The following is a 114,208-nucleotide window of genomic DNA, read 5'->3' on the forward strand; positions in this document are numbered from 1 at the left end:
ATCTAGAAGCAAGGCTACCCTGCCACTTCCTTACCTTCTGTCCCCATCGCCCTCACCCTAACAAAGCCTTTCTCAGTGGAAAAGGGCCTGGACACACAATCCTTGGCCAACACAAGCAACCATTGTAGCCTTGGGGAAAGGAGGTGGGGGCAGAGAAATAGGATGAGGTTTTAATTTCTCTTTGCCAAGGCTGACTCCAGGGAAGGCCCCAGCACACGGCTCATGACTCACACTCCGGGGCCGCAGTTGTAGTTTGTGCTCCGCTGGGGGGGGCAGGAAGAGGAGGTGGAGTGGGGTCAGGGTGCCTGGGCTTTCTAGAGGGGTCTTCTGGGATGGCTTGTGAGCTATCCTTATGTCACTTTGTCACATCTGTTCCCACTTTACAGCTTGGAAGACTGAGACCCTGGGAAGGTCAGCCATTATCTTAGAATCATGTAGTAGATACGCAGAGTTCTGGAGCTGAACCTTTGTAGCCCACTTCCTGCCTCCATCAACTTCCCACATAGCCCCCTGCCTTGTCTTGACCTCACTGGTCTTAACCAGAAATAAACACTGCACATTCGATTCGGTTGGGGCCATTTATAACTGAGTGCTTCGATGTCACTTGGAATAGAATGGGTATCAGCTCTCTGAGCTGACGTCAGAAATGAGCTGGCCTCCCCAAACCTCAGCGTCATTTCACAGCCGTAGCCACAGTTAAACACAACAAGAGAACAATGAAAATAGCAAAGCCAATCCCATCCTCCTTTCTCCAAGTCTCCACCTGTGAGCAGTTTGAATTATAGTCTAATTTCAAATTATTAAGAACATACTTGTAAAGTGAAGCAAGAACATGGGGTTTTCTGATGGGCTGTGGGCCCTGACTATGGAACTTGTCTCAACAAATCGCCAAGCCAGCATCTGCTGTGCCTGTGAGATGCTCTGTTCTTTGCACTGCAGGCTACAGCGTGCGGTCCTGTGCCAGAGGTGGACATGCTGGGCATTCATCGTTTATTGTGTGTCTTTTGTGTGCTGTGGCTAACAGCTATGCCACAGAGGAGGAAACAGGCTTTGCGCTGGGATTTCCATTTGGGCATTTGGGTTGCATGGCCCTGCAGGACTCCTCTCTTCACCATCCTGTGCCCTGATTTTGATTAGGACACAGGACAGCGGAAGTACCCTAGGGTCCATGGCGCTGTCATCTACAAAGTGGGAAGGCCCAACGGGTCAAGAGTTAGTAATGCATCCCGGGAGGTGGGGGGACTCCCCATCCTCTCCTTCAAAATGTTGCCGGATACCCTAAGAGCCATGGCTCTGGAGTAGTCATAGAGTCGGCAAAGGGGGGGGCGGAGCGGCCATGGGAAGCTCTTCAGGCCCGTCGCTCTGGAAAGCTCTGGCGTCTGAAGGGACGATCGCCCCGTGCTCCAAGAGCCCCCGCGCGAGCTCCGCGTGGCACTTCCGATCCCGGCCGCACGCTGTGGCTCGCCAGGCCCGCCCCCACTCCCAGCGCCCGCGCCCCCCGCCCGTGCCGCGCGGCCCGCCCTGTCCGTGTACCCGCCCCGCGCCCCTAGCCGGTCTCGCCGAGTCCGGGCGGCTCGGTACAGCGCGGGCGGGCAGACAGAGTGGCTGCAGCTGGAGCCAGCAGTGCGGGAGCCTTGCCGTGGGGGCCAGGAGCGGGCCGGCAGGAGGCGGAGGCTGCCTGCTGGTCTGCGATCCGGCAGTCCGGGGATTCGGGCGCCTGCCTGCCAGTCCCCGTCCCCGCGCGGCCACATGGCTCGGCTCTGCGCGCTGCTGCCCTGCCTGCTGCCCTGGTACTGCATGCTCTGCGCCGCTGCGGGCAGTCAGACCCCAGGTGCGTGCGGGCCGGTTGCGCGGGGACGTGGGGTCTCTGGGGTGCTAGCGGTCAGAGTGGCCCCAGGATGCAGGAGCCAGCCTGGCAAGGGTCGAGGGAGGTGGAAGACTGTGTGCCTGGTAAAGGCTGAGTTGCTTCATTTTGGCTGCTTTTTAGCGATTTCTGTCCCTTTCTGTCACTGGAGAAGTGACCTGCAGGAGGGAATTGGGAACAGGAGTCTCTTCCTGTGAGAAAAAGTCAGTGAGCCCATCCTCCCACTTTCTTCCCCCACTACTCTTGATCTTTTAATGCCTTGTCTCCAACTTGGGTGGCACTTGTGGAATTGTGTGCATGTGCATGTCTGAGTGTGCATGTCTGGTTGTCTCACACGGAATCAGGTTAGTAGGTGATAGCTTCCCATAGCAGAAAACCATGGGCACTGTTGCTTCTGACCAGAAAAGAGGTCCATTCCCTATTTCCCTCCAAGCTCCCCACATACTCTCCTCAGACACTGTAGGTCATCTTCCAGGCATAGACCAGAGACATAACTATAACTACATGTATCTTACAGCACCGGTACCCTTTGGGTGCTTTTGGGTATAATAAAAGGTTCTGTTGTTTCTAGGCAGGGTTCATGTGCCCAAGTGGACCCCATTTTGCACAGTCTTGGGTTCCTTTGCTGTCACAGCTAAAAGATAAAAGAATGCCACCACCCATTTGCAATTGGCCCTGGGGACCTTAAGGGCGCATCTTTCTGTGTGTGTGTGTGTGTGTGTGTGTGTGTGTGTGTGTGTGTTTAATCAGTGCTGTGAGCTGGGGAGTCGAAGATAGGACTATGGAGAAGTGGAAATTCCTTCCAACTTGTATCCATGAATCACCAGGCCTGGGAGCCAGTGAGCTGTCATCCCTGCCTGGCTGTGCACAGGGAGAGAGAGCTGTGTAAGGATGGGGCCCACCGCCTGGCAAGTGGCCCACAGCATGGGGCCATGACCTCACACTTCAGTCAGCCCAAGTGGGCAGGTCACCCCACTGTGTCTCTTTTTATTTTTGAAGCTCTATATTTATCCTGCTTGGGGCTGGGCAGCGCAGAAGTCTCAGTCACTGCGTTGCTTTAAAAAGTTTCCTGGCTAACTTCGGAAAAGTATATAACGGTGCATTCCCTTTCTCTCTCCTCTGGCCCCTCCTTTCTGTGTCAAGGGCACGGGTGTCCTGGGTTTCTAGGTGCGTTTGTTTTGGCAGCTGCATTCTTGTGAGCTTGTCGAGGCCCCTACCCCCAGGCTGGTGACCTCAGTACACTGGGGGAGTTAAGGCAGATATGGAATTTCAGCCCTTTCTGAGCAGTGCTCAAGCTTGGAAGGCTTGTTGCTATGGTGATGGGACTCTGTTTGACATCATTTATTTACTTCTGCTAAATATAAAAGGAAGACTGGGCAGCTACAGTGAGAATGTACATTCACAAATCTATGTGTACCCGAATGCCATTCAACAAAGTACAGAGTGACTATGTAGGCTCAGGAAGTAATGGGGAGAAAAATGAATGAACTTAGGCTAAGGGACTCTGTGATAATAAGTGATGCTCAGGGCTGCCTGTCCATCTCCCCCAGGGAATTCCCAGATTCCTCCTACCTTTGTACGGTGTACAGTGAAGTGACTGTGTGCTTACCTCCAACAGACCTGCACCTCTCTGGGAAACTCCGTGACTATGTTGTGACTGTGCCCTGCAGCACGGATTTTCGGGGGCGCTTCTTGTCCCATGTGGTCTCCGCCCCCACAGTAGCCTCCTCACGCAGCCACCTCCGGGTGGCTCGCAGCCCCCCGAGACTGGAAAGAGAGACTCCGAGGCCTGTCGGTCCAAGGCCCCGCTCCCTGTACTTCAACGTGACTGTCTTTGGGAAGCTGCTTCACCTGAGCCTGCAGCCCAACCGGAGGCTGGTGGCCCCGGGGGCCCCGGTGGAGTGGCAAGAGGACTTCCAGGAACTCTTCCGACAACCCTTGCGGCAGGAGTGTGTGTACACCGGAGGTGTCACTGGAATGCCTGGGGCAGCTGTTGCCATCAGCAACTGTGATGGATTGGTAAGGGACAGGACTTCCTCTCCTGTTGAGCATCGGGATCTTTTCACAGCCCTCAGTGACCCCTGACCCCCAGGCTCGAGATTCCCAAGGGCACAGTACACAATGCTGCTACCATCATGCTCTCACTGGCTGCCGGGCTCTGCCAGGTGTGAGGTGGCCGTAGTGGGTTAGGACCTTTTTTAATGCTTTTAGTCACCAGGAAAAACGCCAATAAGCTACCTGCTGGCCCAGACTAAAACAGAGCCGAGGAAGGCGTAGTCCAGGGCAGCAGTTTTCAACCTGTGGGTCATGACCTCTTTGGGGGTCAAATGATGCTTTCACAGAGGTCGCCTAAGACCATCTGCTTATCAGACATTTACTTTGTGATTGATAACAGTAGCAAAATCACAATTATGAAGTAGCGACAAAAATAATTTTATGGTTGGGGGATCACCACAACATGTGGAACTGTATTGAAGGGTCACAGCACTAGGAAAGGTTGACAACCACTGTTGTAGGCTGTGCTGGTGGCAGATTTGGATGAGCTAATCCTTCTATGCTTCTTTCCCTCAGGCTTAAGATGGGGACTTACTCATCTATTTATGTATTGAGACAAGGTCTTGCCAGGTAGCCCTCCAACTTGAGACCCCCTGCCTCTGCCTCTTAATGCTGAGATTATAGGCTCAGGTCCCTACACCCCAGCAGGATTTTTTTAAATCCATTCCTCATGTGGTTACTATTCTAGATGCTGGGGATGCAACGTGGTCCCTGCCCCTTACAGAACTGGTGTGATACCAGTACTGTGTGGCCTGGCTTCCCCGCCAGGATCAGATGAGGGGAGTCACTGTGGCTGTGACATATGTCACATCTTTTTCTCTTTTCCACAGCTCTAAGTTCTCTGTTTTTTACTGATTGCTCCACATGGCACCCCATCCCCCAGATTGTGGGAATACTCTTACTGTTCAGCTCTCTCTTTCAAAACACACACACACATGTAGACACATGCACACGTAGTGTATACACATGTATACGCATGCAGTGTGTGTGTGAGGTGGATGCCTGCGTATGTACGTGCACCAGTGTGTGGCAGCCGGAGGTCAGCCTCTCTCCTCTCTTCCTTATTCTATGGGACCGTCCCTCACTGAAGCTGGAGGTCTCTGGTTTGGCTACACCGGCTGGCTGACCAGTGAAGCCCTAGAATTCAGGGGTACTGCCACACCTGACTTTCACACAGGTGCTGGGGATCAGAACGTTGGCCCTCATGCTAACATAGCAAATGCTTTCTCACTGAGCCATCCTCCTAGTCTCTACGCTTTGACTATAATTGTTTTCCTTTCCCCAAACAATTTTCATGCCACTGTAGGCAATAGAGTCACCATTGAGAGGCATGGTCTAGGCAGTGACTGGTCCTTAAGGTTTAGGATGTGCAGTTGAACACCCTGTCAGAGGTGTAATGTCTCCCTCTTCAGGGTGAGCCCCAGACTCTCCAAGTGATCTGGGGTAAGGTTATCCATAGGTAGATATTGGGGAACCCGGATTGTGGGGTCAATGGGAGATGTAGGAGCTTGCCCAGATAATGGTGGGTACTGAGTCTGTTTTCATGCCCACCTGGATTAAGGCATGAGGAGATTCTTTGTACATCTTGAACCTCAAGTAAGGTATGAAGGGGGTGAGCAGCACCATTCAGACCTCCTCAAGAACTGTCCTTGTCATTGGACCAGTTCATCATTCTCCTGACAAGTGGATGCTGCAGGGACCAGGGCTATATGTGACCCTGACATAGTACCTAGTGAGGTGTACCTTACATGGCCACATGGTTCAGTGTGCTTGACGACACTTGTGCCTGATGTCTGGGGCTGGTGTTTGGCAGGGTTGATAGGTGGGGCTGGACATGCCTGGGGTGGTGTTGCTGATTGCTGTAGCCTCTGGGTAAATGTTCCCCTTAGCTATGCCACCTTGGATAAGTCGTTTCCTGTCTCTAGGATTTGCACTTACATTTTTTAAATTGCATTTATTTATTTGCTGTGTCCATCTCCAACGATACGCATGAATTAACTGCAGTGCATGATAAAGTCTATTCCAGGTGTTCACTGGGCTGGATGGTAGGGTGAGGTAGAGAGAGATGAGGGTCACTACCCGCTGGTGCAGGTTACAGCTCACATAAGGATGAAGTTGGCTGTGGGTCTGTCCACACAAGGCTGTTCTTACAACAAAAGGAGTATTAGATGGGGTCTTGCTGTTCTCTGAGTAGTCCAGCCCAGGCCTTACACATATCTCGTCTTGTGCTCCAGTTAAGGATGGGGGAGGAATCTGCTATGGGTTTCCAGAGTCTGACTTTGAACACCCCAGCCTTCCCTGCCTGGGTCATGAAACAGTAATGCCGAGTTTAGGGGAGGAGGTACCATTCATTGCCTTAGAACTGTCCAAACATCACCAACAGGAATGCATGTGCTGATCTCTTGACAGCAGAGTGAAGGGCTGACTTGGGAAGGCCAGAGAGTGTTTAGGCAGCAAACAAGGGATATAGAAGACTCTCCTTGCCCCCTGGGAAATGCTTCCTTAGGAGCCCATAGCCTGGGACACTTTCAAGCCAAGGATCAAGATTGGGAATGCGTCCAGGTGACTGCAAGCGGCCCAATATATTGCTCATCATGGCTACTGATGTTCTGTATTTGAGGTAACATGGGGTTTGGGTAGAGGCCAATTCTCTGTGGGTGCTGGAGGGGCTTCAGGGGTCTCTGCTTCTTGGTCAGGGCTATCTCCTCACTGGGTCTACCCAGAGCACAGGCTATCAGCTGAGTCTGTCTCCCTGGGCGCTGGGGTCTACCAGAGCACAGGCTATCAGCTGAGACCGGCTCCTTGGGTGCTGGGCCTCAAGGCCACATGCTGGGCTTGTAAGGGGTTTGACTGCACAGTGCTCTCTGTGAGTCAAGGTCTGGTGCGGAAGTGGCCACACGTGTAAGATTTGTCACATCTGGTTCTGTTTTCCCACTCTGCGAATGCTGCATTTTTAGCGGCATAGGGTGAGGTTGGGGAGGGGCCCTGGAGGCAGGAGCCAGCTCTCCTTTTTCTCCCACCCCTGGGTCCCAGCAACCTCTGACTAGGGTCCTTTCACTTTTAAAATGGGGCTGCAGTGGCTGGGAAGATGGCTTAGTCTTTGGTTAGGGGTGTGCTGGACAAATATGGAGGACCTGAGTTTGGATCCTTGGAGTCTCCCTAAAAAGCTGGGTGTTGCAGCACACACCTGTGATCCTAGTGCCAGGATGTTGAGACAGGAGACTCTGAAGTGATGAGCAGGCTTAGTGAATGTCCCAAGAATGAGAGTAAAGATGCCAGTCTTCACACACACATACACACATATATGTACTTATGATGCAACACACACACACATACGCATGCACACACACACACATGCACGCACATATGCATGCGCGCACACACACATGCATACTCACGCATGCACGTGTGCACACACACACGCGCACACACGCACACACTGATGTAGTGGTCAGCACCTTGGGGAGAAGAAAGGACTGAGAAATGAATGTTAGGGCTGTGGACACATAACTGTGCCTATGTCCCTATCTGGAGAAGCAGTAAGTCATGAAAGCTGTTCCTTTCATGGTGCTCTGCACTCGTGTGAACTGTATTTTAATCAGGTAATAGTGAAAAGTGCCTGGCCTGGAAAGGGCTGGAAAGGTCTTGCTAGTAGTCACTGTGGGAGGAGGAGTATTTTCAATTCTGGTGCCAACTGGCTGTGCGACCTGGGCCTTTACGAAGTTTTTAATGGTCTCTGGATTTAGGACCCTCATCATGTGAGTTTATGGTGGGGTCTTGAAAAGTGGGGCTCAGTCCAGTGGTTCATTTTAGTGGCCACCTAGGCCGCCGGGCCCCTCAGGCTGGCTAGGCCACCCGCCCACCCAGACAATGGTATCTTTGTGTGTGTGTGCACACTCGTTCACAATGGTTGCCCAACTCAAGGGATTGTGACAACACTCAGACTCTTTCCTAGGCAAGGGAGCATTCCAAGCGCATCTCTCTCAACAGTCTAGCGCCTTGCACAGAGCCAGGCTCTGGCCAGGTTCTGGGGCTGGGCTTCGGAGTCAATGCTAGACCTATTACACTATTTAAAACAAATTGCACTCAACACCAGAGACTGCAATGGGAAAGAAGGGGGCAGAGGTGCAGGGGTACAAGGGATTGGAACACATTTCAAAGGGTGCATTGCAGGCATCGCACAAGGAAAAGAGAGATGGGAAGGAAAGAGGGCTGCCAGCCCTTTTATAAGGTGTCTAATGCCATTTCTGGGGACCCCATCCTTATGACTTAATGTATTGACTAGAAGCCCCTCCTTTTAGACAGTCGCGTTTGTGAGCGGATTTCAAAACTCAGCTACTGAAGGGAACATTCGTCCCACACTTGTAGGCTTGCAGTGTGTATTTGGGATGAGCAACTGATCTACTTAGGGTGAACTTCCAGCTCTGCTTTGTACGTGTGGCATGACCCTAGCCAACTCCCTAACCTATCTGTTTCTCGGTTTCCTTATCTCGAAAACAGAGGTCATCGTAGTCACTAATTCCCAGACTTGTCCGTGTGCAAAGGGCCTTAAAGACCTGTCTGCTGATGTATCTATGTCACTTGTGTTTCCTAGTCTGAGATGGTGGCAGGCAGGAAGAGGACGTCAGCGGCATTTTATTTTGTCTGAAGGCTACCCGGGGGGTCTCTGGGCTTCATCTGGTATTCAGAGCCCACGCTGGTCTAGCCTCACCCAGGCCTCCTCCTGGTGGTCCTTATTCTGATTGTCTCCTCGGCCTTCTCTCGAGGCTGCTCCCAGTGGCTGGGTGGGCTGGCTGGAAGGTCCCCTCTGGCCTCATCCTCATGCCAGTGTGGTGCTGGCTATAAGTTAGATGGCCTGAGTTCTCCCCCTGTGGCCTCCCTTCCTCCAGCAGACAGCTTGGCTCTTTCCCCACAGTCTCCAGGCAGCATTCCAAGATGGGGAAGGCAGAAGCCATATGGTCTCTTAAGGTCCAGCCTTGGAAGCTTTGAGATGCTCTTTGTATTGGCCAAGCCACACTATAAGGGCAGAGGAGATTTTTCCAGGTAAGGACATGGGCTCTGTCTCTCAGAGATGAGTGGCAACGTCTCACTGCAAAGAACGTACACATGGGGACAGGATTGCCATCTTTGCAAATGTTCTCCCTACCGAGGTCCTCGACTCTGAGTCTATTTATGTTACCTATAAAGTCATGTCCTTACCTATGAAGTGATGTCCTTCCTTCTTTGTTTTTCTTTTGAGGCAGTCGTATGTAGTCCAGGTTAGCCTCAAACTTGCTATGTAGCTGAAGATGGTCTTGAACTTAGGGTTCTTCTGCCTCCACCTCCTGGGAGTTGGGGTTACAGGTGTGCACCGCCACGCTACTAGAGGAGGAACCCAGGGCTTTACACTCGCTTAGTGAGCATTCTATCAACTGAGTTACATACATCCCTGCCTCCCTTGACGTTTTGTTGCACTTGGCGCTTAAAAGGTCTTGCTGCACCTCCAGGACCTAAGTTGGGTTCCCAGCATCCACATTGAGTGGCTCTCAACTGCCTAGGACCCCAGCCCCGGGGAATTTGGTGCTCTCTTCCGGCCTCCTTGGGTGTCTGCACACATGTGGCACACACACACACACAGACACATGCACAGGCACACACGCATGCACACACAGTCTTTTAAAATGCTGCAGTTAAGATGTTGCTCAAAGTTGGGGACAATGAATGGGCACGTAAGTGAGCAAGGGCAGAGTGGCAGAATGTGCAGCAGGTTCAGCTGTGGACCCTGGGACATCCTGTCTGCTCCAGGTCCCACCTCTTGCTCCTGGGAGAGCTCCTCCCCTGTTGCTCCTGCCTTTCGTGCTGCCTGGCCTGTGTGAGTGGAGCTGCTTGGCTTCTGGGACTTTCTAGCCCTTGAGACAGTCAATATCACAGTCTTCCTTCCCTGTCTCTCCACAGCCCTGCCTTGCTGTCAGCCCTGGGTTAGTAACCTATTTATGATATGGAATAAAAGCCAGACATCACCTCACGGCTGCTGTTCTGCAGCAGAGACCTCCCCTTCTAGTGAGGTTGGTTTGATTTTCCTTCCTCAGCCGTATCTCCAGGCTGTGGGTGGAAGGAGGGTGGCTGAGGCTTGTGGAAGGCTGGGCTTGCCTGCCTATCTGCTTCCTGGTCTCCATGGGAGAGACCCGGGTGGGCTCCCAGTGAGTGCCCGCAGGAGCTCCCCCAGCTCTGCAATGGAAAATTCTTAAGTTCCTGCCAGCTCCCTGGCATGGTGTTTCCAGCATGTGGGCCTTGCCTTGCCTTCAAAGCCCTAAACCAATCACCAATGTCCACATGCCATCTCATTCCTGGTAGGTCAGGAGTGTCTGTGACAACTACTCATGAGTCTGAAGATGACCCTGCTACAAACATTCCTATTGTAGGTCTCAGCTCAGAATAGTCCCTGCCTTCTCCCTGTCCTTGGAGAAACTATGTCTGGAAGAGGTTATGGGGCCTCAATGTCCCTGTTTATTTCCCAGCTAAGAAAGCCAAGACCTAGGGTATATATATATATATATATATATATATATATATATATATATATATATATTCTAGTGAATGTCCTCTCAGGGGGGGTGGGAGTGCTAAGGCGCCTCCCACAATCCCCCAGCCTTTCCTGACTCAATGGAAAAGGATAGAGTTCACATGGGTGGTGACTCAAGGCCAGTGATGGCCAGTGATATGGTAGTCATGACAATAGCATCGGATCCTGGATATTGAAAGCCAGAGGACTGTTCTGTGGACTCCTGGGCTTGGCTTGGTGCTAAATGAGGTGTTTTTAAGGCTCCTGATCCAAGGGGTGGACTTGCTTACCTTCTGCATAGCATTGTCTTCCTTAGAACTCAGAAAAATGACGCACCAGTGGCCATGTTGTGAGTGGACTTTAGCTCCAGTGAAACTTTCTGGTTTCTCAGCCTGAAATCACATGGCTACTCTTCTATCCATTTTCAGATCTCAGAGTGGGGCAGCTGTGAAATGCTCACTGCACGTCATAGAACACGACAAGCTTTGTGGTCTGCTTAGCTTGCAGTGACATGGCGGCAGGAGCTGTTGATAGGCTGGTTTGAGAGAGAGCTCTGCAGGTGCAAGCATCTGTCAGGACACAAACTGCTTCCAGAGGCTACTGGCCTGGAGATGTGGGCCAACTGTGTCCCCAGTAGTTCCTGCTGGGTCCTTACCCATAGCTACTGTTTGTGGGCTCTATTATTACTATTTAAAATTTAATTTTATGTGTGTGAGTGCTCTTTCTTCATGTATGCCTGTGTACCACGTGCGTGCCTGAGGAGGTCAGAAGAGGGTATCTGATCCTTAGGAACTGGAGTTATAGATGCTTGTGGACCACCATATGGTTCAGTGCTGGGAACTGAACCGGGTCCCTCCACAAAAGCTCTCAACCATGGAGTCGTCTCTCCATCCTCAAAAGCTCTTATAAGGGCTTGGTGGCACATGCCCGTAATCTCAGCTCTCAGGGAAGTTCAACCAGTTTGATGCCAGCCTGAATTATCTAGTGAGTTTCAGGCTACCCAAGCTACAGTATGAGATCCTGTTTTAGCTAAAAAGAAACAAATAAAAGCCTGCCTGACTTCAAGGCCAGCCTAGGTTACTTAGTGAGAACCAATCTTGAAATTTAAGTAAATCACAAAAGACCTAGAGATATAGCTCAGTGAAAGAGTACTTGCCTAGCATCTACAAAGCCCAGGTTCAATTTGCAGGGCCACAAATAAGATTCTAGTCTCCAGTGGCCTTAATATTTGCCTTATATCATTTATTACTGTCCCCTTTGGGACGCTATAGTTCTATGGATGTGTTTGTTGTCTGTTTCCATCTCAGTGAAGTAGTAGCTCAATGTGAAGGTGTGTGTGTGTATGTGTGTGTGTGTGTGTGTGTGTGTGTATTGATGTACAAATGGAGTAGGAGGAGGATATCAGCTGGTCTCCTCTATCATTTATTTGAGACACACCTCTCACTGAACCCAGAGATTATTGTTTTCAAGTAGACTGACTGGCTGGCCAACAAATCCAGCAATCCCCCTGTCTCTGTCTTCCCAGCACAGCTACTCTTAACTCTTTATATGGATACTGGGAATCCTGGGAATCTGACAGTAGATCCTCATGTGTGTGCAACTGCTCTCACCCACTGGACCATTTTCCTGGGTCATAAAGACATTTTTTATTGTATTGAGCGTATTTAGAATGGACTCTCTCTGATGAATGACAGTGGATGGGTGGGTGGATGGATGGATGGATGGATGGATGGATGGATGGATGCATGAGTGGATGGATGGGTGAATGGGTGGATGGATGGATGGATGAGTGAGTGAGCGAGTGAATGGATGATACTGCAGGTGAAGAGGCCTTGTGGCTGCATCATGGAAATTTGTGCTGCTGGTAACTGATAGACACAAGGGTGAGGTGTCAGAAGTCTGGGAATATGGAACATTCTAGTGATGCAGTCCCCGAGGAGGATTTATCTGTGGTTTGGATGCTCTTGCTTCTCTGTAGAGGAAACTGGTGGTTCCCAGAGGGTCAGTGTGGTGTTAGTGCCACTGCAGCTGGAGCCTGTTGACATGGGATTTGAGGGTCTGGTGCACCCCACTTCTTACTCTCCCGTGCTTCCCTGCCTTGCATAGCAACTTCTTCCTCGGCTGCCACAGAGCTCAGCCATCACTTGCCACAGACTGACTGTATCAGAGTCTGAGATAGATATTTACGCTTGTGATCTAATGTGGGAGAGATGTGACTTACGGCCGAGGAAGGACCTTTTGGGCGCTCTCTTGGCTGGCTCCCCCAAGCTGAGGGGGGGCTGTCTGTCCCTGGAGCTGCTCTAAGTGTTCTGGTTGGCATCTGAGCCACAGGGTGCAGACAGCAGGGCCTCCGTGAAGGGAGCTGTTCCTCAGTTCAAGGCTTGGCAGCTGAGATGCCTTCTGGCACTCAAGGCCTGCTTCCTGTCTCCTCGTCCTGAAGCCACAGTTGCTGCCAGGACTGGGAGCCAAGCAAGGGGCCAGGCAGAGCTCCCAGGCTGATCATGGTGGGCTGCGGCAATGGTGGAGAAGGATAGGGGAGCTTTGGAGCCATGCGGCTTCTGGGCATAGGGAAATGGAAACATGCGTGGCTTCAGCTCCCAGGGAGAAATGCTCTGACTCAGAACAGACTCCAGGGCAGGGTTTGCAGAGGAAGGGGAGGCTCAGGACACCTGTAGGTGTGAGCCCTGCCCTGCCACCTACATCAGGACCCCTCCCTCTGGAGATGGGATGGGGTGAAAATAAAATAGTCACTCCTCCTTTAGGTGTATTTATACCAAGCCGTTAATGATATGAGCTAACTTCTGGTTGGCAATAGAGGACAATTAATTACACCACCTATGTCATTGTCATCATTATCATTATCACCATCAAAACCACAGAGGGACTTGAGCTTATCTGATTGTGGACTTCCCCACCTTGGGTAGCCACTGACTTGCCATTGGCTATCTGCAGATCATAGCCACTTAGCCATTTCCTGGACCTCAAGACCCTCATTGTCTTTGAGGACAGTTGTACAATTTTTTTCCCTTTTGGTTTTTCAAGACAGGGCTTCTCTGTGTAGTCTTGGTTGTCCTGGAACTCGCTCTGTAGACCAGGCTGGCCTCGGACTCACAGAGATCCGCCTGCCTCTGCCTCCCAAGTGCTAGGATTAAAGGTGTGCGCCACCAACGTCCCGCTTGACCAGTTATTTTTCACTCAGGCGTTGTCTTTGTGAGGAGGAGGAGGTGGTGAGGTCCTGAGATGGCATGAGGCACAGATAGAGCGATCTCGAGAATCCTCGTCACTCCCTCCTGGGGTGGGGATGCTCCCAATGCCGGAGGCATGCAGAACCACCCTGGCTTGGCTTAACCCCATTCAGTGCAAGCACAGATGGTCCACTGGAGTTTCTATTTCCTGTCCATTTTCTGCATTTCTTCTGGCAACCCCCATGTTGACCGGTCCATCTTGTGAAAAGGACGTGAAAGTCTGTAGTCAACCCTTTGAGTGCTGCTCTGTGGTCCAGAAGCTTTCAGTTCGGGTGTTTGGTTCTTGACCCTGACTGTATGTAGGAATCTCCCGGGTAGCTTTGAGGGCATACCAGTGTCCAAGCCCCTCCGATGGAGCTATGATGTGGTGGGTTTGGGGTGTGACCTGGGTGGCAATAGATCTGAAAATTCCTCAGATGTTTGAAATGAGCATCCAGGCAGGAGGAGAGTTGTCATAGCCATGTATTTGACAGAGAAGTGAGGGTCAGGTCATGGGGGATCAGGAAGGAAATATAACAGAAAACCCCACCCTCCCCCGACGTCAGACCCTGGGGAGGCATCCTCCTGCCTCTCCTTTGTTTTATCCCCCCAATCCCTTGGTTTCAGATGTGGGAATTGAGGCTTGGAGAGGGCCCATGCTGACCCGTGCCACCTAGCATGGGTAGGGTCTCAGATGTGTCACTTCTCCTTGATTGGCAGGAAAGCCCCATGGCAGAGAAGGAGGAGCCCATTGTATTGGTGCTGTGGTCAGAATCTAGAGTGCTCCCCCAAAGGCTCTAGCGTTAAGGCCTGGTTACCAGCTTGTGCTGCCTACTGGAAGGTGGAGGATCGTTTGGGAGGTACAGACTAGTGGAAGTTAGGTCGTTGCAGGCAAGCCCTTGAAGGACATATGGGGGCCCCAACCGCTTCCTGACCATGACATAAGCAGCTTTGTTGTGGATGTGTCCTCTGCCATGCTGCCCTGTGCCACCCCAGACTCAAAAGTCGAAGCTCCAAACCGCCATGGGCTGAAACCATGAGCCAAATATACTTCCCTTCTTTTAAACTTGATTTTCTCAGATATTTTGTCACAGCCACCAAAAGCTGACAAACACAGTTTTCTTTTTCAAACTGCTTTATGGGAGGGGAGTTGCAGACTTCTGTGTAGAATGGGATTGCCCTTTGAGATAAGGAAACCATGGAAAATTCAGAGAACTCAGAATTTTTAAGAGAAAGAAATCACACCTGGTTAAAGCTACCCTCTGCTTGTCTCCTATTCTTGGTAGGGACTTTTACTACTCACCCGGTAGGATTTTTCCTCCTCTTCTTAGGAATGTCTTCCTGTTTACACGCAGAGCATCTAAGCAGGTAAAAGCCAGGTTGTGGCAGAGCCAGGAGTCAGAGGCAAACCTTTCTGAGGTTTAAGAATGGTGCTCCCATCTCTGGACCCGCCATCACCTTTCTGAGGCCCAGGCTCTAAAACATTGATTCTCAACCTGTGGCTTATGACCCTCTGGGGGCATCAAAGGACCCTTTTACAGGGATCATCTAAGACTATTAGAAAACACAGATATTTATGTTACAGTTTATAATAGTAGCAGATTACAGTTATGAGATAGCAACAAAATAATTTTGTGACTGGGGTTCTCTACAATATGTGGAACTGTATTAATGGGTCACAGCGTTAGGGAGTTGAGAACCATTGCTCTAAGGCATAGTTTTGAGTGATGTTAATGACAACAACAGAAAATATAGTTGCCACACATCTGTCGCTGGAAGGCAGAACTGATGTCTGGCATATGTATGACCTCTTTAATAGATACATGCACAGAATGTCACCTTAGCCAAGATTACTTGAATGAGCAGCAGAGTCAGAATTTGAATTGGGGACTCTGCATTTCCCCACATCACCCACAATATCGCTGCAGATGGGATAAGTTTAGCCCCTCCCAGACTCTTCAGAGGTCATGGCCCTGGAAATTGTGACTCAGTGGTCATCCCATCCCAGGCAATAGCCCCAGTTGGATTCCTGATGTTTCTTCCAGCCTCTGTCCTGTCCTGGGAGTCCTCATTCTGCTGGGTTGGGGGATAGTACAGCATACCCATTGAGGACAAGTCTGGCCTTTTCAGCCCCATCCTGTGAGGGCTCCACGGTTCTGCTTGTCAAGGCTGCAGCTAGGTCTGAATCAGCCTGCAGACTTTCCTGGGCTCAGGCTGAGGCCTTGGCTGCCCTTGCCTCTAGCAGATCTCCCTCAGCAGTCGGGGCCTCACATCAGGTTTGAGTTTTCAGCATCTCTGGGCTTTCATCTGAGCCATGCTGACTCACACTTCTGAGGAAGCAGGCAGCTTGGGTGCTGCGCCTGTGTCTCCTCTTGTGTCTTAGACTCCCTGGGTACTCGGCTGCTTTACCGAGATGTGATTCATGCACTATGAAGTTTACCCATTCAAAGCACACAGTTCAGTGGGTTTTAGTTTTCTTTCCTTTCCTTTTCTCCTTCCTTCCTTCCTTCCTTCCTTCCTTCCTTCCTTCCTTCCTTCCTTCCTTCCTTCGTCCCTCCCTCCCTCCCTCCCTCCCTCCCTTCCTCCCTCCCTCCCTCCCTTCCTTCCTCTGAGACAGGGTTTCTCTGTGCAGCCCTAGCTGCCCTGGAACTCGTTTTGTAGATCAGGCTGGCCTCGAACTTCTGAGTGCTGGGTTTAAAGTATGCCACCACACCTGGCTTCCAGTGGGGTTTCTTTAGACAGGGATGCACAACTGGCTCCATAGTTGACGCAAAGTTTTCATCAGCTCGTAGAGAAACGGGTGTTCCTTGCTTCTCGCCCCCAATCAAATCCGTCCTCCCTGAAGCCACTCATTTATTTTCCCCACACATTCTCCTCTCCCCTTTCCTGTAAAGGCACTCGTGGAATTCATCGTCTTTTGTGTCTGGTTTCTTTCACTTGGCAGTGCTTTCAGGCTCATCTGCTCTGTGGCTTGCATTGGGACTTTATTCATTTTTATGGGCAGATAATACTCTACTGTGCACCTGTGTTATATGTTGGTGGTCGGCATCTGGGCTACTTGTACTTGTTGATGGCTATGAACAATGCTTCTATAAGCGCGGTATTCAGTGCTTTTCTGGTTGCTATGACAAAACATCTGACAGGGTTCCAGAAGAGGTACAATCCGTGATGGTGGGGCGGTTTGGTGGCAGGAGAGTGAGGTGGCTGGCCACACTGCATCTTTCTTCAGGCAGCAGAGGGAGGGGAATGATGCCACTCAGCTTGCTGTCTCCATTTTTCCTTTTTATTGGGGCCATGGGATGCTGCTGCTCACATTCAGGGTGGGCCTCCCTTCCTCAGTTAAATCTATCTGGAAATGTCTTCCCAGACCAGTTAAGAAGTGTGTCTTCTAGGTGGTTCTGAATCCAACAAAGTTGACAGTGAAGGTTAACTGTCCATTGACAAGTTTTTTTTGTGTGGACATATTTTTATTTGTCTTGGGTCTATACCTAGGAGGGGACCTTCTGGACACTGTATTAAAGCTGTTTAATAGTACAAGGAGCTGCCAGACTGCTTTCAAGTGGCTGTACATTCTACATTCCCACCAGCAGTGTGTAACAGCTCCAGTTTCTCCTCGTTCTTGCCAACACTTGTTATTATCTTACTTTGATTCTAGCCAGCCTAGTGGGTGTAAGGCTGCCTTTCGTTGTGGTTTGGATTTGAGTTCTGCTGCTGACTAATGACACTGGGCATCTTTTCATTGGCCATTTAAATATATTCCATGGAGAAATGGCTACTCAGATCCTTTGCCTATTTTTAAATTGGGTTGTTTGTCTTGATTATCACGTTGTACAAGTTATATCATCCAGATATAAGTTCGTTAAGACTAGTAGAGGCTTGTCTTTTTTTTTTCTTCCCTTCACTGCTTCCCATCATGCCTGTGCATAGAGGAGCCCTGGCAGGAACCCTGCCCTGCGGTGGTGGCTGGATGGCACTTCTCTCATGTCATGTCTAATAGACAATAGTCCTGGGTCCTGAAGGACACTTGCATGCTTGCATGCGGTTGAATTGGCTGCAGGGTTAGGGTACCAGAAAGTTGCAGGTCTTGCGGTCCTGGCCTACCTTGATTTTTCCCCCCAGAAATGGTAAAACAAAGGAGGGAAAGCAGGTCTGGACACAAGCCTAGAGTTCTCAGAAGTTTGCCTGCTGGTCTGTCTGTGCAGGGGGTTGTTGGGCAAACATGAAAAGAATTCATATATGTATGAGGAGTTCTGAGAAGGACAATCGGGGATTATCGCCAGCATTAGGTCTTTTAAGCCAGGATCAGGGAGAAGTTTAGGGAGAACATGTGATTAGAGGAGACCAGGCTGGGACAAAGAAGTGATAACCAGCTTTGGCCACAGGGCAGTCATGGGTGAGCACCTTTCAGGACATGGTGGTTCCAGAAGCCCATTTGCAGTGGCTAGAGGGAGACGGGGGACGGTGAGGCACGAGGCAGTGAGTATAGACAGTTCTTTCCCAGAGTGACAGCTGAGTAGGGAGGGGAGATACTAGAATGGGCTTGAATGTTGAGGGCAATGGTCTAGCAGAGGAGTGTGTGATGAGACCAGAGAGACAGCCGTGCTTGCAGGAGCCGAATCTGGCCCATTTCTAAGCTTAGATTTCCATTTCATTTGAGAACACATTTCCCAGGCCTTCCTGTGGCCATCCTGGAGGTTTGTTTGCTGTCTCAGTATCCCCTGACTTCTAGATCTCCATTGTACATACATGCAGCTTTAGAGTAAACATGCTTATACATACAAAGTCATACTTATGAACAAGTTTCAAAATAGTTTGGCTTCTGTGATCTACTAAAATATCTGGGACCTTGTCCTGATGGCAGACAGATACCAGTCACAAACTGGGCTTGTTCAGTTAGATCCATAGCAGACAGTCTGCCTGTCTGTCTGCCTGTCTGCCTGCATGCCTTTCCTTCTTTCTTTCCTTCTTTCTTTCCTTCTTTCTTTCTTTCTTTCTTTCTTTCTTTCTTTGTTTCTTTCTTTCTTTCCTTCCTTCCTTCCTTCCTTCTTTCTTTCTTTCTTTCTTTGTTTCTTTCTTTCTTTCTTTGTTTCTTTCTTTCCTTCCTTCCTTCCTTCCTTCCTTCCTTCCTTCCTTCCTTCCTTCCTTCTTTCTTTCTTTCTTTCTTTCTTTCTTTCTTTCTTTCTTTCTTTCTTTCTTTCTTTCTTTTCTTTTTGGATTTTCAAGACAGGATTTCTCTGTGCAGCAGCTCTGGCTGTCCTGGAACTCGCTCTGTAGACCAGGCTGATCTCTAACTCTGCCTCCCCCAGTGTGGGTATTAAAGGCACGCAATGCTGCCACCGCCACCGCCGCCACCACCGTGCTTTACAATGGGGATTTCTAAGCCCAGCTCCCCTCCTCAGTTGTCATGGGACCCATTCTTCAGGTGCCCTGGGATTTCACACTGAAATTGGGAGTTCTTCTCCACCTGGGCAACTGGGGAAAACCACAGTAATGGCCTGGAGGCCTTTGGATATAGACAGAGAAAAAGCTGTTGCCTTTGCCGCTGAAGTGATGGTACTAAACAGCATATTGGAAAAATCCAACTAGAACCTCTGCCCCTACTAGCTGTGTGCCTCCCAGGAAGGACACTTCAGAAACACCACATTAAAGGGAGTTTAGAGCAAGGCTAGGGTGACCAGGCCTTCCCCTGACAGTTTCCATCCTGAGCGACTGGCTGAGGGCCCATCCTGGTAGATGTAACCAAGGATTCATTCTTTGTTTTGTTTTTGTTGTGTGCGAGGAACCTTTTTAGTGTATATTTCCCACTTATGTACTGTTTGTGAAAGAATAAGCAACGGGTAGAAACAGATAGGACCGACATTGGTTTTTCCAACCTTCTACGAATAATTTCCCCCTTTTCCTTGATGTTTTATCCAGAAATTTGATTTGATTTTAGTACTTTAAAATTAGCTACCACTTTTCAGAAATATAAACATCTCATAAATTGAGAGACAGGGTGATTTAGTGAGGAGGCAGGGAGCCAGGAGGCTCTGCTTGCCAGGCTGTCTGCCTTGCGTGGTGCCTAACTGCTTGGCCAGGGCAGGCATTCAAGGGGGCTTGTGCCAAACCTCTCTGTGTGCAAAGGAGGAGAGCAAAGCTGGCGGGGAATGGCCAGGGTTTGTGCTGTCATGGTCATACCTAGAGGTCTCCATGAAGGTTAGGAGACAAGGGTCTCTGAGGCCCAGAGAGAGCCCAGATCTAGCCAGGCCTCAGCATCATGCCCCAGATGGGATAAGAACAGTCTTTGGAGAGGCTTTGCTCTCTTGGTCTCTGGGCACCAAAGAGACCCATAGTCACAAAGTATGCCCCTAGTTGCTGGGTCCAACTCCTTTGCCATACTTAGTAAATTGTTTTGGGTGATGTTCTTCGACTCTGCCCTGGGGCAAGGCCTGAGGACAGGATGCTGAGCAGAGAAGACTCAAGAGTCCGAGCTGCAGGTGTGGTAGGAAGGTTAGTGTGGGCTGTGGATCCTTTCGGGCTGAGAGATGGGAAGTCCTCTGGGGAGTGGGAGGGCACTCTCCCCTTTATAAGCTTTGGGTCTCCTCTGTTGTCACACTCATGGTGGGAGGTGTCCATGGGAACAGCTGGCCACAGGGGATTGAACATTCTTGCTCTGAACAGCCAGATTCCAACAGAAGCCAAGGGAGTTTCAGGTGGGACTAGGAAAGGACCCCAAGGCCTCTTTGGGCAGGGTTGTCAGGTTGTTTTTAGCTCTTGTAACTAGGTGACTGATGTACACCCATCCCTCAGGGCCACACCTGCCCCAGTGCTGGGCACGGTAGGACACTCCTCATCCTTGGCTCCTTCCCAGAGCCAGAGGCTGAGTCTTATACCTGTTTTCCAGAGCAAGGGGTAGGTGCTGAGCTTTTCTGAAGGAATGCGAATGCTGACATTGCATGTGGTGTGTGTGTGTGTGTGTGTGTGTGTGTGTGTGTGTGTGTGTGTGTGTGTATGAGAGTGTGTGTGCGGTGCAAGCATGCGCATGCAGTCATACATGAGCCACAGTGTACATGCAATCAGAGAACAAGCTTGGGTCCAGTCCTCTTCTTCCACCTTGATTTAAACAGGATCTCTTGTTCATGGTGCTTACCCAGGCTGGCTGAGGCTTCCCTGCCTCAGCCTCCAGCCCCCCCACCCAGGCATGCTGAGACTGTGGGGTTAGCCTGCGCTACTGTGTCTAGCTTTTATGTGGGTTCTGAAAATCTGAATGCAGGTTGTCAGGCTTCTATAGTAAGTGCTTTGTACTCTGTCTTCCCAGCCCAAGAGCCCTGTCACTGGCATTCTAACAAAAACACCAGGATTTTCCCAGACCATCACATTACCTGAAAAAATGGAGCCTCGGGAGGCCACACACCATCACAATGCCACCATTTCTCCCTGGGGCATTTCTTGGCCTCCTGAGTGGGTCGGTAATGAGGTGTGACATCTTGGTCCTGACCATCTTGGTTTTTCTGCTTCACTAACAAATGACAAGGGCCTGATGCTGCAGGGGCAGGTGTACTGGGGCCTTGGGAGGACTTCTCTGAGACACAACTCCCAAACAGGCCGGGCTGGGGAGGTGGGAGCAGTTGAATGGTGTGCGGTGGCTGCTTTAAGACGGGGAGTTCTGGTTCGAATGGAGAAGTCTCGTCAGCTTATAAAAATGTGCCTCTGAGCACGGCTGTGTGTTCACAGCTGGGTCCCTGGTGTCTGGGATGCTGAAGGCTTGCAGTGAGTATCTGTTAGAGCAAATGAATGAATTCAATAAATATTTATTTGTTAAACATTATCTGCTGTTTTCCGTGCACCATGGTAGGTGGGCTGGCCTTCTATTTTATAGAGATGACGTGTGTGTGTGTGTGTGTGTGTGTGTGTGTGTGTGTATATACATTTGCTAGCACATGTATATTAACACACGTCTCTTTATATGCTTTATTGGCTTCTTTCGTTATGGTCTTGGTTGGTGACTAATAACACATTCTCTGGGTTTGGCCAAGGTTAGGTTTTCGTGTTTTGATTTCCAAGGGCAGCTCTTGATTTTATTTTATGTTTTAGGGAATATTTTGACGTGGACAGAATGTGAGATTGAAAGTGGAGCCTGTAGCCTTGGTGTACCCCCCCCTGGCTAGGTTCCCGTGGGGGCCCCAAACCCCTGCTGTACCATGCACGTGTGCTTTAAGTCTGAAACAATAACCCTTTGTACTGGAGCAGGGTCTACACCTATCCAAGGGCTGATTTCCCTTTTTGTTCTGGGGTTTTCTCCCTCTTGCCTTTGGGGCCAGTAGGATACTGTCAGAATGCTGTGCCTGGCTGTGTGTGCCCCACTTACCTTGAAAAGTAATAATAGGGCTCTTTGTTCCTATGAAGCCTCAAATGGCTAGCACAAACAACGCAGGTCGTGCTGCGCCTAAAATGGGGGCCTCCCCCTCCCACAATCAGCCTTCCTAACGTCCCTGTGCTTCCCAGTCACAGGACCTCCCGGCTCTGCAGGAAGAGCTCACACTGTCTGCTCTGTGTTGTGCATCCTCACCTCTTCTGCTTTCTGCCTTGCTCCCGCTCTCCCCGACCCGCAGGCTGGCCTCATCCGCACAGACAGCTCCGACTACTTCATCGAGCCTCTGGAGAGAGGGCAGCAGGAGAAGGAGGCTGGCGGGAGGACACACGTGGTATACCGCCGGGAAGCTGTCCAGCAGGAGTGGGCAGAGCCTCATGGGGACCTTCACAATGAAGGTAGGCTATGGGTAGAGGCCCCAGGAGTGACCTGTATCCCTATCTCTGGGGTCACTTCTGGTTTAAGCTCTCAGCACAAGCCCTCAGTCTTCTCATTTGTGAAATGGGCCTGGGTCATAACTAGCGGCCAAGCCAGGAGAGAAGAAGCCCCAGTGGATTGAAGGGACTGCTGGAACTGGCCAAAACTGGGTGTTATTAGAGAGAGCTGCTTGGGTCTCAAACAGGGATCCTCAGGATTTCAGCATCTCTGAGGATGCTCAGTGTTGCTGATGAAGGCTCTGACTAAGCAGAAGCAGAAGGTTTAATGGCCTTTGGCTCCAGACTCCCCTAAAAATCAACCCCGCTGTGCGGGAGCCACAAGAAGATCCTCCAGGCCCTTGCTGGTCAGTTCCTGGTGTTGGAGCAGCGGGGACAGCTTTGTGTCCAGTGAGCCATTTTGAATTCTTGCTCTGTCCCAATGCATGCGGTGAAAATGATCAATGCTACCTGCTAAGGCAGTTGTGTGTATTGGTGAGTGCATACCAAAGTGTGTAAAAGCCAGGCGAACAGCAGGTCCTTGGTGAATGGTGGGTCTCACTGTATCACTGGAGCTGCCATGGCATGCTCTCGTAGGAGCCCCTCAGAAGCAGGCACAGCTCGCTCTCTGGTGAACGGTCCTTGGGCAGCATTGTTGAGAGAAGGATGTAGGGAATGTGACAGGTGCTGCTCCCGGCCCTGTGGCCGACTCCACAGTGAGTCTTAGCTTTGTCATGGAGTTCCTCTGACTGAGAAGTTAATGACGAGGGCTGGATGGAATCCGATCTTGAGTGGCCACACCCTCATGCCAGGGTCCTGTGGGGTGGGACCTCGAGTGAAGAAATGCCCAGAGACCAGTTGTTCCATATGGGGTGACTTCTGTGAAGTTCCAGCTGTTCCCCAAGTGTCACTTGTTCCCAGCGGGTGGGAACAAGGGGCTGGGTGGACACTCTGACCAGTGTGAGCAAGGTTGGGGTACCTCCTTTCTAAGGAGAACATTAACTCTTACTTGGGATTATTTTCCCAATTCTGAAGCAAAAGGCCATAGATCTACCTTTGAAGAGAGACTTGGGGAAGCCCAACTCCTCTCCATTTGCCTGACCCCAGCCTCCTTAGCAGCCACACAGATGGTGACCCCAAGGTCTAGCATGCAGAGTTTGTATCGGCCCAGGGAACTGTGCCTAGTGTTCTGTACCTCAAGTTACTTGGGTGAAACCCCTGTGTACCAGCCAGTGGTCATGGCCTGGCCACCCAAGATCTTTTGTCTAAGTGACAAGGGATGGTAGAGCACTTTATGGGCACCTGTGACTCTGAAGCACCCTGGTAGGAACACTTTCTGTGAGAAGATCCCGGATGTGGCTGTCCCCTTGTGATGGGCAAGCTGAAGGGAAGGGAGGTTTCTCTCAGACCTGCTTTCTGCCTGTGGGGAACCACCTCTGAGCCTGGCAGAGGAGCCCCCAGCTTGGGCAAGCCCATATCTACCTGTCCTTATTCTGTGTGGGTGTCCGTCTCCTAGTCCCTCAGAGTCTGCGTTGTTTCCCATTGTTCTATCTTCTGCAGACCCTAGGGTTCCAGAGGGACAGACCCCAAGGCTTCCTTACTTTTGTATGCCCCCATGGACTCTTGTCTCTGTGTGTGTTGGGGATGTCCAGCTGTCCTGGAAGGAGACAGACAGGAGGACTGAGGGACTTTATCAGGTGTGTCTCAGGAGACCGCCTTCAAGCTTCTTTGTTAAGGGTACAGTGTTCACCCGTGAACTTGGGGTGGAGGAGACTATTCTCTAGCACCTCAGGGTGTGGCCTTGGCTACAGCTTCTTGAAGAGGATATATATGCAACATTCATGCACCTGTGCACCCACACACTGTTACTGTATACATACACAAACATGTACTCACGCACCCACGTATTCCCATTCTTACATCTATATGCTTACACATTTTTTGTTTGTTTGTTTTTGTTTTTTGAGACAGAGTTTCCCTATGGCTTTGGAGGCTATCCTGGAACTAGCTCTTGTAGACCAGGCTGGTCTCGAACTCACAGAGATCCACCTGCCTCTGCCTCCTGAGTGCTGGGATTAAAGGCGTGTGCCACCAACGCCCGGCACGCTCACACATTCTTGCACACTGAAATACCCACCAGAGTAACATCTCCACTCATGAACCCTCGCATATTCATATTTACACATGCGAACACCTCCCGACTCTCAAGCCATGCGCCCACACGTGTGCATGCAACACACAGCTCTCACACTTTTGCTCTCTGACACTTCGCTCTGAGACTTGGGCCCCCAAAGAATTGTTAAGCGATGCTCTCTTCCAGGGTGTGGTCAAGCATCCATGGCCTGACTTCAGTGTTATGGTGTCGAAAGCCAAGAGCTAGCACCGAGATGTTGCAAAGTAAAAATTTACTAACGGCCGGGCCATATGTTCAGTCTCCCACAGTGGGAGAATGGAAACGCCCGTGTTAAAGGCAGAGTGGCCTCTTTATGCCAAGTGAGCAAGTGATTAAAAGTAAAATTTTGAAGTTATTTTTTCATATTTTATTTTTTATTCATGTTACATATCAACCACAGCTCCCCCTCCCTCTCCTCCTCTCACCTCCCTCTAAAATTTTGTAGTTACTTTTATGATCACAGGAAAGGTACATGTTAGGGGTTTATGGTCAGACAGCTGACATACCACGAAACATCTTATGGTCAGTTATTTCTCAGAACCGTGGAAACAATTTACAATGTGTAATTCACAAGATTATTGAGGAAGAACCAGTCAAAAAAAGTTGACGTTTGGCTAGGGGACATGGCCAAAGTCTAACAGTGTTTGACTAAAAAGAATATGGAGTCAGCTGTCCCTTAACATTCAGAAGTCTGAACTTCTGGGGTCGGGCTGTTGGGGTATGTCCCTATGCTTGGGCTGAACTTCAGTGTGCCGAGCTCCCTGTCCCTCCCCTCATACTTCGGTCTTCTTCAGCCCTGGCCTGCCCTGTGTCTCTTTCCTTCCCCCCATGCCCTTCGTGAGAGGCAGCTGGATATAAACCACCATAGACTCCTACGTGAGAGCCCTGGGCCTCGGCCATAGCATATGTATGTGTGGTGTATGTCCATGTGTGTTCGTGTACATGCTCTGCTTGTGTGTTCATGAGTGGGTACTTGTGGGAGTGTGTGCATGTGACTGTCTTTCTCCAATGTTCTTTAACTTATACACCGAGGCAGGCTCTTTCACTTGGATCTAGGGCTCAAGGATTTGGGTAGTCTAGCTAGCTAGCCTGCTCTGAGGAGTCTGACTCTGCCTCCCGCACGTTAAGACTAGAAGCAGGCAGCCACACATCCTCAGCATTTATCTAGGGGTCAAGGATCCAACTTTGGGCCACACGCTTGCGTAGAAGCCCTTTACCGGCTGAGCCATCTCCCCCTCCCACCCCCCACCCTCGCTCCCAAACTCACCATTTTAAAATACATTGCCCTGTGGCTTCACAGTGTGAGCAACCAAGACCCTTGTTTGATTCTAAAACATTCCTGTTATTTTCCTTAAAACCCTCCATCCTCGCCACAGTGAGGGTGGATTCCTATGCACACAGGCATAGAGTCCAAGGCCTGCTTGGTGTCTTCATTTTAGCATTCAAGGCTTCGCATTGCAGTGGTCTAAACACGTCACTCCTTTTCACGACACAGTCGTTTTCCCCCTTGTGCCTGCACGCCTCTGTCCACACACCTTGGGGACTGCTGTGACGGGGCTGGTCTGAACACATGCATGCAGTTTACTGTGAATACAGCTGGCTTTGGGTGTGGTCTGGGAATGGAATCTGTGGGTCCCTCTAGGTTCCAGGGGTTGGAGGTTACTGATGGTTTTGGGAAGCTGTACATTTTCCATTCACTTGGGGCTTCTTGGGTGGGCTCCCCCATAGCTCTCAGCTCTGGCTCACTGGGCCTGGAGGGTCATGGAGAAGAAAGTATGACTGAGTACCAAGACTCCCCTTTTCAATTTGCTGAGAGGGAAATTTGGGTGGTCCTAGCCTAGGTGTGGTAATGAGACTCAGGTTTACAGTTTAGGCTTCTGCCACTAATTTGCTGTGCGACCTAGGGTGAGTTAGGTAACCTTTCTGAGCTTCCCTTTAGTAGACATTGAGGGAAGGGCTCCAGGGTTGCTGAGTATCTGAGTGTTGTTCACATGCTGGGTTGGCTGTTGCTCCCCTCTCGTGGAGAGAATCCTTGCTCCTCACCCCCCAGTCCCCACCCTGGATTCCTCCCTGCTTCCTCCCAGTGACCTGCCTGAGCTACTGGCATCACCATTGGACTTAGATGCTGGGCTGGGGAACCTTCACTGTTTTGGCTTTTGTAGCATTTCCAATTTGGGAGTTTTGAATCAGGGCTGCTCAGCTGTCCTGGTGAATGTGAGTGCTAAGATCTAAAAATGCTGCTCTGAAGTATTTTGGAGAAGAAGCCCTCATACTGTATGTTGGCCCCATCCCATTTCTGTCACCGGATCTAAACTGTAGACTCAAGAGCATCCCCCTCCCCATGGTCACCCGACTGCCATTGTCCATCTACCCATCTGCCAGCCACTAGGAGTTCCATTGTGGGATCTCTATACCCCCAGCTCAGGGCCCAATCTAGGGGGATTTTAGATAAGTGGATTCATGAGTGTTTTGAGGAACAGTTCAAGGGATTGGGGATATGGCTCCATTAGGAGAGAGATTACCTGGCAGTCAGAAAGGCCTGTGTTCACTCAACTGCATCTCATGAAATGGGTGTAGTGATGCATGCTTGTCATCCCAGAACTCAGGAAGTGGAGTCCAGAGGATCAGAAGTTCAAGGTCATCTTCAGCTACATAGTAAGTTCAAGACCAGTCTGGGCTACAGGAGACCCTGTCTGAAACAGAAAGGAAGGGTCGGATGGTGGTGGCACACGCCTTTAATCCCAGCACTCAGGAGGTAGACGCAGAAAGATCTCTGAGTTTGAGACCAGCCTGATCTATGGAGTGAATTCCAGGTCAGCCAGGGCTACACAGAGAAACCCTGTCTCAACCTCCTCCACCCTCCCCCCCCCCCAAAAAAAAAGAAAGAAAAGAGAAAGACGGATTCAACATGTGTCACAGTCTCCCACTCTTTCTATCCCTGTTGTAGCCTTTGGCCTTGGTGACCTTCCCAACGTGCTGGATCTGGTTGGGGACCAGTTGGGTGACACAGAGCGCACGCGACGGCATGCCAGGCCTGGCGGTTACAGCATCGAAGTGCTGCTAGCGGTTGATGACTCGGTGGTTCGCTTCCATGGCAAGGAGCACACACAGAACTATGTCCTCACGCTCATGAACATCGTGAGTGCCCCTGGGTGGTGTGGGCGGGCAGGCGGGCGGGCGGGCAGCTACCAGTACTGATATCTCTGGCCTGGAGCTCCTCAGGGAGGGGGTGTGGGGGAGTGACAGCTTGTAACTTAGTGCAGGGAAGTGAGAGTGCTGCAAGTCTGACTGGCCACCTCCGTGTGGCTTCTTCTAGTCTAGTAGGTAGCTTGGGACACATAAAATAATTCCAGGAAGAGGAAGCGAGGATGGCCGTGGATGTGGACACACCTACTTCCTTGGAGCAATGACTGCTCAATCCAACACTAGAAATTCAGGTCCAGCTTGGACCACACAGCTGGATATAATAGTGTTTCTAGGGGGTGGGGACCAGCTGTAGCTTGCTGGGGTGGGGTGGGATCTAAGTGATACTGTGTCCACTCAAAGCCTGGATTCTAATGGTGGCCTTATGCAGGTGGTGTCCCTTGACTGGTGACCCAGGTGTGTGTGTGTGTGTGGGGGGGAGGATGTCTTCTCTCACTCCTTATATCCAGTGTATGAGACAGATTAGCAAGAGAAAGTAGTTTACCAGATCATCAGGTGTGGGGTATGGTTGTTATTTGGGTAACTTAGATGAGTTACTCAGAGGAGTGTCCTAAACTGAAAATTTTGCTTAGGTCAAACAGACTCTTTTAAAATTATGTTGTGCTTGTGTCCGTGCGTGCGTGCGTGCGTGCGTTTGTGTGTGCGTGCATGTGTATGTGTGTGTGTGTGTGTTATAGAGTCAGAGGACAATCTGTGGGGAGTTGGTTTTCTCCCATGACCATGCAGGTCCCAAGGATCGATCTCAGATCTTCATGCTTGTCAGCAAGCTCCTTTGCCTGCTGAGCCATCCCTCAAACCCTCAAATGGGCTCTTAAGTGAAGGAGAGAGCAAATGGAGAGGAGGAAGTCTGTGGTTGTTGCTCACTCAGGCCCCAGGGCTCTGTCCTTATGGTGTGAAGCTTTCCAAGGGGATTTGTGTGTGTGTGTGTGTGTGTGTGTGTGTATGTGTGTGTGTGTCCTCATTTCCTGGAAATTGCTGCTGTTTCAGTAAGGGAAGTTCCAGAAGTTTCTTGCTGTGTCTGCTCAACTGGAGATATTTTCATCTTAAAGTATTCTGACCACTCTGGGGTTCCAGGTGAGTCCCCATATTCCAGGAGCTGCCTCCCAGGACAATGCATGTATGTCCTGGAGCCCCCTCTGCTGGGTCACTGAGTCACTGCTTAGGGAGATACCCATGTGTGTGGGTTCTTGGATGTGAGAGATGGGCTCAAGTGACCAGGGGATGGAAACTGGGAAGTTAAGGGCTGATGGGTGATAGGAGGATGAGAGGATGGACAGGAACTTGGCACCAGCCAGATATGGGGCTTCCCTTGGCAACAGGAAGGGGTCATGCATTTTTGTTGTTGTTTCAAATGTATTTATTTTCTTTTATGTGTCTGGGCATTTTGCCTGCATGTGTGTGTGTGTGTGTACCCCATGTGTGCCTGGCGCCCTGGTAGTTCAGAGGAGGCACTGGACCCTCCGGAACTGGAGTTATGGATAGTTGTGAGCTACCAACTCAGTGGGTGCTGGGAACTGAACCCGGATCCTCTGTAGGAGAAACAAGTGTTCTTAACCTCCAAGCCATCTCTCCAGCCCCTGTTTGTTTGTTTTGTTTTGTTTTTTGAGACAGGGTTTGTCTGTGTAACAGCCCTGACTGTCCTCGTACTCGCTCTGTAGACCAGGCTGCATGTTCAACTTAGCCCCCCCCCTCTTTTTTTTTAGAGCAGACCTTGCTAAATGGCTCCAGCTTGCATTTCTTTTCTTTCTTTTCCTTCTTGTTGTCCTGGGGGAATTGAACCTAGAGCTTGGTACAGAGCTCTGACCCCAGCTGAGATAAGAGCCTGGGCCATCACAGCTCATCCAAGGTGAGGAAGGGATCTTTGAATGAATCATGAAGAGACAGCTGCTTTCTAAGGCGGAGCACTTGGGAAGCTAGCTCAGAGAGATGTGGTCTGGTAAGCCCCTCAGAAGGTTTCAGAAGGATCCTTCTGTTTCAGAAGGATCTGTAAACCTCTTGGAAGGTTTCAGAAGGGTCTGGTAAACCCCTCAGATCGGGGGCTGTAAGAGAGTGCCATCTGAGTGGTGGGGAAGGGATGGGAAGTTCTTTCTCAGACCTGGGAGTCAGGTGTGTGGAGGTCAATGTCCCACTACCCTCCTTTCCCAGGTCCTCTGCACTTCCCCATATTTTACCTTTGGACAGAGTACGCCATGGCTCTCTTGGCACGCCCAATTACTATTTTCTGATTTTATACCCTTGACCCCTAAACTGTGGCTTATACGCTTGCCCAGGAGTCATTGCTAACTTCCCCTAAAGACGATGCTCTGAGGCACTTCTTTGGCAACTGCTATGTGGATATCCTGGGTTTCTTCTTTTTTCCTTCTTTCTCTCTCTTTTCTTCCTTCCCCTTTTATTCCCCCTCCTATCTTTTTGCTTCTTTTTTTTTTTGAGACAGTGTCTTCCTGTGTATCCTAGACTGTCCTTTAACTTAGTATGTGGTCCAGGCTGATCTTCAACTCTTTTTTTTTAAATATAATTTTATCTATTTTATGCGCATTGGAGTTTTGCCTACATGTATGCCTGTATGCGGGTGCCAGATCCTCTTGAACTGGAGTTATAGACAGTTGTGAGCTGCCGTGTAGGTGCTGGAAATTAACCTAGGTCCTCTGGAAGAGCAGTCAGCTCTGTGAACCTCTGCGCCTTCTCTCCAGCCTGGCCTTGAACTCTTGATCCTCCTGCCACCCTCTCTCAAGTGCTGGGATTACAGGAATGGGCCACTGTGTCCAATTTGGATTCAACACCATAGGCTGGGTTGCTTGCTTACTGCTGCCTTGCCATATGGATAGGAAGCAAGGGTCTGGGATGGTGTGGCTGAGGTCATGCTTCGCATGGAACCCAGCTTCCGGAGCACAGATGCTAATGGTACCCACACAGGCTATGGCTTAAAGGGATTGCTATACATACCTGCCACTGCCATCAGGCAAGCCAATTGTGTGGGACTGTGACTTCACTGAACAGAGGATGGCCAGGCAGACTTCCTGCCCTTGGAGGTGAGCATATGGGCAGCAGACAGCCTCGCCCTCCCATGGGACCCACGGCTCATGCTCATCATTGTGTGAGGCTTTTATTTAGTTGGGATGCCGGAAGCACGGACACCCCTGGGGAGACTTCACGAGTCCAGGTACACGGGTGTCACTTTACTTTTGCCTTGAAGCTCTGCCTACCTGAGCAGCCTTGTCTGTGCCAAGGCAGGCCTGGCGGGATCACGGAGGATATCTGGCTGCCAGGATGGATGCTCTTATTGTGCTAGTGTGTGGAGGCTGGGGTGGGGTGGGGAGGAGTCAGAGCAGATTCTGAGAGTGAGGCAGCGGCCATCATCCAAGGAGATCCTGTTCCCAGGGCTGCACAGAAAGCAACAGGGCTTTCATGCCAAGCCTAGCCTGCTTTCGGGTTCATTCTGCACCCACCTGGGCTGTTAGAAAGATCCATAGCTACGGATGATGGGCAGGGACTCCCTCTTCATTTTCCTCTCATCTTTCTCTGTGCCTTAGTTTACCCATTTCCTTCTTCAAATCTCAGTGCTAGGGAACCCTTTGATCCCCTGACACAATAATGAGTAATTATTTTCAGGGTGTGATATGAATCTGCTGGCCGCCTGACAACAGACAGACTCTCATTCTCAAAGCTTCACTGGGGCTTCTCGGAAAAGCCTCTGTCCTTCGGGGTAATCAGAGACTCATTGAGGACAGTGCAGAGGGGGTTTAGAACCAGCAGAGGCCCGAGAAGCAGGATCACCTGTCCTATGCAGGCAATATTTTACAGCTAGCTTGTCAGGCCCCCTACCTGTAGCTCTAGGAGGCCATATCCATTGACTTGTTGACCCCCTACTTATCCCTCCTTAGGAGGCCACATTCATTACCTCCAGGGCCTGGAGAAGTTGAGCAAACAGCTCAGAATCTATACAGCAACTAAATGGCAGAGCCAGGCTTTAAACGGAGATCTGTCTGGTTCCAAAATTTGTTTCCTAGCTACCACTGCTGCTGTGGCAGAACTTGAGAGGCAGGTGTGGAGAGGGGAGAAGGAAGATCCTACACTCCCAGCCTAATGTGCACACCACACACACACACACACACACACACTCACACACACACACCACTGCCTTGAAATGAATAGGTTTGCTCTTAACTTTTAGCAAAAACAAAAACAAAAACAAAACAAACTCAACCAAACAAACAAAAACAGTGGGCTTTGGGAGAGATAAAGGAAAGGAAAGGGAAGGGAAGGAAAGGAAAGGGAAGGAAAAGGAAAGGAAAGGGGAGGGGAGGGGAGAGCAGGGGAGGGAAGGGGAGGGGAGGAAAGAGACCAAAGAGAAGGAACAGGCAGCTTCAGGCTGTATTTCTTTGTTATAACAACTGAGGGTTGTGGGATCTTGCGAGTCCCCTGACTATCCTACAGTGCACGAGGCAGCTCCCCCCGCCAGTGACAAATTGTCCACAGTGGCAGGTGAAGCTCCTGCTCTAACTATTCGTCCCCATTGCCACACATAGGTGTGGACATTTTCTGAGTCTTCCCACCCCGAGGGGAAACAGCTGCCACCCCAACAGAAAGCACAAAACAGATGCTGTCCCCACCCCCCACCCCCAGCACAAGGCTCATGTTAGCAAGGAGTGAAGAGGCCACTACTGTCCCCAGAGCACTTTCACAGAGGACACTCCTGACATTCTGTTTCTGGGGTGATGTGATGGGCCCCCCGAAGTAGACGGTTGTTCTAAACTAGCAGATGCCACTGACTAAGCCCGGGATCCCAAACTGGGCATTTGTCCCTCTTCGTCCTCCACACCATAAAGATGCTCACTGGGCTCCAAAAGCTGTGTTCGGGAGACAGGAAGTGTCGGGCTCCAGGCTTGCCAGGCCTCCTCGTGCCTCTGTTTATCCGCAGGCGGGAGTAAATGCTGAGCGTTGTGGACTCATGAAAAGGACTCTGTTAGGCTGGGTGGGTCTGTCCCTGTGCTCTCGGAGCCACCCTGCACAAACAACCTGGATCTGAGGTGGGCCAAACAAGTCCGATCCCAGGGGAGCTAGGCGGGCCAGCTCTTGGGCTCTGGGGAACCTTGGAGACACCACTTCCCTTAGTGTGTGGTGATTGGCAGCTGGGGGTCCACTCACTGGGAGCCTACACCCTTTGAAATATAAGGTCATGGTCATGAGGTTGGGCCAGGGGACAAATTAGGAGACTCAGCATCCTCTTTTTCACCTCCTTGCTGTTGACTGGAGATAAGGGTTGTTGATATGACACACGGGGAACTGTGACACCTTGGCAAGGTGCGCTCCGAGGGGACAAGATTTTGGCTCCAGGCCTGGCAACTGTATGGGTCAGGCCGAGCACCAGGGAGACATACTGATCCTGGGGAATCCTGTGTTTAAATCTGGCCTGGACTACCTAGTGAAACCCTGTCCCTTCTCTCCTTATACGAAAATGAAAGAAAAGGGAAAAATATATCTGGTACATCCAATTTGGTAGATGGTCTCTGAAGTTCCTTAGTTCTCCACAAAATTATTGAAGCCACCAAAAGCCAGGAAGAGCTAAGAAACTGTGGGAGACATGTGACCTGATCCATTATTGTATCCTGGATGAGTGTCCCCCCCCAGCAAAAATAGGATGTTAGGGGGAAATTAGGGGACCAAACTTAGTAGTTGCCTGCCAGTGTAGGTTGGCTCACCCTGACAACTTGAACCACACTTATGCAAGATGCCCGTAATGGGAACAGATGGGTACGGGGTGCGTGGGGATGTCCCTACTAGCCTGGCAAGCCTAAAGCTTCTTTGTAAGGAAAGGTTCCTCTGGAACACTTGGGACCAGCGCGTTTGGGGTTTGGAATGTTTGCATGTCAGCAGGAGCAATCTTGGGGAGAGGATTCAAGTCACAACATGAAGTTCACATGTGTTTTGTGTTCGCCTTAGATACACAGCCGGAAGGTAATTTTACATGTCATTTTTAGTACAGCTGAATTTTTGACAGTGACCCATCGCCAGCCCAGGTGTGGGATTTTCCACTTGATGATGTTATTCTGGCACTCAAAAAAATCTGGAAATTAGAGCCCATTTTCAGATTTAGGATGTTCAACCTGGAATTCAAAAGAAGACAGGGCTGATGTCACCCACATAGCTCTTGGTGATGACAGACCTTGGATGCTCTTAACCCTGGTTAGAAGAAGCTCCTTCTGCCATGTGAAGAGGTTGGTGGGGAGATGCTTACTGGGTCACAGTGCTGACGACATGCCACCAAGTGCTCAGCTCTAAGTAGGACATCCTTATCAAACCCACTAGCAACATCTCAGAAGGGGAGGTGGAGGGAGATGGAGGATGGGGGATGGGGGATGGAGGATGGGGGATGGGGGATCGGGGAGGAGTGCAGTGAGATGCTGTCTTCTGGACGTGAACTACTGCACCTGTGGTGACTCGCACAAGATCTGCACAAGAACAAGCCAGTCAAAAATCCCTCCACAGATAGGGCGGGCCAGTGATCTTCAGGCCCTGCTCCATCCCGAGGATAGTGGCAGTGGGTGGTCACAGGGGAATGGAGAATTGTTCTTTATTGAAGATGTGTCCACTGGCAGGTTTCCTATGCTCCAGCAGATGGCCCCATGCCCATGCACCTATGTACGGTGCTAACTGGGCTTAGTGAGTTATAAGAGAGAGAGAGAGAGAGAGAGAGAGAGAGAGAGAGAGAGAGAGAGAGAGAGAGAGAGAGAGAGAGAGAGAGCCATGAAGTTAGGAGGGGATATGTTTCTGAAGGCATGAAGAGAGTCGAAGGAGGGACTTGGGGAATAGAAACGTCGTATTTCATTATGTACATACATGGCTTTCTTAAAAAGCAAACAAGGATCCCTCTTCTGTCTGGGAGGGTTGCTGGGACTCGGGAGGGAGGTGGCGCAGGAAGGACCCTTGTAGGCTGTGTCAGCACTTAGTGGCAGTTGGTGCCTTTGCCTCTGTGAACACAGGTGGCCTTAGACTCCAGAGTCTTTGACTCTTGGCGCTGTCCCTACTCTACATCCCGTTTTGAAACCTGCCTTCTGATAGAGTTGGGCAATCTACTCTGTGGTTCCTCCTAGCATCGTCCCTCAGGAGAGAAGCAGTGCTGATTGCTGGACACGGAGCTCTCTGCCCTTACTCTGCCAAGGAGAGGCTGGTCTTGGTGTGGAACTCGAGGAAAGACTGCCCACAGCCCTCTCATGTTCTCCTGGGGACCTGGTTTATCCTTCCAGCCACAGAATGAATCTCAGAGTCTGAAAAAGTGTAGTTCTCATGCCACAGGGCCTTGGGGGCCTGACACCACCAGACATACAGGGTGATGGGGAGGGGGGTTCTCTACTGCTGCTTGGGTGACTGTGTTGCTGTCCATTGGGCTGGGAAATCCCCTTTTGCAACCTGGGAAATCTTCAGTGATCTAGAGGTTAGGCTGTGTGTTTTGGGAAGCAGGGGTTGTTTGGGAGAAGGTTCCAGAAAGCTCGGAGGCATAGAGCCCCGACTCAGTGTCCCCTTCCCCACTATCTCCTAGTTCACTCCTCCCTGTCACAGAGGATGCTTTTCCTCCACATCTGTCCCTCTGAAGGCTGCTGTGTTCAGGTCTCGGGTGCACAGGACTCCTGTGGCTTCCCCATCACATTTCCATGACCCCCCACATCTTCCAGCAGCCCAGCTCCTGTCGGTGGGTCTGTCAATCACCAGGCAACAGGGTTTCCACATGAACCTGCCCTCCCAGGAGCCATATTTCTGAAAGCAGGCCTGAGGCGACAAGCTGGAGGTGCTGTGTGCTACCGGCAAACCTGAACCCTGGCCAGGAGGAGTTCAGCTTTGTCTGTCTCCTCCTGGTGCCAACTCCATGAGCTCAGGGCTTCAGTGCCCAGAAAAGGCTGACTTTGTCCTCTGAGCTTTCTTCTCTTGTACCCATGTGTGAGAAGCCCACTCACTGTCACCCAGTGTAAACAGGGGCCACAGAGTCACGGAGATCTGTTTAAATCCCGGCTTCCTACTTCCCAGATGGGAGACCTTGGGCAATTACTTAGCCTCACAGAATCTTGCACCTCCTCTTCCCCCCTTCTTCTTCCTCCCCCTCCTCTTTTTCTTCCTTCTATGAGATCTTATGACATAGCTAAGGATGATCTTGAACTCCTGATCTTCCTGCCTCTACGTCATAAGAGCTGGGATCGCCAGTGTGCACTCTACACCCTGTTTACTCAGGCCTCGTGCGCACTCTGTGAGCACTCCACCACCTAAGCTACATCCCCCAGCCCCCAGGAAGTTTGTATTCCTGGGAAATGGCTCAGGGCCTAAGAATGCTTGCTGCTGCAAGTGTCTTGGTTAAGGGTTTCTTTTGCTGTGCTAAAACACCGACCTAAAGAGACTCAGAGGTTAAGAGCACCGGCTGCTCTTCCAAAGGTCCTGAGTTCAATTCCTAGCAAACATATGTTGGTTCACAACCATCCAAAATGAGATCTGGTGCCCTCTTCTGGTGTGCAGGTGTACATGCAAGCAGAACACTGTACACATAATAAGTAAATCTTAAAAACAAACGAAGCATTGACCGAAAGCAGCTTGCAGAGGACTAGGGTTTATTTCGTCTTATACTTCCACATCAAAGACTGTCATCAAAGTCAGTCAGGGCCATAACCCGGAGGCAGGAACTGAAGCAAAAGCCATAGAGGAACACCATTTCACTGGCTTGCTCTCCATTGCTTGCTCAGTCTGCTTATATACCACGGACCACTTGCCTAGGGGTGGCACCATGCGCAATGGGTTGGGCTCTCCCACATCAATCAATGATTAAGAAAATGTCCCCATAGGTTTGCCTACAGGCCAATCTGGTTGGGGCATTTTCTCAGTTGAGGTTCTCTCTTCCCAAATGACCCTAGCTTGTGTCAAGTTGACATAAAAACCAGACATTACAGCAGGCATGATGACCTGAGTTCAAATCCTTCACACCCACATAAAAAGCTTGGTGTGACTTTTAGCCTCTGCACAATGGGAATCAGAGACAGGAGGATCAATGGGCCCTGCTGGCTGCCAGCCTAGGCTCCGGTTGAGTGAGAGACCCTGTCTCAAGGGAATAAGGTGGAGAGTGACAGAGCTGGACACCCAGTGCCCTCTTCTGGCCTTAGCATGTACATTTGCACATAGGGCATGCATACTTACGCGCACGCACACACATACTCACGTGTGCACACAGAAGAAAACAAATGAAGAATGAATGGAAGAAAGAGAATCTTATTTTCTTGCTTATAGTACCAGCATAGTTCTGTCTCGGAGGTTGTGGACAAAGCCTGGCACACACTCGTTATTCTGGGAGCAGCCGCTCACCCCTCCAGCCCCCGTGCTCGCCACCTGTCCCCTCCCTTCTGCTGTTTTGTCTCCCTTTGGCCAGCATCCTGACCTTTGCTTGTTTTTCTGGTACACACCCAGTGGCTATCTCAGGCCAATAGGTGATGTCAGACTCTATCCTAGGTGTCCTGGCAAAGGTGGCCTCGAACTTGGCTTAGAGGTGAGGAGCGAGGAAACCAGATGGACTGTTCTTTCTGCCCTGCGGGTGTGTCTTGCAGCCATTCTGTGTCCAACTGTGGGAAGCAATTCCTGACTGTTCCCTGACCACCTCTCTCCACAGCCGTGGAGGTTGGAGGTGCTGGGACAGGTCCTGGCTGTGCAGCCAGGATGGAGTTTGTCAGAGGGGCCCCTGTGAAAGCGTCCTAGGGAGGATAGGCTCCTGGGCCTGCCAGGTAGCCCACACCCCCCTGGCTGTGGCACCACGGGTAGGGGCAGTTTCTGCCAATATGGTGGCCCTATCCAGTCACTTCTCTGGCCCAGCTGCGGTAGTTCCAGCCAGATCGACTTTGAGCTCCCAACTCCAGGGCCAGGACTGGCAGGGGTATTTAAGATGAACATGCTAGGGTTCAGAGGCCAGGAGCAGGGAACTTGGGAGGGCAGGGCCTGTCCTGCCTGCCAGTGACCTAGGCTGGTTGGCAATTGGAACAAGGGCCCCTGAAAGCATTGATGAGGGGGCTGGAGAGATGGCCCAGTGGTTAGGATCACTGGCTGTTCTTCCAGATGGACCTGGGTTCAATTCCTGGCACCTACATGGCAGCTCACAACCTTCTGTAATGCCAGTTCCAGGGGTGTGACACCTTCATGCTAATGCACATAAAATAAAGTTTTATTTAATTTTATTTTTTAAAAAGCCTTAATGAGTAGATTTGGTCTGCTGAGCAAGTGACTGAAATGGATATGATTGTTCCTCTGTCCTCGTGGGATCCATTCTAAGACCCCACCCCTAGTCCCAAAATCTGTAGATGCTCAAGTCTCCTTTGTAATCCACATAACCTCCTGACTGCCACCCTCCCTCCTTCTGTCTCTTCTGTTCTCCCTCTTCCCCCCCTCCTCTCCCCTCCCCTCCTTCTGGACTTTTGGCCTGGTTAAGATTTTATCAATTTGACACAAGCTCCAGTTATTGGGGAAGTGGAACCCCAATTGAGAAAATGCCCCCATCAGGTTGACTGTAAGCAAGTGTGTAGGACATTTTCTTGATTAATGATTGATGTAGGAGGGCCCAGCCCACCGTGGGAGGGGTGGCCGTGGGCAGGTGGTCTTGGGTGCTGTAAGAAATCAGGCTAAGGAAATGAGGGGCGAGCTGGTAAGCAGTGTTCCTCCACGGCTCCTGCTTCAGTTCCTGTCTTGAGTTCCTGCCGTGACTTCCTTTCATGATGACCCATGGTTGGGCTTGTAACAGGAGATACATCCTCTGCTCCCAAGATGCTATAGCTCAAATGTTGTTTGTTTGTTTTTGTTTGTTTTAATCACAGCAGTAGAATGCAAACCAGCACAGGATTGGACCAGGACCTTCCATGTGCTAGGCAAGCTTTCCACCCCTGAGCTGCAAAACCCTCAGCTATGTGATTTACAGCATCTCACAATGACTTTGATTGAATTTTTATTTAAGTTTTCCTTTTTTTGTTTTGTTTTGTTTTGTTTTTTGATTTTCTGAGACAGGGTTTCTCTGTATTGCTTTGGAGGTTGTCCTGGAACTCACTCTGTAGACCAGGCTGGCCTCGAACTTACAGAGAGCCGCCTGCCTCTGCCTCCCGAGTGCTGGGATTAAAGGCATGCACCACCAACGCCCAGCTTAAGTTTTACTTTTATTGTCATGTGTATGGATATTTTGCCTGCATGTCTGTGAACCACATACATGCAGTACCCATAATGACCACAAGAGTCAGCTCCCTGGAACTGGAGTTACAGATAGTTTTGTTTTTTGTTTGTTTTTTTTGTTTTGTTTTGTTTTGTTTTTTGAGCTGCTATGAGGATGCTGGGAATTGAACCCAGGTTCTCTGGATGAGCAGTCACTGAGTCATCTCTTCATCTCTAGATGACTTTGAAAAATGGATGCGATTTAAGCACCGTGCAAATAGCTGCTATACTGTATTGCTTAGGAGTCATGGAAAAGGGGGGAAAACCCAAAAACATGTGTTTCATATAAACAGCTTTTCCTCAGATTTTCAGTGAACAGATGGTTAAACCTGCAGGTGCAAAGTCTCCCGACACAGAGGGCTGGCTGCCACATGCAGGATTCAGACAGTATTTTCAACAACCCATATACTAGAAGACACATGGAAGAAGACAATAACTCAGGAGTCCCTCCAGATGCCCAGAACCAGTATACACCCCCACTCAAGTGTCCCAGTTGTCTCTCCTTTTTTTCCTTGGGACAAGGTGTGGAGTGTGTCCCTTGGGTCGTCTTAGACTCCACATACTGTACCTAGCCCTGTGTAGAAGAAAGGCTATGTCCTGGTGCTGGAGGGGCAGGAAGGCCAGGTTAAGAGTCACTTCTCATGGGCTGCAGAGGTGACTGCTCTTCCAGAGGACGTGGGTTTGATTTCCACATGACAGCTCACAGCTGCCTGCAACCCCAGTCCCGGAGAATACCATGCTCTCTTTTGCCCACTGTGTGCAACAGGTATGCCCTTGGTATGCAGACATACATGCAGGCTCATACATACAAAAAAGGTCACTTCCCTGCAGGTGACTGTCAGGTATCAGTATTATCCCGAGGTTGACATTCTGTGGGTATGGGGCTGTAATCCTCCTAGGATAAGTCTCAGGCATATGGGCTGAGGAAGCTGCCCTCGTCATACAATGAAACACACTTTCTTTCAATGAAGCCTTTGCTCTGGAAGATGGGAGGAAACCCTGTGCCCTGGGCCTCTCCATCATGTCTCGCGGTGGGGATTGGCAGGGTCTGTTTGTCCACAGCGGGCACTGGGCTTTGCTCTCAGCACTCGGTTGGATCTAGCGCTAGACTTTGGTCTCAGTACTCAGTTGGATTCAGATGCAGGCGCCAGGAAAGCCGGTGGCAGAAGCCCAGTGCTGGCTGCTGCTGGCTGCTCATGTACAGGGGCCACTGCCAGCCCTGGGCTCTGGGAGGATGGGCTGGAGCTGGGCTCTGTGGTGTAGGCAGCGTCTAAATCACGGCCCTGGGCCCACAGCCTGGCTTCATTCTTTGCTGGCCCACCAGGTCTCCAGGCTCCGTCCTGGGCTTTCCTCCTTGTAGGACTCACAAGTGTGGAATTAGGGTGATTCCTCTCTGTTTAGTGGCCAGCCACCCCTTCACCGCCGTAGGTTAGACACTTTCCATACGCATGAGAAAGATCTGGTGACAAAGGGCACAGGGGACAGAAGTGATGAGACAAGGGCAGCCATGAAACCACCCAGCTCCCAGGAAGCCATGCAGCAGGAGTCAGAGGTCACCACTGCGTGTCCCTGACGGCGCCTCTGTGCTTGTGTCTCCCTTGTGGTTTCCAGACATTTATACAGGGCAGCCATTGCTATTTCCATTTTGCAGGAAAAGGAAAAGGAGCTCCGAGCTGTGCCCCAAGCCAGCTAGGGGATTACAGCAAAACAGAGCTGAGGGGGCTGGGGTGATCGCTCAGCAGTTAAAAGCACTGGCTGCCTTTCCTGAGGGCCAGGGTTCAACTCCCAGCGCAGGCATGGCACAACCATTTGTCACTCCAGTCCCGGGGATCCAACACCATCTTCTGGCCTCTGTGGGAACTGCATGCCCTTGGTACTCAGACGTACATGGCAGGCAAAACACTCATTATATAAAACTAAAAATTAAAAGAAAAAAAGTTGGGATTTGAACCCACAACTCCAAGTAGTTGCTTTATTATTGTCTACACTGACTGACTGAGGGAGCCATTTCTTCCTAAGACTCTCAACTGCTATCTGGGATGTTAGTCACATTAGTGATGGCATGTTTTATGCAGACACCAGAAGTCACAGTTGAAGACACAGAACATTTTCCATGAAGCCAGCAAAACACCAACAGTATGTTCAGTGTAAACTTGCACCCAGGCATGCATATGTGACAAGACGTTTGTTAACTGAGGTTATTATATAGTTGATTGCTAAGTGATATAATTTTCTTCTTTTGTATGTGCGCGTATATATGTGTGTTTACAGTGAAATATTTTGCTTGGTTATATGCCTTTTAAAACGCCTTTGTGCGTGAATATGTGGTGTGGATTCATGTGTGTGTATGTGATATATGTGTCTCTGTGTGTGTTTGTGGTATGGTGTCTGTGTATGTGTGTGTGTACATGTGGTGTGGTGTATGTGTCTGTGTGTGTGCTCAAGAAGGCGTGTAGGTGTGTGCACAGCACAGTGTACCTGTGGAGATCAGACAGCAATTTGGGGCATCAGTTTCTATCTTGCTGAGTCTTTTTCATCATTCATCACTCACTGCTGCAAACACCAGGCTGGCTGGTCTGTGAGCTTGTGGGGACTCTCCTGTCTCCATCTGCCATCTCCCTATAGGAACACTGGGCTTGCCAAGATGTTCACTATTTCATCCTGCTTTTACTCAGGTCTCCAGCCCCTTAAACGACTACTTAAAGAAAGCAGGTGTGTCTAACCCAGTATCCTGAGTTAACTCCGGAGGTGGACGTCCTCAGGAAAGGGTGATTGTCCCATCCTTGGGAGTAGACAAAGAGGCTGATTCCTTCTGTATCCAGGCTTCCTGGCAGGGAGTGTCCAGGACTGGGTTCTGGATGCTGCCTATGGGGAGACTCCTCAGTGTCCCAGGTCCTGAGGTTCTGAGCTAAGCTCCTCCCCCTTGATAGAATCCAAGCATGTCCAGGTGCTTTGTTCAAATGCAGATTTGACTGGGGAGGCTTAGGGTGCGAAGACTGTTTCTAACATGTTCCTGGGTGATGCTGTCACTGTCCATCCAAAGGTCCTCGAGCATTGTCCTATTCTGGGGATTTATTTACCTTGGAGTAGGTTCCATGACCGGGGCTGTACTGTGCGGGCACCACCTAGTAATGCCATCCCAGCAATGATTGGAAGATGCTTAGAGCTGTTACAACAACAGGGAGCTTCAAAGGGGGACCCTTGAGTCAGGTGACCTCTCTGGAAGAGACTCTTCAGAGGAAGACAGTTGAACATCTCATTGAGCATCTTGGTCAATCACTACCTGAAGCCATCCCTCGCCCCATAGACTTGGGCTCTGTGGAAAGAGCTCAGGGTTGGGAATGGTGTCTGGGATTGGAATCCCAGCCATGTGTCCCTGGGTAAGTCATCACCTCTCTTAGACTCAGTATCTTTACTTGGTAAAGCAGGGAGGAAAAGGCCTTCTGGATAAGGTCATGGAGGGGTGAAACGGTGCTGTATGTTAGAACCTGGCCTGATGTATGGCATGTAGTAGCCCATCTCCGCCTCCAGGGAAATTTGCTAGCTTTACTCTGTGCTTTTCTTGTAGGTGGATGAGATTTACCATGATGAATCGCTGGGGGCCCACGTGAACATCGCCCTCGTCCGCTTGATCATGGTGGGCTACCGACAGGTGAGCCCTGGCTGACTGGAGGGAGGCAGGTGGATGGCAAGCAGGAGACTTGCCTACCAAATCCCTTTCCTTGAGGAGTCTGTAGGGAAAGCGAGGCTTGCGGGTGAGGCAGTGATGGAGACAAGTTCCATCATTGTTGAACTTAGGGACCCTGACCTCTGTAGCCCTACACCAGGCTAGTGGGTGTGAAAGTCACACTTTCCTCACAAGCTACCATAGAGACTGGATGAGGGAGTGAGTATTTGGTATGGGGAAGCGCTCGACACAGTTGACGCTTTGTAGGTTAGCAAGAATGGAAACAGCATGCATGGAGTCTCTAGTGCGCATGGGTATGGAGCAGGGCTTAGCAAGCAATAGTGTTGGGGAGGACCGTGTGCCAGCATCAGCTAGGTGTGGACAGCTGGTGATTTCTAGGAGAGACTGCTGTCCCCTGGGCCTCGGTGCTCTCCCTCTATGGAGAATTCCCGTGACGTCTGAAGCCTTTAATCCTTTCCACCCTTCTGGTCCCTGCAGTCTCTGAGTTTGATCGAGAGAGGGAACCCAGCACGCAGCCTGGAGCAGGTGTGCCGCTGGGCATACTCCCAGCAGCGCCAGGACCCTAGCCACACCGAACACCATGACCACGTCATCTTCCTCACCCGCCAGAACTTCGGTCCCTCAGGTATGCAAGGGTCTCTGTTACCATGGCCAGGTGTGAGCAGCCTGCAGGGCAGAAGTGGAAGTTCAGGGCTGGACCTGGAGAGCAATGTTCTGCCCGTGGGGCCCACTCCAGGCAAGAAGAGGGGACAGGTCCTAGATGGGCAGAGGGGTAAGCCTTGGAACTTAAGGACTGTGGCCGGGGAATGTACCACACTGCCTCAATCCTGCCTGGAGCCGCTGTCTGAAACCCCCCAGCTGCTTGAAGACCTCAGAGGCCTTGGCCATGCTTCTCACTCCAGACTGTGAGCACTTGGGGAAGATTGTATGACATTAGGAAAGGAAGCCATGCCCCACGCCACCCCACAGATCCAGGAGCTCTTCAGCTTCTGGATTCTTCCAAGTTGCAAATGGGGGAAAGCGTAATACTGACTGTCCTCCATCTGCCAGCTGCTCGCTGGATAGAGAGTAAGGGGGCCTGCACAAGTCCATGGCAGTATTGACAACCATAAGCATCTATATACATGCAGTGCTGATCACAGTTCCCATATGGGGAAACTGAGGCACCATGTGGCGAGGAGGCACACCGAGGCCACGCTGGCTCTCTACATCACACACTGAGGGCCTTTTTAGGTGTTTTACTAGTTTAATGGTGGAAATGAGTCGGCTAGGCTGCCTACCTGAGGGCTGCTGTGTCTGAACCACCAGGTTCCAAGTGTGTATAAAGGCATATGTGTGCATACACATGCACACACACAGTGACACCGTAAACATGTGTACGATTATACCCTGACACCCAGATACACGCACACATGTGGACAAGACACAGACAGGCACGTGGCATGTAGTGCTAACCCCGGAGCTACAGGCTGAGAGGCTCCATGCCCCTTTTTGCTGCACCATTACATGTGTGTTCCCCAAACCCTGTCAAGATGGAAGGTGGAGTCGGTGTGACTTTAAGTCACGGAGCGCTCTCTAGTTAGTTACTGCAGGCCTGGGCGAGGAGCCCTTCCTGTCCACACCTCCATCTCCAGATTGTCCCAGCCTGTACTCCTGCTGCAGTTGGGGCCTGCTTTGGTTGTTTATTGCCACCTGCGCAGTGTCTCGCAAGCTCAGCTTAGTCTTAAGCACTGAGCCCCAGCCCTCAGCCCTATAGGCGTTACTGAAGGCAGATCCTTGGTTCACAGGCCTTGGGACAGCAGTGCCTACTAACAGCATGGCTGCTTGCTCTGCTGCCTGCATCTCCCCAAACTCAGGAGAGTTCATCTTGCCTGTTCTCCAGCTTGGCCCTCAGAAGTCACTCCTTTGACTTCTTTCCCTGGGCCCGTCAGACATTCCTTTCCTTTCCTTCATCTCTTCCTAGAACTCTCAATGCTTGAACTGTGGTACCCAGTTCCCATCTCCAAGCTGAGCTAGGCCCTCGTTAACGATGGGTGTGTTGGAAGTAGAGGTGTGGTCTTCTTCTCTGTTTCCCCTATGGGTTCTTCTTCTTCTTCCTCTTCCTCTTCCTCCTCCTCCTCCTTCTCTTTCCTCCTCTTTCTTCTTCCTCCTCTTTTTTCTTGTCCTCCTCCTCCCCTCTCCTCTCCACCTCCTTTCCCAACTCCTCCTCCTCTCTCCCCCATTCCTTGTTACTGTTATTGATGTGTCTCTATCTTGCCCAGACTGGTCTCAAACTCCTGGACTCATGTGACCTTGCTGCCTTAGTCTCAAGAATAACTGGGACTATAGACAGATGCCACTGTACCTGGTTCCCCACCGTACCTAACACAGGGCCATCCCTGACTTCCATAGAGAAAGTGTTCTCAGCTTGTTTGTTGAGTGACTCACAGAATTAGAGTATGTGCAGGCTTGGGTCTCACCTGGATGTTCCACTTGTTCAAAAGGCGTTGCTTCTAGAACATGGAAAACTATAGGCCAAGAGCAAGTCCAAATCCTGGGGCGTGGTGGCAACGGGCCTGTGTTTGTTCTCTGGGAAGAGATTTTGAGACCCTTTCTTCCCAGGAGCCTCCAGCATCTACCAGGTTGGGCTGTCTCTGTGTGGTTCAGGCTGCGCACACAGGTCAGCACACCACGCCTCACCTGCCTGTGGTCTCTCTCCTTTTCCTTGGCAGGGTATGCACCTGTCACTGGTATGTGCCACCCCCTACGAAGCTGTGCCCTCAACCACGAGGATGGCTTCTCTTCAGCTTTTGTGGTGGCTCATGAGACTGGTCACGTGTAAGTGCCACAGGAGGGTGGGAGTGGGAGTGACTCTAAGGTTATGGGCCTAGTACTGGGCTCAGAGGGGGCCTGAGGGTAAAGGGCCAAGGTCAGGTTCTGTCACTGACCCGTGGCAGGAAGCCATGCCCATGTCTGTAGGGAACACATGTAGCCTGGCTCTTGTCAGGCTGGTGGCAGAGTACCTGTCATAGACAAGACCTGGTGTCTGGGTGGCCTCTGTCCTTGCTGTTTCTCCACTCTGTCTTTACCCCAGTATCCTTTAGAAACCAGTTCCAGCTCACCCTGGCTTGCGCCCTCTGAGGGACTTGCCCAAGCCCACCATAAACAGGCACACTCTGAGCCCAGGCAGTAAGCCAGTTGTGGCTGGCAGCCGGTTCTGTGGACTTGGATGCTGTTTAGAACACATTCATTCACTCCCTTGCTAGTATGTGAATTATTCTTTTTTGTTTTTGTTTTTGGTTTGTTTGTGTGTTTGTTTTTTGAGACAGGGTCTCATTATAGCCCAAACTAGTCTCAAACTAGCTGAGGATGTCCTTGAACTATGGATCCTCCTGCTTCAGACTGCCCACATTCTGTGACTGTAGTCGTGTGACACCTCACCTGGCTTCATTCATTATTCCGTGAGCACCCATCGTGTGCTGGGCGGTTGAGTTGCTGTAAAGGGCAGGAGACACCCACTCTTTCCTAAGTAGAGGCCCCTTCCTTCCCTGCTGAGAGGCCAGGTCAAGTTTATAGGTCTACGCCGTGTCCATCTAGTGATCAAGGGCTGATGAATCAATGGCAATTATTTAAGAAATTAGAGTGTTGGGCTTTGGTCTTGAATATCAGTTTAAAGAGCAAAGTTGTAAGTTTAAACTTTCATGGGTGCCTACGACGTACAGAATCCTACACAGAGGGAGGGGTGATCTGTTTGTTTGTTTCAGACAGGGTCCCACCTACTATGTAGTCTGGCTAGCCTGGAACTCACTATGTAGACCAGGCTGGCCTCGAACTCATGGAGACCTGCCTGCCTCTGCCTCTCAAGTGGTGGACTAAAGACGTGTGCCGAGACTGCCCAGCCATCGAGGAGAGTTTTAAGTTCGCACACGGAGGGATGCGATGAGTGAGGCTGGCTAGAGAGAACCTAATGACGCTGGTCCTGGCGTGCAGAAGCCTCTCTGTGGGACAACACGAGACTGTTGATAGCGGAGCAAGTGGCCCTGCTTTGAAGGTCAAGCCATAGATGTGGCAGCTGGAGCTGATGTCATACAACAGGAGCTCCCACAGGGACCTTCTACCCGGCAGGCAATGGGCCCAGGGATGGGCCTGCTAGCTTGGTGCCAGCCACATGGGGGGGGGGCGATGCAGGAGGAACAGAGTGTCCTGTCCATGGGCTGGGCATGTCCAGAGGCCTGGAAGGGCCTGGGCCATGGGAATGATTGGAAGGGGCGGGGGGTCAAGGAAGGTGAGTGGTTATTGGTGTCATCCTCAAGAGCAGGGAGGATGTGGCTAGGGTCTGAGGGAGGGGTGAGTCTCCAGGGGGGAGGAGAGGAGCAGAGGCATGGTCAGGGAGCTAAGGCTAGTAGGCCCAGTCTGAATTCCTGGTCAAGGCAGTGTCTGCTGTTGGGCATCCATCGGTCTGTATTCACAGCGTCAGTACCCACAGCATGACTTTCCCTTGCTCTCTAGGCTTGGCATGGAGCACGATGGCCAGGGAAATGGCTGTGATGATGAGACCAGCCTGGGCAGTGTCATGGCGCCCCTGGTGCAGGCTGCCTTCCACCGGTTCCATTGGTCCCGCTGCAGCAAGTTGGAGCTCAGCCGCTACCTCCCGTAGGTTCTCCCAGGGAAGGGGAGGGGTGGGCAAACCCAGGTTACACAGCCTGGACTCTGCCCTGCCCTCGCCCCCCTGCTTGGCCTGGTCTTTCTGTGTCTCCTTTGCCCCCGTTCCCTCACCTGGCCTAAAACTCCCACATTAGCAGACAGGTGGGTTAGTGACTCTTCCACCTCCCTGTGACCAAGGGACCACAATCGCAGAAGTACTATTAAGAACCAGGGTTCTCTGTGGGCTGTGCCTGGGAATCTGCGTTCGTTAAGTGTGCAGATGACGCCATGCCGTAGATGGAGCTAGGGTAGCTTCAGTTACCCAGGGCCCCAGAGACAGGGATGGAGGGAAGGCATGAGGAGGTGTAGGTCAGGTGTTCCAGGCAGACAGAGACAGGGACACTAGGCACCGACCTTCTATAGTAGCTGGCTGGCACTGTCTACCCAGCATGCCTCCTGCATGGTGGATACGCTTTGACTCCAGCAGTGCGCCCTCAAATTGTCTGTAAGTCCATCCCTAATCTCATCCAGAGCGCATCCTTTTATGTGTGCAAAGCAATGCCACAAGCCAGCTATCAGCTGTATCTATGAGGCCATATAGGGAACATAATCTTGGCCCTGCCCTGAAGGACAAGGCAAGGGATGACCCTTGGATCTGGAGGTCAGTTTGACCCACCCTGAGTTCTTTAGCTAGGCCATGGTACCCTTGCCCCTGGAGTCCTCCTCCTGCTAGTCAGTCACAGAGGATGAAGGATGCTGTAACACCCCATCCTCCTTGGCAGGGACAGCTGGGGCCCAGGACAATGGGCAAAAATCCCTGTAGGCCTTCCTTGCTAGTTAAAAGCCCCGACCTGGGGAGGGAAGGCTTGGGATTTCTAGCCCTCAGACTGGCCGCTAACTCCCTTTGTTCCCACTGCAGTTCCTACGACTGCCTCCTTGATGACCCCTTTGAGCGCACCTGGCCCCAGCCCCCGGAACTGCCTGGGATCGACTACTCCATGGATGAGCAGTGCCGTTTTGACTTCGGCACTGGGTACCACACCTGTCTGGCTGTGAGTAGGCTGGGTGTCAGGGTAGTATGATCCAGGTCGTTGCTTTACAGTGTACTGTCAACCCTGCTGGTAGCAGGCCTAGGGATGGGCTTGCAGGCTTGGTTCCAGCATATTGGGAAGAGATGAGGGGCAGGGTGTAGACTCCATCCAGTCCTACCTTCAAGCCACATGGATAGAGAGGCCTGAACACAGAGGCAAGGAGGGCAAGCAGCCATTGATACCCAGGCTGGTCTGGTCCCTGGAGGAGTTTACTTGTGAGGTAGCCCAGGTGTCAGGTCAGGGGCTGGGCCTGGGTCAGAAGAGTTCCCACCTCTGGACACTGTGGTAGGGCGTGGTGGTCTGTCTCCTTAGCCCTGTGTCTGCAAGTCACCTTTCCATGAGGTCATAGGCATGTTTTTATCCTCCCGCTGGAGGCCGTTGGTACCAGGGAGCATAACCTGACCCCAACTCTCCAGGACAGGGCAAGGGATGACCCTTAAGGCTGCGGGTCAGCTTGGTCTACCCTGAAGAGACACACAAGAGGACATCTCAGCGTAGGGGCATCTAAAGAGTAGGCTCTGTGTCCCTAGGACTTTGTCTCTATACCCTGAGACTTAAGCCTCCCTCCCCTCCCCTCAGCAGGAGAGGATGCTCTGTTTGGTAGCATGGGACCCTTGTGTGGTTATTTTTCTCACACTGGGACACGTAGCTTGACACAATACTGCTTTGGGACTGAAGAACAGAGTGTGGACTTCAGTGCTCAAGTGCTGTACTTGGGGATGCCTGTCTGCCTTTGGGGAGATGCTAAGAAAGTACTAATGAAATCGGGGGCACCCTTCCAGTCTGGAGCACTGGGTGACTGACCTCTGGCCTCACTGGGTGTCCCCATTAGAAGGAGATGGGGCAGTGTCAACTTCATGTGAGATCCCTCAAGATCCCTCACGTGCCCAAGGATCAGGGAGCGAGTAGCTTGTGGGGAGAGGACAGAGTATGCGCCCTGGGAAGCGCCCCTTCTCAGACTGCAGGAAGGGCACAGAGGAGGCCCAGGAGCTGTTGGCATTTAGGGCTGAGTGGGGTCTGGTAGTACACGAGGTTCTGACCACCTTGTAGTGTCTTGGGTCCCAGCATCCACCATGCCTTCCTTTCTCTCTGTCACTACCTACCTCATCCCCCTGCCTCATAGTTCAGGACCTTTGAGCCCTGCAAGCAGCTGTGGTGCAGCCATCCCGACAACCCATACTTCTGCAAGACCAAGAAGGGGCCCCCGCTGGATGGGACAGAGTGCGCACCGGACAAGGTACCTGTGTGGGGCTGTGGAGGGAGTGGCCCTCCTAAGGTGCAGACCGTCCGTCCCTGGCATGGGCGTAGGTGCCAGGGTTCGGCTTCTATGTGGCATGGATGGTACACATGCTTAGAGTCTTCTCATGAACCCACACGTCCACGTTGCTCTTTGTCCCTTGGCCTTTATGGTCAGCCTGGTTTAGCATGGTCACTTGAGCTACAGTAGGCTTGCTTCAATGAACCCCAGATGGGTTAAGGAAAGGGTAGGTCACAGGGTGAGTTGTTAACAGAGAGGGATACAGGGGGGACTCCAGCTACCCCATCTACTCCCCGTCTCCCTGGCACCTCCTCTCCACCCCTACATCTCTCCTCTTCCACAATCTGCCCTTCCTGTATTTCCAGGTGTGTGTTTGCTTCCTTGGACCTTCATGGTGTAGAGAAATCCATGGCTGGTCTGAGAGCCCTAAGCAGCCTTGTTTAAAGTCCCGTATCCTCCCAGTCATTGTCCCGCATGAGGTTAGCCAATGGGTCTCCATCTTGGCTACACATCTTCTGAAGAGCTTTACAAATCCCACTCCTAGAGTAGGAGGTGACCCCTGAGGGCTATAAGGGAGTTTGGGGGTGGTGGTGAAAATGTTCTGAAGGTGGATTGTGATGCTGGATATGCACCTCTGGATTATGAAGATGCTTGCACACTCAAAATGAGTGGCTCCTGTGGTATGTAAATCAACCTTCACTTTAAACATCTCAGGACTCTAAAAGATTGACTCTGCTGTTCAAACGAAGCACAGGTATCTGGGCTTTCTAAGTCCCATTAGGGAACTCCAAATTTGAGCAGTTCATCTCATCCAGAAAATACTGTATTTTTTTTCCAATACCCCATGATAAAATGGAAGAGAGTCACCTTAGGCCTTGTATGAGAACCCAGCCCTGTGCCTTCAGCTCTTAGGGCAGTTTAACCAATGAGTAAGCTGAGGTCCTATAAAGTGAAGAGGCCACACACATCGCATAACAGCTGAGCTGGGATTCAAACCCAGGTTTTTCAGACACTGTGCATCTGTCCCTTGGCCACAGGCCAGAGACTTGGCTCATACATGTTTATGGTTCCTAGGGAGGCATTTCAGGGTACAGGTAAGCTTCTGACAGGGTGAGACAATTGTCTTTCCTTCCCTCTCAGCCCTTCCCGCACCAGACAGAGTGATGCATGAAATAGTGGTTCATTCATTGTCATCACAAATCTCATTGAGTAATGAATATTGGCTGTTTCTGGAGGGCTGTGTGTGTGGCTGCTGACTGCGGTTCTGTTACCAGCACTGCACTGGAGAAAGATGGCTACACCCAGGACAGCAAGCCTTTTGCCTGAGGTGGCTCAGCTACCTATATTCCAGTAGGGCTGGAATCCTGTCCCGTTCACTCCCCAGGCTAGTCTCTTAATGGCTCTCTCTTTCTGGGTTTGCCATGGTATCCGTCAGCTATGCTGTGTGCCCCAAAGAACACCCTTGTTGCAGGCTCCACTGTGGTGGCCCAAGGTGACCCTATGACCTCTGCTCTACCCCAGTGGTGTTTCAAAGGTCACTGTATCTGGAAGTCACCGGAGCAAATGTATGGCCAGGATGGAGGCTGGAGTTCCTGGACCAAATTTGGCTCCTGTTCTCGGTCATGCGGAGGTGGAGTGCGATCCCGAAGCCGGAGCTGCGACAACCCTCCGTGAGTGTGGTAACCTGAGTTGAGGTGGGCAGGGCAGAGGACACCACCTACCCAGAGGTGAGACACTCAGAGGGGAAGGCAGTAGACAGGGCACAGGAGAGCGACACCTACAGACAGTCATGTGTTTCCTGGATAAGACCCCAGAAGGTTGGAGTGACACCTACAGACAGTCATGTGTTTCCTGGATGAGACCCCAGAAGGTTGGAGTGACACCTACAGACAGTCATGTGATTCCTGGATAAGACCCCAGAAGGTTGGAGTGACACCTACAGACAGTCATGTGTTTCCTGGATAAGACCCCAGAGCATTGGAGCAAGGCAGGTCTCTCCTACCTGCCTTTACTAGTGAGCCATCGGGGTTGACTTCCAGAGATGTGCCTGAGATAGCATTTCAAGTGGTCATATCAAGAGGGGTCCCCAGAGAGACTGGGTGGGCCCAGGACTCTGTCAGGTATTCAAGACCTCCCACCATCCCAATTTTTGGCCAAATTTTGAGTATACACAGCTTTCTTTTTTTTTAAGCTGGTATTTTAAAAAATTATTTTATTTATTATTAATAAGTATACAGTGTTCTGCCTGCAAGCCAGAAGAGGGCACCAGATCTCATTACAGATGGTTGTGAGCCACCATGTGGTTGCTGGGAATTGAACTCAGGACCTCTAGAAGAGCAGCCAGTGCTCTTAACCTCTTAGCCATCTCTCCAGCCCAAGTATACACTACTTTCAGTGTACCACCCACTATTAGGTTTGCTTTCTGCCACATACACAAACTTTCATTTTTTTAAACTTTTGTCTATCACCAATACCTCTGTTGCCTGCGTCAGTGATCTGGGGAGATACTTGTTTGTCCCTTTTTGTCATCTTGGTAGGATCCTTTCCCTACTTCATGGCTATGAAATGTCTGAGCCCCAGTTTCCCATAGTCCTCATCTCCCAGGGTGAAACTGCTTGCTTAGGACACCCTAATGAGAGCTGGGGGGGTGGTGGCACATGCCTTTAATCCCAGCACTCGGGAGGCAGAGGCAGGTGGATCTCTGTGAGTTCGAGGCTGGGCTGGACCGACAGCCTCGAAAATAATACAGAGAAACCCTGTCTCGTAAAAACTAAAAAAAAAAAAAACACCCTAATGAGTAATGGATAAACTGGGTGAAGCTCCCACGAGCCCCCTGGCCTGGGACTTGCACAGGGCGTGGCCCAGGCCCTCCTTACACTAAGAGGCATAATGACTATTCACAGTAATAGGTCACAGGGCCACAGTAGATCCAGACCCCTTGGTAACAATAGTCATTTGGGGCTTGGTGGCTAAAGTACTTGTCATGCAAGCTAGACCAGAGTTTGGATTCCCTGGAACCTATATAAAAGTTGGGCAAGAGTGATAGCTGCTCATATTCTTAACACTTGAGATATTGGGGATGTAGGGTTCCTCGGAGCAAACTGGCTGGGAAAGCTAGCCAGAACCAGCAAGCTCCAGTTTCAACATGAGATCCTGCTGCCATAAATAAAGTGGAAAATGAGGATACCCAGTGTCAACTTTGGACCACCACACACATGCATACATGTATACATCCATATACATGTAAACATGCATGCACACATGCACACCACACACTCATGCACATGCAGAAAGAGAAAAAAATAAGAAATAGTGGCTATTGGTGGTGCACAGTTTACCTGCAAGAATTGCCACCAGAGCAACCAGTGTCCTTGTCAGCCATGTTATGCAGTGACAGTCAACACGGACTACCTTGTAATTTTCCTCTGACGGAGTCACCACAGCCAAGGTGGTGGGAAGGCATAGCCGTGCCAACCCTGATAAACCACCTTGCATTTGCCAGCAAGTTGTCCCCTTGGTCAGAGCTACCATTTATTAAGTTTCCTGTAGTAACAGCTTTTCATTTTATGTGACTTAAATGGAATAATATGTGTGCTCAGCACTGGAGTGTGGCTTAAATACCCCAGAGGGAACCGCTGCTGCTATTTGGAAGTGTTCTGAACACTGTGTTCAGGATGCTATGTGCTCAAGTGATAAGCCTGGAGTTCTCCCAGGGTCTCCGAGCAAGGCATGGCTACCTCCTATACATGCATACTTTATACTGATAGGTTGCCTTTTTTGTTTTGTTTTGTTTGAGACAGGATCTCACTAGGTATCTTCAGCTGACCTAGAGCTCAATATGTCGACTAGGCTGGCCTCGAACTCATAAGGGTTCACCTTCCTCTGTCACCCAACTTAATAGCCTTTTATAGAAGATTTATTTTTATTATATGTGAGTGTTGTGCCTGCATGTATGTGTGTGCACTGTGTGTTTGCAGTGCCTGAAGAGGCCAGAAGAGGGCATCAGATCTCTGGGAACTGGAGTTAGGGACCATTGTAAACCACCATGTGGGTGCTGGAAACCCAACCTTCAGATTAGCCAGTGTTCTTAACTGTTGAGTCATCTCACCAGCTGCCACGCTGACAGTCTTTTCTAATCCTCTCCACCTAATGGAGAAGAGTGTCTGGTTGCTCTACCCTACTCTGTTTTGTCGCAACAGAAGGTGAGATGATGGTTCCGTGTTTCAAGAGGGAAATCAAGGTGCAGCAAAGTCAAGTGACTGACCCAGGGCCGTGTGCCTGGGACTAAGATGTCAGCTCTTCTGGTTCAAAATCCAAGTCTCTTTGGCTGCTCCTTAGTTTATTATGCTGTGAAACGGAAGCGGATGCAGAGAACTCCTTGTCCTTGACTGAGCATCTGCACACAGTCTGCAGTAAGGACTGGAGGGATTTAAAGAATAAGCAAGACTGATGACTGACTGATGGAGAGGGCTAGCCAGTCCCTGACTCTGTCATTCTGTCCTGTCCGTCCCCGCCGCCCATACACAGGGTGATAGGAGCTAGATTTCTTCCTGCAGGTGAAATAGTCAGGGAGGAAGAGGGTCTGGAGAGGCTAGGTTTGCAGCATGGTGGAGTGCTTGCCTAGGTTCAACTCCTAGCATCATATAAATTGGGCATGATGGCAAACACCTATAATCCTGATACTCGGGACGGGGAGGCCAGAAGATCAAAGCCATCCTCAGCTACATAGTCCAAAGTCAGCCTGAGTTAAATGAGACTTTGTATCAGAAAGAAAGAGAGAAAGAAAGACAGAGAGAGAGAGAGAGAGAGAGAGAAGGAGGGAGGGAGGGAGGAAAGAAGGAAGAAGGGAGGGAGGGAGGGAGGAAGGAAGGAAGGAAGGAAGGAGAAAGTTGGTTCAGAAGGGCCCGAGTTCAGCAGATCCAACACTGTAGGTCACCACTTCGTGGATAAGTCAGTCTCCAGCCGCTACTATAGGACTGAGTCGTCCCAGGTCTTATGTAGGAAGCTCCCATCTTCCCAGGCTTCCCAGCCAGCCAGATCACCTGATCTCTCTGCCACTGCAGTCCAGCCTATGGAGGCCGCCCATGCACAGGGCCCATGTTTGAGTACCAGATCTGCAACAGCGAGGATTGTCCTGGGCCCTACGAGGACTTCCGGGCCCAGCAGTGTGCCAAGCGCAACTCCTACTATATCCACCAGAATGCCAAGCACAGCTGGCTTCCCTACGAGCCTGACGATGGTGAGTGGCCCTGCTCTGCCCAACTCGTGAGCATGTGCCCACTTCTGTTCTCCCACCTATTGAGGCACAAGGACCTGGGGGTGCCACAGGGAGCTGGTGGGCAGACCCACCCAAGTCCTTTGGGTATGGCTGTGTATCCCGTGTGTACTCCTGGAGCCACCACCACCACTGAGACCATCCCTTGTCTATATGCTTATAAGGCAAGCAGCTTGTGGAGGGGGCGCCCTCTCCAGGGGTGCTGATAGCTGGATGTCTTTCAGATATTTTTCATTGCCTGTATAAAAAAGCATCTGCCCTAGAAAAGAGACTACAGAGAACATCTAAGAAAAAGTTAGCCATATGTGGCGGCATACACCTTTAATGTTGGCATCCAGGAGGCAGAGGCAGGCAGATCTCTGTGAGTTGAATGCCAGCCTGGTCTATAGAGTAGGCCAGTAAGAGATACATAGTAAGACGTTGTCTCAAAAACAGCAAGAGGGAGGGAGAGGGGAAGGGAGGGATGGGGCAAAGACATGGTTCACTTCCTGGAGTCTGTCTCAAAGTCCTGGGGAAAGCCCACTGTGCAACCCCTGGGCTTGCAGCACTCCCGGGGGGGGTGGGGTAGTACCCTGTCTAGAAGAGCCTCAACCCACTGCAGGCCAGGCTTCCAGGTGTCATGGGTGGCACCATCTAGCAGTTGCTGAAGGCCATTTGAAAGACAGGAGGGTGGGAACCTGGGGGATCCTCTTGTCCCCCACACTCCAGGCTGCCCTGGGATAGACACAGGCCTTAGGACTTGGACGGTCTGATACACCCAGTCTTTTCAGGTGTACCCCGTGAGAGCTCCTGCTGCCTGGCTCTTCAGGCCCGAGGCTGGAAGGGCTTTGCTGGTGTGGTGATTCCTACTTCTTGGACCCCATGCAGCTTCCCAAGCCTGAGTTGACCTCAGCACCCTGAGCTCCCTGGCTCAGGCTTATGACAGATTCCTCAGGTTGCAAGGGACTTCAGCATCCCAGACTTACCTTGGATTCCTTCTGCTCTCAGATTCAGATCCCATCAGGAATCTGACTCTCAGGCAGATTCTCCAAAGTGGTCTTCGATGTTGTGACTCCGTACTGAGGGAGGGAAGCAAGAAGGGACCCAGTGTTTTGGGAGCTTGGAGAGAGGCACAGACATTGCCTGATCTCCTTAGGCTGTGCTTCGGAATGGGCTGGCTGTGAATGCCTTGCAGGTCCTCTGGGAAGGTAACTAAACAGAGAGGCCTGGGCAGGCAGGGCAAGGAGGTCGAGGAACAGCTGGACCTCAGGCTTTCCCAGGACTTTAGGCCAATTCCAGGAAGTGAGCTAAGCCCCCAACCTCACTTTTTCTAAGAAACACAGCGAGTGTTTATACATTCTCTGCAACTTCCTTTTTAGGGCATTATCAACCGGGAGAAGGGAACATTTCATTTTGGGACATACAGTTCTCCTCCTAGTGTGCCCAGCGAGGTTGCAGAGCCAAAGCAAGACCCAAGTGACTTTGCAGTTAGAAGCTTGGCTGAGCCGCTCCATGTGTGGCCTTAAGCAAATTACTTAGCCTCTGGTCCCATGTTTGCTCTGTGGGTTGGGGTGTTGCTCAGTGGTGGAGCATTTACTTGTCTAGCATGTATGAGACCCTAGTATGGTTCCCAGTACCACTCAGACGGGGGGGGAGCCGGCAGGGAGGGAGGGAAGATCTGAGAAGGTAGTTTAGTTTGCCTTGTAAGTATGTGAAGTTCAGTGACTCCACATTAAAAAGATAAGTCTGGGCTGGAGAGATGCCTCCGAGGTTAAGAACACCAACTGTTCTGGACTCAGGTTTGATTCCCAGCACCACATGGTGGTTAACATCAGTCTGTAACTCCAATTCCAGGGGGGATCTGATGCCCCCTTCTGATCTCCATGGGCACTGCACACACATGGTCCACAGACATACATGCAGGCAGAGAATATCCATACATGTAAAAATTCAAAAAGAGCCGGGCATTGGTGGTGCACGCCTTTAGTCCCAGCACTGGGGAGGCAGAGGCAGGCGGATCTCTGTGAGTTCGAGACCAGCCTGGTCTACAAGGGCTAGTTCCAGGACAACCTCCAGAGTCACAGAGAAACCCTGTCTCAAAAAAACCAAAAAAAAAATTAAAAAGATAAATCTAGGCATATGCTTATAATCCCAACATGAGGGAGATAGAGAAAGTTGAGCTCCTGGAGTTTACTAGCCAGCTAGCCTAGACTGATTGGCACACTCCAGATCCCATGAAAGGCCCTGTCTCAGAAAACAAGGAAGGGACTTAGTAAATAAAGTGCTCACTAAATGATCATGACAACCTGAGTTTGGATCCCCAGGGCCCACATAAAAGCTGGGCACAGTGACACACATCTATAATTCCAGTACTGGTGAGGATGGGCAGGGAGAGACTGGTCCCAGCCAAGTCATGGAACTCTGGATTCAGTGAGAGACTCTGTCTCAAAATATTAGATGGAGAGTGACTGAGGAAGATACCTGATGCCCATCTTTGCCATCCACATGCTTGTACATGCATACCTATATATGTAACACACACACACATACATGCAAACCCGAAGTGAATGGCTCCTGAGCAAACACTAAGATTGTCTTCTAGTGGGACGGGTGTGGCAACTGTAAGTGATCCCTCACCAATGTTCATGTAAGTGACCCTAATTAAACTCATTGGGTCAAGCCGGGCGTTGGTGGCACACGCCTTTAATCCCAGCACTCGGGAGGCAGAGGCAGGCGGATCACTGTGAGTTCGAGGCCGGGCTGGACCGATAGCCTCCAAAAACAATACAGAGAAACCCTGTCTCGTAAAACCAAAAATAATAATAATAATAGTAAACTCATTGGTTCACTAAAAAAAGTAATTGTATGTCCTCTAGTGCTAGAACCTTCCTCACTCAGATGTTGAAATTAGATGAATCAAGTCATCATGACAAGCCTTTACTCTTGTTTCTCAAAGGGCTTTGGGAGGATGTGGTATCCAGTGAGTATCTGCTAGGTTGATATATTTTTATGTGTGCACACATTCATGAGAGCAAATGTGTGTGTGTGCAGGTATCCACAGAGGCCAGAAGACGCCCTGGAACTGGAGTTACAGTTGCTTGTTAGCAGCCCATCCTGGATGCTGAGAATTGAACTCAGGTCTGCTGGAAGAGCAGCAAGCTTTCTTAACCACTGAGCCGTTTCTCTAGCTCTAGGTGTTGGCTTATTATTGGTAGTTTGCCAATAGATTTTTTTCTCAGTAAGCTGACAATATATTTTACTGATGGGAGATCATGAAGACAAGGGAACTGAGGCTCAAAAAGTCTCAAGACATTTGCCGTGGGTCACAAGACCAATCCATGGATGGCACAACAAGGCTCTTAAACCCATCTTCAAGACAGAGCTCCTACTGCCCCAGAGCTGGCTAGGGACTTCTTGGCTAGGCCACATGCTGATGGCATCATGAACCATTCATCTGACTTTCTGTCAAGCTGGTGGGGCTTAGTCGTGTCTCTCTCCTCACAGATGCCCAGAAGTGCGAGCTCATTTGCCAGTCTGCAGACACTGGAGATGTGGTATTTATGAATCAAGTAGTCCATGATGGGACGCGCTGCAGCTATCGAGACCCTTATAGTGTCTGTGCACGTGGCGAGTGTGTGGTGGGTACCCCGCAAGCTGTTTATACTCTGCTTGCCTGCAGGGCTAACCTGCCGCCTTTTGGTTCCCAGGATGATAGGTATTGCTCACCTGCTACACTTAAGGCCAGCTAGGGCTACTGCAGAGGGATCCCTTTCTGCCCCACACCATCGAGGAAGAGAGTCATTAGCTACCACACTGGGTTAAGCCTTCACCTGAGTCACAGGGTCAATTTTTGGGTGCTCTCATGTGTCAGGGTTTCCCGTTGGCCAGGGCCAAGAGTCTCAGCAGGGATACAGGGGACTTAAGAGGTGGGGGCAGGGCAGCCTCCTTCTGCTAACCTCACCTCCACCCTCAGCCCTTTGGTTGTGACAAAGAAGTGGGATCCATGAAGGCAGATGACAAGTGCGGTGTCTGCGGTGGGGACAACTCTCACTGCAGGACTGTGAAAGGGACACTGGGGAAGGCTACCAAGCAGGCAGGTAAGCACAGCTGGGGCTGTCCAGGGATGTGTTTCTCCTTGACCAATGCTGGGGAGGGGAGGGGTCTGGAATCTGTCTGCTGACCTTCTCTGGCTGCCTGTGATTGGTCCCTCCTCCTCCTGGCATGCTAGCAAAGACTCTGAGCCCAGGAGCTCAACAAGCTTTTTGTTTGGTTTTGGTTTTTGGTTTTTTGGTTAGGTAACATGGGAGGGCATGTGCCCAGCAGTCTCTTTGACCCTGGTCCTTTGGTAGGAATGAGAGGTCAGACAATATTAATGGCACATCCATGACTAGATTGCTTACTTTTTATTCTCATTTTAAAAACAAAGTCTGGGACATTTTCTGGTGCAATTTCTAGTACCTTCGGTTCTTTCGTTTCCACCTCCATCCTTACCGAACTCTCTATAGATGAGGCCCAGGACCCTTTACACTCCTGTGTAGAGTAAGTCCGCTCCCCTTGGAGGACTGTACAGCTCTGCCTCACTCTTTGAAGCAGGGGAAAGTTGATGACTAAGAAAGGCTGTTTCCAAGCTTTGGATTGGCCCTAGAGAGCCATGTAGGATCTTCATGGCTGATTCCATCTAAATCCCTACAGTAGCTTGGGAAGGAAGAACGGGGAGGGAAGGTCAGAGGAGTGAAAAAGAAAAGAAAGCAGAAAAGCCGGCCAAGAATGGGAAATCAAAGCAACTTCCATGTGCAGACATCGGTGCACTCGGGAGTGGCCCTTAGGAGGCACGTGGAGCCACAGCATCTCATGTGCCCTCCTGTCCTTGTCGGGGCGGTCCCAGCCCTGGTTTCATCCAAGGAGGTTTCCTTGTTCTGAAAGATTCTATGATCGGAAAGTTCTTATGTTCCCAATGGTGTGGGGTGAGTTGGGTGGGGTGCTGAGGAGGGAGCCACCCTCTCAGGACTCTCTCTGCTTTTCTGGATGCCCCCGGTTGGCAGTGGCTCTCAAACAGGTGCAGATCCCGGCAGGTGCCAGGCACATTCAGATTGAGTTGCTGGAGAAGGCGCCCCGCCGCATTGGTGAGTTCTGTATGGGGGAGGATAGGGTGGATCCCAGAGAGCAGGTGGGACCTCACAGGCTTAGATAAAGGAGACAAACCTTTTTAATTCTTTAATGTATCCTGAATGGGTGAACAGTCCCATGGCTCGAATTTCTGAAGGTCTAAAGGGGAATGCAGTGATACGCCCATTCTTCGGGACTGGTCTCTTCCCACTAGGAACAACTACTGTTAGAATTTCTCAAGTGAGCCTCTAAAGAAAAGCCATTTTCACAGAAGAGCTCACGCAGCTCTTGCTGCATGGCACACCACCCAGAACATAAGGGTGAGAAGCAACAGTTATTACAGGATCTCAGTTCTGTGGCCATGATCATAGCCAGCTCAGCTGGGTGGTTCTTCTAACAGGCAAATGCTGGCAGCTGGTGGGTTGGTTGGGAGCTACTTGGTCTAGGAAGTGTGAGATGGCATTGGCATTTGGCTGAGCCATGACTGACCCCAACAAGCAAATCTGGGAATAGTCACTGGGTGTCTATGCCATGGCTATCTGCACTGAGCGTCTGCCCCATGCCATCTGCAATAGCAAGAGAGGGTGGCAGCCCAGGGTGAAAGCACTGGGCAAGCCTCTACATTGTTTCCTAACATTGCATTGACCCAAGTGATGTGGCCAAAGTCCTTCAGTGGTTATAAACACACTTTGTGTTTCCTCATGGAAGAAGTAAAATCACAGGGCTAGGAAGAGTGGTCAGCCATTTCTACAGTCCACCATATGGACCTTATATCCCTATTATAATGCTACCAAAATAGTTACTAAATAAAGTGTAATGTTTATACAAACATGAAGCCAAGACAGAGTGAAAATTAGGTCCCCAGAGACTGGGGAGATAGCTCAGAGAGCAGAGTGTTCATCATGTAAGCATAAGGCCCTGGGTTTGGCCTCCCAGGACCCACGTAGGAGCCAGCATAGCTGCCTGTGTCTGTAATCGCAGCACTCCAGCAGTGGTTGCAAAAGATTCTCGGTTAAGAGCACTGGCCGCTCTTCCAAAAGTCCTGAGTTCAATTCCCAGCAACCACATTGCGGCTCACAACCATCTGTAATGAGTTCTGGTGCCCTCTTCTGGCCTGCAGACATACATGCAGGCAGAACACTGTATACATAATAAAATAAATAAACCTTTAAAACAAACAAACAAAAAGATCCTTGGAGCTGGACCCAGTTGAATTTCTGAGCCTCGTGTTCATCTAGAGTCCCTGTCTCAAAAATAAGTAAATAGATAAAAAGGTAGGGTACCGAGGAAGACTCTGACAAAGATCCCTGGCCTCCACCTTACACCACACCACACACGTGTACACTCATACACAAACATGTACATATATGAAAAATTGCGTGTGTAGACACACACACACACACACACACACACACACACACACACACTGTCATTAGAACCCCTAAACAGATTAAACTTAAAAAGTCAAGGCCAGATGTAGTGGTTGGTAGTGGTGCACACCTTTTATCCCAATACCCGGAAGACAGAACAGACGATCTCTGTGAGTTCAAGGCTAGCCTGGTCTATAAAGCAAATTCCAGACTAGCCAGGGGTACATAGTGAAACCCTATCACAAAGTAAAACAGAGATTCAAGTTAAGAGCCATCAAGATGGCTCCACAGGTAAAGGCTCTTGCCACACAGGCTGGGTGATCCCTGAAAACCACACAAAGGCAGAAGAAGAAAACTGACCCCACAAAGTTGTCCTTTGACCCCCACACATAGGCCATGGCATATGCTCCCTTTGCCAATAATAATAGATAAATATTTTTTCAATTTTAAAAGTTCATGTTAAGACATTAATGCAAAATGAAAGATGTTTTTATTGCGTGGTTTGGTTTTTGCTGAAACCAAATTGGCAGTCGGGAAAAAAAAGCATGTCCAAAAGAGATTCCTTTAAAAGATACCACATAGACCTGTGGTTGTGGGGCAGTGTGTGTGTTGGGGGTGCAATGAATGTATTCTGGGATTACACAGCGATGATGATCGAATGTGCTAAACCGTCACTGGGCTGCTCACTTTAATAGGGTGAATCACATGGTGTGGACTGCATCTCAACTGCAAACTCAAGTTGCAAACTTTAATAGGTGTGGACTCTGTCTCAGTTGCAAAGTTAAGAGTGCAATTTGGAACCCGGCCTGGCAGCCGTGGGCAGTGGCTGCTTCTGCTATGTCAGTCTGTGCTCAGACGCCCCCTTCACACACACACACACCCTTGTGAGGGTATGTATATCACCATGGCATGTCACAGAGGCCCTTCTAGCCTGTTAGGCTACCAAGTCCTGCCACTTCCCATTTATACATCACAAACACTAACATGAAATGCGGTGTTTCTCGGCAAGCTCGGCTATCACGAAAATGTTCCGATCATCGTTTCAGATTCTCATCGGCAGCATGAGAAGCTTCCTGGAACTTTCTAAGGCAGCTGCAGTGGTTCCCACTTTTCGGCTTTGAGAGCACCTCAAAAGCCATACTTGTGTCCACACAGTGGCCATGGGGAAACCGAGGCCTGAGATTATTCAGGGCCTCTTCTGGGTTGTGAGTCACCCATGGGGATGAGGCAGAACTATTCTGGGTCCTGGTCTCCCAGTACCAGCATTATGACATTGTCAGTTCTGTGACTACAGTGCACATCACAGGTTGCTGAGGCTGTTAACATACATGAGTTCCTTCCATTGCCTGAGAGGGTGTGTGTGTGTGTGTGTGTGTGTGTGTGTGTGTCTGTGTCTGTGTTTGTGTCTGTCTGTCTGTCTGTCTGTCTGTCTGTCTTGGGGGTTAGGAGGCTAGTCTACCTGGGCAAACAGCCCTGTATGCTGGCTACAGCAGTCAGTCTCACTTCATAGAAGGTGAAGCTGAGGTTGCACAGGGACAAAGTAACTTCCCTGTGACTAGCTTGTGCTCCTGTGCTCTGCAATTTGCTACAGATCCTACAGGGACAGCAGGGTCTCTGAGGGCTGGGCTTTTTGCAAAAGGTTAAACTGAATCCTAACTATAGGTGACCATTAGTCAGTGTGGAAGAAGGGAGGGCGGGATGCATGCAGGATCAGTGGTGCACATGTGGGTTCAGAGGCAGAACAGGTTTGCGGAGGGCCCCTGGGTGGTCCTGATGGGAGAGCTCAGGGGGATAAGTAGGCAAGGAACTTGAGGAGGGGCATCCTGGGAAAGCCGTGAATGCCAGAGTCGCTGGCCTCTGCAGACGGCAACAGAAAACTCTGCCCCTCTCCCCCTGGCCAGCCGTGAAGAACCAGGTGACCGGAAGCTTCATTCTCAACCCCAAGGGCACGGAATCTTCTAGCAGGACCTTCACTGCACTGGGCCTGGAGTGGGAGCATGCAGCAGAGGATGCCAAGGACAGCCTTAAGACCAGTGGTCCCCTGCCTGAAGCCATCACTGTCCTGGTGAGCGTCCTTGCCTGCAGTGACCTTTCCTGTCTTGTCAGTCCATCTTACAATGGCCTTTCCCAGGTGTGTGGGAGGCCAAATGCAGCAGTTATATGCTCCCTGGCATGGTATGAGAAATGGGGTCTGGAAGGGCAGCCCTGTGAAGCTGGGGCTAGTTCCTGTGTCCTCACAGCATCCCTCGGCATCCTCATGCGTTGTGGTAGGGTAATATGTGCGAGGCCTAACATGGTTTTGGGCCTTTAAGTCAGCTGTCCTGAAAAGACCACGGCAGTGCCAGCCTCTGAGAAGGGGACAGGACCATTATCCTAACTGAGGTCCATTGCTGCCTATGCTCCGGTTCCTATTCCTAGGCCAGGGCTCATGGAGCAGGAGTTAGTAATTTAGCAGATTGGCCTACAAGAGTTTTCTCCCCCCCCCTCTTCCCCCACACCATGTCATCAGCCTGAGCTAGCAACAAGGGGCCTTGGATAGGCTTTGCTCCTGGTGTTGCCCGCAGTGGTTGGTGTTCTGGAAGGCAAATTCTGAAGCTGTTGGTGTAAGACTACCATCTGACACATACTTCCCATTCACCTTGTGTCTGTGGCCACCATATGTCTGCAGCCAGCTGATGCTTGCTCAGGGTACCATGGCTGTTCAAGGGAGAACAAATAGTTTCAACAAAGGATGCTGAGACAACAGATATTCACATGTAAAAGGCAGATGCCGGACCTCTACCTCATGCCATATACAAATAACTCAAAATAGATGCAAGACCTGAATGTAAGAGTGGCAGTCTGTAACTCTTAGAAGGGAATGGGCAAGTTTTCGCCACCTTCCTGTTCTTCAGTAACGAGATAAGCAACCAAAAGGAATAGATGTAATACCTTAGACTTTGTCACCCTGGAGACATCTGTGCATTAAAGGACACCGTAAAAAGGGAGGCCATCAAGATGGTTCCTGCTGCAGGGCACTAGGTGCCAATGCCAAGCTTGAACTCAGTGTCCTTAGTTCATACGGTAGAGAGAGAGAACCCACTTCCTCAGCTTGTTCTCTGACCTCCATACTCACCCCGTCCCCAGCCCTGTCCCCAAATAGTAAGTGTAATTTAAAAGAAACAGTAAGAAGTAAAAACAGGCGTACACCTATAGGCATACACCTTTGTCTTTTAAAAAAGGAAGAAAAGAGAGAGTGGAAGATGGGGGCAGTAACTCAGTTGGTAGAATGCTTGCCTAGAGTGCATGAAGCCCCAGGCTCAATCCTCCGTACCGTACACCAGGCGCGGAGGTTCACCCCTGTGATCAGAGGTTCAAAGTCATCCTGGTCTATGTAGTGAGTTCAAGGCCGATGTGGGCAACATGACACCCAAGAAGAAGGGGGGGCACTGTAGAGAGGAGGAGTAGGAAAGAGGGGAGGTTAAAGTCAGACAGTTTGGATGCCAAAGACTTGGGTCTCCTTAGGGTGTAGGTCTGTAGGAGAGAGGGCTGCTCACGGCCTGGTCCTGGCTGCTCTTGGGTTTGGTACATAGCAGGTGCTTATTCAGGGGAGTGGGAGTTTGTGACAGCCCCGCCTGCCCCAGCCAGTACTGAACAATCACTGGGTTGCACGCTTTAATAGGGTGAACCACACGCTGCGGCTGATGTCTCCATTACAAGCCCAAGAGTGCACTTTGGAACCTGGTGGCCGCGGCCAGCGACTGTTTTGCTTTAGGCAGTGGCTGTGTTCCCCCATGTCAGTCTGTGATCAGACTCCCTCATGGAGGGTTTGTAGGCCACAAGGTCACCGCAGCATATCACAGGCCCTCTGCCGGGTCCCCAATGTAATCCTGAGCCCCCTGCACCCTATTGGTCTCTGGTCTTGTGCTGCCTCCTTCTTGTCTTCCTTCAGGTGCTGCCCCCAGCTGAGGGTAAACCCCGAGGGAGCCTGGCCTACAAGTATGTCATCCATGAGGACCTGCTGCCCCTCATTGGGAGCAATAATGTGCTCCTGGAAGAGACGGACACCTATGAGTGGGCTCTCAAGAGCTGGTCTCCTTGCAGCAAGGCCTGTGGAGGAGGTATCAGCTGGTGTGGTCCTACAGTTCCTTGTGGGGAGCTGTGGGGGCGGGGTTCTGGGTGGGAAATCAGGAAGCTGTGTCTCTATTTGATGTGTCACTGCTCTGGACTCAGTTTCTCCTTGACGATTTCCCGTGCCTGGAAGCCATTCTGCTTCTGGGTGGATCTGGGGCTTGCAAGAGCAGGCTGCATGCGGGGCAGGTTGTCTCTTCAGCTGTCCCAAGCCATGGCTCCCTCCACCAGTGCTGACAGAGGGAAGCATCCTACAGGAAGTCACTTGTATAGGGCAGAGTGTTGGGGCAAAGAGGGAAATAGAACAGGGCAGGAGGCCTGGGGTAGAGAGGCCTGGAGCTGGCCCACAGCATCGCGACCTTTGCAGGAATCCAGTTCACTAAATATGGCTGCCGGCGCCGCCGGGACCACCACATGGTGCAGCGGCACCTGTGTGACCACAAAAAGAGGCCCAAGCCTATCCGACGGCGTTGTAACCAGCACCCATGTCCCCAGCCCACGTGAGTGTTCCAGGGGAGCAAAGTCAGGGGAGCCCCTGCTTCTCTCCACCCAGGCCCATAAGGAAAGTAGCTAAAGTTGCTACCCTGGCACTTCCTCGTGCCAGAAGCTGCAGCCAGGTCCTTGGGGAACACACAGCAGCCCATAGCAGGCACTGTGGTCACCCTCCATGGCCAACCACACCTGTTGGGTTTCTTCATTTCCAATCTCCAATGCCAGAAAGAGGATGGCACCACCTGGTTTGCCCCAGCCAGCATTCTTACACAGACAGGGCCTGGGCTTTCTGCTGGTGAGGCAGGACCTTCTATCTCCAGGCAAGAATTCTATCTACTGCCTTCTCCCTACTTGGCCCCTGGGAGTCCAGCCCCAGCAATTCTAATCCCTGGTTAAGATTCCCTCGACTGAGGAACAGGCTGTTAGGAGCCCAAGGTCATGTTTATAGGATTATTCAAGAGTGTGAAAGGAGGTGCTTGAGCTGGCCTTAAGAACTCCAGGTTGGTCCCCTCAGTCTGTGGCAGTGCTGCCTGGGGATCCCCAGAGAGGTGGGGGTAGCTGCTTGGTAGGAAACCACAGAGGGTCTTCTTCACCGAGAATGGCCTCTGGACGGGGACAAGGGCACCCTGGAGCCTGGGGGATTTCCAGGGCTGGGCATGTGATCTGGGGTGGGGGTGGGAATTAACAGTCAGCACTAGTCTACTGTGATTCCCCTAGTGCCCAGCCAGGCAAGGACATAGTGTCATCTCCTCTGTCTGCCCCCCCCACTAGTTTATGCTGTCATTCATAGGACTTCCTACAACTTCCTAGTCCATGCATGTAGGACTAGCTGTCTAAGATTCTGGGATTCTGAGTGGGTTATTCACCAACCAATCTTAGGGTTTGCTGGGGGATTTTCTTTCTTCTCCTTCTCTCATTCCCCTTCCCTGCTCCTCCCCCTTTTCTTCAACTCTTTCTCATCTTCCCCTGTCTCCGGTGTGTGTGTGTGTGAGAGAGAGAGAGAGAGAGAGAGAGAGAGAGAGAGAGAGAGAGAGAGAGAGAGAGAGAGAGGGTTGGGGGGAGAGGGAGAGGGAGAGAGAGAGGGAGGGATAGAGAGAGAGAGAGAGAGAGAGAGAGAGAGAGAGAGAGAGAGAGAGGGTTGGGGGGAGAGGGAGAGGGAGAGAGAGAGGGAGGGAGGGAAGGGGAGAGGGGGGGAGGGAGGGAGGGAGAGAGAGAGAGACAGAGACAGAGACAGATACTGCAACCCAGGCAAGCTTCCAACTCTCAGCTGTCTTCCTGCTTCAGCCTCCCAAGTGCTGAGATTACAGGCACATGCCACCACACCTGTCAAGATTTGTTCTTTAAAGAAAAGGGTTGACTTTGAGAATGTCCCTCCCACTCTAGTTAGCTAAAAGACAAGGCGTTGGGGCCCCCTTCCCTCTACTCCTGGAAAGCCTAACATCCCTGGCTCTGCAGCTGAGAAGTTTGCAGACCCCCACTTTAGAGCTGCAGGTACTAAAGTCCTGTGGATGCTGAGAAAAACCTGGTGGCACTCTTGTTCCCAGCAGAGGGAACACCCACAAGAAGTGTGACGTTGGTGTTTGGGGGCACTCTTGAGTCTCTGTCCAGTACAGTTCCTTCCTGTGGTAGCTCTGAACACTTTATGGGGTACTAAAGCAATCCCAATGAAAAAAATGGGGTAACTGAGCTTGGTGGAGTTAACAGATAACTGCCCAAGAACACTTGAGGGGCCAGGATTTAAATAGGTACCTTTCCCTTACCCAAGGAGACAGCAGGAGAAACTAGCAACCTCCCAGAGACCACTTAAGCAGTCAGCAGCAATCTGAAGCATATGCCTTCTTTGGTACGATGCAGCCCCAAGGGGAAGTGTTCCTATGGTCCCACCTCCCTCCCCCTCTATCCTGTCTGTCTCCAGGTGGGTGGCAGAAGAGTGGGGTACCTGCAGCCGGAGCTGTGGGAAGCTGGGACTGCAGACCCGGGGAGTGCAGTGCCTGCTGCCCCTCTCCAACGGCACCCGCAAGGCCATGCCAGCCAAGGCTTGCCTAGGACACCGGCCAGAGGCCAAGAGGCCATGCCTCCGTGTACCCTGCCCAGCCCAGTGGCGGACAGGAGCCTGGTCCCAGGTGAGTGGTCCTTTACAGAGTAGATGGAAGCATGTGGGACAGAAATGGGTGTGGCTAGGGGGAGGAGTCGTCTGAGTTCTGTGTACCCAGGGGCAGGGTTCCTGGATCCACAGTTGGTCTGACATTTCTCAGAAGGAAGGAAGGAGAGCAGCCCTCAGGCACGCCGTGCGTGATGGTTCTTCATGGAGACTCCTGCCTCCATTTTCACCTCCTCTAAGCTTTGTGCCCCCATGCAATAGAGGAGCAAACATTCTTATGTTCCAGAAATATTTACTGAGCAACAACTGTATGCCAGATGTTATTCAAGGAAGGCTGGAAGCCTAGTGTCACGGGACAGGCAGGCCGCTCACCTTCATGGAGCTTTAAGATGAGGGAACAAGACAAGCAAGCCAGCAACAGATGTTACACACCACAGCTGGACCTGCAAGGGTTACAGGGGATGCGACAGGCACAAGGGAGGAGGAGGCATGCAGTTCCTGGTTCCCTTAGGTTCTTCTGTGACACTTGTGTCTTGACTGGAGGTCACGTGCCCCAGCACAAGTTCTTCTCCAGCCTGCTAAGAGAGGCTGTGGGGAGGCAGTGCCTAGAAGAGACCCAGTCACGTTGGGTGATAGGGCTTCCCCAGGGACTCTTACCTGCCACAGCAGTGCCCCTCCCCCAGCCCATTTATCACAGTCAGGAGTGTGTCAAATACAAGGAAGGTGTGTGGGTGGCATCAATGGCCTTCTGTCCTCCAGTGATGCTTCTCCTGGGAAAAAGACCCTATGGGCACACCCTTGAGGATCAGTGTTGGGTAACTAGAGCCCCAACATTGCTGAAGGTCTGGTTTACAGAGTTATAAACAGAGCCATCGTGGTAGCAAGTGCCACAGTCCAGCTTCCTACAAGCCCCAGGTCATGCCATGTGCTGAGTCAGAACAGAGGAGCCCGCCAGAATGAAACATGGAATAGCTGAGAACTGGGCATAGACTAGAGACCGTCACAGTCGATGCAATGGGGTTCTAGAAGCCCTCTCCTGAGACGTGTTCACAGTTCAAATTGTGGAAGGATCTAGGGAGTTCCACACTTGATAGCTCTCTTCATACTGGCTCAGGAGAACCCGGGAGTGGTGGGGTCCTGGTGATGCTACAGGCCTTGCATGCCGTCTGATGGAGTGAAGGCATAGCAACCTTCTTGATACTTTCTGTCGCTGAGTTCACTGTCCCCTCTTCTGTCACATGCAACCCTGCGCTTGGCATTATGGTTCTTGACCCTCCTGCTCCTTTACAGTGCTCTGCCACCTGTGGAGAAGGCATCCAGCAACGGCAGGTGGTGTGCCGGAACATCTCCAATGCCCTTGGGCAGTGCGAGGGGGTCAAGCCAGACACCGTGCAGGTCTGTAGCCTGCCTGCCTGTGGAGGTAAGCAGATGGGATGGAGAGGCCCAGCCCTCTGGCCCTGGCCAGGCAGCAGCACATATCCTGGCCCTTTGAAAGTCCAAAGACAGGTTGAGCATCCCTAATCCAAAGTCCAAATTGCTTCCTGATCCAGAACTTTTGGGAGTGCGGGCATGCTGCCACAGAAGGGAAGATTCCATTCCATTCCTGACTGTGATCAAAATATAATACCCAGTAGCCAGGCATCCTTGAGGGAAAAAAGACCTTCCCAGACCCTTCCACTTTTGATAGACAAACCTCATTTCACTTCCCAAATCATTTAAAACATTGTACAAAGTTATCTGCACACTTTATGTGTAAGGAACAAATGGGGTCATCAGGATGGTTCGGTGGATAAGCGCACTTGTTGCCAAACCGATGGCCTGAGTTTCAATCTCCTTGGAGATTCTACCTTCACACAGTGGAAAGGGAGAACTGACCTCTCCCAGCTGCCTTTTGACCTCTGCCCATGCTGTGGGGCACACATGCTCAAGCTTGTACACACACAACAAACGAGAAATAAACAACATAAAAAAGAAACAGGTGCACCCGTGTTTAGACTTGGGTCTCATTAAGTCTTTGCAAATATTCCAAATTTCAGGAGAAATAATTAAACCTGGAATGCTTCTGGTCCCAAGCATTCTGGATAAGGGATGCTTACCTGTGTGTGTATACAACAGCTCCACCTCTGTTCACAGGAGATCTCCAGAACTCTACAGTGAAGGCCGAGGTCCAGGATCCTGTGACCAAAGTGGGACACTGGGAACCCCAATCCAGGCCCCTGACTCCCACGAACAGGATTTCAACAAGTAAGCATAGCCTCTGGTCTTTCCCCTCCCCCAACCTTTCAGGCATCCCAGCATGACAACGGAACGGACCTACTGCCTACCTGCCTGGGTGACTTCAGAGAGTATGAATGATACCTTCGGGTTGGGTTCATGTCCTCTTCCGTGATTCCCATTAACCCGGAGAGCTTTGCTTCTAAGTTTGGTGTTATTCCTATGGTGGCCAAACCTGATGAGGTCTAAAAAGAAATCACATAGGCTTCTGCTGCAGAGACATTGCCATGCTTGGTGACGAGGTACTGTCCCACTGTTGTAAGGGTGTCCTGTTTCATAAAACCATAGAGCATGCCCCAGAGTTCTGAATTCTGAACCCTGTCTGCTTCCCCTGACTGCAGACCTGAGATAGTCAGGGCAGCTGAGGGAATGAGCCTTGGGAGGGAGCATCCTCTGCTACTGCAGGGAGCTCATCGCAGGGGTAGGCAGCAATTAATTCATCCTGTGCTCTCTCCGTTATGTCGCTGCGAATAAAGACTTGCCCCGCACCTGCTATGCTTTCCCTCTTCCTAGGTCACAAGGGTCCCCTCTATTCCCTCCGACTGGGGTCTGGCAAGATGAGTGGCAGAAAGATCAGAAACCGATTCTAGTTAAAGAATGTGACCTTATGCAACCCTTTGACAGCTCTGCCACATATACCCCTCCCCCCCCAAAAAAAGAAAGGCTGAGCAAATCCCTCAAAGCAGAAACGGGCTTTCTGATTCTGGCTCTGGAGCTTTGGCGCCATCTACAGGTCACTGACTTCCATTACTGCGGTTCCTGATCCCAGCAGTCCTAAGCCCCAATTAGTACAAAACTGAGCTCTTGCCATCCTGTTCTTTCTAAAGAGCTGTGCCTGAACCAATCATAGCAGCAATTTAAAACACTTCAGCCTCAATGTTCTTGGTTGAGATTTAGTGGTGGGGGTGAATGCTCCACGTGTACCCCGGCAAGTGGCTGGATGCCGATCTGCTGGTTACAGGTGAGCTCACCAGACCTTTGCCTGACAACTGGCTGCAGGGATCACTGGGTGACTAGGAGAGGCAGGGGCTCCGGTTTCCTCCTACCGCAGGGTTCTCACACTTGAATATAGACTTTCAGGCCCCGGCCCAGACTCCCCAGGTAGAGCTTCCTGATGAAGACAGAATATACGGTTGAACCAGACAGAGCCGTAGTCCTTGGGTTTTCCCATGCACTGGAAGCTGTTGGAGAATTCATTAAAATAGTGCTGCCCTGCCCCAGAGGTTTTGATGCAATAGGTCTGCATAGAACCTGACAATTAGCTTCATCATCAAGGTTCCGGCGATGCTGATACTGGGGGTGGGGGGAGCACTTTAGTGTCTCTTCACTGTGGAAGGGTTCTGTCCTCTTGGGTAGAACTATGGCCCCTCTGGAATAGGCTATGCAGCGATTCCAGCCAGGGCAGAAAAAGGAGCAAGTCATAGTGTCCCCTCCTGATGGGCATCCCTCTGCCTTGGTGTATGTGCAGCGGAACCTTGTGTGGAAGACAGGTCCATCTTCTGCCGAATGAAAGTCCTGGACCGCTACTGCACCATCCCCGGATATCACCAGCTGTGCTGTGAGTCTTGCACCAAGAAGACCTCAGGTCCCAATGCCAGCCTGGCCTCACTGCCCACCTTTGCCACTCCTGGGAGTTCCTTGCCAGAGCCCAACGCCACCCAGGAGGATGTGGAGTCTACAAGGGGGCCGACCGGAATGGAAGACCATCGGCAAAGCCATCCCACACAGCTACCAGGGCTGGCGGGCAGGATCTCCTCAGGGACTCAGCATCCCTTCACCCCCCAGATGTTAAGCCCTAGCACATTTGAGGGTAATCCTCCTGCCACCCCACCACCTTCAGGTTCCACCCAAACAGCTGTGCCAACCTCCGAGGGCCAAGGACAGTCCAAGGAGGAACCAGGACACGGAGGCACCGGCCTCCCTGCTACCTCCCCAGTGACTTGAACCCATCCCTCTGGTCATGCTTACACTCTGTATGTGGTCCCCGTGACCCTGGCTCAGAGGACTCAAACACAGGGGACAGGAAGTAGCACAGGTTTCCTTTTAAATTATTTGCCCTCTTGTTCTGTTTGGGGCTGTGACGCTCTTGACCCCATGACAGGGTTGGGGGAAGAGAGAGATCAGGGATTGCCCTAACCAGAAATACCTCAGCCAGCAGGGCTTGGGCTCCACTTCTAAGTGGCTCCTGAGATCCGTTCCTTCAGGCTCAGTAAAGCCCCTTCCCACAGCCAGGCCATGGGGTAGGGGGTGTGAAGCTCCTGCAGGGGCCTGTCAGAGATACTTGCTCGTCCCTGACTTCTGACTACCAGGGCAGCCTGCACAGCCCTCTCCCCACAAAGGCAAAGCAGAGCGGGGGGGGGGGCTGGGGGAGGGGGCTCCTCAAAGGCAGACCGAGGAAGGGCTGGGATGGAAGCAGGGGTGGTGCCTCCCTTATGCAGGGTCGGACGGGAGAGGAATTCTTCTCAGGCCTGGCTCCTGTCCACTGAGGGCTGCTAATAACTTCCTGACAGAGACCAGTTCACCTTTGCTGGCTGTGGGGTCACTTCTGTGGCTCACTCTGTCTTTGTAGATATCACTGCTGGTGATTTCCGGTTATAGACTGACCTCCCAATATATTTTTTCTTTTGATTTTTTTTTCTTTTTGAGACAGTGTTTCTCTGTGTAGCCCTATCTGTCCTGGAACTCTGTCGACCAGGCTGGCCTAGAACTCACAGAGATCCATCTGCCTCTATCCACCCGGCTCTGACCTCCCAGTCTTGCATCCAAGCCGCCAGAGGAGGAGGCCTGGATACATAGCTTCCACATCCAGGAGTTTCCAGGCTGGGGCTTGACCCCTGGCTGGACCCGGAACAGCAGCTTCAGTCATCACTAGGGCTTGAAGGAGGCCCATCCTGAAAGGTGACCACCAGGTACCAGAGAGATGTCACTTCCCAGACTGCACCCCTCTGTTGTCACTCTCCGCTGAGGACTGCTTCTGCTGAAGTTGGGAGTTTTCCCTTCTGGATCCATCTGGGACAGAATGTGTGATGCTCAGATGGTCAGGCAGGTGGGAGTCAGGGCCAAGGACTAGAGTCCACTCAGCCAGACCCTGTGGATGGCCTGGATGGCCTGGGCAGGATGCCAGCTGCTGCTCCTGGTTAGGGTAGGAAGGATGTGTGGAGCCAAGCTCATCTTCCATGATCCTCTCAGGAAATAGCCTAGATCCTCATTTTCAGGGTCCGTGGCAGGGCTGCTTATCTGTCCACCTTCCTCAGTGGAGGAAGGAAAGCCTTAGACTCCTGGCCTGCAAACTCCATGGGGAGCAGGGATGCTGGAGACTCTATGCTTTTCCCATTACTGTTCTCCACTTTGAAAGTGGCTAGGGCTACTCTGAGTCAGTCCTGTGTGGACCAGTCTGGAGATTCTGATTTTTAAAATGTTACCTATTTATTAACATTGCCCTCAGTGTTTTGTTTTGGACTCCAAAAGTGGTGCGTTTCTCTCTCTCTCTCTCTCTCTCTCTCTCTCTCTCTCTCTCTCTCTCTCTCTCTCTCTCTCTCTCTCTCTCTCTCTCTTTCTCTGTGTGTGTGTGTGTGTGTGTGTGTGTGTGTGTGTGTGTGTGTGTGTTTCTTTTTCTCTTTTGGGGGATGGGGACAATGAAGCCAGCACTCTTAGCACTGGGCCCAGCAGCTGTAAAATGCTTGTAGGTGGGAACAAAGAAGAAAGGGACACCAAGGGACTGACTGGCGTTGGGCAAGCTACCACTCAAAGGATGAAGATGCCTAGGAGGTATCTTTGGGGCACACTGCAAAAAAAAAAAAAGTATTTTCATGATCAGAGCGTTGCAACCCTACAAGAGGCGGTTGCTTTAGAAAGTGGTGATGAAAGAGTTCTTCCCTGGAAGCATCCAAGCAGAATCTGGGTGCCAAACGGGAGGAAGGGTTGTGGTGCATCTTACTGGGCAAGAAGGGCTGTTGTGAAAGTCACCTGCGATTTTTTTTTTTGTTTTTACAAGACAGGGTTTCTCTGTATTGTTTTGGAGGCTGTCGGTCCAGCTTGGCCTCGAACTCACAGAGATCCGCCTGCCTCTGCCTCCCGAGTGCTGGGATTAAAGGCGTGCGCCATCAACGCCCGGCTGTCACCTGCGATTTTTAAGTACCAGTGTATTGGCTTGGGTACAACTCAGCTGGTAGAGTACTTGCCTAACATGCAAGAGTCCCTGGGTCCCCAGCCCTGCAGAGGTAGGGAAGGAGGAGAAAGAACCAGTCTGTGCCTCAGCTCCTCAGCAGGAGTAGGTAGAGTACTTGCCTTGCATGCCTGAGACCCTGGGTTTAATCCCCAGCACTGCCAAGAGAGAGGGACTGGGCGGGGTTGGAGGCGCAGGGATGTTGGAAGAATCAATTCATGTCTTGTCAGACATCAATAATCTATCACTACACTGGCTCTTCCCTGACATTTGTGGGAGTCTGGCCAAGACTATACAGACACCCACCCCCAGCCTAGAGCACTTGCCTTTTCTCCCAACCTGCAAGGGTTTTTTTCCACACTTGTGTGAACAGGGCAGGCCAGGCTTTACAGCCAAGTTCTGCCTCCACCACTTGACAGAATGCCTGCTTCTGAGAGCTACCTCTCTGGGAACAGCCACATGGGCCTGGGACTGCATATTTCAGAGGCCCGGCCTATGGAGATGGTGTTGGAAGCGTTGATCTGGCTTATTGAACAAGGCAGAAAGACATGTAGAACACACCCTGTGTCCCCAGCTTGTGCTCACAGCAGACATTACCAGTCCATCTCTGCACTTCTAACCCAAATTGCTCTGGGCAGTAGCCAGTGGGTCTATCTAAATGTCATACAACAGGAGAAACCTTGGCTCAATCAGCATCGAGGTTTCGGTGTCCCTGGCAAGGAAGAAGGGCCCAAAAACCAGCCCAAGGGACCTCTGGGGCGCCACACATCCTTAGGGCCCACAGAGTGCAGGCTGGGTAGGAGGCCTTGCCAAGGAGTCCTCAGGTCTAGCATTCCTGGGGTCCCTGAGCCTGTCTGTACATATGAACAGAAAGTGGGTTGGGGGTGTGGCTCGGATGATAGAATGCTTGCTAGCATACTGGCAAGTTTCTGTCGATTCGACACAAACTTAGACTTGTCTGGGCAAAGGGAATCTAGGTTGACAAATGGTCTCCATCAGATTGGCCTATAGGTATGTCTGTGGGGTCACTCTGGTGACCAATGATAGCGGAGGGCCCAGCCTGCTGTGGACAGTTCCCCTGGGCAGATGGTTCTGGATGGTGTAAGAAAGCAAGTTGAATAAGCCAGGAAAATACTTTCCTCTGTGGTTCTTGCCTCTGCTCTTACTTGAGTTCCTGCCCTGACTTCCCTGGATGACTGACTGTGATCAGGGCATGTAAGCCCAATAAACCCTTTCATCCCCAAGTTGCTTCTGGTCAGTGTTTTGTAAGAGCAACAGAAAAGCAAACTAATCCATCTAGCATGCAGGAACCGTGTGTTCCTTCTCCAGCATCACATAATCGAGATGTGGTCATGTGTGCCTGTAATCCCAGCTCTTTGGGCAGTGGGATCAGGAGGATCCCAAATTTAAAGTCAGTCCCATGGGATATAGTTCAAGACTAGCCTGGGATACTTGAGACCCTACCTCAGAAAAGGATGGAGTGGGGGTGGGTGAGGGAGGCACACTTGTCTTCACTACTTTGAAAACAGCATGACTGAAAACGGGGCCTGTGAAAATGGCCTAACAGGGGTGTCACCAAGCTTCCTACTGTGTGACTATGGGAATAGCTTCCCTTCCTGGGGTTTTGGCTACTATGCAATAGACAAGCCGGGCGTTGGTGGCGCACACCTTTAATCCCAGCACTTGGGAGGCAGAGGCAGGCGGATCTCTGTGAGTTCGAGGCCAGCCTGGTCTACAAGAGCTAGTTCCAGGACAGCCTCCAAAGCCACAGAAGAAACCCTGTCTCGAAAAACCAAAAAAAAAAAAAAAAAAAAAGAGCAATAGACAGCTGAGCTAAAGACTCACCACCGGGCAATGGTGCAGCCAAGAGACTTGGAAAGCACCAGGGAGCTTCTTCCAGCCTGGAAGCTGCTGGTGCATGATAAGACCATTGAAGATGGGGTGTCAAAGGGCTGAGTACTCCAGAGTGGGCAGTCAGGGCCTGCAGCAAGGCTGAGCCGGTCTCTCGAACTCCAGGCAAACCATGAAAACAAGGATGTGTTGCCTGAAAGCTTGTGTCAAGAACAAGAACTGGCTGTTCCCATGGTGTCCAGAGCAGACTCAGCTCTGGTGTAAAATGTTCAGAACAAGTACTTGAAGCCTTCGCTGGGCCTTGGTCACTTTTTGATCTGTGTGCCCATTAGAAGCATGGGCCACTAATGCCTGTTTAATGCTCATGGTGAGATCACTGCAATAATTGTGCCTGTGTGTCTGGGGGTCCAAGACAAGCTCAGCTGTCAGTGTTAGCCTTCCACCTTGTTTGAGACAGGGTCCCTTGCTATCTCCCACTTTGTGTAGCAGGATAGCTTGCCCACAAGCTTGCAAAGAATCTCCTGTCTCTCTCACTCATAGAAGTGCCAGGATTACAGATGTGCACTGCTGTGTCTAGCTTTTCTGAGTATCCAAACCCAGGTCATTCAACCATCTCCCAAGCCCACAAATTGTTTAAGTGCCTTATCTAATTGCAACAAGAGTACCTACCTCCTAAAAGTTCTGTGTAGATTAAAAGATTAAAGATTTAAGAATTGGAGATGAAACCAGGCTTGGTGGTGCATGCCTGTAGTTCCAGCACATGGGAAGTGGAAAAAGAAGGATCAAGAGTTCAAGGCCGTGCTCTCGTACGTACTGAGTTCGAAGCCAGACTTGCCTGTCATTGATGAAAATGTTTCTCTGCCCCTTTCTCAGCTATTGAAATGGAACAGGGAGGCCCAATTGTTGAGTAAGCAGACTGGGTGTGAGAACCAGAAGCTGGAACATTCCTACGTATGCTCACAGAGCTGTCTTCACTGTAAAACTATTTCGCCATCTTTCACAGTCAATACTCTTCTTCAAGGTGTGGTCAGAATGTTCTGATAGTAGCAGAATACATGAACTTAGGTGATGCAGAGAAACATTTATTTAGAGTAAGTGGGACTCTTTAATTTACATTTTTCCATTTCATATTCTTCCCTTCCCCCAGATCCTCTTCCCCTCCCTATCCAATTTATCTTGTTGTTTAAAGCTTTTATTACATTTTACTCAGTGTGTGTGTGTGTGTGTGTGTGTGTGTGTGTGTGTGTGTGTGTGTGTGTTTGGGGACACATGCTATGACACAGTTGTGGAAGTCAGAGAACTTGGAAAGAGTCTGTTTTTCCTTCTATCATGTAGGTCCTCAGGAATCTAACTCAGGTCATTAAACTTAGCAGCAAGTGCCCTTACCCACAGAGCCATCTTGCCAGCCCCAGAATTTATTTTCATGTACGAGAGAAACTTTTACAAACAATACATCAAAACCATGATGTGGAAAGACTATTGCTTGGAATGGAATTATGTCTAGGAATATAATGGATAAATTTTAAAATATATTAGAAATTGAATTAGGTGATCAGCACTTGTAACGAAATTCATGGTGGGAAGATGGGCATGGTTCATATTTAGGAATGAAGGGTTCATCAGGAACTGAGAACAGGGCTCTGGTGACAAAGATTCTAATTCTAGAGCCTTCTCTCTAGTGACCTACCTTTAGGTTAGTTCTGGGCTCTTTAGTTGACATGTGACATAGAAATCTATTGCTACACTTGTGATGTTTATCCCCAGAGAATCATAGGCAACAGGCAAGAGTGGGACCCACCGCACACCGTGCATCAAAGGAATAGATACATCAGCAGTGTGGTCTAGGGTGAGGAATGTAACTCGTGGTAGAGAACACCAGGCTTTTTCTTTTGGGTCGCCAACCAGCTTCCAAATGATGACTTTTATTAGTTTTGAATGCTCAGCCTAGCTTAGGCTTGTTTCTGGCTAGCTCTTTTAACTTAACCTGTTTCTCTTTATCTACCCTTTGCCCGTGGGCTTTTTACTTTTGTTTCCTTCATTGTGTCTTACTTTCACAGCTTCTTGTGTCTGTCTGTCTTGACACTTCTGAGCCGTGCTCTTAAACATGGCAAAGATGGTAAAGTTTTATGTAAAAAATAAGCATAAAAGTTAACACTTGGTTGGTTTTGGTTTTCAAGGCAGGATTTCTCTGGGTAGCCTTGGCCATCCTGGGACTCAGAGCCCAGGATGGCCTTGAACTCATAAATTCACCTGCCTCTGCCTCCGTCATGCTGGGATTAAAGGCCCATACCACAACCATCCAGCAACACTTGGTATTTGAATGTTTCAAGTGTGGCAACGAATGTGGGAGAATCGGGGACATAAAGTGGGATGTGTCTAACACTTTGTCTCCATGGAGTGGTGATGACCACTGATAGACAGCATTCTGCTCAGGGGCCAGCACCAAGTCTTCCCAAGGTCAACTTGTGCATGGTCCAGTGCTTATTTCCCCCATTAATCAGTACTGTGCCAAAGGACCAGCCTCTGGTTGGACAGAGCTGGGCTTTCTGCAAACCTTGGAAGAGGAGGAGTGGTCATCCCTCACCACCACCCTGCAAATGTCTACACTCATTCAACTCTGAGTAAATTACTTACAAGGGGATCCCACCCCAAGATTAAGCCATCATTGGATTCCAGTTGTTGGGGGTGATGGGAGCTTTTGGAGTTGGATGGGAGCTTGAGAACTGGCTGGAGGGTGGCATCCAATGGAGAGGGCATGTCCTCAGAGGCTATACCCTGCCCCAGGCTCCTTTCTGCTCTTCCTGCTTCTTGGCTGCAATGAGCAGCTGCCTCTACCCCATATTTCACACACCATGGCATTTTGTTGTCATGCCTCTCTGCCTCTTAGGACTATAGCAGGGTATCCACTGTCCAGGGACTGAAACCATGAACCAAAGTAAATGAGAACCCACAGAGACAGGTATTCACCCCATAGCAATACACCTTGAGAAATTAAAGAATGGCCCACCATAGGTCCAGGAGTTTTGTGCCAACTGTGTTTTATTTTTGAAGCAAGTGCCATCTAGGATTCTTTTACTATGTGGATATTAATGAAGGCAGGTAATCGTATTAACGTCCCCTGTGCTATGAACGGACCTGCTGTGGGGTTCAGACCTTGATGAAACTGTATGGTCTAAGCAGGAGAGCTTGACTGCTACATCAATAAAAAGAGGTGGCAGAAGACTGTGACACAGGTCACAATTTGTTTGACTCTTGAAGATGTTGTGCCAATCAAAATAAACCCGACACAAAACGACAAAGAGGGTTCTACTAGTAGACACCTAGGAACTGGTCCATTCTCACAGAGAAAATGGGAGGGTGGCTTCCCGAAGTTGAGAAGAGGGAATGGGCACATACTGTTTTGTGGATGGTATGGTTTGAATGTTTGTTTCTCCCCACCCCCAAAGTTCTTATGTTGAAAGGTGATAGTATTAGGTACTGTCCCCAAGGTGGTTGGTAGTATTAAGAAATTGGAACTTGGCCAGGTGGCATACATTTTGTAACCTCAGCACTTGAGAAGCTGAAGCAAGAGGATTTTAAGTTCAGAGCCTGTCTGGGCTAAATGGTGAGCCCCTGTCTCAATTTGAGAACGCAGGCCTTTAGAAAGGGTTGGCTCATGTGGGTTCTGACTCCATGGATAGGCTCGTGGGAGTCTGTCTTCCCATTCTGCCATGCACGGCATACACAAGGTACCATCTAAGAGCGACAGGTCCTCACCAAACTCCAAACCTACCCAGGCTTGACCTTGAACTTTTCAACCTCCAGAGCGTGAAATGAACTTCAGTTGCCTATGAATTACCTAACCCAAGGTGTTTGTGTGGTAGTAGTTTACCAGACAAGACAAGACAAGACTTTAGGTGCAGAGTCTCCCTTCTGCAAGATGGAACAGCTTCAAAGATAGAGTGATGGTCCCACAATGGAGGAACCACTAACCTTCTGTCTTAGTCAGGGTTCTGTTGCTGTGAGGATACACCATGATCACAGCAACTCTTATAAATGAAAGCATTTAGTTGGGGCTGGCTTACAGTTTCAGATGTTTAGTCCATTGTCATGGCGGGAAGCATGGCAGCACACAGACAGACAGACATGGTGCTGGAGAGGTAGCTGAGAGTTCTAAATCTGGATCCACAGGCAGTAGAGGGACGGAGGGAGGGAGAGGGAGAGGGAGAGAGGGAGAGAGAGAGAGAGAGAGAGAGAGAGAGAGAGAGAGAGAGAGAGAGAGAGAGAGAGAGAGAGAGAGAGAGAGAGAGAGACTGGGCCTGGTATGGACTTTTGAAACCTTAAAGCCCACCCCCAGTGACACACTTCCTCCAAGACCACACCTACTAATCTGTTCAAATAGTGCCACTCCCTAAGCATCTAAATATATGAGCCATTCTTATTCAAACCACCACACCTTCTGGGTGGCTAAGATGGTAACTTGCCTGTTATATTTGACCACATTTTCTAAAAATGGATGAGGTAAATGTGGAAGCAACTAGTGGCAGAGTGACGATAAAGCCAGAGAGGCAGCCTTGGGCACAGCTGTCACTTATACTACCTCGGGGGCAAATAAAGTGACAGGATGGCTAAGGCCTTAATACTGAAAGCTGGAGCCAGGTATGGTGTCAGTTTGACAGGGTCTAGAATAGCAGTTCTCAACCTTCCTACTGCTGTGACCCCTTAATACCCTTCCTCACATTGTGGTGACCCCCAACCATAAAATTATTTTCGCTGCTATTTCATAACAGTGATTTTGCTACTGTTATGAATTGTAATGTACATATCTGATATGTGGCCTCCCCAGAGAAGTTGTGATCCACAGGTTGAGAATCTCTGATCTAGAATCACCTACAAGACAGGCCTCTGAGCAGGCCCATGTGAGATTGTCTTGATTACATTGATTGATGGGAAGATCCTTGCTAACTATGAGTGGTATGAACTGCTCTCACTTAGGGAAGACAGTCTTTTATTTAGGAGAGTGTGGTTGGAGACCAGGGACTGGTGTTGACGTAGCAGGACAGGAACCCCTCCTCCCCAAGCTTAGAAGATGCCTTTGAGCCAGGCAGAAATCTCCGTGCTCTGAGCTCTGCTCCTCAGTTCTCTGCCTTTGACTTGGTTGTTTTCTCCTCTGAGTCCTTGCTGGGATGCACGCGGAGGACTTGGGCTTTTCCCATGGACTCTGGAGGACGGGAGAGGCAATGCCAAGAGAGGAATGACATGGAGGTATGCCAGTGTCAAGGCCAGCTTTGCCCTCAGTTCAGTGGGGGACCTGGGACAAGCTGGCTCACTTCCATGAACCATAACACTCCCAAGTCCTTTCTTATCTGGATACCAAACACGAGTCAAGTACCTACTGCATGCCAGACACTTTGCTGGGCCCTTTGGACGCTACACAACCTGGCAAGGGAGAACCATATCCACTGTCGACAAGCATTCTCTCCCTTCCTTTCCACCCTGCCCTCACACTCTCTGGTCTAAGATACTATGTCCATTGCAAGGGCATCCTCTCTGGGCTCTCTTTTCCCTTCTTGCCATCACCACCCCCATTCACGCCTTGCACAGTGACCCCAGGGACATACTACATCCTACTCATAACCTCTCCTCTTCAAAAGACTGGCTCTGTCTTGTCTTACCTCATACTGCTGCCCCCCTCAGAGGGCTCTGATACCCTGGCCGGCTTGTTCTTCCATCAGTATACCAGACAGGAGAGTGCTCTACTAGAAGTAGGGCATTCCCAGGTGGACACTTCTGTGGCTCAGCATAGGGAGCCCCCTCCCCAATTAACCTGCTGTCCTCCTGGAGGTTCTTCCCTTTGTACACTTCCTCTCTAAGATGTCAGCCCCAACGACATAGGAACTTGTCCCAATTCTTCCCTCATGACTCCCCAGAACCTGACACACAGTAAGTACACAATAAATGTTTCCTGCCTGAAGAAGTGACTCAACTTCCTTGGGCAGGAATCCATCTAGAGCTGGCCTCAGTGTGCCTCCAGAATAATTAACTCCCTTTGAGGGCTCTTACCTGGTTTGTCTGTCTTGGATAAAGGTGGTGTCTTCGTCTTCTTCAGGGATGGACTATAACCAAATACAAAGGACAGGGTTGGGAGGCTGAGTCTACAGATGTTGACTAGGAGTTGGGAGGTGGCATAGGTGTGGTCAACCACCAGCTCCCAGAAGAGGTGGTGCAGGACTGTGCATAGATGGACCCACATAGCCTCCTGCGCCTCCAAAGCTGTGATTCTGTGTCTGCTGTAGCCATGGGGAACCAAGGTCGCCTTATCTGGGATATCCAGGGCTACAGACTTTCCCTTGCCTGCCAAGCTGGCTCTGGACAAGCAACTAATGTTCCTTTACCTTGTGTGAGCTACTATTAGACTTCACACACCCACGTCATTTTCCCTACAACTCCGGCAGGAGGCTTTAGAGAGGGGTGAAGAGGCCGACTTGGGGTCTCTCGTCCCGGCACAGTAATGCTTACTTCCCTTCGTCTCCTCCCATTGGCATATTTACTATGTTGCAGCACTAGAATTGAACCCAGGGCCTGTCCAACAGTCTGCCAATGAATCCCTCCCTTGATCTTCTCTCAAATACAAAAAGAAAATCAACTCTAGGGCCTGAGAGAGGACACCCTAGGGCTAAGATTATAGCTCAGGTGGTAGAGTGCTTGCCTGACATGTCTGAAGCCTTGGGTTCCATCCCCAGAGCTGTTTACAAAGGATGTGGTGGTACATACCTACAATCCAGCACTCAGGAGGCAGAGGCAGGAGGGCTGAGTTCAAGGTCATCTTCAGATACAATAGGTTCGAGGCCAGTCTGATTCACAAAATATCACCCACCAAAATACGTCCCCCCAAGCCTAAGCCACTTTCTCAACAGTGCCCCAGCACCCCAAGATTTAGTCCCTGCAGCCTGCTCATTCCAGAACATCAGGCCAGGGCACCTCCCACCCCCTGAGATGGGCTTTTCCCAGCCTCTCGACTCTGCAGTTTCCAATCCTCAGTGTTCGGCTGGAGGGATGGCTAAGCCATACGGCACTTGCTGTGTGAGCATGTGATGATCAGAGGTCCTGCACCCGCATGGATGTTCTCCACCCTGTGCCTTGAGGCAGGATCTCTCCCCTGCATCCAAAGCTCCCTGACCCCGTCTAGTCTGGCTTTTCTCAAGGATCCTGCCTTCCTTTCCCACTGCTACGGTGCTGGGATTACAGGTGGGTCACTAAGCCAGGGAGGGTGGATGCTGATGACCAGGGCGTGGTTCTGGGAACAGAAGGGCAGGTGAAGGGCCCTGAGCCCACCTGTAGGTTGCCTGCTGTGTCTCTTGAGGAGGTTCTTGAAGCTCTTGGACTTGATTCAAGAGCTTCTCTGCTGGGAGGGAGGGGAGAGGCTGGGGCATGAGCCGAGCCACCGCTGTCTGCAGAAGTCCCAGTGCCAGGTCTTTTTCTGAAAACAGCACAGGGCAGGGTCCTCAGCCCCACCCCTTTCCTGTCTCATCCAGCTCGTCCCCACCCTGGTGAAGGACAGCATCCTCTGATCATCCTGCGCTTTCCCCATAGGTTCCCCGATCCCAGGGAAGGCCCCCACAGTGCTTGTAGCTCTGGGCAGAGTCCTCAGCCCTACATCGTCCCCTCCTACCACGAAAGCCCATATACATTTTGGTTTTGGCTCCTTCCAACCACTCCCATCTCCCTTCCTCCCTACTCCCGGACCACATTTGGGAATCTAATGGGTTTTACACCCCGTTGGCCCCCATGCCTCCTTTCTCCCACCCCTTCCTCCAGTGAGCTTTGAAGCTCCTTCCCTGGGGATTCTCTCCTCTCCCCTTTCCTCACTGTTCCAAAGCAGATGTGTATCTGTGGGCTCCGTGTTCAAGCCTGTGTGTGCATGTGTTTCCTGCAGCGGGCAGGGGGGGCTGGGTCTGCTGGGAGCAATCTTTGGCTCTTTCCTGCTCCCAGACACCTATGCCTGAGGTCAGTACCAAAAAGGGGTCCCCTCCAAGGAACAGGGACACATGATGTTGGGAAGCCTTTGGGTTGCTTTGGGACTCCCAAAGAGAAAAATAGAGAAGGCTGAGTGGCATCTGTCCTGCAGGATGAGGAATAAGGGCGAGGTCTTAGCAATCCCTGATATAGAGGGAGGTCTACCCATGGTGTCCTCACCCTTTGGCGGGGCATAGAGGAGCCAGAACTGGATAGCATTGAGAGAATCCGTCTGTAGAATCTGACAAAGAAGCTCCAAGATCTGTGTGAAAGAGGACAGGCTGTGGTCAGGGGGGCCCCTGTCACACTCTAGCCAGGGAACAGCAGCCTCCTCCCCTTGGCACGGGGTCCCTGGGCCACATGCTTGGCTAAGTGCTTCCCTCTAAAAGTTCCTCCATGAGACCTAGCACTTTGAGGAGGGGGGTCTTTTTTCTCACAGTTGTCCTTAGGATTCCTGCTGGCCAGGTAAAGACTACGAGGCCTCAAGCAAGGAAGGCATCAGGTGGGGACTGTTAGAACAGAATCAAGCCTCAGATATCAGAGAGGTGAGACCTCTCAGCCCCATAGTCTCCATTGGGCTGGTTGGAACCTAGGGCCCCTCACTGGGACAGCAAAATCAGAGCTGGCCAGTCACCTCCTCAGAGACGCACCGAGTCCTACATGCTGGGATCTTTTGGGTGGTGATTGGGGGTATCCCAAGGGCCTCCCCACCCAGGAGCGCCAAGAATCTGGAGATGTTTGCCAGGAGGTGGGGGACTCGCTGTAGGCAGTCTGCTGGCCAGAGTGGGCTGCTTCTGCCAAGTGCCTAGTGAGGGGTTCCATCCAGTGAAGTAGCCGGGACTCTTGGCTCCTAGCTGCCTCCTCAGCCAGTGGCTCCCCCTTTCTCCTCCAGTCAAGTAGCGGCAGTATATCGTCCAGCTGTTTCCTGGATGTGCTCTGGGGACTTCCTAGGCCATGTTGCAGGTGGCGACTGTAGCTATGGAAGTCTGGAGTGGGGGCCCGCCGTGGGAGGTGGATCTCTGTGAGTCCTAGGAAAGTAGGGCTCCCTTAGCACTTTCCAGGAAGCCTTCCTAAGGACCTGGAGGGTCTATCAGACCCTGGCAGGCCCACCTTATCCTCGGTGGAGTAGGAACTGGCTTGGGCTTCTCCCTCAGGCCTGTAACCCACCCTAGCCTCCCCCACCCAGCACCCACTCGCAGCTCCCACCCTGAACTGCCCTTTGGCCCTTCCCCATTCTTCTCATCCTCCTTACCTGCCCTGGGCCCCCTCCCCACGAGACCTGAGAACCTAACTCCAGGTGCGGTGAGGCCGCCCTGTGGTGGAGAAAGTACCAGTGCTAGCCTGGATTTGCTGGTCGTCCGTTGGGAGACCTTGCCATAGGACATCACCCCAAAGAGCCTAAAACCTCTCTGTGTGTTGAGTGGGGTTCCTGAAATGTGTCTGATCTACCCATATTGCTGGGCCCAAAAGCGCTGCCGTTCAGCGAGAGGTGCTGACACTTTGGTTCTGGGGGGCTCTCATGCGCTCTCACAGGGGTCGCCGACGCCCTCATGCACTGTCACACAGTGGGGGGCTCATTTCAAGTCTTGATGAGGAAAGAAACACAGGAAGCTGGGTTCAGGCTAGCCTTGCAGGCTGTAGATGGGCAATGCTCTGGGCAGGCCCTTCCCTCCCAGGTTCTCAGAACTTTCTCAAGAACAATGAATGTTGGCACTGGGAAGGTGCTTCGATGGTAATGCCGTGATAACGTACGCATGCTCCCAATTGGGCCAATGGCCCACGAGAAAGGACTTACACAGAGAGGGTCAGGATGATGGCAGGCTGTCTAGAGGCAGTGGCGCTCAGAGCCCAGGAGAAGGACTCCTGGGGCACAGGCTTTCTGATCTTACAGTCTTAGGGGCAGTGTCTCTGGAGAAGCCACCCTAAGGCAGGCCAGAACGGTGCTGGGTGGAAAGCCCTGGGTACCTGGAGGCTGAGACCACTGCAGTCCCTGCCTCCAGAGTGGGGCTTACCAGCAGATCCTGGTCCTGTGGAATGGAGGCTTGGGCTCCTCCATCGCTGCCAGAAGGGTGGCCCCGCTGGCCCTGGCGGCTGCGGCGGCTGAGGGCATAGCTGGAAGCTGGGATAAGCCTACCCGTCTCAGCTGAGTACTTTGCCCCCTGTTCCCTCTGAGGAGGCTCTTCCTTCAGCTGGAAGGAAAGTGACAAGAGATTCTAGGAGCTGGTGAGAGTGGCAGAAGGCAGGGGGAAAAGATAAGGAAGAAGCCAGGCCACACCAAATGCTGCCTCCCCGAGATTCCAGCAGGGACCTAGGATGCCATCAAGCCATCTGCACCCTGTCCCGGGTCCTCTTTCATTGGCCCTGGCTCCTCCTGCATCCTAACTCAGCATCCCAGGGTCCAATGAAGGTGGCCCTGATGGTTTTTGTTCTCCCCCAGAGGCAGATCCTCTTCCAAACATCAGAGGTATGGGAAGTAGTGTCCTGTGCCCCTGTGTCAACTCTGATTCTCAGCTCTACTGCTCTTGTGTCTGAGGTCTGTTCCTCACAGTGTAACAAACATCCTTTATTCTCTATCCCTGTGTTTGTGTGTGTGTGTGTGTGTGTGTGTGTGTGTGTGTGTGTGCGTGCATGTGTGTATGCATTCTTTGAGCATGTACATGTGTTTTTGCATTTTCATATGTATACAGGTACACGTGTATGTATGCTCGAGTGTGCACATGTGTGGTCACAGGACAACTTCAAGTGTCATTCCCTTTTTTTTTCTGAAACAAGGTCCCTCACTGGTCTGGAACTTGCTTGTCTCTCTGCTTCCCTAGAGTAAAAATTACAAGCATGAATCACTATGCCAGGCCCTTTTTTTCAAGATTTATTTAATTTCATGTGTGCCAGTGTTTGTCTGCATGTCTGGATGTGCACCACATGTGTGCAGTGTCCTTTGTTGATCTGGAAATGGAATTACAAATGGTTGTGAGCCACCATGTGAATTCTGGGAACTGAACTGATCCTTTGTAAGAGCAGACAGCTCTCTTAGCTGGCTGGAGAGCCATCTCTCAGACCACCCCACTCCCACCCTTCAGGCTTTTTAAAAGTGGGTTTTGGGGATTGAACTTGGGTCTTCATGCTTATAAGGCAAGTGCTTTGTTTTGTTTCGTTTTTGAGATAGGGTCTCTCTACATAGAACTGACTGTGTTAGAACTCACGGTGTAGATCAGGCTGGTCTCAAACTCACAAACTTACAGATTCAAGTACCTCTACCTCCCAAGGGGTTGAGTGCATGTTGCGCCATGCTCATAAGGTAAGTGCTTGTCTTTCTTTCTTTCATTGGTAAGTCCCAGCCCTTGACACCCTTTTTCCTGCCCTGGGAAATCTCTGGGTACAGGGCAGGCTTAGAGCCTCCTGTCAGTGTAATTCCAGCTAAAGCGTAGACTTTACCTGGTTGTTTTTTGTTTGCTTGTTTTTGCTTTGCTTTTACTTGGTTTGAGACAAAAATCTCAGTAAGCAGCACTGACAAGCCTGGAACTTTCTGCGTAAAGCAGGCTAGCTATAAACTTGCAGTTATCCTCCTGCCTCTGTCTCCCTAATGCTGATAGACACAGCCATTTTCCAGCACATTTTAAAGAAAATAAGACCTGGACACCTATCTGACTTATCCTGAGCACCCTAATGAGTTCGTTGCAAGCAGGGACAAGAAGCCATGTCCCCACCCCTGCAGGTGGGTTACCCAGAACACTCCATTACAAAGGGCCAGGTCTGTCCCGAGACCATCTATCTGCCTTTTCTACTTTGTCCCTGAAGGGCCGTGTGAGATCATCCCCACTCTGTCTGAAAACCTCCAAGGATTCTCCCTCCTGATGAGAGTGGATGCTAACCCATGTGGGGGAACTTAGGAAGAAATTCTTCCTCCCCACCATCCAAGTCTGCCTCCTCTCAGCTCTCGTCGCCACCCACTTCTACCCTGCGCTCCAGCCTCTGTTCTCTAAAGACGTTCCCAAGTGAGCCAGCGGGCCTTTGCTCAGAAGTCACCATCCTCCCTTAGCAGGGCCCCCTCCCGTGCCAGCAGCAGAGCTTTGGAGGGACTCACAAAGGCTTTCTTTCCAGGCTCGCTTCTTTGTTCAGCAGCAGGACCAGCCTCATTGGCCCTTGCCTCGGTTTCCTTAGCAAAGTTAGCCACTCGGGAAGCTAGGTCCTTTAGATTCTTCTTCCAGGCTTCTGAAAGGACAGGACAAGGTCTTGGGGGCCCTGTTTGCCCTCCGCGTGTCCTCAGGACTGGGATGGAGGGGAAATGCCTATCCCCAGGGAGAAGCATTAGAAACCACCATGGAACAAGGGTTGCTAATGCTGACAGTCTCCCTGAGTCCTCTCTGGGGGGATGCTGGAGGACATCAGGCTCCTGCGTTTAAATGTAAGTGGTTTGATCTGGATTCTCTTCCCTTTTAGATGCCTGGAGCTAACAATGTGATTCGGGGGAAATGCCATGCCTGTTGTTAAGACATTGAGCAGCTCTCTAGACAGGTGTAGTTCCGTAGCCAGCCCTCAAGTGTCTCTGCCCTGTGCTGGCTGTCACCCTGTTCCACAGGATTTCTAGCACACCCTACCCTCCTGACTTTCCCACACCTAGCAGCAGAAAAGTAGGGCTTGGCCTCCAAAGTCCTTCCAACACTGCAGCTGGAGGTCCTGATAAACTACTGCCTGTTAAACTACATGTCACTAAATGTTACAAGCGTTACTCTCATCTTTAGCTCCAAGTCACATGTCACATGACTATATCCAAAAATCAGCTTAACTCCTGCTCTTTGTTACTCCTCAAACACCACAAATCCAAGCAGGTGCCCTTTTTTCGGGTTAGGGCCTAGGGAATAACAAATGAAATTGTCCCAGGAAATGAGGGGAAAGGGGGAATCCCAATTGAAGAGCAATGGCCTTTTTCTTCTCGAGCTCCTGTCCAGCCACACACTTTGGGAGAATTATGAGGCCCCAGGTAGATGGGTGTGGCCAAAGTACCCACCAGAAGAAAGCTGAGGGTTCCGAATGGACTGTGGGTCCCCAACAGGGACTGAGATGGTGGGTATCCCCATCAGACAGCCGGATAAGAGTGCAGACTTAGTCAAAGGTGCCAAAGAGAACTCGTCCCTGACCATACAGACAGGCTTCCCAATGAGATCTGCAGAGGAGAGAAGATCTGTGAGTTGAGGGGCCTGGTAGACCCCCAGGAGCTCCAGAGGGCTAGAAAGAGGTGGTGAGGGGGCAGGGAGCCCTTCAGGCCTTCCTCTTCCTGTAACCACAAGCTCATGTCATCAGAGCCAAAAATCTAGACCAACAGCCACCGTGTTCACGGGCACAAGAACAGGAAAGACCTGCTCAGAGTCACCAGTGAGTTGGGCAGAGGCAAGACAGAGTCAAGTCTTCAAGGTATCTCCAGAGGTCCTTCCGGCTTCCCGTGACAGGTCAATAAATTGTACATGGCTTAAAGATGAAGACTGTGGGGGCCAGGGAGACAGTTCAGTTGGTAAGTGCTTGCCTTGAAAACAAAAAGATTTGAGTTCAATGCCCAGACATATGGTTTTTTAAAAAGGGCTGGGAAGATGGCTTAGTGAGTAAAACCACTTGCCATGCAAATGAGAGGGTCTGCCTTTGAATCCCTAGAACCCATGTATAAATGCCATATGCATGGTAAGTGAGCAATTGTAATCTAGTGTTCCTATGGGGAGGGGAGGGCAGGGAGAAATATCAAGGAGGCTTGCTGGCCAGTTAGCCTGGCATACACAGGGAGAAACAAAGATACTCTGTATCAGACAAGGTGGGAGGCAAGGATTGACCCCTGAGGCTGCCCTTTGACCTCCACATACATACCTCGACATAGATATATTCATAAGTGCAAATGTGTGTACACACACATATACACACAAAGCCAAGCCACGAACGTGCATGCATGTGTGTTCGTGTGTGTGTGTGTGTGTGTGTACACGAACATAACCATGCACGTTCATGTATGTGTGTGCAGGTGAAGGCCAGACAACAGTGTTGTTCTCCAGGCACCATCTACCTGTTTTATTTGAGATAGAGTCCCTCATTGGCCAGCAGCTCACCCATTTAGCTGGGATGGCTGGCCCCGTGAGTCCTAGGGATCCTCCTGTCTCCACCTCCGCAGCTCTCAGATTACAAGCTTAGGCCACTATGCTTGGCTAGGCCTTGACTGCTTTGGTTTCAGGGTCTACTGGCTTCTCCAGGCTCTTTGGCTCCTTGCAGTCTTTCACGTCTCCTAATCTCTAGGTATTCCTGGACTGTAGCTCTCTAGTTGCTCAGGCTGACCATTAAGGAATGACGCCGATGCCTCTCTGCCCTGTACTTCACCTTCCTGGGGCTTTCCCTTCTGGACCTCTAGACTAGAACTGAGGGATATTCCGAGGCTTAATGGTTCAGCTCCCAACAAGGCCAGCGGGACCTTGTTTGTGCTGTCACCCTCCCAAGGGCCCCACTTGACTCAGTGAAGTGATTGTTATTATGAATTTTAGACAGACTGTCACTAGGTGGCTCAGGCTAGGCAGGACCACTTATGTAGGGTGGCCTCAAACTTGTGGTGATCTTTCTGCATCCCAAAAAATGCCAGGGTTATAAGAGTACATATGTCACGCTTGGGCGGCTTAAGACAGCACCAGTGGCCTGCAGGATCCACCTGATCTCGCTCCAGTGCCTCTCTGAAACGTCTGTTCCCTTCCCCTTCTGACTCTGCTCCAGATACCCAAGGGGCTCTCCGGCTGTGCCTCCAATAGAGCCAGGGCCATTGTGTCCCTCTGCAGGACATTCTAGTGCTTGATTGAGTCATGCTCCCACCCTTAATTCCTTTAGTCTTTCTCAATATCATGTCATTGACTAGGTCTCTTGTGACAACCTTTTGAAAGTGGCCATCTCCCCTCTCAAACCTAACAGTGACAACTAGTCTATGTCTCATCCTTCCCAGATGGATGTCAGCTACAGGACAGCAGTGACAGTAGTCTGTTCTGCCTATTGTCATGTCCTTAGAGTCCAGACAAATGTCATCCTACAACTCACACTCTGTAAATACTGCAGATGGATGAGTGGTTGGGTGGATGAGTGGGTGGGTGGATGAGTGGGTGGGTGGATGAGTGGGTGGGTGGATGGTCAAAAGAACGAGGCAGCATGAGTCGGAAGTCAGAGCATAGTTCTGGGGTGAGACACGCATCCCTTTCTCTGACTCAGGGGAGGGAAATTCTGTGGGGACCTCTGATATACCCTTACAGCCTGCACTTTCCCCCAGTCCCCCAGGTCAGCCATGGCTTGGCCACTGGACAGCCTTGGGATGCTGGCCAGGCCCCATGCTCTCTAGGCTCTGCCTGGAAATGGATAAAGAATGTGTGCCTTTACACCAGATCTCATGACCAGCTGGTGTTCCCCACTTCTGCAGGGCCTTACAGCCACTTGATCCTACCTTGGATGTGTGTCACATGATGTGGTTGGGGGTGGTGCCGGGAGAAGAAGGAATGGTGACTGAGGCGTCCAAAACGGTAGGCACTTGGTGTTTGGGGTTTAAAGGCCTTCAGCTCCTCTTGAATCAGATCGAAATCCACAATGCCTGGGACCACAGGCCCTTTCTGGAACCCAGCATCCCCGAGGCTCCTCGGAAAGTGCGCTGGCTTCTTCTCAGACTCTGGCTCTGCCTTTGGACTGAAAGGGGATGGTTAAAGAGAGACGAATAGTGTTTCCTCTGGTTCACCAGGCCTCGGGACTCAAGTGCCTATCATGGAGGCCAAGTCCCAGAGGCGGAAATCTGCCTTCATGGCACCCCCGCCCTATGGTCCCCAAAGCTTGATTTCCCCACAATCCTTTCCCAATGATGCCATCCGGTCCCAGTGAGCCTCTGTCTTCCTAAGATGCCTTGGTAGGGAGCTGGGGTCCATCTGTCAGAGAGCAGATGGAACCTCCCAGGATCCCCGCTTTCTTCCTGAGATCAGATCTAAAACCAGAAAGAGAAGCCTCAGACCCACCTAGTCACCACACCCCTACGATGCACCAAAAAGACCCTTATGTATATTCTCTGGGAACAGAGACTGGCCTCATTAGAGACCTCTCCCCAAACCAAAACTTCGGCAACCCCAAGAAGTCAGCTTTAGGCTGTCACCCTCCCCTGTGCCCTTCTTATCTTAGACTCAGCACTCAGGGATCGGAACTAGAGCCAAGGCCAGGGAAACCCCAGAGCCCTTTCCCCACGTGGTCCCTCCCAGAAGACGCGGACCTGACACCCAAGACGCATAGAGGGAAGCGGCATCCAACTCTTGTTGGGCTAGGCTGAAGACCAGCTGTCTCAGGTTCCCAGCACCCCGCCCCACCCCCAGGATCAGAGGACGGTTTGCCTCTGTCCCTGACAGAAAGGGAGATCAGTCTAGATCCAAAGACATCCCAGGGGGGCCTGAGGTACCACCTGCCTGGTGGCTTTCCGCACTTCCCTCTCCCGCTGGCCCTGGCTGCAGGGAGGTCCCTTGGTGGAGTGGAGCTGAGCTGGGAATATGCTAAGCAAGGCGTGCCTCCCCTGATTCCTGGGGGGCTGTCGCTGGGCGGCCCCCTGAGTATCCTGTTCCATTCTCCTTTCAGATCTAGGCAGTCTGGGTCTTAAAGAAATAAAGCAAACTCCTCTGAAGCGGCAGTTAATAGCCTCCTCTACCCCCAAATAAGAGGAAGTCACTGAAAACTGGGGAGCACCTGTGCTCCGGCCCTGCCTCCTAGCTTGTATTTCAGAGGCCCGTGCCCACTCAGCTACCCAGACCCTGGTGCATGGCATTCCAAGGTGAGGGAGGGTCTTTTCTGGAACTTGGACCCCAGTTTACCAAGTTCCTCCAAGGTTGCCTTTGTCTTCCATCCTGCCTCTTCTCCCTTTTGGTCCCCGCACATTCCTTTCTGCCCTGTGTGCATTCAGGTCCTCACCTTGCTAGTGGATGCTCAGCCAACTGGGTTTTCACCTCCATGGTCATCACAGGGTTTGCAGTGAGAGATCTAAAAACTAGAATCCTAATGCCAGTGTTCTTGATGGATGGCACAGCTCTGGTGGAATGGTGGGGGGTGTATGAACTGGAACATACAATCTGAGGGAAGAAGGGGACAGACAGTATGTGGTAACACTGAACACTGTATCACCCAGTAGTTTCTCTCCCAGACATAAGAAAAACTCCAACAGCTGTGCAACATGGTTTGTCTGTGAGCGTAGTGCTATTCAGAGGGCCCAAAGCAGAAAAAAAATGACATCACATGTATCTGAAAACACAAGTAAGCCTGGGCTGCGTTCAGACCATGGAGCTTGTATGTTTCTGTGAGAAGCAGTGAACCATAGTGACAGCCATGGCATGGGTAAATCTCACATAGTACTCAGCATGATTTAGAAAACCATATAGGGTAATGGTTCTCAACATGTAGGTCACAATCTCTTTGGGGGTTAAATGACCCCTTCACAGGGGTTGTATATCAGATAGGTACGTTACAACCCATAACAGTAGCAAAATTACAGTTATGAAGTAGCAACAAAATAATTTTATTGTTGAGGGTCACCACAACATGAGGGTCTGTATAAAAGGGTTGCAGCATTGGGAAAGTTGAGAACCACTGATACAGGGTCTCACTATGTAGCCCTAGTTGGCCTAGAACTTGATATGTAGACCATCCCAGACTTCCCCTCAAACTCACAGAGATTCATCTGCCTCTTACTCCAGAGTGCTAGAATTAAAGGTGCCCCCACCATACCCAGCTTGGAAATATTTTTTCTTAAGTAAAAGTTCACAGAGTGAGCAAGATGGCTCAACAGGTTGAGATACTTGCCCCCTGCCTAAGTTTAACCCCTGCAACCAACATGATTGAAAGAGAAAACCAACTCCTACAAGTAGAGGAGGCTACTAACTGCCTACATACCACACACACACACACACACACACACACACACACACACCTATACACACCCATACACACAATCTCTAGGGCAAACAGAATTGTCACACACATGAGGGCAGACAATAAAACAACTAAGGAAATTCCCCTAGTGGCATTATTAAGGAAGAGAAGAGTACACAGGAGATGTGTTAGTGGCAATGCCATGGTTCTTTACAGGTGGTGCATTTACGACAATCCAGTGCACTATCAAGTAAACCAACTAAAGGAAATGCATGAAAGGTAATAGGTGGCAAACCAAGAATTGTGATTAAATCTATAGACCCGATGCAAGGGCAAGAGACAGGACTGAGTGCCTTCTGGGAAAGGCCCCCAGGATCACAGATCTGCAAGGCTCTCTGAGAGGCCTCGCTTGAGGCTGCACAGGCAAGGACCAGCATCCAGCATCTGACTCACAGGCTCCTGATCTTTTGTCTAAAAACAATGAGCAGGGCTCCCTCTTCAGGAAGCTTCAGGCAGGTATCAGCGATGGCAGGGGCTGAGTGCTGTCTCGAGTGCTTGGATGCTTCATGCTTGAAGACAGGGCATTTGGAAGACCCTCATCCACCCGCCTACAGGAAAAGGTGCTCTTTAGAACTCTCAAATGCTTTTGACCATCACAACAGCAAGAAATCCATTTTTCCAGGGTCCCAATTCACATACATGTTAGTGTGTGTGTGTGTGTGTGTGTGTGTGTGTGTGTGTGTGTGTACAGCCAATATGGGAGTTACACATGTGTTGTACATGGATTCTTGTGTTTTTTTGTTATGTTTTTTGTTTTTGTTTTTGTTTTTTTGGCCTTATGACCATTAAACTACTTTAATGAGCTTATGAGACGCCACCCACACTAGAGGTGTCAGTAGGGACCTAGTGGGAGAGACAGATGAGGTCACTTTAGGTCATCCCTGCGTTCCCTGCATCTGTCCCTGGGCTCCTTGACAGTCAGGTACAGGAGAGCTGAAGGTAGCCACCAATATAATCACAGGATACCCTCTTGTCCCCCATTCCTTTGTCCTCACCAGAGCCTATTTCATTTCCCGCCCTCCAGAGAGGTCCCGGAGCTTACCAGGAAGATGTCCCCTGGTGCCTGACCAGGACAGATAAGAAGACTAATCGAGGGTAAGGCTTTGTCGGAACTGTGGGCAAACCCATTGCTTTGTGACCGTGCTGAGCCCAGTGGTTGCTAGGCTACCCCTTCCCCACAACTCCGGAACAGAGCCCCAGAATCTTTCTCCTCCACCCCGATGAGGTTCATCTTTCCCCTTCTGGTGGGTAGACAAATGGCAGAGGACTTTCTCCTGTCCCACGAAAAGCCTCCTCCACTTCCCATCGAAGCACTTCCAATGGGGACCCAGATAAGAAGGTTGACTACCTGGTCCAACCTGCCAGCAGCAGACTGAGAGAGAAAATCTTGCCAAGGATTCTGGTTAGGCCGGATTCTGGGCTTGCCAGCTTGATATATCCAGCTACTGCTGTGCCCAGTCTGCCTCTGTGAGCTTTGATTCTTGGGATCAGTACTCAGGGTAGTTGGTTACCTCTTAGGACCTAGAGGGTCCCAGTGGAGGGGTGGCAGCAAGGGAGGATTAGGGTTTTCCGTTAGTTAAGCTGCCTGCATTGCCCGGGATGTGGAGAGCTAAGTATCCTCTGTTCAAATCCCCTTTGGGGAACCAAAAGTAAAATTAATAAAAGTTTAAAAACTCAGGCCCTGAAAAGAGAACTTCTAATAACTGGGAATGCCATGGCTGGTGCCTGAGCCCCGCTCTCAAGAGAAGGGGAGGTGAGCTTCCACCGCTTGGGTCAACATTCCTGTTTGCTAATTGCTAGTCATAGTTGTAAAGATCCCTCCACCCAGGGGATGGCTGACAGACCCTGTGACCCTGTAACCCTGTCTTACCTTATTCAAACGCATCTGGCTTAAAATGTATAGTTACTGCTTTACTCTGTACTTTGTGTGACCTTAAGTAACCATGGAAACTCTAAACTTATGGTCTACTCCTTTAAAAGCTTCTCTTTTAGGCTGGTTGGCATTTCATTTCCCCACCATAGGGTGAGATCCAAGCTGGCCAGCTTGAACAATTTAAAGAAACCTTTTGCATCAGAAGTGTCAACTCCTTGGGTCAGTCTCTGGGATTCCACAAACCTGGCACAACACCCTTCTGACATTTACTGTGAGGTGAACACAAATGTCTTTGAACCTCAGTCCCCATAGCTCTGAAATAGAGACAAGATTCCCATTTACTGTCTCTTGGAGAGTATGTTAACACACGGAAGTGTTTACCACCATATGTGGTGTTGAAACTGATCTCTTACAATTACTGTCTAGTCTAGGGGTGTGGAATGAAAGCACCTGCCAATTTCTGGACTTGTCCTGAAGAATAAATGAACTGAAGAGAGTGAAATGCCTTCGCATACTTTTAATCCCAGCCCTCAGGAGGCAGAGGCAGGTGGATCTCTGTGAGTTCGAGACCAGCCTGGTCTACAAGAGCTAGTGCCTGGTCTACAAGAGAGTGAAGTGCCTGACTACATGCATGCTGGAGATACTCAAAAGTGACGCTGCTGGGAAGGTGGCTTAATGTGCAAAGTGTTTATCTTGCAAGCTTGAGGACTTTCAAGCTCAACACCCAGAACCCACATGTTGCAAAGGGGGGGTGGGGTGGAGAGAGGGCTCAGGGGTTAAGAGCACTGGCTGGTCTTTCAAAGGACCTGGGTTCAATTCCCTGCACCCACTTGGTCTGTAACTCCTGTTACAGGGGATCTGACACCCTCACACAGACATTCATGCAGGCAAAACACCAATGCACATAAAATTCAAATAAATTATTTAAAAAGAAAAAATGGGCAGTGGTGGCACATATCTTTAATCTTAGCTCCTGGCCAGGGGTTGGGGGGTAGGGGGTAGGGGATGAGGGGTAGGGGGTGAGGGATGGGGACAGAGGGGTGGGGGGGTTAGAGGCAGACAGATCTCTCTCTATAGAGCAAGTTCCAAGACAGCAAGGGCTAAACAAAGAAACTGTCTCAAAAAAAAAAAAAAACAAAACCACTGCCCCCCCCAAAAAAGCTGGACCATTTGCAATCCAAGCACCAGGCAGACAGATTTAGGTGGCTTCCTGAAATTCCTGGGCCATAAGCATAGTATGCTGGCTAATTTTATGTCAGTTTGTTACGAGATAGAGTCATCAGAGAGGAGGGAACCTCAATTGAGAAAAGACCTCTTTAAGACTGAGCTATAGGCAAGCCTGTAGGGCATTTTCTTAATTAGTGATTGGTGGGGGAGGGCCCAGCCCATTGTGGGTGGGGCCATCCCTGGGCTGGTGGTCCTGGGTTCTATAAGAAGCAGGCTGAGCAAGCCAGTAAGCAGCAACCCTCTGCATCAGTTCCTGCCTCCAGGTTCCCCGCCCTGTTTGAGTTCCTGTCCTGACTTCCTTCACTGGTGACAGTGAAGTGGAAATGTGAACCCTGTCCTCCTCAAGTTGCTTTGGTTGTGGTGCCACCTCTGGGTTAGTAAGAGACCCTGTCTCAAAATGTTTTTTTAAAAATAGATGATGCCTGAGAAATGACATTTAAGTTTCTCCCTGCCCTTCACGTGCACACGTGTTCTCCTGAACCTGCACACACGAAACATGTTCAAAAGGACACTTCACTAAGTAGAAGCAGGGATCTACAGTAGGGTGACTGCTCAGCCCATAACTGCTTTTTGTGATTAATTCACTTTATTTCTCTGAAGTTCAACCTCACTTCTGTAAAGTGGCAGCAAGGTCAATCCTTGGTTGCAGGGCTATTATGGGCTGAGAGGCATGAGTATAGGCTCTGTAAGCCAAGAAGGCTTGAGAAAGCTGCTGGAGGCTGGCCTAAGGAATAAGCTGATCTCGAAAACTGGTGGTGTGGCTTTATCAGGGTTGGCTCACATCAGTGTCCTGAGGCATCTGTGGGTAAACCCCGGGGAGCAAGGGGGTTGAGATGGATATAGCTATGGGCAAACCTAAACTCTTCCAACGCTCTGCCCCTCCCTGCTGGAGGGACACTCCAGCCACCGCAGAGGAGAGAGGTCTCTGACTTTGCCCTTGCTTCAAAAGCTTCCCCACTCCCATGAAGTGTGGGGAACATTCTCTCCCTGAGAAGGGACTTTTCCTGGGCCTGTTTCTGCAGGGTTCAGGTGACCCTTTGGAACCAGCTCGAAAGCCCTTCTCGCATGTCCTACTGTGTTTTAAAAAAAGGGGGGACTTTTCCCCATGGCCAGTCCCTTTCCTGCAGCTTCCAGCACTCTGGGGGGATTTCTCACCAAGTCTGCTGACACAGCTAAGGGGAAACTCCCCTCCCAACCTCCCTACCCGTGTCCTTTAATGCTTCCATTGTGTATAGAACTGCCACAGGGTCTGTGTGCTGAGTGCGACTGGGGTGAGGGAGGCAAGGGCTAGCTTAAATGTCTTAAGGACTGGTTTTCAGAGGAGCTGGAGAGCCCTCAGACCCTTCTCAAGGGGTGTCAGAGACAGGAGCCAGGGGGGCTGCATTTGGAGACTGAGATAGGAGGATTACCTCTAGCTTCAGTCCAGCCTGATATAAACAGAGAGATCCTAGTTAGAATAAATAAGAAAGAAAGGAAAGAAGGAAGGGAGGAAGAAGGTAGGAAGGAGTGACATTTCAAGAGGTTGATCTCTTAGTTCCTGTCTTAGTCAAATAGTCGTGAATTCATATTGAAACATAGCACAGGGGTTAGTGTCTCCTACTAATGTAAAGACTTGTTTTAATTTTGCTTGTAAGTAGTATGCCTTCTTGACAATAGTTTTACAATAAGTTCCCCCACCATGAAAAACTCTGGCAGAACTCCTATGTGCCAAGAACTGTGGCAGCCCTTTTAGATGTTATATCTCATTTAAACCTGGACCAAGGAAACTCAGGATCAGGGAGATCTTCATGTTGTAAATGTCTCTCTGATCAGGGCTTGTTCTAGCTCTAATTTGTTGGTTTTCTGCTCTCCCCACCCTTTGACGGGGATTGAACTTAGGTCCCTGAGTTATCTCTGCTGCTTTTCTAGAGAAAAGGTCTCCCTAAGTAGCTTAGGTTGGCCTTGAACTTAAAGTCTCCTCCAGTCTTGGCTTTTGAGTGTTGACACTGCAGGCATAAAGCACCACACCAGCTCTAACATAATCTTCTGATAAAGATAAATTTCACTATAGTCCAATTATCAATCTTATCCTTAATAGTTTGCCTACCTGAGGCTCTGAAGATAGTCTCCATATTATTTTCTGAATCTTATGGGCAACTGGGGACTTTGTGTATGGCATAGGAGAGTGGTAAAGTTATGTTTTCCAAATAAACACTTATTTGTGTTGGGCATGAGGATTCATGCCTGTAATTGTAGCCTTTAAGAGGCTGCAGTAGGATTGCTTTGAGCTCAAGGTTGACCTGGGCTACAGAGTGAGACTCTTTAAGAATGAACAAAGCTGGCAAGATGGTCCAGTGGGTGATGTTGCTTGCCACCAACCCTGATGATCTGATTTCAATCTCCAGGACCTACAGGGTTTAGGAGAGAACTGACTCCTGCAAGTTATCCTCTGATCTAGACACACACACACACTCACGCATACACACATACACATACACACACATACATATATACACTCTCACATATACACATACATTCACACATTGTCACACATACACACTCTTACACACATACACACTCACATACACTTCACATACACTCTCACATACACACTCTTACACACATACACACTCGCACATATATACACACTCACACATACTCACATACATACACACACTCACACATATATACACTCACACTCATGCATATACACATACATGCACATGCCCTCACACATATACACACATGCATACATACATACACATTCACACATATATATACACACATACGTACATACACTCACACATAGATAAACACAGACACACATACATACATATACACACTCACACACATGTACACTCACACATATACACACTCTTTCACACACAATGAAAATGCAATAAAAATTTTAAAGCAACAACAACAAAGCATCCTTACTTTTGAATCTGCCTCTGAGCTTCTGTGTGTTGCATTATTACACCAAGGCTGCACTTTCTTAATTACAGCCACTTTACATGCATCTTTCCCTCCCTCCTTCCTTGTCTTCCTCCCTCCTCTCATCCCTTTTGCTTTTTCCTTTCTTTCATTTTTTTTGGGGGGAGGGGTGCTAGTCAAGTGCTGTCTCATTGCTCTACTTTGTATTTTGTGATAAGGTCTTGTTACCTTGTACAGACTGGCCTTGAACTTTCTACCCTCTGCTGCAGGCTGGGATTAGAGGCTTGCAGGCCCAAGCCCAGGTCAAAGCCATTTTGATACCCAGTAGTCTAAGATTTCCAGCTCTGGGCTTTTGTTCTTTTCTTCTCTTTTGAAGACAGATTTATTTATTTTTATTTAAGTATAAGGTCTAAAGGTGTTTCACCTGTATGCATGTTTGTGAATCACATGTGTGCCTGGTGCCCACAGAAGTCAGAAGAGGGCACTGGATCTCCAGGAACTGGAGTTTCAGCCAGTTGTGATGTGAGCTGTACAATGTCAGGGTTTTCCAGGAAGGACATGGGCCCTTGTGCTTTCAAGGGCACCCTCTCCCCTCTTTTTTTGTTAGAGTGTTTCTGTGTAGCCCTGGTTGTCATGAAATTCGCTCTGTAGACCAGGCTGGCCTTGAACTCAGAGAGAATCACCTGCCTCTACCTCCCAAGTGCTGGATTAAAGGTGTGAATCAGGCTTCAAGTGCAAGCTTCTAACCTATGCTTTTAGTTTCCCCTGCTTCCTATGGATTTTATTTATTTATTCCTCCTTATCCTTCTCTTTCTTTGCCTATTTCTTGTTGGTCCCCTTTTGATTTGGTTGTGGTTTCTGAGATAAGTTCTCGCTTTGTTCTAGGTTGACCACAAACTCATGATTCTCCTGCACCATATTCCTGAGAGGGAGGATAACAGCTGTTGGCCCTTTTAATTTCCCACATCATCCTGCTCTCTTTAGATTTACATTTCTTGTTCTTACAGTTTGTTGAGAAGACTAAGGTAGTAATAATTGTTATTGTTATTAAGTTGATTTTTAAATGTTTCATCTCTTTAGGGCCATCATTACATAAAAAGAAAAATCTGTCCAATTTACTGGAAACAAATGCTACCTAAGCATAGCTTTTCTTTGCCCTATTCAATGCATAAAACCAAGTATATTTTCATATGGCTGAGTGCTGTATTTTTGTGACTTCTGTCATATCTTTCTGACAACCTCTTTGTGACATGAAAAAGCTTTCTTCTTTGTATATCTTCTTGCTCTATTCCTTCTGTAACTCATAGTTTAACTTCTTCTCTGGCTACACTGTATACTATTGAGGGCTTATCTGTTTTCAGAACTCAGAGAGAGTAGCTTGCTTTGACTTACTATGCTTTAGTGGGTCCTCATCTAACCACACGAGAGGGTCCACAGGACAGATGAGAAACCCTGGCTCCCTAGATACTTGGGTCATTATTCTGTACCTATGTGGCTATGGATGCATTTTGGCAGCTTCTATAAAACAGGGACAATGATTCTGCTCATCCCGTGAGGGCTTTTTGGTGATTGTATAGCACCTATATGATCAGCCAGCACAAAGGCCTAGCCTATTGAAGCAGATATTTTGAAATGAATGCTGTATTTCGATGTTATTCTCTAAGAGTGTGTGGGAGGAACTCTTGGACCCACATGCCCTTGTCTTGTAGGCTGTGTGCTTTCTGCTTTGTCTGGATTCTGGCCAGTGTCACTGGGTTGCTCTGATGAGGGCTGGCTGCTCTGAGACTTGAGTCTGTGCCCGATGCTTGGCAGCTGCTCTGACATTAGCTGTGTCCTCTCACCCCGAGTCTGTGATAGACTTTCAGTGGAGTTGGGAAGAAAGAGGGAGGTGTGACTGCAGCCCACCTGTCTCCTCTGGGCTGATCAGCGTGGTGAGCTGTCGTCTGAGCAGGACTCCCAGCTCTGGGGCTGACCTGTGTGGGCTAGTCTAAACCAACATGGAGAAGGGTCAGCGAACTGGGAGAAGCCGGTACAGGAGACAGAGGCACCTGAACTCCCTAGAGAGTCCACGGCCAGGTGCGAACAAGCGCCCTACAGGCAGCCCTTTTCATCAGAAACGGCTTTTCTCTGGCCAGTCACCCTAGCTCTCTGCTCACATTTTCTTAGAGCCCAGTGGTCCTCATAAGTGTATGCAAGTGTATAAACTCCAGGAAGTGAAAGGCTTCCTTTGTCTTGTTTGTCACCCGGCATGGCACCTAGGTGTGGTAGCTACGTGGGAGTGTTTTGTTCTGTGCTCGTCTTTCAAGTTCCTGTCACAGCACCTGGTGCCCAGTATCATCAAATAATGAATGAATGAATGAATGAAGAGTTGCAGGTATTTATTCATCCATTTATCTGCTTCTTGCCTAGATCCCTGCTTCATTCTCAATGATCTCATACAGTCTTCAGCAACTCTGTACTGCCCAAGCTTGCTTTGAAGTTTGTGACATAGTTCTGTTGACTTTAAAGTTTTTTCTTTTTTTTTTAAGATTTAATTATTTGTTACGTATACAGTGTTCTGCATGTATGCCTGCAGGCCAGAAGAGGGTGCCAGAGCTCATTACAGATAGTTGTGCATGTGGTTGCTGGGAATTGAACTCAGGACCTCTGGAAGAACAGCTGGTATTCTTAACCGTTGAGCCATCTCTCCAGTCCTGGAAAGTTCTTGTTGTGCCCAAATTCTGAACCCCAAAAATCACCAAGAGGCCCATTTCGATGCAAAAGCAAAGAGTCTTTTATTGTAGATATTTAACGAGCTAACCCATTAGCTTGGGCCCTTTACCCCGACACCATGGCGAATGGCTAGAGAGAGACCCCAAGCAACTTCAAGACAGGGACCTTAAAGGGCAGCATAAGGGGAGTGTCTAGGGGTGTGAAACAGTCTCAGGATTGGTGCACTTCCAGGTTTGGGTGACCTGCCCTGTGTTGATTGGTCAATTGATTGTTATGGCCCATAAGCCCTCCCAGGGTGGTTGCTATGCTCTGCACGTCACTGTTGTGCACTGTCCGTAAAGCACACCCAGAGCCGTAAAGCACAGCCCTGCCTGCTAACTTCTGATTGGCTCCTTGCCATGAGGAGGGCATCTGACCTTAGTGACCAGGACAGGAGCAGCAAGGTCATGCAAGCACATGTTAGCCTGTAATGGCTGCTAAAATGGCTAAAATGGAGGACTGGTCACTACATTCTTAATACTAACTGAAATATGTTTTTCTGGAGACTTCTAGGTAATCTTGTCACACAATGTATAATCCTGTTTTTTGTTGTTGTTGGGTTTTGTTTGTTTGCTTGTTTGTTTTTTGCTATGATCACCCTCTCCAGCATAGTCCCAGAATCACTTATGAGATATATCATGAAATAGGCTAAACAGTTTACAAAGGTGAAGGAATCAGTGGGCCAGAGAGATGGCTCAGCGGTTAAGAGCACTGTGTACCTTTGCAGAGAACCCGGTTTGGGTTCCTAGCACCCGCATGGCAGTTCACAACTGTCTGTACCTCCAGTTCCAGGAAACCTGACATCCTCTTCCAGCCTCCACAAGCACTGCACACAGTGGTGCAGAGCCATACATGCAGGAGTGCAGTCCGAGGGTGAGGATGACAGAGGAGAGAAGGTAAATCGAGGCAGAAGCTGATTATAAGGGACCTTCGGTACCAGGTCCAAGAACAGCTTCAGTTAGCCAGCTTCTGGATTGTGTCTTTATCTTTGATGTCTTCTCCAGATACGGTAGGCTTCACTGCAGACCTGTTCCACCCTCTGACAGAGGACTGCTGCCCTAGCTTACCATGTACTGCGTTCTTACCAGCCAAGAGCTTTCCACATGGCCTGGGGGAAGGCCCAGGCCACCTCTGTTGACCTTCACTGATGCATATCCTGGGACTGATTCTCTGCCAACAAGCCTCGGGTTTAGGTTTGTTTTTGTGGTTGTGATACTGCATCCAGGGACATTGGGCAATCCCCGCAGGGCCTTCTATTCTCAACCAGAGACTCTGTAAGACTTCCCTGGGGTCTTGTTGCTGTGAACAGTTTGTTTGAAAGGACTTGTGTGATTTTGTGTGGGAGAGACTGGTATGATTTCATAAAAGAAGCCACTTTACACTGTCTCTAATATGGTGTAATAGTGAGGAGTGACAGATGTCTGGGTAGACAGCCTGTGGACATTACATACATTTGAAATGCTCAAATGAATGGTAGACAGTAAGAGTGAACCTTCAAAATATGTCTGAGCAAGTAGTTTCCTCTGAGTGCCCCTTGCAACACTGGGTCCTGTTTACACTCAGTAGTTGAGAATAGCAGTCCCTTCAAGCTGATCCACAAACGCCAGCTTCAGGCTGCTTGTCCACCAGGAAGCAGGTTGGCAGTGGCTACAGCAGGGCTCTGGACACCTCCCAACCCAGTGTCCCCACTGATATTCAGAGGGAACAAGAAGCTGTTTTATATGGAGAATGACCCTGGCACTTGCCCTATCTCCTTTGCCAGTCTATCAGGGCTTTCGGTTCTTGTCCTCCCGTGTGCTACTTTGACAGAACCCCCACAGCTTGGAACATTTATTGGCTCATGATGCTGGAGGCTGGAAGTCCAAGACCCAGGGGGCAGTATCTACTGAAGTTCCTTCTGAGTCTGCCATACCCCCAGTGGAAGGACAAAGAGACAGAGAGAGCAAGAGGAGGCAGAACTTGATGATGATACTGGCATTAGGATTTCATTCAAGAGGTCAGAGCATCTTAAAAATCCCTACCCTCCACATCCTTGCATTGAGGATATTTACAACACCTGATCTTTGGGCAGTGAGGGAGTGTGAGCATATGTAAACATGCAGGGCCTGTTTAGCTGGGCAACCTGAAAATCTAGGTCTATTCATTTGCTAAGTAGGATGCTGAGATAAAACATCACTGTGAATAACAGAAACTTATTGTCTCACAGCTCTTGAGTCTAGAGGTCTGAGGTCAAGGTGCTGGGAAAGGTAGATACTTTGGAAGGCTGGGAAGATAGGTGTCTCCTGTCTCTTTTTTATATCCTGTTCATTTGCTGGTGATCTGATGCTCTTGCCTTAAAGTCAAGTTGTCACCTCCATTCCACATCTGTTCAAATTTCTCCTTTTTAAAACGTACTTTAAAAAAAAGCATTATGGCCTGGCATGGTGGTGCACACCTTTAATCTCAGTACTTGGGGAGGCAGAGGCAGTTGGATCCCTGTGAGTTTGAGGCCAGACTGGTCTACACAGTGAGTTCCAGGACAGTCAGAGCTACACAGAGAAACATTGTCTCAAGAAACCACACACACACACACACACACACACACACACACACACACACACACACAATGCATGTGCATACACAATAATCGTGTGTGTGTGTGTGTGTGTGTGTGTGTGTGTGTGTGTGTTAGGGGATGGGATACATGCAGTCAGAGGACAACTTCAAAGAGTTGGTTCTCTCCTTCTACCTTTATGTGAACTCTGAGATAGCAAACTTGGTCCATCATGCTTGAGTGACAAGTGTCTTTATCCACTGAGACATCTTGCCAAGTTACCCCTTTCTAAGGATACTAGTCATTTGGAACTAGGCACCCAGCTGGTCCTGAAACTACAACTATGTCTACAATGATTTCATTTTCTCTATTTTTTATTTAATGTGCATTACTGTTTTGCCTGCATGTATGTCTATGTGAGGGTGTTGGGTTTCCTAGAACTGGTTACAGACAGTTGTGAGCCACCATATGGGTGCTGGGAATTGAACCCAGGTCATTTGGAAGAGCAGTCAGTGCTCTTAACTGACTAGTCATCTCTCCAGTCGCTCAATTTCATTTTTCTGGTAGTTACAATCTAGGGACCTGAGGTTTAGGTGTTCAACACAAGGATTATCAGGGCTATAATTCATCCCTAACAGAGATGGCTGTCGCATCAGCACAGACTCCACCCTGTTGGTTACTAATGTACTGATGCTGATTCATGGGAAACCATAAATGGAACCAGGGATTGGATGGTTAAGGGAGAGGCCCCAGTAAGTTAAACTAGGGATGCAGAGATAACTGGAAAGGTGCTTGCTGTGCAGGTCTGACTTGACTGGTACAGCACTTGCCTGTCAATGTGAGGCTTTGGATTGCCAGCACTGCCAAAATTAATAAAAGAACAAGAATTATCTCAAGATAATCAACTAATAAATAATACAGATTAGTAGACAGAACTGAGAGACCTTTGTGGAGGGGAAAAGAGGTTTTGTCTTGCCTTGGAACATGTTAAGGCTGCAGAACCCATGACCTGTGGCACGAAGCCCCACCCTCTCTGTTCCAGTACTCTACCCCACTGCTGTGTTTCCCAGGGCTCCGCACCCTCTAAGGCATCATAAAGAAACTTGTTTATTATGCTTATCTGTGCCCTCCCACCAGATCGCTGGCAGAGATATGTCTTGCGCAATGAGATACTGCATACCCAAGATATTGATATCTAGCATTTTGATAGATGAATGAGTGGATGCTTGAGCCTGTGGCCTTTATTCCCATGTGACCTACCTGGGCAGCTGAAGGTTGGTCATACATTGCCCTATACACCTGTGACTGCTGAGTTGTATGCCAGGCCCTCTTTTGCTTTTGTCTCTGGCCACATTGGCTTTTCTGCCGCCACCAGTGGCGGAACAAGTGCACTTTGCTCAGCCAGAGCCTCTCCTGCCTGCCTGGCTAATCCTTAGTTGTCTGTGTGCTCAACTGGGACTAAGAGCCCTCTGTTTAGATCATTGCTACTCAGCAAGGAAATGAACTGACTTTGGAAAAAAAACCCTCTGGAGAAAAATTTTCACATTCCGCTTTGTGGTGTGTGTGTGTGTGTGTGTGTGTGTGTATTCATGTAGAAACCGGGGTCAACCTTGAGTGTCTTACTCAATTGTTCTTTACCTTATTCTTTGAGGCAGAGTCTCTTGTTGAACCTGGGGCTCATTGATTCACCTAGACTAGTTGGCTGATAAGGTTCAGGAATCCTGTCACTGTCTCTCCCCTGATTATAGTTAGGCACTACTGTGTCCAGCTTTTTTTTTTTTTTTTTTTTTTTTTGCGAGACAGGGTTTCTCTGTATTGTTTTGGAGGCTATCAGTCCAGCCCGGCCTCGAACTCACAGAGATCTGCCTGCCTCTGCCTCCCGAGTGCTGGGATTAAAGGCGTGTGCCACCACCGCCCGGCCAGGGTTTCTCTTGGAACTCCTTCTGTAGACCAGGCTGGCCTCGAACTCACAGAGATCCTCCCGCCTCTGCCTCCTGAGTGCTGGGATTAAAGGTGTGCATCACCAAAGCCTGGCCCTGTGTCCAGCTTTTTTGCTTTGTTTTGTTTTTAATGTATAGAAATTATTTTATGTGTATGGATGTTTTGGATCATATGTCTGCTTAACATATGAATGTTTGTCCTCTGTGGAAGCCAGCAGAGGGTGTTGGATCCCCTGGAACTGGAGTTATGAGCTGCCTTGTAGGTGCTAGAGATCAAACCTGGGTCCACTGCAAAAGCATCAGGTGCTCTGAAGCTCAAGTCATCTCTCTGGTCTGTGTCCAGTCTTTTCATGTGTGTTCTGGCGGCTCAAAGAGTCAAGTCCTCGTGTTCGAATACTACGTAGTTTACTGACTAAGCCATCTTCTCAGGAATTTGCTTTATTTTATTTATTATTTTCCAAGATAGGGTTTCTTTGTTTAGCCTTAGCTGCTTTTGGAACTAGCTCTATAGACCAGGCTGGCCTCAAACTCATAGAGATCTGCCTGCCATTGTCTCCTGAGTGCTGGGTTTAAAGATGTGCACCACTACCACCCCGCTTTTATTTTTAAAGACAGGTCTCACTATATAGCCTTGGCCAGCCTGGAACTTGCTACACAGACCAGGCTGGCCTTGAACTTGTTTTGGTCCTCCCACCTCTACCTAACTGCTCTCAGCGTTTGCATTCAGTCTTTAAAGATAATAAAAGACTTTTTATGACCCCGAGGATGAACGCAGACTCTGACCTCTGAACTGGAGACTTGGTTGCTGCCTTGCCTTCCCTGAGTCCAGCCCCTCTGAGTCATCCTGGAAACTGGTTCTACAGGGACACACCAGGGGAAACCGTGCGCCTGCCTAGGTTTGCAATGATTTTACTCGTCCTCTGTTTACTCAGGATTTAGGTTACCCTAGACTGTGCAAACAAGGCCTGAGAGCCTGCCTGGCCTCCCAGGTCATCTGGCCATACTGCTCATCCTCCCAGTAGGACTAGAACAAATGCTTCTCCAACAGATGATTGCATGACAGGCAGGCCTTCCTAGGAACCTGACCAAACAGAGACCTCTGGGAAGTGAAACCCAAGTAGGCCATAGAGAATTCTAGACCACAGACATGGAGAGTAGTTTCCCCTCTCTACCCAATTATTGTTATTCAATTTTCTTAAGTGAGAGTGGAAACAACAAGACAGGGTTTCACAGTGCAACTCAATCCTTCAATTAGAGATCCTCCTGCCTCAGCTTTCCAAACACTAGGATTACAGGCTTGTACCAGCACACTCAGTTTTGGGATGAGGGAATTGAGACCCAGAGAGGGTAAGTGGTGTGTTTAAAGCCATATAGTGTATATTCTCAAAAAGAAACACAAGAAACACAACTATATCTTCTGGGCCTGGGTTCTGGGCCTAAATACCAGGAATTCTGGGTTCAGTTTCTGTTATCTGTAGGACCAAGACATAGGGAGAGATGAAGTAAAACTTACCAGCTTTTACCCAGAAGTGGACAGCATGCACAAGACCAAAGATTCCATTCTTCGTTCATTCTATCTGTAGGAGAATCTCAATATGTGGACTTTGAAAAATTCTTTGGAGGCTGAGCATGGTGGTACATGCCTGTAATCCTAGCACTTGGGAGCTGGAGGCAAGCCAGTCATGGCTATATAGTGAGTTTGAGGCTAGCTTGGGTTGCCTGAGACCCTGTCCCCAGCCCCTCCCCCCCTTGCCTCCAAATGTAAAGCAGGGACTGGAGACTTGGCTCTGCAATTAAAAGCCCAGGTTAATCTTTCAGAGGACCTGGGTTCAGTTCCCAGCATCTACATGACAGTTCTGTTGGAACCCAGCATTATGACCCCGCCACCTGACAATGGGTGGGGCAAACATATTGGCATTCAGGCAGATACTTAGGCAGCTCAAAGGGCCCTGTGTTGTGTGACCACATCATTTGCATTACGGGCTGCTTAAGGGCTCCTGTGCAAGCTTCCCCTTTTAAGCGAGCACCTCCAAGTGCTCTCTCTCTCTCTCTCTCTCCCCCTTGCTCTCTCCCTTTGTCTCCCTCCTCTCTCCTCTCTTGCTCTCCCTTCATTGCCCCTCTTCTCTGCTTTTCTCTTCCTCCCTGCTCCTGGTTGGCCAACACCCCCCTTCTCTTCTTCCTCCCCCCTTCCCCCCCCCCCCGCAATAAATTACAGGTGGGTATGGTTCGTGTTTCATTGCCCAACGCTGCAGCAAAAGAACAAGTTCACCATCATCTGTAACTCCAGGTTCGGGGGATCACATACCTTCTTCTTGCAGACACTGCACACAATGGTGCACAGACATACATGCAGGCTCCCTCTGTAGCATCCTGGAAAGAGAAAAATTTGTGATTACAATTACAGAGGTGGTTCCTTTGGAGTTTGGTGACAGAACTGAGCCCTTCATGATAAAGTCCTGTACATCATTCATTCTGCCAGAACATTCTAAGGCATAGGATCCAAATTTTAGCTTCACATTGTCACTTACGAAAAGCAGTGCTTGGTTCCTTTTCATTGTTGTTGTTTTTGTTGATACTGTTGTTGCTCCCCGTGCCCCCCCACCCCCCAGGGTTTCTCTCTGACTTTGGAGGCTGCACTGGAACTAGCTCTTGTAGACCAGGCTGGCCTTGCACTCACAGCGATCGCCTGCCTCTGCCTCCCAAGTGCTGGGATTAAAGGCTGCCTGGCTGTTGTTGCTTTTTGAAACAGTCTAATGTGTAGGTCAGGCTGGCTTGGAACTTACTATGTAGCCAAGACTGGCCTCGAACCTTCGATCCTCCTGCCTCAGCCTCCTAAGTGCTAAGATCACAAGGGTATGATATCATGCTCAGTAGTGGTATTTTACTTTTTGGAGAGAGGGGCTGGTTTTATTATTTACTCCTCCAGGAAGGAATACAATTACAGTGTTGCAAGCTAGTATTGGAAATTTTGTCTACTCTTATTTTTTAAAGATTTACTTTTGTGTGTGTGTGTGTGTGTGTGTGTGTGTGTGTGTGTGTGTGTACACAAAGGTACCTGTAGGTACCTGCAGAGGCCAGAAACGGGCATGAGATCTGCTGGAGTTGGAGTTACAGTTGTAAGTTGTCTGACATGGCTGCTTGGACTCCAAATCATGTTCTCTGAAAGAGCAGCAAGCTCCAGTCCAAGGAATTGTCTGTTCTTTGACAAGACTACTCACATAGTAACTGAGTCACCAAGACACCACCTCTGTCTGGCCTTCGCATAGCTAGCTTTCCCCTTTGTGATGACAATGTGTTATTGGCTCTGTGACAATCCTCCTGTAGTTTTTATTGCTTTGGCTTGCTGAGGACTAAAGAGCCAAGGTGCTTCTGACCTCCTCCTGCTCCCATCGTACTCTTTGTACTCTTCGAAGAGGCATGGGGAGAGACTGTTTCTGAAAGGTCCTTATCTTCCTGGAGATCCAACAGAAGACTCGCCTGTCACATGCTCCTCCTTCTGCAGCAATCTCATCACCCAGGGCAGATTACCAGGAGCAGAAAGAGACAGGAGGTAGTGAGTGTCACAGATTTTGTCACCTGTTCTAGTGGCTGCCCCGGGCACCTTTTATTACCTGAGGAATATTTTACATGCTTCACAAGACAACCTTCATTACCTGCTGCGTTCCTCCAATTCTGCCATACCAAGCGTTATCCCATCAGCAGACACCCAAAGCTCCCATTCCTCTCTTTAGCTCAGGATGCTAGACTAACATCAGTCATCTAGATTCCTTCAAGGCTTATATTTGTGGGGCTTCTGCTTGGAATTCCACAAGATGATCATGTGCTTTCTCTCCTGTTCATCTGCCTACCACAGATAAATCATTGACCCTTCAGAAGGCTAAGAAAAGATCCCTTTCCTCTGAAGTTTGTAGGAAATTGATTTTGGGGAGGTTGGTGAGATGGCTCAGCAGTTAAGAGTGCCCACTGCCAAAGTTCAATACCTGGGACACACATGGGTGGAAAGGGAGAACTTATTTCTGTAAGCTGTCCCTTGTACTCCTCTCACACGCCACGGCTTGCAGCTTCCCCTGCAAAAATACATCAATAAGGAAGGTAGGACAATGAAAGCATTGGATCTGATAGTGTTGGGGACTTACTCATCTGTGAGGAGCAAAACCTGTAGACAACCTGTAACTTGGTACTCAAACAAGCCTTTTGAAAGCCTAGAGAGAGGCTAGTGGGAGGGACCAATCAACTTGCTATGATAAGATCCATGAAGAATGGAGGTCAGACCTAAAACGGCAAGCTGGACTGGGCTTATCTCGTCATAGAACTCTGAAAGGGACCTGGCTATGGCAGAAGCAGATGGAGTAACTGTGAGTAAATGTCACCTGGAGAGACAGGCCCAGTGTAGGTGCTGGCACAGCTGTTAAAATAACCCTAAGCAATGATGTAAACTCTCATTTAAGAGTCACGGAAGCCCAGCTCAAACAATCACAACAACTTGCCTGGACCTTACTCCATCAGACATATCTGACAAGTCCTGCATTGCTGATGAGACAGAACTCTGATGAGACAGAAACAAGAGAAAAACCTCAATGTTTTCCAAAGAAGCAAGGAAATCAGACATGGTGGTACACGTATGTGACTCCAGCACTCTGGAGCGGGAGGCAGGAGGATCAGGGATTAAGGCCATCCTCAGCTACATATAGAATTTAAGACCAGGCTAGACAATATGTGACCCTATCTACAAAAGCAATACAAAGACACATATACCCTAAAACTAAAGTAAAACAGCTTGTGAATATAGCTTAGTTGATAGGACGCTTGTTCAACATGCATAAAAGCCCTCTGTTCGATCCTTGGCACTGCATAACTGAGCATGGTATCAAACACTTGTAATGCCGGCACTTGGGAGGCAGAAGTAGGAAGCGATCAGTTCAAGGTCACCCTTGACCTCATAGTGAGTTTGAAGCCAGGTTGGGGTTGGTGAGACCCTGTCTAGAAAACAGTGAAAACAGATAAAATAGGCAGGTGAGTGAAATGAAGCCCATATTGTACATTCTATAACCACAGCCTTTGCTTTTTACAGTTGTGTCGCTTTAGAATGTTGTTGTTTTTTTTTTTTTTAAGATTACATCTCTGGTGTGTGTTTGTTCAGAGAACATCTTGTGAAGTCAGTTCTCTCTTTCCACCAAATGGATTCCAGGGATGGAACTCAGGATTTTTATTTTTATTTTTTATTTATTTATTTATTTTTGGTTTTTCCAGACAGGGTTTCTCTGTGGCTTTGGAGGCTGTCCTGGAACTCGCTCTGTAGACCAGGCTGGCTTCGAACTCACAGAGATCCGCCTGCCTCTGCCTCCCAAGTGCTGGTATTAAAGGCGTGCGCCACCAACGCCCGGCGGAACTCAGGATTTTTAAACTTGGCAGCAAAGATCTCTACTGTCTGAGCCGTCTCACTGGATCCCAATATGTAACTCTGTAACATTCAAAGAAGTTGAACAGAGTTTAAAGGGCCAAACTTCCCCTTTCACCTGGAAGAATAGTGAACACATTGGCAACAAACACTGCACCAGCCTCTCACATCCACCGGGTTGGCTGGCGGGGAGGAAAAAAACACTTGTGTTTTGGCAAAGAAGGGTGCTGGGTAAGAGCACAGACATCCAAAGTAAGATCTAAGCTATTTAATCTGTGCATCAGGCCATGACATGCAGTTTAGCCTGGGTGTCTTTTATTGCTGTTCAAATTATTTTAATTATTGGAAAGTTAAAAAAAAAACCTCTGTATTGGGGGTAGGGCAGGCGCGTGCCTAGCTGACAACCTCATGGTATGTCTGCAGCTCATTGTCTTCAAAGTTGTTTTGTTGTAGGTCTCACTGGCTTCCTTCTGCCAGAGGAAATTTCTATTTGTTTAGCTTTTGATAGAGTTACTGTTTTTGATGTTTCGTTCATAGTAGGTATCTTTGGGAAGGGTGGGACTTCCTTGGAAAATTGGTCTCAGTTTTGTGATGGCTTGGTCACCGTGGCTTTGGGGATTGGTACCTAAGATATGACCCTAGGGAGACCAGGGGGCCACTCAAGCCATAGGAGTGCACTTCCCTCTGCTTCTTGTCACATGGCAACAACCAGACACTTGCTTTGTTCTACAGGCAACTCCCACCCCACAGCTATGTCCATCTGCTTTGCCACTGGCTAATCTTGGTGGCTCCAAAGGTTGTAATGAACCCAGCTTGCTGTTGGAGCTGTATGCCTGCTTTTGTTCCCTGTCTGGGTGTGGTGGGCTTATGAGCTTTTGAGATGATTTCTCCACTTAGTTGTGGCTGTCCTGGAACTCACTCTGTAGACCAGACTGGCTTTAAACTCACAGATATCTGCTTGCCTCTGCCTCCCCAGTGCTGGTATTAAAGGCATGTGCCACCATGCCTAGCTGCTTATGACTCTTTGCTAGCTTCAATGGGTTATTTTCTTGATTTCTTCATCCTTCATATTTGGAATCCCATGTGACTTTCCTCCTGTTTATCTGCCTACTGTTATTGTATTTTTACTTTCCCAAATTCCTTTTCAACAGGGTCTCAGAAGCCACAAATCTCAGATCTCCCTACAGCCATGTACACACACACACA

At 50.1% G+C, this 114,208-nt stretch overlaps 2 protein-coding genes and 1 long non-coding RNA gene across 12 annotated transcripts; 2 read left to right on the forward strand and 1 right to left on the reverse strand.

Moving 5' to 3' along the window:
- Window positions 1-1,504: 1,504 nt before the first annotated feature.
- Window positions 1,505-72,456, forward strand: Adamts14 (ADAM metallopeptidase with thrombospondin type 1 motif 14). The gene is made up of 22 exons (XM_040732375.1): window positions 1,505-1,831; window positions 3,483-3,883; window positions 22,276-22,432; window positions 27,568-27,758; window positions 42,607-42,690; window positions 43,204-43,351; window positions 45,438-45,543; window positions 47,215-47,358; window positions 48,269-48,401; window positions 49,564-49,677; window positions 51,220-51,368; window positions 54,762-54,937; window positions 58,457-58,590; window positions 58,926-59,049; window positions 59,995-60,075; window positions 63,330-63,493; window positions 65,360-65,528; window positions 65,906-66,038; window positions 67,946-68,153; window positions 69,422-69,551; window positions 70,265-70,375; window positions 71,874-72,456. The coding sequence occupies exons 1-22, from the start codon at window positions 1,750-1,752 to the stop codon at window positions 72,347-72,349; spliced, it is 3,615 nt and encodes a 1,204-aa protein (XP_040588309.1). The 5' UTR covers window positions 1,505-1,749; the 3' UTR covers window positions 72,350-72,456.
- An 8,935-nt stretch (window positions 72,457-81,391) lies between these two features.
- On the reverse strand, window positions 81,392-95,525 carry Tbata (thymus, brain and testes associated). Of its 10 annotated transcripts, none has more exons than XM_040732444.1 (14): window positions 95,410-95,524; window positions 94,761-94,915; window positions 93,354-93,511; window positions 92,858-93,040; window positions 91,864-92,099; window positions 89,422-89,577; window positions 88,498-88,625; window positions 86,429-86,605; window positions 85,669-85,729; window positions 85,128-85,444; window positions 84,597-84,678; window positions 83,736-83,880; window positions 82,464-82,516; window positions 81,392-81,621 (listed from the first exon to the last, which is right to left on the reverse strand). In XM_040732444.1, the coding sequence occupies exons 3-14, from the start codon at window positions 93,398-93,400 to the stop codon at window positions 81,536-81,538; spliced, it is 1,671 nt and encodes a 556-aa protein (XP_040588378.1). In that variant the 5' UTR covers window positions 93,401-93,511; window positions 94,761-94,915; window positions 95,410-95,524; the 3' UTR covers window positions 81,392-81,535. The 10 variants fall into 10 exon arrangements, 9 of the variants coding, with proteins under 9 accessions (XP_040588378.1, XP_040588376.1, XP_040588379.1 ...); XM_040732442.1 differs by having other exon boundaries at window positions 85,067-85,444; XR_005871408.1 differs by having other exon boundaries at window positions 81,532-81,621; window positions 85,051-85,444; window positions 95,410-95,525.
- LOC121134328 lies at window positions 89,767-97,009 on the forward strand. The gene is made up of 3 exons (XR_005871410.1): window positions 89,767-89,922; window positions 95,392-95,462; window positions 96,667-97,009. It is a non-coding gene; the product is annotated as an uncharacterized LOC121134328 (long non-coding RNA).
- The last annotated feature ends 17,199 nt before the right edge of the window (window positions 97,010-114,208 follow it).

The sequence above is a fragment of the Mesocricetus auratus genome, unplaced genomic scaffold, assembly GCF_017639785.1.
Source record: "Mesocricetus auratus isolate SY011 unplaced genomic scaffold, BCM_Maur_2.0 Super-Scaffold_100027, whole genome shotgun sequence".
Lineage (NCBI taxonomy): Eukaryota > Metazoa > Chordata > Mammalia > Rodentia > Cricetidae > Mesocricetus > Mesocricetus auratus.

What these genes read in the sequence shown, in the direction of transcription:
- Adamts14 (XM_040732375.1), top strand. Translation starts at nt 1,750, where the DNA reads ATGGCTCGGCTCTGCGCGCTGCTGCCCTGCCTGCTGCCCTGGTACTGC. An exon ending in CGGAGCTGCGACAACCCTCC is followed by an intron (nt 51,369 to 54,761) that starts GTGAGTGTGGTA and finishes CTGCCACTGCAG; the next exon opens with TCCAGCCTATGGAGGCCGCC. An exon ending in GGACAGGAGCCTGGTCCCAG is followed by an intron (nt 68,154 to 69,421) that starts GTGAGTGGTCCT and finishes GCTCCTTTACAG; the next exon opens with TGCTCTGCCACCTGTGGAGA.
- Tbata (XM_040732442.1), bottom strand. Translation starts at nt 93,400, where the DNA reads ATGACCATGGAGGTGAAAACCCAGTTGGCTGAGCATCCACTAGCAAG. An exon ending in GGGGAGGGGGCCCAGGGCAG is followed by an intron (nt 85,445 to 85,668) that starts GTAAGGAGGATG and finishes CTACTTTCCTAG; the next exon opens with GACTCACAGAGATCCACCTC. An exon ending in ACACAGCAGGCAACCTACAG is followed by an intron (nt 82,517 to 83,735) that starts GTGGGCTCAGGG and finishes ATTTGGTTATAG; the next exon opens with TCCATCCCTGAAGAAGACGA.